This window comes from Rattus norvegicus, chromosome 18 (assembly GCF_036323735.1).
Source record: "Rattus norvegicus strain BN/NHsdMcwi chromosome 18, GRCr8, whole genome shotgun sequence".
NCBI lineage: Eukaryota > Metazoa > Chordata > Mammalia > Rodentia > Muridae > Rattus > Rattus norvegicus.
The window spans coordinates 49,087,216-49,231,394 of NC_086036.1; the positions used below are offsets into that span (position 1 = coordinate 49,087,216).

The 144,179-nt window shown below is 44.0% G+C and overlaps 1 protein-coding gene across 4 annotated transcripts; it reads left to right on the plus strand.

The window, feature by feature from the left end:
• The first annotated feature begins 15,074 nt into the window (after window positions 1-15,074).
• On the plus strand, window positions 15,075-119,548 carry Prdm6 (PR/SET domain 6). Of its 4 annotated transcripts, XM_008772189.3 has the most exons (9): window positions 15,131-15,721; window positions 16,194-16,806; window positions 25,033-25,340; window positions 86,145-86,272; window positions 89,689-89,813; window positions 101,534-101,879; window positions 111,560-111,736; window positions 115,651-115,826; window positions 118,623-119,548. In XM_008772189.3, the coding sequence occupies exons 2-8, from the start codon at window positions 16,209-16,211 to the stop codon at window positions 115,796-115,798; spliced, it is 1,830 nt and encodes a 609-aa protein (XP_008770411.1). In that variant the 5' UTR covers window positions 15,131-15,721; window positions 16,194-16,208; the 3' UTR covers window positions 115,799-115,826; window positions 118,623-119,548. The 4 variants fall into 4 exon arrangements, with proteins under 4 accessions (XP_038953167.1, XP_038953166.1, XP_008770413.1 ...); XM_008772191.3 differs by lacking the exon at window positions 115,651-115,826 and having other exon boundaries at window positions 15,130-15,721; XM_039097239.2 differs by lacking the exons at window positions 86,145-86,272; window positions 89,689-89,813; window positions 111,560-111,736; window positions 115,651-115,826; window positions 118,623-119,548 and having other exon boundaries at window positions 15,075-15,721; window positions 101,534-101,668.
• Window positions 119,549-144,179: the final 24,631 nt, after the last annotated feature.

Genomic DNA, 144,179 nt, shown 5'->3' on the forward strand with positions numbered 1-144,179 from the left:
CTATATGAATAAAAGAGGAAAGAGTTGAGCGTGGCTCACACCTTTAATCCCAGCACTGGAGAGACGGGGCAGGTGGATCCCTGTGTGTTCCAGGCCAGCTTGGTTTATAGAACAAGTTCCAGGACAGCCAAGACTACAGAGAGAGATTGTGTCTTGAAAAAACAAAAATGAACAAAAACAAAAAAAAAGGAGAGAGAGAGAGAGAGAGAGAGAGAGAGAGAGAGGGAGAAGGAGAAGGAGAAGGAGAAGGAAAAGAAGAAGAAGAAGAAGAAGAAGAAGAAGAAGAAAGAAGAAGAAGAAGAAGAAAGAAGAAGAAGAAGAAGAAGAAGAAGAAGAAGAAGAAGAAGAAGAAGAAGAAGAAGAAGAAGAAGAAGAAGAAGAAGAGATCTTGTCTGAGATTAAATCAGAACAAAAGAGGCAGACCAAGAGATGAGGAGAAAAATGGACGTGTGGTAACATACTAGATTAATTTAGTTTTTGTCACTTGCAGTTGAAAAGATTCCTCAGTAATGTAGGGAAACTAGGCCCTATATTATCCTATTATCCTATATAGGGAAATAATTCATTTATTTCATTCTACATGTGTGGAGGGGTGCACGTGTGCTATGGCGTGTGTGTGTGTGTGTGTGTGTGTGTGTGTGTGTGTGTGTGTGTGTGTGTGTAAGATGGTTAGAGGACAATATGGTTCTATCTCTCCTACCATGAGAGTTCTGGGGATTGAACTCAGGTCCTCAGGCTTGGCAGCAAGCACCTTTACCAAATGAACCACTCACTAGCCCTCCCCATTCAATCCTACTTCCCCCTCAAATCTTCCCAGGTCCTTTCCATCCAACTTCATGTTCTTCTCTTTCTTTCTTTTTCTCATTCTTACAAAATAAATTCCAAGAAAGCAACAAATAATAAAATATTAAAACAAACTAAAAAGTAATAAAAATCAGACCAAAAAGTACCTAAACAAAATAATACAAAACAAGAAGTGTATTCAAAAGCATGGAGTCCATTTGTATCAGCCAATTTCTCTTGGTCATGGGGCCCGCCCTAGAGTGTAGTTGATATACCCAGTGACACTCCAATGGAGAAAACGGATTTTTCCCTCTCCCAGGAGGTATCAATCCCAAATAACGTCTTGGTTAGGGTGGGGCTTTGTATCCATTCTCCTCGGTGCTGGGATTTTGTCTGATTAGAACCTATACAGGTCTTGTGCCTGCTGCCACAGTCTCCAAAGTTCATATGAGTATCAGTCCCGTTCTGTCTGGAAGATTGTTTCCTTGGACTCCTCCATAAGTCTTGACTCTTACAACCTTTCTGCCTCCTCTTCCACATAGAAGGCTGAAACCATTCTTCTTAACATCCTGTATGTGGAAACAAAAATAAATGAATACTGCAAATAATCGTATCACAAACACATGGCAGCTATACAGATAAAGTTCAATATAGTGTGCATTTTCTATTTATTCTTACCAAGAAAACACCCATTGAAAAATGCCTTCACTCGTCCTCCCCAGTGAGCAACCACAAAGGTTTGAAAGAGAACATGACCAATATAAAATGTTGCAGGGTACGTAACAGTAGTGGCTGTCATATGGATGAAGCTTGCTAGAATGCTTGGCTTTCTACGCTGGCTCCAAGACACACATTTGTTTTGAGGGAACAATTGTGGGAAATGCTTCTGTTTGAAAACATTTGCGTATGGAGCAAACATTTGATTTTGAAATCTATACTTAAACGATTAGGCTGCTGTCAAATAAAATACCCATCAACCCTAACATATGCTTCCATTGAAAATGCTTGCCAGGGCAGACAGACAAGAAGGAAAAGCTCAACGTGTGGTCATTCTGCACAATATTTTCAAAACCAAATTGTTAAACACTGCGTAGTCAAAATGTCAAAGTTCCGATCAATTTTAACTGTCACTTGTCAATCAGTGTCAAAAATGGATTCAGGATTATCTCCTATTCAGGATTAGGACCACATTTTATTTCCAGTTTTCCTTAAGAGTCAAACAATCCTGCCAGGCACAGTGAGCTCAGCCACTATCTCAGTCCTTGGGAAGCAGAGGCAGGGAATCACAAGTTTGAGTCAATCTGATCTATGTAGCAAGTTAAAGGCCAGCTCAAAACACATGGAGACCCTGCCTCAAGAATGCAAAAATAAGCAAAGAAAAAGGATCTAGCATTCTTGTTAAAGTAAAAATAAACTTATCTTGGTAGAGTGTTTGCCCTTTCTAGGTTTTGTCTTTTCCTTTTAAATGTATTTGTTTCACAGTTTCATAATGCATATGTGAAGTGGAAATTTCTGGCTTGTCTGGGAAGTCAATGATATCAAATGATGTTTTGCTGGAGCACACAAGTGAAAGGAAGTCTGGCTAAGGCAGATACATGAGAGGATGTTTTCTTGAAGCAGGCATAGGTGAAAGGATGTTTTTCTGTAGCAGTTACATAAAAGGACACATGCTGAAGGAATATAAATATGACGTCATAGACAGTCGGAGACGAGCATTAGTTTGTTTTGCTCTGCCTCTCTGTTCTTCACTAAAGACACACATGTCTTGGTTTGCCTTACATAGTGTTGTTGATTGCCACTAGGGTAATGCCACCATTGAGGGAAACTTGGGAAAAGAACTGCTTGTGAGGGTTCTGCAGCAGCTTGCTGCTTCATCAGCCTCACCTCAGGCTGGTTGGCGAGCCTTGTGGTTTCTTCAGGACTGGACTGTAGCTGCCACTTCCTGTGTGGTATCTGCTCGTCTAGAGGACTGGTCTGCAGCTGCCGAGCCATATTAAGAGACTTATCTGATGCCAAAGAAACTTGAACTTGCCCCCAAAGAACTAGTACTAAATAGTTCACTTCTCCTATATCCCACTTAGGGCAGAACATTCACAGTTACATGTACTGAGCACATCGGCCAGTTGTCAGTCTCTGCAATAATGAGTGCTCACTGAATCCAGAAGCTTCTCTGAGCAATGCAGAGAGCAGCACTGGTCTGTGAATACGAACATAAACCTAAGAGAGTGAAAACCATTCTCAACAATGAAAGAACTTCTGGGGGAATCGCAATCCCCAACTTTAAGCTATACTGTAAAGCCATAGTGATAAAAACAGCATGGTATTGGTACAGAGACAGGCAAGTAAATCAGTGGAATAGAATTGAAGATCCAGAAATGAACCCACACACATATGGTCACTTGATCTTTGACAAAGAAGCTAAAATCATCCATTGAGAAAAAGATAGCATTCTCAACAAATGGTGCATGTAGAAGAATGCAAATTGAACCTTTCTTATCTCCTTGTACAAAGCTCAAGTCCAAGTGGATCAAGGACCTCTACATAAAACCAGATACACTGAATCTAATAGAAGAGAAAGTGGGAAAGAGCCTTGAATACTTGATTGGGCACAGGGGAAAATTTCCTGAACAGAATACCAATGGCTTATGCCTTAAGATCAACAATCAACAAATGGGACCTCATAAAATTGCAAAGCTTCTGTAAAGCAAAGGACACTGTCAATAGGACAAAACAGCAACCAATAGGTGGGGTAAGATCTTTACTGACCCTACATCCAATAGAGGGCTAATACTCAAGATATATAAAGAACTCAGAAAGGTAGACTCCAGAGAACCAAATAACCCTATTAAAAAGTAGAGTACAGAGCTGGAGAGATGGCTCAGTGGTTAAGAGCACTGACTTCTCTTCCAGAGGTCCTGAGTTCAATTCCCAGCAACCACATGGTGGCTCACAACTATCTGTAATGAGATCTGATGCCCTCTTCTGGTGTGTCTGAAGACAGCTACGTGCACTTATATATAATAAATAAATATCCTCCTTTTTCTTTAAAGTGGAGTACAAAGCTAAATAGAGAATTCTTGAATGGCTGAGAAACACTTAAAGAAATGTTCAACATCCTTAGCCACCAGGGAAATGTAAATCAAAACATTTCCACCTCACACCAGTCAGAATGGCTAAGATCAAAAACTCAGGTGACAGCAGATGTTGGAGAGGATGTGGAGAAAGAAGAACACTCCTCTACTGCTGGTGGTATGCAAACTGGTAAAAACAATTTTGGAAATCAGTCTGGCCATTCTTGAGAAAATTGGAAATAGTTCTCCTGGAGGACGCAGCTATACCACTCCTGGGCACATACCCGAAAAATGCTCCAACATACAACAAAAACACATGCTCCACTATGTTCATAGCAGCCTTATTTATAATAGCCAGAAGCTGGAAAGAACCCAGATGCCCTTCAACAGAGGAATGGATACAGAACATAGTGTACACATACACAATGGAGTACTACACAGTGATTAAAAACAATGACTTCATGAAATTCGCAGGCAAATGAATGGAACTGGAAAATATCATCCTGAGTGAGGTAACCCAGACACAAAAGAACACACATGGTGTGTACTCACTGATAAGTGGATATTAGCCCAGAACCCACAATGCCCATCATACAACCCACAGAGCCCAGAGCATAAAGGAAGGAGCACCAGGATGTGGGTGCTTCAGTCCTGCATTGAGGGGGGCACAGATTGTGGGAAGTAGGGGAAAGGGGGACCAGGAGGGAGAAAAGAGGGGGAGGGAATAAGAGTGGCAGCATCAGGATCTGGAGGAGATGTGAGAGAGGTACAGAGGGTCAGGAAATTGAACAAATATATGTAGGAGGGAGGATGAGGACCACTGCAGGGTCCCAGACACCAGGGAAATGTGAGGCTCCCAGGACCCAACGGGGATGACTTTAGCCGAAATGCACAGAGAAAGGGGAGATAGATCCTGTAGAGACCCCCTCCAGCAGACAGGCATGGTCCCTGGTTGAGGTATGGGGATACACACCCTTCTCAAAGTTTTTAACCCAGAAATGTTCCTGTCCAAAGGAAAAACAGGGACAAAAAATGGAACAGAGACTGAAGGAAGGGCCAATCATGGACTGCCCGACCTGGGGATGCATCCTGTCTGCAGACACCAAACCCAACACTGTTGCTGTGATCAATAGGTGCTTGCTGACAGGAATCTAGGGTGGCGGGTCCTGAGGAAGTCCGGTCAGCAACTGACCAATGCAGATGTAGATGCTTGGAGCCAACCATCAGATGGGGCTCAGGGAACCTTGTGGGAGAGTTGGCAGAAGGACTGGAGAAGTGGAGGGGAATTATAACCCCACTGGAAGAAGAACATAGTCTGGCCTGACCACCCAGTTCTCCCAAAGTCTAGTCCACTAACCAAGGAGTGTACCTGGAGGGATCCATGGCTCAAGATACAGATGTAGCAGAGAACAGCCTTACCTGATAGCAGTAGGAAGGGAGGCCCTCGGTCCTGGGAAGACTTGATGCCCCAGCATAAGGAGATGCTGGAGTGGTGGGGCAGGAGAAGTTGGGCAGGTGGGGGAGCACTTTCATACAGGCAATGGGGAGGAGGGAGAGCAGATGTGGGGATGGGGGGCTGGTGGAGAGGTAACCAGGAAATGGGATATCATTTGATATGTAGATGAATGGAATGATCAATTAACACACACACACACACACACACACACACACACACAAGTGTTTATAACGCGGTTTGATACCATGTCCAGTTAGGAAAACAACAGTAGTAGTTATTTTGTAGAGCCTATAGTTTTCTTAGCCATGAGCTTTGCCAAGGTTTGCAGTAATAGGTGTAAGTTTCCTTAGGCCTATGAAGTACTAATTACTAATTACAGTTAATTACTCCCTGAACAGCCATGCTACAATTGTACCAATGGACACCTTGTGCATGGCATCTTGGTATTGATGTTCTCAGGGCTCGCAGCTAGATAAGGCTGTTTCTCACCTAGGAAGCTGGTTAGTACTTTCTGGAGGGAGGTGTACCAATTTACAGGAGGAGCAATCAATAGTCAGGAGTCAAGAAGCATCTACCTCAATTTCAGCTTGATTTATATATTGTATATGTATATGTGTGTATACATGTGTATGTATCCATATATATGTGTATATATATCCGTGTGTGTGTGTGTGTGTGTGTGTGTGTGTGTGTGTGTGTGTGTGTAGATTATTGTCTTTATGTAGGTGAAGACAGTCAAGATAAGGCAAGGCCTGTGGTTGGGCAGTGAAAAAGTAAGGCAGGGACAGAGTTTTTTTAAGGCATGAGAGAGGGGAGAAAGAAGAGAAGAACCAAGATGGAGGCAGAGAAGGGTGACCCAGACCTGTGTGTCCTTAAATGGCCACAGTTAGCTATGAATATGTCTTAAGGGATGGATTTTTATAGGACAATTTATCTTATCTAGGTGGGCAGTTTATATCATTATCAAGTGGTTGTGAGTTTATTGTGTGGACATTTTGTGGGTTGAGAATTTAAGATTTTAAAATATTTAAGATCTGATTGCTAAATTACAAACTTACTGAGTTTTGACTTTAATGGGTAACTGGGAGTTGTGACTAACCACAGGGGGCCGATGCAGGGGATGTGAGCAGAGTCCACAGCAAGAGGGCGGCTGCTGCCAGACTCAGACAGTAGCATGGGATGGAGATTGGAAACTCAGAGGGTTTGCTGACTGAGACGAAAATACCTGCAGATGCCAGGTAATCCACCTGGCTAGAGTGGTTATCTAAAATTCAAGACCAAGGTTGGAGACCATGGTTCAGCAGTTAAGAGCACTGACTGCTCTTCCAGAAGTCCTCAGTTCAAGTCCCAGCAACCAGCTGGTGGCTCACAATCATCTGTAATGGGATCTGATGTCCTCTTCTCGTGTCCCTGAAGACAGCAACGGTGAACTCACATACATAAAATAAATAAATCATTAAAAAATTTCAAGACCGAAAGGGCATGCAAGGATGTGGGGAAGGAGGGGCCCTTATTCACTGTTGGTGATATTATAAAGTAATGCAGCCATAGTGGAAGACTCTCCAATAGCTAGAAATAGAACTGTCTACCATGTGACCCAGCGCACCATCATGGGCACATACCTAAAGGACCCTGTATTCCTAGTGTAGACACACTTACACATCCATGTTTGTAGCTGCTCTGTTCACGATGGTTAGGAAATAGAAACAACCTGTATGCTGAAAAATGGATAATGAAGACGTGGCACGCTTACACAATGGAATTTTGTTCAGCTGCAAAGACAATGAGATTATGAAATTTGCAGGAAAATGGTTGGAACTGAAAAATATTATTATTACCGAGTGAGGTAACCCAGACCCACAAAGACAAACACCACATGTTCTTTCCTGTTCATGGATCCCAGCTTCAATTTTTTAGATTTGTATATTTGACTTGGCATCTCAAGAATCCTGAGTGAGTTTTCTGTAATTTCTCCTTTTTTTTTTTATTCTTTTAAAAGGAAAAGAATCATGGCTAGTTGGATCTCTGGGATATGCTTTTGCTTGTTCTGAAACATTTCCTTACATGCTGTTTTTTTTCTTCCAAAGGTTCTAGATCACTAGTCTTTTGAACTTCTCAGCTTGCTTGCTTACTTATTTGTTTGTTTGTTTGTTTGTTTGTTTATTACTTCACAAAGGGTGAGTAAGAGAATGGTAGCTTGGGTCATTCAGAGCCAGTCAGAAGCATTGCCAAGCACACAAACCCATATTCCAGCCCAGCTCCTGCTGTGTTGGCGTCTCTTATCTTTCACCTCTCAACTCCTTAACAGCCTCAGTTGCATGTTGGTTCTCAAACTCACACCTAAATATGTTAGATCAGAATGCTGTCATAAAGGCATCTTTCCAAATATATGGAAGGTAACTCAAGGTTCACCAAGAGGACATAGTCGTGGCTCTTCGAGTAAATAGCCAGCCAGCCGATCATTCTCATGAATAGAGAAAGGATTTCTCTGCCTTGCCGCTTCTTGGTGTAGGTCCTTCCTCGGTTCCTTGCTCAGGTCCTCTCTTAGAATGTCCTTGGGATTCTCACCCTACCCACTTGCAAGAAGAAGAGTCCTTGAGACCCATGTTGTACGGTCATTTCTGAAGCTTTGTTGGTCATCCTAGACCAGAGGGATGCTTTCTCTACTCAACTCTTACGTTATTTGCTAAGAGCTTGGTTCTAGGTAATTTGCTGTCTCTAGAGCCTGGTTCTGGGTCATTTGCTGTCTCTAGAGCTTGGTTCTAGAAGGAAAGCTCTTGAAAACTCTTGAAACACTTCCACAGCTTGGAATCCTGGGTAGCAGAGACACCAGAGCTTTACTCTTGACTTCTTCAACAACCTGCACCACTTCTTTACTAAGGCTTTAAAACAAGCTTTCCATCACCACAGAAAAAGAGAGCTTCTTTCTCCTTTTCTTCACTACACTTTGCTTTCTGTTGCTGCGATAAACACCATGACTGGCAGCAAGTTGGAGAGGAAGGGTTCGTTTCATCGTATAGCTTTATAGCACATATTGGAGGAAGTCGGGCAGAGACCTGGAGGCACAAAGGGAAGCAGATTCTTCTGAGGGGTGCTGCTCACTGGCTGGTCCCACAGCTGCTCCAGTGTACTTGCTTACCCACTTCAGCACCGCCTGCCAGGCGTGGCCCCACCCACAGTACACTAAGCCCTCCCACACCAATCATGCTCCACCAACATGTCCACAGGCTAATCCTGTGGGAGCGATTTCTCACTTGAGGTTCCCTCTTCCCACAGGACTCTAGTTTATGTCAGGTTGACAAAAAACTAACCAGTACTAGGCTTAGACATAGAGTAGGGACTCACTGGAAATGTTTCTTTAATACATGCTTAGTGTCACCCCAGCTCAGAGGGGAGTGGGAATCTGAGTCTAAGGAGGAGAGCATGTGATGAGGGGCAGAAAGACTTCTCAGAGCACCTGCAAGTAGGTGCAAGATCTAGGAGAACAGGGAGAGAGCCTCAGGATCTGCTCACTTGTGGAACTAACTAGAAGCTATCCTGACCCCTTAAGGCTGTGGTCAGACATGCAGAGGAGCTCATCATGCACCAGGAATTGGCAGTCCTCAGGATGCAAGTCTACACGGCATCTGTTCCTAATTTCTAACAGATGCCCTGTTACATGCTGGCCTCATCCTGATTAGAACTTAAAGTATACAAGTTCCAACTGATTTAGGCTACAACCTGATTACCCATGGAAGGCTCTCTTAAAGCTAGGCAACATTTACTAGAACTTCAAAAATGCTCGTCCCACAGGTGTCTAGCGGTCATCTTTCCCACGCCACAGGTGGTCACGAGATAGCATCTGTTGCCTTTGTCCATTACTTGATTGGGTTTGTGTATTTCTATGGGCTCTTGGAAAAACTGAAGAGTTAATTCCCAGAGAAGGAGAAAGGATGATGGATTAAAGAGAGTGCAAAGAATACACGACTATCTGAAGGCGCAGATTATCTTGTCTAATTATTTACATTTTCCTTGTCATCTCAAAATTGAAAGAAAGAAAGAAGAGCTGCTGTTTTGCTTTGACCCAATGGTAGCTCATTAAGTCTTTACAGGACTCAACTGTCACAGATATGTTTTTAATTCGGGAGCACAGATCAAATTATAACACCTGATTTTTATGTGACTGGAAAGGACATATGTAGAGGCTTCACTATGAGAATGGACAGCCCCTGGGCAATTGTAATACACTGTGCAGCCTTTCACCTCAAGGTCTGCTGCAGTATAAGTAAAAAAAAAAAGTTTCTTTTATCCCGCACTAGTGCTGGTGCAGTAGGACCACATGGCATCTGCAGGGTATTTTCTCTCAGTCAACAAAGCGTCTCACCCACTAAGCTACATCCCATATCACACTGCTGATGGCCTCTCTCTGAGCCCTGCAGCAATTTCTCTACCCATCTAGTTCCCAGGCAAGTTGCCACCATGCCAGGCATATACATCCCAGTTCCATGACGGGCCTGGCGCATCTGGCCACCATACACTCTCTTGAACTCAATTAAGTCACCACATGAAAGAACACACCACACAATAACCTCTGATCCAATTGATAAGATATAATTGTCCATCTAACCAGCACAAAATCCTGTGCCATCCATGCCTTAAAGATAGTCATAACAACCTGTAAACAAGCAGAGAGAAATCTTAACATCTGCCTCCATGTTCTCTTGACTGCTCTCCCCTCTTCTCGCCAAAAGATTTCTCCCACCCATCCCTCCTTCTCGTCCAATGACAGGAGTCATTCTATCTTGTACCTGCCTTCACCTGCATAATGACATCAACCTACAAAGGTCAACGAGTCAAATGCAAATCAGGACAAGGGTAGCTAAGAAGCATTGTGTGATGGACAGACAGACGTTGGATGACCAAGGTGAAAGCAGCTAGAGGGCCCCGCTGCACTTCCTGCGAAGTGAACAGGTACGGTCTGCCAGCGGGGAGGATAAAAGACAGTGCTCAGGAAGAGGCTGTCTTGACCTCCTGGCTCCAGAGGAGCCATCTTGGATTTGGTAAGATAAAAAGCTTGCCTTAAACACAGACTGTGGTAGGAACAAATCTGAAAGAACCTTTAAGCTGCTTGTATCTCTGAAGAGGATGGTGTGTCTTCAGAATACCAAGGCTCCTGCTTCATCATGGGGGGGTGGGAGAATCTGAGGAGCTGAAGGATGCTTCCCACCTCACCCAAGCCACCCCCTCTTACTTCCCACGATGGCTGTCACTCTTCTTCACTGAGTAAGCACAGAGAAGTGGGAAGAAATAAACTTCCCTGATGCGGTGTATTCCACACACCAGGCTCCGGAGCTCTAGGGAGTGAGGACAGAGGTCAGGGAGGTTACAAGGCAGTGTCCGATTCACACCAAGCTTAGGATGGAAACCCACATTGGTTTCATCTTTTCGCTTCATCTTTGAAGAGAGTTAGAGCCAGACAACTGGTGGTAGATCGCTGTGTCAGTTTAAGCCACCAGACGCAGAGGAAACTGTGAATGGGCATTCTGGAAGGATATCCAGTAGCTCATGGTGTCTTGAGGGACACAGCGAGGCCAGTAGGTCAGAGGTAGAATTCTTACCCCCAAAGGCCCCTTTTACTGTTTTAGCACCTGGGCTGCAGAGTGCCCTAGCCAGAGGGCAACACTGGTGTCTCTTGCTTTAACCTCACCAACACCTTCTAGGAGAGGTCTAGCACCAATGCCTGTGTGTCTCAACCCCTGCCTGGGTTTGCTCTTTCCTCCTAGCCACCCATATGCTTTCCACAGCACTTCTTTTCTCAGGCATCCTTCCCTCCCAGCCTCTATCCCCTTAGGGTGTAAACCCCAGGACCTGGGCTCTAAGCAGTCCCATTTCTGAAAGACAAAGTAGCTACCTGAAATTTTCTGTGCTCCCAGAAAGTTAACCCCTAAGTTCCAGGTCTGGGGAAGTTTGAAAATTCCTGGGGAAATGTGTAGGGAGCTTTGGAAAGTGTTTCCTTTGCTCTAACACCAGGGTCCTCTCTGAGGTTGTTGTGTTTTATAAAAAGAAAGGAAGCCAGGGATATGTTTGGTAGACGGGTAGTATGGTGTGGGGTAAGGGGGTGCCTCTGAGGGCCCATGCTGAGACATCCCTTCCCCCTGAGTTACCAGCCACAGAATGGTATAGTATAGAATAGAGTTTATGGGGAGGGGAGTTGAGGGGTAGTAGAGACAGAAAGGCAGGGGGTAGGGGGAGGAGTAGAGCACATGGAGAGAGAGAGGGGGAGGGGGAGGGGGAGGGGGAGGGGGGGAAGAGGGTAGGGATCAAGAGCAAGAAAAGAAGAGGAGAGAAGAGAGGGTGAGGAAGGGGCAAGCAGCCCCTTTTATAGTGAGTCAGGCACACCTGCCTGTTGCCAGGCAACTGTGGGGTGGAGCCTAGGTGAGATGCCAACAGAGACTGTCTCAGACTCCTTAGCACCGGGAGCTTTTGGGACATCTATAAAGGAAGGAGAAAGGGCCACTAGGGTCAGAATCCTTGTCCAAGGGATGACACATTGTCAACCAGAGTTTTGATCAGAGATTTGGTGGCAAGCTGAAGGAACCTGTCCACTAACACAGCTAGTGGAGGTCCCCCTTCTTTTCTCCTACCCCCTTTCACTAGCAGCCCCCCTCATCCACTTCTCAGGAAAATAAATCTCCAGGAGGAGGCAGGGAGAGAAGAACTCAGAAAAACCTTCTGAATAAATGTCTATATTAATGAATTATTAACTCAGCCACCCGTGACCTTAAATCTAGAAACAGGAACACCCTAGGCAGAATGGAGAGCTGTTGAATCTCTTATTGGAGTCCTGTCAAAGGTGACGGCCATTTGTTTCCCTCCCCCACCAAGGAAAAAAACTAATTAATACAGAAGGCAAACTTTTTAATTGTATGTCAAATGCAGTGGGACAGAGCAGAGCGCCTCCTGTACTGACCACCTTCTTGCTCTTCTGTCCTCCACACCATTGTCTTCCTGCTCAGCTCCACTCTTTCCTGCTCAGCTAAGGACATGGATGGGCTTCCTAGGGAGAATTTTCAGGGGGAAAATCCTGGAGAAATGATAAATTGGGGTAGTTAATTTATCGATCCCGACTCCTCTTCCCACTTGTTTTATTTTAGAGGTCATTAATCAATGAAGAAAAACACTACTGTGTCCCCCTTTTGCATCTAATACACTCTGACTCCTTATTCATTCCTCTGGAACAAATTCCCAGCAAATATGCACCCATCGATTCCCGGAGCGATGGATTTTTATGCAGGTTTGATCGTTTCCTAAGTGGTCTGAGTGATCTGTTTGCCCATCTTCTAAATATAAAGAAAAGGAAACGGTTCTGAGGGACACACACCTCTGTGGCCAGTGGGCCCACTTTCTAAAATTCCCAAGATGTTCATCGCTGACTAGACCAAGCCAGCGATGATCAGCCCCGGTAGAAAAAAGGGTTTTGCTAGTGTTGCCTCTGAAGATAGCTGGCCTGCCTAGGCTCACTGTGCTCCTCCCAGAGTACAAGGACCCGTGCTGACCTCAGCCCTAGTCGGGCCCTGGATTCTGCTCCGGGGAAGCTTGGTCTGTAGACACTCTGACTTCCTCATTCAAGGAAATTCCCTAAGTCCATCCAGGGTCCTCTCTCCTCACTGTCCATGTGTGCCCAGTACCTCTGCAATGTCTGACAGCAGTGAGCGTGAGGATGTAGAAGTGTGGGGATATTCTATAGCAGGCATAATGAAAGCGAGGGCCTTTACTTCCTCATTGGCCTAATTCCTTACCCACCGAAGCACGTTATGCACGTTAAGCATCTTCTGTGATATCCCACCACATCCCAACCCAGGATCAATGCGATAAGTAGAGATTTGACTAAACTAAAGTAGTTAGAAAAATATACTTGGCAGCCCATTGAATGGGCCTCAATCATTCATTAATAGTCCGAACTTAGGCAACCTAACTAACCTCCCAGAACCTTCTGATGCAATAAGGGGGTTGATAATATGTTGCTGGCATGGTTGCTAGATGCACTAAGTGTATGCGCTCCCCACATCCTAAAGAATCATTAACTGCAGGGTATTTTGCTGGGATGAACGTGAGCGCCCCGCCCACCCTCTCTAGCCACGGTGAGCAATTGCTGCTAAGAGCACCTCAGAGTCCGCTTGGGGAAGTAAGAGGATTGTTGATTCTTTAGCACTTCCTTTTCTGGAGGACTAAACTCTGGAGAATAGCTGACTTTAGTTAGAAATGAGTAGGTGGGCAGTGTCCGGACTTCCATCCCTAAGGTCTCCCATTGAGACCTTGGAAAGGTCCTGGTCTCACCGCAGTGAACTAGGGGACCGTGAGAGAGAGTTTGCTCTGCCTCCCGGGGTCCCATCAGCCACATCAATTCTGGACACAGATTAATTGAAAGAGGCTTGGAACTTCATCCTCCCCTCCAGAGAGTTGTCTGAAGTCTTCGAAGACTGCCTGGTTAGCCTCGGGGACTACAACGCGGTGGGTTTTCCCTCGTAGTGCTTGACTCGGACTTGGGTGCTATCAATCTATCCAGAAATGACGGATGACCTTGTCATAACGACGCCAGTCAAAACATTTTCGGTCCAAGCAGGCTCCAATCGGGAGGGAGGCGTTCTGCCCAAGACCCGGACAAAGTCTAAACAGCGCGTTTCCCAGGCTTGGACAAAATGAGTGGTGGGAAGAGAAAACGAAACGAGAAGAAATTAGGAAAGAATGGAGATTGCTTGTTCGGAATGGTGACTGTTAAATAAATTGGGTTGTTTGCGGAAAGATAAATGCCACTTTTCCTCCTCTTTAAGGTGTGGACAGAACCCTGGCTGGGAGAAAGCCCCGGAGTTGGCCAGTTTCACGGAGTTTGTCACTGCCCTCTGCCACCGAGTACTGGCAAATGCCAGAAAGCTAAGAGTTTGGGGCGAGTGCCTAGAGGGTGAATGCTAGATCTTGGTGGTGAAGCTGCTGCTGCTCAAAGCACTGGAAGACCGCATGGTAGGGCGGGGCTGCGCTTGCCTCCTGAATCGGCGACGCTAGAGTTGAATTGGACCTCCCAGGGCAGGCCTCGGCTTTCAGGAGAGGTTAAGGCACAAACGTAAGGCTCCAGGTACATCTAGGAGAGGCGGAGAATCCTGGAAGGCAACCCTAGAATAAGGGTGCTTGAGTCTTAGATGTACGCTCGGGTGCAGCTGCCTCTCGACCTGGGCCAGGCCGGATCGTTCTTTAGAGACCCTGGCTCCCAAGCTCCTCCAGCTTCGTTCAGGCTGCGGGCTGAGGGTTTCACGTCAGCGCACAGCGTGCCCCACCTCGCTCCCAACTTTTCTCTCCGGAGGATTTATGTTAGCGATTGCTTGGCGGGCGAGTCAACTCTGGCACCCAACAGCATTCCAGGAAAATCTGAACCCGGCTGAAAAGCAAACTCGCTGTGAGGACTGGGTCGATGCGCCTCCCGCGGTGTGCGCTGCTTCCACCACAGACCCCAGCTGACCCGGAGATGTTTGCTTGGTTTGTGTTTCCACAGCTTTTGAGATTAGGACACTGAGCCCCACACCTAGAAAAAAATACATTGCGGACAGAAAAAGTACAACAAGCAAGCCGGAGTCGTCACGCCAAAAAAATAAAAATTTAAAAAAGTGTGTGTGTGTGTGTGTGTGTGTGTGTGTGTGTGTGTGTGTGTGTGTACACAAAGGAGGTGGCTGTGCGGGAGAGGCGGAGACGCACGGAGTGTCTGCGGTTCCAGCCTAGTTTGAACTTCCTTCTTCCCTCTCCCCTCCCCTATGTTCTCAGCTCCCGCCTACTCCTCCCTCTCTCTTCTCTCTCTCTCTCTCTCTCTCTCTCTCTCTCTCTCTCTCTCTCTCTCTCTCTCTCTCTCTCTCTCTCCTTCCTTCTTTTCTCCCTCCCTCTCCTTCCTCCCTCTCTCCTTCCTCTCTCCTCTCTCTTCTTCCCTCCTAACCTTTCCCGTCCCTCCCCCTCCCTCTCTCTTCTCCCTCCTCTCCACTCCATCCACACGCTCGCGCTTACACACGCTTACATACACACACACGCACACGCACACACACGCACACACATGTATTTGGTGCTGTCGTAAAACCCACGTGTCCAGCAGAGAGGCTGCCAGAGCAGAGCCCAAGCTCCCGAGCGGTCGAGAGCAGCAGCCAGAGACAGCTCCGTCCCGCGTCCTCCCGCGCTCCGGCGCTCTCTGCGGAGCTGCTCTTGCGCCCTCCGCGGGCCTCCGTGTCCGTTGCCAGCATTCCGGGGAGGGCTCCAGGCTGCGGGGTCTCTAAGGCTCTCGGTGTCCTCCGGCCTGGGGTCATGTAGCTCTCCCCGGGCTCCCACCCACCGTTCGTGCACTGAAAGGGCCTCCCGCACCCAGGAACGCTAGCCCCCGCCGGCTGCTCTCGGTCCCCAGGTACGGTGGGCCCCTTGCACCGGGATCTTGGAGGTCTGGGGCAAGGGGCGGGGGGCGAGACTGTCCCGCCTCCCGGCGCCTGAGGCCAGCGCGGCTCCGGCGCTGCGCCACTTCGCCTCGGGTTGGCTCCGGGGCGCTTGCTGGGGGCGGGGGAGACGTCCTGCCTGGAGTTGTGCCGGAAAGCGCCGGCTCTTGGGGTCCCAGCTTAGCGGGGTTGGGAGCTGGGTTCACCGGTTGCGAAGCGGCACCGTGTGCTCGCAGCCACCTCCACGCTGCGCGCCTAGGCTTCGGAGTAAACTTTGCGCCCGGGAGGAGTAGGAAGCGTGGACTGCAGCCGCGGGCCGTGTTGCCGGAGCCGAGAAGGGGGCTCGGTGCTCCACCCAACTCCCTGCGATCCTCCCGCACGCCCCGTCTGGTCCAGACCCCGATCCGGCTCACCCTGCGCTCTTCCTCCTCCTCCTCTGCCCCCCAGCTCGAGGCGTCGGACATGCTGAAGCCGGGGGACCCCGGCGGCTCGGCCTTCCTCAAAGTGGACCCAGCTTACCTGCAGCACTGGCAGCAACTCTTCCCGCATGGAGGAGGCGGCGGCCCGCTCAAAGGCAGCGGCGCCGCGCTCGCCCTGGGCGCGCCCCAGTCCCTGCAGCCGCCGCTACCGCCGCCGCCTCCTGAGCGCGCCGAGCCTCCACCGGACAGCCTGCGGCCGCGGCCTGCCTCGCTCTCGTCAGTCTCATCCACCCCGGCTCCTTCCTCCACCTCTGCCTCTTCTGCCTCCTCCTGCGCTGCTGCCGCCGCCGCGGCCGCCGCCGCGCTGGCGGGTCTCTCGGCCCTGCCCGTGTCGCAGATGCCGGTGTTCGCGCCTCTAGCTGCTGCTGCGGTGGCCGCGGAGCCGCTGCCCCCAAAGGACCTGTGCCTCGGCGCCTCCTCGGGCCCCGGGCCGGCTAAGTGCGGCGGCGGCGGCAGCGTGGGTGACGGCCGTGGCGTCCCACGTTTCCGCTGCAGCGCCGAGGAGCTGGACTATTACCTGTATGGGCAGCAGCGCATGGAAATCATCCCGCTCAACCAGCACACCAGCGACCCCAACAATCGTACGTAGCCCTAGCCCTAGCCCGCCCGCTCTATCCCAGGTGCTGGCGACAGCAGGCAGTGGTGGAGAAGGCGGGTAGGGTCTCAGGAAGGTGACACGGGTATAGGGTGGGAGATCTTGGTCCAAGCCGCTGTCCCGCGCCACCCGGATCACTGTGGCAAAACTTTTCTGGCGTCTGAGAAGAGACAGGTTGATCGGGTGTCGTTATGGGCTTCTGTTTCTCCACTCTTATCAGACCCCGCTTTATAGCCACAAGACTTTGCCACTCCAGCGGCCCTGCACCCTCCTGCCGCCCAGTGTTCCGGGCCAGGCGGGTACTGGCAGCTGTCGGCCGGCGTTGCCCCTGTGGACCCAGCATGGCCTGATCCGAACTGGGGAGCCTGGAGACCAGGGTTTGCTTCTCAGTCTATATTCCACGGAATTAACGGTGGCAGCTCATTTTCCGGTCCCTTGATTATCCAGGGTTTCCAAGCGGGGTCTTGCAGCAGTAGGGCATTTTGTTTTTAGTATTTTATTTTTATTTTTTGTGACAATGAGTCAGTTTCTTCCCTTAGGTAGTTATTATTAGTAGGGCCACTGTTTATTTAGAAGCTAAGGAAAGTGGAGGAACTCACTGAATAAGAAGAAACATTTTAACCTCAGGACGGTGTCGATCTTTGCGGATCCTGCATCCTTCAGCAACCCTTGATCCTGCAAATGTTTGCAACCGTGTTGCTTTATTCGTTTAAACATTTTGTTTTACTTTACAATGATGATAATTTAGTGAAAGAAACCTATGTCTTCCTCAAGTAAACCGTGGACGACTAGCTACATAATAGAACTTCCCAAGCTTTTTGTCTTCACAATGCCAAATCCCTGTCCGAAGCACCGTTATATTCTGATATTTTGAAACACGATCCTCAATGAAGGATTAAGAATATGAGTTGGCATGCATACCATGTTACTTCTTGGTAATTTCAAGAATTAGAATACGTTAGCACCTAAAGCTTTGACAAGCATGTTAACCTTTCTTTCCGCAACCTTCGAAGAGAACCTTAAAGCAACTGAGAAAGAAGTCACATTGGAGTAGCACGCATCCATTGATTTTCTTCAATTCATTCTTCAGTTGGCTTCTGTATAAGAAAGTAGACCGTAAATATTTACTTTTATTCTAGTTTAATAAGTTGCTGCTCCCTGGAGAATGCCTACCACCATAGACTTCTTGATTTCTCATCAAAACGAAATAATATAATTAGAAAAGTAATTTAAACTTTCCTAGATGGTCAATTTAATTTTTAAAAAATAGGCTTTAGTCACACGATTGAGGCTCATCACTGCTTTAGAAAGACTTCTTGTGACAGAGGTAGTAAGAAGTAACCAAGGCAGCTGTTGTGTTTACCTTTTCCATTTCTAGCATCTGAGGGTAAAATATTGGTTTAAGGTAAGAGCTGTGGTTCTAGGTTTTGTTGTTGTTGTTGTTTTGTGTTTTTTTTTTTGCATTTAAGAAGACTCACATATTTTGGGGTTTCAGACATTTTATAAAATTGCATTGTCTTAATCGAGTTCAAAGATGTGCGTTTCCTTGTGAATCTCTTCCAGATGTTGTCTTACAACCAGTTCTTTTAAAAGTGTGAAATAGAAAACTTGGCAGTAATTCTTACTACTCAGTGAAACATAATCATTGTCGATTGGGAGCACCTTAGCCAAGCTCGCAGTTATTTCTCTGTATTAAATCTGGGTTGGAAAAGATACCAACCCTGGCTGCGTATTGTGGTATGTGTGTTTATCACAACGTAGCAGTGAAACTTAACATATTTTCACTAGAGAAAACATCCACCAATCAGAGAAAGAATTAGGACTGATTACTAATTGACATATGGCTAGGAACCAGTTTGGTACCTTGATAGCTCCCCACAGGTTGGGGAGAATGGTTTGCGGATTTTATGTATTCGTAGTTTGTTAATGGTCTGGTATCCTCTTTTGAATCAAATGGACTGATTGAGGGTTTCAAAGTGCAAAGGAGAAAAGTCAGGAAGTTAGATTGTTACACCTATCTTTGGTTGTTCATTAAAGGGACAGTTGGAAGGAAAAGAGAAAGGAACTGCCAGCTCTGGGTAGTGGGAAAACAACCTCTGGTCCTGGGCAAGTAAGCTTGGCACTCTCTTAAAGCTACACAGAGTATGTTGTGTTTTAAAGATGAGCAGTGGCTGGGTTTAATCTAACTAGGCGGTTCAAACAAGTCGGAAAAATACAAAGACTTTAAACTTTCCCAGGGGCTTTGCGTGTTGGTATTTTGGTTCCTTGAAAGACTGAAAACACAAGTTTCCTCTCATTTTTGTACTGTATTGGGTGGGTGGAGGCGATAAGGAGAGGGAGGCAGGAGAGAGGCTGAAGTGTACACTCACACAAGCATGGAGTGTAGCTTTCCCTCCTCCTCCTCCTCCTCCTCCTCCTCCTCCTCCTCCTCCTCCTCCTCCTCCTCCTCCTCCTCCTCCTCCTCCCCTTCTCTTTCTCTTTTGCCATTTCTCTTTAAAACTTTTTTTTTTGTAAAGTTAGAGCAATCATTCAGCGCAGCATCCCGGTGTGACTTTGGATTTAAAAGTGTCCAGTCTCTTGCCTCTTTTCTGAGTAGGTAAAAAAAAAGAGCCTCCTCATTTCTCCCCTTCCTTTTGCCCATGATTAGTAAGTAACACGCACCAGAACCGATGAGCAGGCCAGCCACACCTTAAGATTCCGTTGGCACACATGGCAGATGCCATGGTGAATGAGCTTGTAGCTCTTTCCCATCAGATTTTCAATCACACCAAAACCACGTTAGCCCAAGTGAGTTCCTTCTAGGTTCCGTGCCTGCGTGTGACTGAGGTGCACCAACTCTCTCAGCTCTCTCCGGGGCTTTGCTGCTGCCCTCTCCCACAGTCCTTCTTTGCTGCTGGGTTGCCTGAACCATGGATCTGCGTCCCAGTGGTCTCTTCTCAAGTTCTGGGCAGCTGAAGTGTTTCCTGAGATCTTGTTAGTTCTCCTGGAGGATACTGAGAGGTAGTCACTGCGCATGCGTGGAGTATGAGTAGAGGCTTCCTGATCCTCTCAGCAGAGTTAGCATTTTTTTTTTTTTTTTTTGTGAAGACAGGCTAACTTCATACTGAGAAGGAGGCTGGAAACGAACCTGCTCTGGTGTCAAGGCATAGAGTTGAGTCAAGCTGTACTTTCTCAGTGCTGGGGTGTTTTGGGACCTTTCTGATTTCGGAAAGTACTCCCGTGCAGGGAACAGTTTTGGGAACCAGGACTGTGGAAGCAGGATTGCAGGTTTCATTGTTGGCAGCCTCGTGTTCGCCAAAGATTTGGGGAAGAAACTGAGGGTAGTTAGTGTAGGATTGGTGTGTGTGTGTGGGGGGGTGTTGCAGGGTACTGTACTGGGAGGATGTGGGAAACTGTCGTGTTCTAACTTAATCCCAATCTCTCCCCCACTTCATTGTTGGAGCGATTCTTAAGAACCTGCTTAGTTCTTAGTGCCAAGAAGACACACCCTGTTTCACTTCCATCTAGCGTAATGACCAGCAAGGGTTTCAGACCTGGTCCTCTGGGGGTTAGTGTGCAGGCTTTTTATAGTGTTCTATTTTTCTTTTTCTCACATTTTGTGTGCAGGCTCGACCCCACCTCATAACACACATGATTTAGCTATTTTACATCATTCTTTATCCAGGGCCCTGAAACTGAACATAAAGCCATATATTAGATTGAGGTTAGAAGAGGTGGTGACTGTTTATTTAAGGTGATAAAATGGTCCATCAGCAGTAATCTCCATCGATATGTGCCACCAGGAGATGAAGGATGAGGGGACAAGCCACAATTAATTGCCCTATAGTTTTGTAGGAGAGAGTGGAGCCAGCCCAGACCCGCTTCGATCTCCTCTCTCTGTTCCTATTCATCATCTGTGCCTTGTATGTGGCGGCCTCGCAGGGGTAGAGGGCGGCCAGGTTTATCTCCGCGCAATATTCTCTCACCCTCACACCCTGGCGCTCTCATTTAATTTATTAATACAGTCACCAGGAGACAAATAAAATCCACATTTTCTCCCCCTCCCTCCTTTTTTCCTCCCCCTTTGTCTCTTTCATTGGTTCCTGGGCCAAGCCAGCAGGCTAGGGTCAGAAAGCCCAGGGTTTTTGCTTGTTGCCGGCAGTCAGAATCCTTAGAGCATTCACATGAGCTAGGCCACTACCATGGGCTCTTCTTCCTGGTGGCTACCCCTGGGAGCCCTTCGAGGCTAGAAGCTGGGTGAGGACTTAAACGGAATCCTTCGGAGGGGAAGGCATCCAGTCAGCTGCGCATCCGTCTTTGTCCACAACCTGCATACGGATAGGCAGGGCGTGATGGAGCCCTCGAGAGTAATTCAGAGTGAGGCTCCTGGCAGCCCAGCTGCCCTAGTACCCCCAGGCCACCATGCCCCCTCCCCCAGGGGCTTTGGACTCTGAGTTGCCAGCAGGCGGCACTCCGGGGACCGATCAATGTCTCTTGGCCCCTCAGGGCTTGGCCTGCTGGACTAAGGGCTGCGACCCCGTCTGCTGCTCAGAAGGATTTACAGTCTGAGCGCTCAGCAGGCTTCTAAGTTACTCTTCGGTTTCCGTAACCGAGGGCTGTAAGAACAGGAGAGGCTTCTGCACAGTAAGCCTTGTGTGGAGACCCTCCGGAACAAAGCTTTGTGGAGAGAGACTTGCCGGTGCTGACACTCACCTCTCAGGTCTTCAGCAGACTGCAAACCCCCTGAAGTGTTTTGTACTTCACCTTCCTTTAATATGGGAAAATAGACTTCCTGTTCTGCTTTGTACAGGGTTCATTTGAAGTATGTGTGTTTTTTTAATAATAGTACATGTAGTTGAAAACAACAACAAAAACCTCTGAAAGCATTCACACAGTAAGAAGGCTGTGAAACGAAGTGGAAGGCTTGCTTTGGCCTTCTGAGGTCAGTAGGTGGGCAAGCTGGCAACCCACCTTCACACCCTTTCCTTACTCACGCCCCCTAGGCAGATGTGCTCCGAAAGAGATCTGGATGGCTCTAATTCCATACCATACGGTGACATTTGAAAGCATCTTGTGTCTAGCTGTAAACTTGTACACAAATCCCTGGTTCTTAAGGCCTGGACTGCTATGTGGGGAGAGGTTGGAGGACCAAGGTGGCTTCTCTTTCAAACCTTTCTATGTGGGTGTCTGTGGCTCGCAGGCTAGAAAACACTATGTTTGCCAACTGTTGACTAGGCGTCAATCTCAAGAAAAAAGTCACTTGTTTAAAACTTCCCCAGGCTCCTCTAGGACCTCAAGACAGGTTAGAAAGAAATATTTTCAATCCGAGAGATTTTGTATGTGGTTAAAATGTTGGAGACTATACATAACTATTTTGATGGCAACTGGTCAACTTTTCTGGCAGAGATATTTTTACTTTTTTTTTTATTAAGACACATATTAAATGAACTCATCAGCCTGGACGAGGCTTGCTCACCGTCCATTTGTGAACTTAGGATATAGTCTTCTAGATTTGGGAGGAGCCTCGGGTTTTTTAATACTCTACAAACTGCTACTTTTAAAGTATGCTGTAGAGAACAATGAAACCTAACAGGTGGAAGAGGGCTTCAGGAACGAGTTAGCCATCATCTATTCACGTATTATTGAAGTGTGCTGCTTGTCTTCTGTGGGGGCAGTGGCTGGAGTTAATTGCTTCTAATCTGTTTATCCACACACATGATGTAGAGATGAGGGAGTTTTGGCACAGAGTATTAGGTTGTGAGCTCTCTCTCTCTCTCTCTCTCTCTCTCTCTGTCTCTCTCTCTCTCTCTTTCATTCTTTACTTAATTGAATGAACCAGAAAAGAAAAATCAGTTAAGCCCTCCCTGGGTGATTTATATTTATTTTCATGGGCACGTTGCCTTTTCTTATTGTCGTTTTTTAAAGCCTTTTTTGCTCAGGTGCTGAAAGGTCATTTTAACGTGTCTGTGAAAGCAGACGCACTGACATTATGGATGCTGGCTATTTATTTTCCTATTCTTATACTTTAGCTCCCTCAAGCCCATGAGTGTGGAAGAGAGAACTCTCTCTGTAACTATGACTCAATCATGCCTGGAGTTCTTTTCCTGGCCCCCAAATGGTTACATCAGTAAACTCTTTCAATTCTATTGATCGAGTCATGAGTTGGTGTATAAAATTCTCCTAGCCCCCATTAGTCTTCCTAAATCTCTGCCTTTGAAGGCTTTGGAGTCGGGCAGAGTGAATCTTTCTGCTGTGTCTTTCTAGTTTCTTGGCCCTTGGTCCAATATCAGTACTCCTAAAATGTCTTCTGCTTCATTGGCAAAAATGGGAATTGCGGTACTTAGATACCAGAGTGACAGTTTTGGTGCAAGATGGGTGCATAGCACATAGAAGGCACTCAGGGTTAATATTGTGTGTCACTTTGTTTCTGTGGTGTCTTCTTCTTGTTGTCCACAAGTAAGGAACGACATGACATGGCTGAGTGAAATACATGTGTTTCTGAAGAGTTGACGGAAGTGGCAGCATACTCCAATCTAGGCCCTGGGGTCAAAAGTAGAGTCTTGAAGAGTCTTCACATTAGCCTGTGATGCTGGAGGAGGATAGGTATCTTTGTGTTAAGGGAGGCACAGAGTGGTACCTGCAGAAACAGGATGTTGGTTCTCAAAGAAGTCTTGTGGGCAGCCACTAAGAAGTTGTAGCCAGCAGGTCTCCTCACTTCTTGGGTAATCATAGTTGGAACAGAGTGGCTGCCCATTGAGGGCAACACACAACGGACAGGAAGCACCTCTGGGCAGATACGATGCTCAACCGTTGACATTGCAATTGTCATGGCAAAGGTTCTCCCTCCATTCTGGGAAGTGATGGCATGTTCCTTGTGGAAAATTCTTCACTGATTTGTCTTGTAACAAGTTTCTTGGGTGGTTGACAGTTTCAGCACAGACGTGGCATATTTGGAGTGATCTACAAGGGGTAATTGCCATGGAGACAAGGGGGAAGGTGCAGAGTAGCTCGGAGTGCAACTCAGGTACCCTGCTACCTGGTCTTACCATCTCCACCAGTACAGGAGCACCAAGTGCCAGGGTCAGTGCCACAGGACTCGGCTGCAGCAGAACCCTAGGCGTCCCTAGGGAGGCTGGACTCTGAAGGTTGAGTCGCATAGGCAGGAGTCCGCTGCGGAGGCCGGCCGCACCAGGGAGCAGACACAGCGGCTCCGCCAGGCCCATTAATAACCCTTAGACTCTGCCATTCCGACAGCCTGGTCGCTGAAAGCTTAGCTTCTAGTGGCTGCCTGGCCTTTTCCTCCTAGACCGAGTCAAAGGACACTGGGTGCCCTGGAGCAGCCCGCCTGGAGTGTAGGAAAATCCCAGTGTGATGTCTGCCCTGGGGGCAAGTCGGGAGCAGTTTCAGCAACAGCTTCACCGAATGAGATAATCTCATTTAACTCGTGCTCGGCCTTCCATCCTGCTCAATTGAATCATTACCCCGATCATTAAAGACCCTGTACCCTGATCCTTAAACGTCCTATTTCATTTGGTCTCTGGGAAGAACTTGCACACACAATCACAACTGACAACCCTCCCCCCCCTCGCACCCCTTCCCTCTCCGTTCCCGCTCAACTTTGATGGGCGAACTCGCTGGAGTGGGCTCTGGACAGAGGCCGGGGTCCTACCTCCTAAAGGACCGGGATTGGAGCTTGCACTCCCTCCCGAGTTAGCATAAGAAGCTTCGGAGTCCAATGTTTGTACCTGTCACTCCCGCTTTGATAGCCCAAGAGCAGAACCAAGTACTATCTGAGACATCGTGTACTATCTGAGACTATTGGAGATAAATGGTCGGATGAGAGACAGACTTCTTGAGGGAGAAAAGATAAGCACACTCCGGGACACTGGCTAGAGTGCAGGCACAAGAACGCGTGCAGGGTAGTGAGAGAAGCTGAGACCAGGCAAACTGGATAGGAAGCAAAAGTCATGGGCGTTAGGCGCTGGAAAGCACATCTGACTATCCAAACCTAGCATCAAAGCCTTGAGCGGATCCCAGCGCGCATATTTGAGTGCTGCAAGTCCCCGGGGTGTGGTACAAGTTCCTTTCCGACTCCTTGTGCTCCCTGTGGCGCCCAACAGGTGGTTTACCTGCTGCAGTTTAGGGAGTTTACCCAAGGATCCCCCACATCTACCCCACCCACCGGACAAAAGAATGGGTTAACTCTTCCCTCCTTCTCTGGTGTCACCCACAGGTTGCGACATGTGCGCGGACAACCGCAACGGGGAGTGCCCCATGCACGGGCCGCTGCACTCGCTGCGCCGGCTTGTGGGCACCAGCAGCGCGGCGGCCGCTGCACCCCCGCCGGAGCTGCCCGAGTGGCTACGGGACCTGCCGCGGGAGGTATGCCTGTGCACCAGCACCGTGCCAGGCCTGGCGTACGGCATCTGTGCCGCACAGAGGATCCAGCAGGGCACCTGGATTGGGCCCTTCCAGGGCGTGCTCCTGCCCCCGGAGAAAGTGCAGACCGGCGCAGTGAGGAACACGCAGCACCTCTGGGAGGTAAGAGGCCGGAGTTTATTCCCCAGTTTGGGCCGGGTCTCAGAAGCTGCCTCTGGCCCCGGAAACCCATCCTACCTCGACCCTCAGCCCCACTGGTGTAGCAGTGGAGAAAACGTTCTCCTGCCCAGCGGAGGGCTGACCTCTGAAGTTCCTACAGGAGAGATGATGGCAGAGTGGCTTGCAGAGGGACCGGTTGGCTCTAGAAGTCAACCACCTTACCTGCCTCTGCTGTGAAGGATTAGCCCCCGGGGTTTCTCAATCTTCAGAACGAGAAGAAACAGCCGAATACTCACAGAGGTTGAGCCAGGCAGCGGTAGAGTAGAGCCAGGTGACTTTAATGCCAGCTTCCCAGCTCTTTCCAGAGGTCTCTGTGCCTGAAGCAAGAGAAGCAGAGAAAAGGCAGAGTCAGGGTAATTTTTCTCAGTTGAAAACCAATCTGTGGAGACAAGGTGGAGTGCTTCCGTGCCAAGTAAGAAGGAACCCGTGAATTTGGTCCTCAGCAGCACTTAAACTAGGAGGATGTGATTCTATAGCACTAGGGAGGTGGAGACAAGAGGGTCAGACGTTAAAAGTCAACCGGGGTGGGGTGGGGGGGTGGGGCTCATATAGCAATTTTAGGGCCAGTTTTGGGTCACCTAAAACTTTTTTTTTTTGTAAATGTTGAATGTGAGAGACCAACATGTTCTAGAACTTTGAAAGTACCCAACCTTCTTTGTGAATTGTACTGTAAATCAAACCTTAAAATTTTTGGTTTCTCTTCTGACAAAGTGGAATTATACAACTTTCAAAAAAATAGATAATCAAAACACGAGAGATAATGTCATTCTGGTGTAAATTAATCCCCACTATTATTTAAAGTAGTGTCTGAAAAAGCCCTAATCAGCGCTACTCGATTTTATAACTAGATAATCCTTCAACGATCTTTGCTCCTGAACTCACAGAGAACTAGTTAGGAAATATTAGATACTAGAGGACACAAGCTGAAGTGATGGGAATCTTTGGCCAGGTGAACTAATGAAGGAGGAGTCATCAGAAAAGTCAAACCCTTGATTGCTGGGGACCAGGTTGGAGTGTGCGTTAGTAGAGTGGCTGTCCAAACACTGTGCTTTCTGGTTACATGTGGCTCAACGGCTTGGGCTTGTCAATGGGACCGTTCTTGTGGCGAGCTTTCCCACTACACCCTACAATATAATCATCCACTTACACATCTGTTGGGTTCCCTCTGGCCAACTTTGTACTAGGCCCAGGAGAGAATGCTGTGGAAAACAGAGCCATTGTCCAGAACCCTCATGTGACTACTGGGGTCAGGGGGCTGAGGCCTTTGTCTGTAAAGTCTCCCTTGATGGACTAGAATGGCAGCATTCCTCCAAGTGATCTTGCAGCCCAGCAACCCAAGGTGGGGCTAGGGCAGCCCAGGAGCCTCCTGCCCTGTAGTTATCCACTGAGCCCTGGATCCAGACTTCTGGTCAGTCCCCCATCACTTCTAAACAGTTGTGGGAAAGCAGTTCGACATTTTTGTCTTTTGGAATGGATCTGTGAGTGAGGTTGGAGAAGGGGTGAGCATATTTATGTCATGAAATGAGGCTTTTCTTAAAAACAAACACTGAAAACAAAACCAACAGAAAGATTCAGAAAAGTAATGTGTAAAACAGGGCAGGAGGAAGTGGCTTGCCACGAAACTACTTGGAGGTAAAAGTTAGAGCTAATGCACAGCAAAACTGACAAGTGGTTTTCGAGTCTCACTAATTCACTTGTAACCTCCTGTGTGCTTTAAAGTTTATGAAGTCCACCCATGCACCCTGCAGGCCCCAGCCCTGTTATTAAGGACTCCACTCTCACATTGTTAAAGGTCTGCCGAGGCTTCCCTGGGGAACCACGGAGCAGTCGTGGTACAGATATGTTCTATCTGAAAATGTGAAAGTGAATCCCGTGTTCCTGCCCTCTGATACTCGTCTATTTTTAGACTTTGGAGGACAAAGCTATAAATGTGGGGAAAAAAAACATAGTTCTTTTTTTTTTTTCCTAGAAGGCTTTGAGTGATTGGGATGTTGGCAAGAGGCCACTACACATACAGGCTTCAACAACACATATTAACATTGAAAACTATGGGACTTTTCTGTTACACTTCTGATTAATACATGATGGAGGAAGAATTTTGTTATAGTATTAAGATTGGGTTTTTTCCCCCTCTTGATATCTCCATGGATTTAAAGTGAGTTTCACCTGTTGTTTGGGTTATATAAGTCGAATGTGTTAGGAAGATATATAAAGTCAGTTCTTTGTGTCAAAAAAAAAAAAAAGGCCTTCTAGGCTTGTGCTTGAATGATCTATAGGCGCCGACTCCTGCTTCGAAACACAACTATTTTTTATAAGCCCTCTGTAATAATAATTAGGATGACATACATTTGGCGGACTGAAAGGATATTAAAATTTCAGCCATGTAAAATGTCTCCTGACAGATGGTAAAAAATGTGACTGACTGGAGTTATTTAGTGGCAGTAAGTATTTGTAGTGACAGAACACTTTTTAAAATAGGGCATAGGCTTTTATTAGTATAACTACTTTTAAGATACGAAGTATGAATGTCCGGGCAGGTAGCTCAGTAGTTAGACTGCTTGTCCACAACGTGTGACAGCCTGAGTTTGATCTCTAGCACTGCTTAAAACTAGGCATTTTGTGAGAGGTGGAGAAGAATCAGCCATTAAGGCCAGTCTCAGCTACAAAGGAAGTTTGAGGACAGCCTAGGCTATGTGAGACCCTGTCTTAACAAAACATTAAAAAAAACGAACAAACCATGACTTAAAATTTTAAGCATCATGTTTTATGAGACATAATTATTTAAATCAAATCACCTTTAATGACAGGAAAGTATAAATATAAGTTGCCCTTTAAATTTTAGACTTTAAATCTGCATTCTATTTATTCTGAAAAAGTTTAAACATTGTTTATATCAGATAGAATCTATGATTGGAGTCCACTATAGATCTCCACAGGAAAGGCTTCACAATAATTTTTTTTAGTGACTCACAAAGCAGTCATTCACTTAAATATTATTTTAGACACCTGGAATATCAGGGTGACCCGAAGCAGGTTTTTCAAGACAGTTAAAAGCTATCGAATGATGGCTCCTTCATTTTAAAAGTCAACTGTACTCATTCCTCTTCTTAGAGTTCTTGCCAGCCACGTGCTGAAGGAACGTCTTCCTATTTAGAGTTCGAAACTCAGGTCCTGGTAGGTCTTTGCGGGGCTGCTTTCTTTATTTCAGTACAGTAAATGGACGGCTCATTTCCTCCTGCTACCATTTCTGAGCTCTTGTTTCGGTTTGCAGCCCATTGTATGATGGGCCTCTGTACGTCATGCTGCACGTGAAGGATGATGACAGAAGCAAACTGACACTAGTTACTCCTTGATTATTCGCTAAAAGCTTCACTTCGTTCATAGAAGAGTTGTTAAACATTGGGTGTGCGTGACCACGGAGAATGTGATGGGAAACAGGCTGCCATTAACCATTTTTTAGGTTCATATTTTCCTGGTGTATAATCCAACAGTTCAAAATGTAGCAACACAGAGTTGAGCGTCTTCATTCTTAAAAGCGTTTTGACTCTTTAGGTTTTCATGAGGAGTGGTCTTGCCTCCCCCCATAATTATGTAAGATTATTAATTTTCCAATTTAAAGAGATTAGCAAGCTAAAACCAAATTTAAAAAAAAACTAAATTAGTCTTTTTTAAAAATTTTGCATGTTTCTTTTGGAATTAGAATTTTAGTATGTTTTGAAAAGTAATATGTTTAGATACTTTAAATAAAAAAGATGACAGAAAGCATTAAGCAGCCCTTCACTTGCACACATTAATTCTAACAAGACCTGGACTCAGGCTATAACTCTATTTAGATGTACAGGGGTGGGGGTAGGGTGGAGTGGGGCGTCTTTCTGACCATTCCAAGGAAACAGACTCTCAGCAGTTATGCCTCATAGATGAGAACGAGATAACTTTATCCTAATGTGTTTTCTAATGAAGAAGTGAAAAGGCACAGTTGATTCCAACATTTGTGAAAACATTATCTTGGTTATTAATGCATTCTTTTCCCTTGAGATAAATTAATCTAGTTGTATATGGTTTCCTCTTTCTGCTTAACGTCAGAATTTAATATGACTAGACTTGAGGAATGCACACAGTGTATACGTTAGCGTTCTGCTGGAGTAAAATACAAAAGTTTGAAATAAAGTTATAATTCAGGTAAGCGACTGTTACACCTTTCAACTCAAGGTCCGATTTGACAAAGTTTAGCAATAATGACAAAATAAATTGTACCCATGTCAACCTAATTTTTTCCCCCTTGCTAATTGAAATAACATAGTGGCTTATTAGAATTACAGTCAAGGTATTAGACAGGAATTTAACTTTATACAGCCTGTCGTCCCTTTTGCTTGGGCAAGTCTATATATGTTGTTTTCAACTGTCCTCTGCTAAAAGATTAACTATTTTTTCTTCAGAAAATCGAGGAAGATAGCATGATATGGGCTTTTTTGTGTGGTTTGATTTTGTGCCATAATATTTTTGACACTTCTGCTTAAAGTGAATGCTCTATTTTTCATCATTACCATTTAGTTTAAGTCAAAGATATTAGTGAAAACCAATATTAAATACATATTTTGTGCTGCTAAATGTTTGCATTTCAAAACCATCATAGGTAATTGGTACCAGAAGGAAATTAATTGATTCTATTTTTTGAATGTGCTGGGAGTGCTTTTTTATAAATGACTCAATCATACACACACACACACACACACACACACACACACACACACACACGGGCACACACACACACACAATTTAGGTGTTGAAAAATCATTTTGAGTCAATACTCTTTTATTAACTTAAAATCACTTAAAATTGTTTCAGTGATAACACTGTAACTATAGATACCGCACTTTTGTTTTATGTATTTCAGCTCATTTTGGGCAAGTCACAAGATGCCAGGGGAAGACAGCTTCTGTAAATCTAGTTACATTGAACTAAAAATAATATTTTTTCAGTAGTTTATCATTTAATATACCACTCTGTCAATTTAGTTGTAAATAAGTCTGTTTCACAGAACTTAAGTCATTTCTTCCTTAAAAATAAACCATTGTGGCATCCTGTTATGCTTTCAGTTGTGTATCCTCACGGCTGGCCCACTTCCCTGGTGCTGCCTCCTTGGATTTGAAGATGTCTGTATAGTGGTGCCCATTTGACAGAGTGAGGGAGTTTTATAGTTTTACATAAACTGTAAAACCATCTGCAAAATCAAAGATGTAATACTTCATGGTGGTTCTGTCAGGGTCTCTTTCTAGTCCCTTTGGTTTAGGTCTTATAACATCGCACTCTCCTTGGTTTTCCAAATCCCTAAATGACTTACCTAAAAGCAACAACAACAGCAATAAAAACAACAACAATAAAAACATAACAAGACAAGACAAAAACAAAAAAAATTGGAAATTGGTGAGGTTTCATGTAAATTTGTTATGGTGTATATGTTAGGATCAAAAGCCTTATAAGGTTGATGAATTCTATGCAGGCAGGACTCTTTTTCTCGTTTTATTCAGAAATTGACTTTTTTTTTTTATTGAGAGGATTTGTCTGTGTGAAGAAAATGATTCACAAGTATTTCTCACTTCAAAATGGCATTATCTTCCTCTGCCATGGATTGTCTTTTATTCCTCTGCCCTAAAAGCAGGACATAGAAAGCAAAATCGAAATCTTAGGGGTTACTGGGAAGACAAAACCTGCCGTTCCCATCACAGCAGGCCAGCGAGTTGGGTGATGGAAATATTATTCTCAGAAACAGACAGAGGTGCTGGCTCGTTCCCCTGTGCAAATTATAGCAATTTTAATTGTTTGTGGAAAAGCTATGTGTGGTCTTAGGACCACAAATGGTTGTAGTGTAATTTTATGGGTTAAACACTTTTGATCGAGTGGGAAAACCTGCACCCTATGCAGATGGGGACTCCCTCCCAAAGAAGGGGTGGCTGTGAGACATTGGTGGTGTGCAGATGTTCTAAGACAGCTGTGTACAAAATTGGAGGCTGCCTCTCTCTCGATTCCTTTCTGTTTTAGAGCCATATATGTTCCAAGATTTCATGAGTTCAGACATTCCTTGTGTATTTACACAAGAAACACAGACTCTGGTGTAAGTACTTAGCATAAGAGCCCAGGAAGCCAGAGACGGTGAGTGTTTACCACCGTCCTCCGTTAAGTTACAGAATTCCATTATGCAAATCGTTACATAGTGTGTGACAGAGGCTGACCTTTTGTCATGTCAGTCCTCTCTGTGTAGGCCCCAGGCTCCAGCCTAATGGCTCAAACCCTGATTTACTCACTGTAATAAGGGCAGAAGGTCGAGCTTGTTGGCTGCCTGTTCGTACTCTTCTTGGAGCCTGGTTGAAGGCTGTTAACACAAAGCTTTTCAAAGTGAATTTACAAGCAGCACCACTGACAGAGGCCAATCAGTGCACCATAAACGTCAGGGTGGTGAGGCTGGGCAGCAGGGAAAGCTCTGACAGTACACCATTGGCCAGAATCAACTGGCCAAGGATAGCCAAGATGAGCAACCTTATGAGGAGGGCTTAGGGGAGAAGCGAAGTGTGCAGTCTGAGTTTCCGGGTGGACCCCGGGGGTCCACCTGTTAGTGGACAAGTAAAGACAAGAACAGCACACATACGATGTAGCGTGACCAGCATCATCCGCACTGGTGGGATTGACAGTTTGGGAGGTTAGCATGGCGGAGCCTGCTGACTCGGAGACTTGGTTAAAATCAACCAACCCACCGCCACCGCCACCGCCACCACCACCACCACAATAACAATCCAAAAAATAAAACTGGCCTAGGGTTAGGCAAAAAAAGAGAGAGAAGCCGTTATAGCAAGGGTCCTCAGGGCTGGAGGATTTGTATACTATGGTACAATTTGTTGCAACGTCATTTATTCAGATTCTAAAACTCTAGTGGTTTTCATCAACGCACAGACGACACAGACACAGACACGTGTGTTCGTTTGTTCCTCATGAAGCTCCAGCGTATGGAACTTTTGTGGAAGTCACTAATGAATGATCGCAGGTTGAGGGTCTGAATATCCATGAGATGTGGTTTCCCTATGAGACGGCATGTTTTTATCATTTTGCGTAAAGACAGCCGGGACAACAATTCATTGGGCTTTGAAGGCGTCAGCATTAAAACTGAGGGATCCATTAAAATGCCCTATGCAAGGATTTATAAATTAGGCAATTTCCTTGATTATTGCAATCATTTACAAAATTGATTGTTCCAGTGTGGTATAGACAGATTTTAGCAATGATCTTCGACAGGGAGCGCATTTTCTGATCTCTATAGCTACCGATCACTGAAGTAGGTCACTGCGTCCCCCTCCCTGCGGTTCCTGCTCTCAAGGTCAGGCAGATTTCCTAAGAAGCTTACCTTTCCAGAAGAGCCCCACCTAGGCTCCTGAGAGGATTGGTTGGAGAGGTCCTGGGTTGTCTTCAAGGTTTACAGGGTCTGTTTGTTTATTATTTTCATGACATCATCATACTAGGCGCGTTAGCCTAGCCTGACGTCCACTCCTCCTACCTTGGCCTCCTGACTTCATAACGTTATTTTTAGATTTTTTAATCTGTTTTGGAGAGGACCTTGAAATCTGGTGGTATGAATCATCCCAGCAGCACGTCTTTGATATGATGCCCATTTCAAAGGAAATAAGTTTTTGCAAGTTGGGGCTCTAAAGTATTTGTTTGACTGAAGATCTGCACATCAATAATGGGTTTTATTTGTTGGTCCTCAGACTTCTAATTATCCAATAGATATATCGTGGAGTCACTGGGTTTTAGGTCAATTAATTCTGAAAGGCATAGTAAAGATGTTGTTACAAAGTGTGAAGTGCTCAAAACGCGGCAGATTTTTCTATACGAGAGCACACAAGTTCACTGGTGCTTAATCACTAACCACAAACCACAAGTTGCTTTTATTCCTGAAGTATCAGTGATGGGCAAGCCAAATGTGTCTGCAGGGCTTCATCCAGTGAAAGCTAGCTGTGTGGTTTATGCTTAGTACGAAATAACTGACTTTCGGACATTTGCTTTTAATCATTTTTCTTTTCTGAAACATTAAACACAAACCAAGGCTTGTAAAAATAATAACTTTTGGGAAGAAAACACACCCGGACACTGTTGTATATTCAAAGGGAGGGGGCGGCTTTTGCTCTGATTGTGTGTAAAAATTTGATGTCAAGGCAGTTCTTTATTTTAAAAGGAGCAATGTTTCATTTCAAAAAGCTAAGGAAATCAGTGGCACTTTCCGTTTATTTGGCTATCGCGGCTCTCTAAGTCAGAAGTTCCTTCCATTTCAGTCAGCTGGGAAACTCACTGCTTACAACTCTGGTGAGAAGGCAGAATTTGCACTCCAGGGCTTCAGCCTTATCTCTTTATTTTCATTTAAAGACCTCCCCCCCCCATAGCATTTCTGGTTTCTGTTAAGTATTAAAAAAGCCATGTGACCAGCCCTGTCTCGGTCGGGTGAACTGTGAATGGAGCACCTGGAACTTCAAATGATTCTCGCAGGGGCCCCCATACTATTATTTAATAAGCCATAACCCACAGTATGCAACTGTGGGATAATGTCATGGGATTAAGCCCATTTTATTAAAATGAACAGTGTTTTCCCCTCTGTGATCATTTTAAATTAAAGCTGCCTCTAATAATAAAGTGTCCTCTTTAGAGCGCTCAGTGTAATCTAATTCGGTAGAAACTTCTTAAGTGCCTCTTAATTGGAATCAAATGATATGCAATCAAGGCATGTTTTCAGCAGCTCGTAAAGCCTCAAAAGCTTGCTAGCCCACTTGGGAGCAGCCATGTTTATCACAGAGGGACGGTGAGTCCTCTGTCCAGGAAGACAGCAGAACGGTAGGCAGCTCTCTAAACTCTGCAAGTTTGATGTTAGAATGCAGCTTCTGGAACTGGGGGTGTGAAAAGTATGTAAACAGAGAGACCTGAAAACCAATCACACCCCTAAGGGAAGCTTTGAACCGGCTCATCGTGGAGGGATGGTTCACTCTGTGAAATGGAAATTTAAGATAATATAAATGATTTTTACATAAAAAGTAATTCATGTACATCATGAGAATTCAAATCCTGTAAGACTACAAACAACGCGGAGGGCTTTCATAATGGCCTCTGAAGGAGGACTCAGTACTGGAATACACGTTTATTTCATGTGGAATCACCGTTGTGGAGAGAGATGTTTGCACTCTGTCCTTGATGCTGCAAGCAACCTTTGCATAGCAGCACACAGTGGGACCATTCTCATGGGCTCTTTCTCCCACAGATGCTTAGGTTTGCTTCACAGTGAGAAGATTTTAATTTTAAGTCTAGTCTCAGGCACCCATCATTCTACCTCCCTTGGTGAGAAATTTAGTTCAAAGTCTACAGACCCTTTGATATCACAGAAACACTTCTGGTGCTTAAATATGTTTTATGGTATGCATCTTTACTAAAACTAGGGGCCTTTTCAGGACAGTAAGGAAACTGTAACAGTCTTTCAAGAAGGAGAGCAATCTCTTTGCTGTGCACGAAGGGATTAACAGCAACAACAACAACAACAACAAAAACAACAACATCCAAAAAAGTAAAAAAAAAGACATGAAGATGTTTTGAAATGCTTCTTTAAAATATGAAGAGTTGAATTCATGTAGTTATGTGGTAAGAAACTCCTTAATCTCTCTCTGTATTAATCAGTGTAATAACTTAGTGTGCTGTACAGATCAAAGGGGAAATATGTTGCACTTTTGTGCAACAATTGGGGAATTTTCTTCCACTTTCAGTTGTGTTTTAGCAATAAATTTTGCCTCTAGTGTATGCTACATAGATATAAAACAGTCTGGGCCTGGGCAGGGAGAACGGTCATCGTATTTATTGTACATTTGAACAAAAAAGTCTTCATGAAGCCAGCACTTTATACGGTAACCATGCACCAATAATAGTTTCTAAACAATTTTATTATATATCTGTGAAAAAAAATCATATACACTAGACCTTAATGTGCATCTTGGATTTAATTACTTACAATGAAATCAGGTTTAAATAAGTGCTCACAAGTAAAGTATTAAATATATACACCACACATGGCAGATGCATTTTAAATTACTACATGGCTTTTGCTCTTTTTTAAAAATTTTTTTATTTTTTGGCTTTTGCTCTTTTTATCTTATATTTTTATGTTTAAATAAATACACATTAAACATATTTTTGGTGTATCACATAATGTTAGATACATTGTATAATGTTCAAATCAGGGTATAGCTATGGCTTCAAACATTTGTAGCTTAGTTCTAGTGAAATTGATTAATATGTTTCTAGTTGTTTTGGAGCATACCGTTCAGTATAAACATCTAAGCCAGTGGTTCTCAACCGGTGGGCTGTGACCCCTTTGGAGGTTCCATATTAGATATCCAGCACATGAGATAACCAGCACATTACAATAACAAAATTACAGTTCTGAAGGAGCAATAAAATAATTTTATGGCTGGGGTCACCACACCACAAGGGGCTGTATTAAAAGAGTCATAGCCTCAGGACAGTGGAGAGCCACTGCTCCAGGCTTTCTGTTATGCAACAGACCACTAGAACGTACTTCTCCTATCTCACTATAAGTTAGTCCACCATGGACAACAACTTCCTATCCCTCTAACCAAAAGAAAATGAGCTCATGTTTACAATTATATTTCTAATGGAGGGTTAAGCAGGATACAGATAATGGCAACCTATAGAACATTTGTCCTAGACGTAACATCGTTTCAGTAACTCGATGTCCTCCCATCAACGATCCTGCTTGAATATGAAATGCAGTGGGAATGGCTTTCTGACATCTGGAAGAATCACAAAGAAACCCCAAGATGCAAAGGCCACTTGACCAAGGACCTCAGATCAGGGGCAATTCATTAGAACGGCTTGACACTGGTATTGAGCTCTGAATACATCTCAATACCCAGCACACTGTTCCTTGTCCATAAATATTACATAGCAGCAGATCATCCCACAGACACACTTGCCGCTGGCTGTAAAAACATGTGTGCTACTTTGTGTTATAAGAAGCCATTAGCACATTGTACTGATTCAAGCAGGGTTGACCCTAGGACAAACATGAGCTCTGGGTTGATAATCTGCAGCTAGAAACTTTGAAAAAGAAAATGTAAGTGCCAACACACACAACAGAGAGCAATACATTAGACCGAAAATCAACATTTTTCTAAAATATATGTATCTCATATCAGTAATTTCTAGTATAGTACAGGGAGTCCTTACTTTGATGACAATCCCACCAGACAATCAAAATAGGGCTCAGCTGGGCCAGCAAGATGGCTTAGCAGGTCATAGTCCTAGTTGTCAACCCTGGCCATCTTGAATTCTACTTCTGTGACTTTCATGGAAAGAACCAACTCCTAGAAGCTTTACTCTGACCTCCACATATGTGTCATGTATATCTAGCATATACTTGATATCATACACACTTTGGAAGGCAGAGACAGGATGAGTGTCACAAATTCAATGCCAGCCTGGTTGGCATAGGGATTCTAGGACAGGCAGAGCAACAAAATAAGATGCTGTCTCACAAACACTCAGGTAGTGGCTGGAGAGAAATCCAGTCCATAGAGTACTTGTCACATAAGCTTGGGGAGACCTGAGTTTGATCCTCCAGCACCCATGTAAAAGGCAGGATGTGGTAGTGCACACCTCTAATTCCAGTAAAGGGGAGGTGGATGGGAGGATTTTGGTGGAGTCCTCACAGGGTGGCTAGCCCTAAGTAAGTCTAGAAAAACCAAGGAGACACCAAGCTCCTGAGGAATGACATCGGAGTTTGATCTCTGACCTTGACATGCATACACACACACACACACACACACACACACACACACACACACACACCAAGAACATCCATATAATAATAATAATAATAATAATAATAATAATAATAATAATAATAATAATAATAATAATAAAAGATATGGAGTTGTGTGGTGACATACCTGGAATTCTACCACTTCCCAAGGCAGGAAGATTTTTGAGTTCAAGACAAACCTGGACTAGACAGAAAGACCCAGCCTTTAAGACAATAAACAATAAAAGAAACAATGTATATAATATGTATAGATTACTAACCATACTTTTGACAAGGTAGTTACATAGTAACAAGGTACGCTTCCAGTGATTTTTATCTTATCTAAGAAGTTCTCAGTCTGGTTACTAGAGCAGTGAGTCTCCACCTTCCTAGTGCTGTGACCCTTTAAATAGGATTCCTCATTCTGTGGCGACCCCCAACCATAAAGTTACTTTTGTTGCTACTTCATAACTGTAATGTTGCTAGTGTTATGAGTTGTAGTGTAAATATCTGATATGCAGGATATCTGATATATTGCTCCTGTTAAAGGGTTGTTTGACCCCCAAAGGGGTCTCGACCCACAGGCTGAGAACCCCGGCCCTAGAGTCTTAGTGGATATAAGAATCCCCAGGAGTGGGGAGCCCAGCACCATTCACTCTGGGGAACCCAATGCTTCTGACTCAGTAGCTCTGGGTTAGGGACCAGGAATTTGTGTTTTCAAACAGGTGTTCTAGAACTATGATTAAAAATCAAAGTGCCAGACTTGACCTTTCCGTGCCCCGAGATTGTCACTTTTCCCTGTTTGCCTCTTGACTTCGGTACCCTCATTCTCTCTTGCTGTGTTTCTTCTGCTTTAGTTCCACATCCTGTCTAGTCCTGGCTACATTCCAGCCCCTCCCTTCTCCTACGCTGTGGCTACTCTGCTTTGGGCAGTCTCAATCTCCTTCACCCCCTTCTCCCACCCCAAGATGCAGTAGGTACATAGAGAGGTGGAAAATGGCAGGCATAAAGATTACAGGACACTAGTGAAAGCCAAATTAACCCCCATGACTTGCATCTCTTCTGTATTTCCGATCTCTACAGGGCCAGTCATAAGGAAGCAGCTGGAATGACCGGCATAGTTAGGCTGTTTCAACTGCAGCGTGTAATTAGCTCCTAAGTAATTGAGGTGTGCTGTGGGAAGGCTTTCAGTGTGTCCAGCTCTCTCTGGATCTGATCTGTTTAACATGTGCAGGATGCCTTACACCCCTCAGCTCTCAGCAGTGGCACATCCAGTTACACTGTCCTTTCTACCTCCCCTGCCAGCCCGTTCTGCGCAGTCCTGAATCCTAAAGAGAGGCCATCTGCTCCTTGAGACTGGCAGTTTGTAAATTTTCTATATGCCAACTTTATCTACTAGTTGACTCTCCCCCCCCCCCCCCGCGACCCCCGTCTTCCTCCTTGGCTTCCTTTTGCTACCCCTGCCCAGACCCCTGCCTAGAGGTGGTCTGAGTGCATGGCCTGTTCGAACTTTACGTTCTCACTCAGAGAACTCTCTAGTCCTTATTAGTTTTTCTTTCATTATCTGATTCTACCCCACCTATGCCTTTCTTCTTCTCCCCTCCTCCCTTTCTTGAAGCAGGGTTTCTCTATGTAGTCCTGGCTGGCTGGGAACATACTAAGTAGACCAGGTGACCTCAAACTCAGAGATCCCTGTGCCTGGACCTCCCAGGGGTGCTATTAAAGGCCTGTTCCATCCCACACCCAGCCACAGTCCACTTAAATCCTCTAGTCTCAAAAGCTTATGGGGGCATCACCACTTGTCCTGATGGCGTTTCAGATTGAGTTTACAAACTGCCCCTGCCTTAAAGATTCTAAAACGGGCATCTATTTTTTTCCTCTTTATTTATAGTCCTTTCAGCCTATGAGTCCAAAAATTTGAAGTTAATGTAATTACTTCTTTAGATACTTGTAACAGCAACAGCTAAGTATACTTAGCACAGAGCTCTGTGTGTGTGTGTGTGTGTGTGTGTGTGTGTGTGTGTGTGTGTGTGTGTGTGTTTTGAGACAGTGTTTCTCTGTGTAGCCATGGCTGTCCTCTGTAGACTCACTCTGTAGACTAGGAATTCAGAAATCCACCTGCCTCTGCCTCCCAAGGGCAGGGACCAAAAGCATGTGCCACTACTGTCAGGATGTAAACAACTTACTCGATATATACTTTTGTTCTGAAAGCAGCACTGAAGGCTAACATATTTATTCTAAAGCCGGGTGCTCTGCTAAGACCCTTATAGATATTTACTTGTCAAGCCAGGGGTCAAACCCAAAGGCTTATACATCTTTATCAACTTGTCTACCACAATATTACATCTCCAGATCTTCCAGGCTTACCTTAAACAATCCATAGGCTTCACCACCATTGCACTAATCTCTGGGTCTCAATATGAGCTCTCCCTTCGTGGTGGACAATGGCATTGGTTTCTCAGGCCCCCATTCATTCCGAATTGATAGAGAGCCCTCCACCCCCACAAGGCCCTTGGCATAGTTAGTCCACTTTGTGCTCCTGAACAATAGGCTGCAAATTACACTCTCTGAAATCTTATGAAGCGATGGGACCAGGAGCAACCTCAGTAGGTGATATATGGGGAAGAACTTTATGGGGCTCACCCAGGAAGACAAACCAGCTTTCTGCAGCAACCATTTGAGAAGGAGGGGAAATAAGACCTAGAAGTCACAGGAAATCCAGGGAGAATGGAGACTAGGAGGAAGGGGTCAGGGACCGCTGGCTTCCTTGTCTTTGCAAGACTTACTCTGCTCCCTCCCTTAGCTTTCTCAGTTGAACTATTTCAGCAGCTCTGCTCTTTCCCGGGATCTTGCTGATTTCTGCAGTGATCGTACCCAGGGGTTTCTTCATTAAGAATGCTCTTCCTCGCTGTTCTGGTTGCTTCAGTTCACGTCGTATGCTTTTCACGAGTCTCCCTGCTCAGAGTCACAGCCACTCTGCATGGTTTTCTCCTCATCTATGACCTTGACAATGTTAAGGTTCTGTTTTACCGCTTGCTGCTGCTCGTAGCCTCGGGTCCTTTGGTAAGCCCACATTTGGTACATCCTTTCACTTTCTAATTTATACTTAAAAGGGATGTAACAAGGGGAGGGCTGATATAAGAAGGAACAGATTGTGTCTAACTATCCGGGCGATTTTGGAGGAGCATGCTGGGAGACGAGGTGGAAGAAGCATGGCTCTGATGAATTAGATGGCAAAGACTTCGCATTTCATTTGGAGTGAAGTAGATTTTAAGTGGGGTGCTAGCATGCTTTCATGGATGTGGTCTGTAGAATGCCTTGTGTTAGGACAAGGATAGACGCTGGTGGGAGACCTGAGCATAGGACGTGGCTGGAGAAATAAATTAGGAGGTGTAAGTGCGTATAGCTGTTGTTTACATCCGTAGGGCTCTGTAGAAGAGAGAGTCGGGCAGGACTTTTATGGGGTGCAGGGGTCTCTCTAATCCTGAAAACCTTTGTGTGCGGGAGTTGCATGTACTCCAGTGACTGTGTAGTTAGCTGGGATGGCTCCTCTGACAGTCATGGGAGTGGCCACTGCTTTCACTTCTGGCAGACCATGTAGTTAGGCACATGAAGTCATTGTGTGCTCTCGGTGAGACCTGGAGGGAGGCTTAGTCTCTAACCTAAGTTACCTGACCAGCTCCTAGGGAGCCAGGCTGGCCACACATGTGTGTTCCAGGAGCCATGGACGCCCCTGATATGCTGTTCTCGGTTCTCGCAGTCTTTCTTTGATTTATTTTTAATATTTACGTTATTTTTATGATAATACAGGCAAACCACTTATTAAGAGGAATTTGGAACATGTAAAAATGTACTTTAATAAAAAAATGAAACAAGCCACTATTAATTTATTATAATTCTTTCTTATTGAAGTTAGTATTCCCTATAGATATGGATGAAAACATGGTGTTTGTGTACTGAAAGCATGAAGATATTTCCTCATATTGAAAATTCTCTGTGAACATAATTTTATTCTGTATACCCTAAACAGTTCTTACTTAATTACTTAACAAAAGCTTAGACATTTACATCTCTCTTTCCTTCCCTCCTTCCCTCCCTCCCTCTTTTCTCCCCCTTTCTTCTTCCTTCTTTTATTAAAGAAGAAAGTACTAATCACCTGACATCATGAGTGGGCTGATGACTCAGGCTTGCCAAAATATCTGCAGGAGAAAACACGGATAAACGCCCTTTACCCTAATGGTCTTAGGAACAACAGCGAACATTTTACCCGCCACCTTTCAGCTTACAAGACATTTCACAACCAGCTCTGTGGGCTGGCCTTGTTTCTGTGTTCTCTGGATCAGGGAGTGCTCTGTCCTGCTGGTGGGATTGAGAGGAGGAAGCTGTGGTCTAGAGAGGCTGTCTGCTCAGCTCTTCCACCCAGGGCAGCATAAAGCTGCTGACTCTTTTGACATACATGCTTGGGGCGGGTGGGGGTGGGAGGGTCCTCCATCTGTCCAAATGCTAGCCTGGACCTAAACGCCTCCACGGTGCTGAAATCCCTAACAAATGCTGTGACAACACCGAACATAAGGCCTTAATTTTTTTTTCAAATTGCTTGCATTTACAGTTAATTCAATTTGAATTGTAAGTCACCTCCATGTGAATGACTCATGCCCTTGTCATTATGCTGTGTTTTCCAAAATGTTCAAAACAGAAAGACATCGCTGTGCACAGTCAAAGTAATACTGTGCTGGTTGCAAGGCAAGAGGGTCGTCCACATCACATCTGGTGCTCTGGGTCTGGAGTTATCAAAGAAAACAGAAATGTCTTTACGAAACACACATTTGGATCGCTGTCCACAGTGGTTATTGGATGGGATAACTATACAAGTTGAATTTAATTATGTACCACAAGTTAAAAAAATATTTTTTTTCCCTTGTAATAAGACATGCACTTTAGGTCAACTGAAAAATCTTGTCCAAGTTCAGACCTTTCGAGACTGGCAAGGACAGATAGGCTAGGCTTTGCTGGTTGTGGTGGAACTTTGGACATGGTTTCACCAGCAAATACTTGTCACACTGTAAGAAAGACAGGAGAGGAATTGTGAGGAAGTGTCCGGACAACAACCGTATAAACAGATAATTGTTGAAATGTTTGGATACTTTTGAGAATAAATGCAGGCTAAATTTTTGGACAGTGACATCAGCTTTCCGTAATAACTCTGTCTCCTAGCCAGTAATTTCCTTGTTCCTCCTAATTTACTTCATTTCTTTGTAGCTGGCAAATCCCTGGGTTCCGTACCTCGGATCAATCAGCTCTCTCCAGCTACCAGGTTCTGCGGCAAGTCCCTTGTCTTGCCTCCTGCCAGGCAACTGCCTACAACCAGAACTCGCCACCCTGCCAGGGAGCTCTGGAGCCTGGCAGAGCTTGGGCTGTGATGCCCTCCCAGAGGGTCTCCATGGCTACCCAGCAACCTAACAGTTCATTTAAATTTGGATCCAAGTCCAGAGTAACTCTGGAGTTGTGCAATGGTAATTCTTAGAGTTCTAGGAAGGGGCCTGAAGCTGGGGAGAAGGCAAGCACACCCGGACCCCAGCTATCTCTGCTAGGGAACTCAGGGCTAAGCCAAGGCTGGCCTGCCCGAGAAAGGCAGTGGGTCATTTGAGGTACCTTTGGTATTTGGCCTTTCCTCCCCCCTCCCAGCAAAAGTGGGACAACAGCGGCTTCTGCATCTGAGAACCCTGTTTAGTGGCCTGGCCCGATGGAAAATTTCATGTTTTTAACTTTGGAGTGTGGCAAGTTGGTGTCTGGAAAGTTTAAAGTGGATGCTTTAAAGATACTTTAGAAGCAGTAGATAATGACCAGGAAGTAAGATGGGCTTCATTTTCATGCCCCTCATTCCTTTCCTATTTAGTCAGAGTCACTGATGGGGTTTTCTGGCATTTGTAGTTCTCTAGTGATGAGCGGTCTACTTAATCTTGCTGAGGCTGAAGAGTAAGGGGCTTCGTTTGAGACAACTGTGGACGGTGTCACACAGGGAGAAAATGCTATCCCAGGCATGTGTGGTAACATTGGAGCAAGGGGTAGGTCGGTTGGAGGTGTGCGAAGTGTTGACCAAGACAGTTCCAGCTTGGGAGATGCTCATGGTCTGCTTAGATGGGCCATGAATTTAGTTATTTAGCCTCTGTTTGGCATGTTTCTCTATCTGCCAAATCTGTGTGGGATGAAGGAAGGCTGTCTCCTTAGGAAGATGCAGTCCATGCCCAGGAAGTGCTTATAATTTATTAGGAAATTGTCAAATGCTTAAAAGAGAGATTTACTCTCTTAAATAAGTTAACCCTCTTTCATGAACACGGTAGAAGAGCTGAGTGTGTGTGTGTAGAGGCATAGGTGAGGAGATGAGCAAAGAGCCAGTTGGAGAAAGGAGTCATTTCAAACCTTTGAAAGTTAGTAGTAGTGATGTTTCCAGGTTAGAAAACACTGCAGAGAAACTAGCCGGAGAGATGGGATTCAAAGATGGCAATAGATGACACAGAAGCCAGAAAGGTCACTAGTAAGATTGTCCTTAGGAGTTGACCTGGGCCACAGAGACAGCTCAGCAGGCAGAGGCTCTTGCCTTGCAAACCTGGTGACTTGCGTTCAATCCCTGGAGCCCATGGAAAGATGGGAAGAGAGAAGCAACTCCACAAATCTGTCCTCCGGTCCCTACGGATGCTAATCGTGTACAGACTGCTTGCCAGAGTTCGTAGGACTTTCAGAGCATTTGACTCTTGGGATGCCTCGGGTGTGAGATATAAACATCTCGTTGGATGGTCCAGGAGTTGCCAGGCAATGAGTCTGGGTGGACCAATGTGAAGCAGGCATTGCTGTATGACAGCATCTGTGCTGTAAGTTATTCGGTAGGTGTTACTGACACCTTCTTTCTCTTCCCCTGTCTTTCCTTCCTTTCCTCTTTGCTTTGCTTTTCTCTTTTATTTCCAATGGTGGGGCCGTGCAGCTAGTTGTAAAGTCTTCAGCTTGCACAGAGAGGAACGTTTCACAACACTGCATGCCTCTTGGTAGATTCAAGATCCAACTGTCTCTCCCTTTATCTAGTCCAGTGGTTTTCAACCTGTGGGTTGTGACCCTCAAAAACCCTTAAAACTCAGATGTTTCCAATTCTTAATAGTAGCAAAAATTATAGTTATGGAATACAGCAAAAATAATTGGGTGGTTGGGGGTCACCACTATATGAGGAGCTGTATTAAAGGGTCCCAGCATTAGGGAGGTTGAGAACAGTGATCAAGTCCTTCAGCAAATGACACAGAGCTGTGTGAAAAGATGGAGAAACAAACACACGGAAACTCAGGGTTCCACCTGTGTAGGAGGAGCTCAGGGTTGGATGATGGATATTCATACTTCATTTCCAGAACGAAGATCTGGGCTGAGGATTGGCAATTTCTGAAAGGGTGAAGAAGGAACTCACGGGAGAGGTGAAGTCTCTGAGCACTGGATCTCAGGTGCCATCGAGGCAAAGTTCCGCCTTTTTCCAAGGACTGCCGTGGGCTTCAGCAACACCGCACACTACTATCCAATAGTGACCAGAAGCTTCTGTGGCGATGCCTGGCCCTGCCCCCTCTTGGAATTAGTGGAATGCATCTGCCTGTGGGCTGGAGATTAGAGCCCCTGGCTGGGGCTACCAGGAAAGCTTTTTGGGTGGCCTCAGGAGGCAAGCTTCAGACTCCAAGCTGATACTTCTAAACTTCCTTCTCTGATAATCTATAATTTTCTGTTTTTAGAACTACAATGTCAGCAGTGTCAGAGAGGCCCATCTCAGAAGATTCATCCCTTTAAAACCAGCAATGATAGCTCTTGTTTGCAAGTTAAGCAACAGAAAGGAATCCGGGCAGGCAAGCTAAAGAGGAGACAGTGTGAAGTCAAATGCATTCATGGTTCAAATACATCCACGGTTATACCTCGAAGCCAAGCCAAGTCGGTTTTAAACGAGGTTAAAAAGATTGTATTTTAATTTATATCTCAGCTTATTCCCATTTAAAAGATTTGAGTTTTAAAATGTGGCTCTGCTCTCCTCCCTGTATCTTTCAATGCTCTGGTATCCCACAGACATTTGTAGGGCTGTTGGTCCACTTTTTCATTTTCTGGTGAGGGTATATTTATTTATCCTCAATTGTCTTTGTCCCCAGAAGATCTTGAGTATCTCTTACAAAGTTGAAGTTTGGCAGTGGGTAAAGATTTTGAGGAGTTGTAAATGGAGAAAAACTTTAAAGAAAAACAAATGTGCATAATTTAAAAATATTCTGCGTGGGAGCGTGTTACATCTGAGGTGTGCTGTTTTGACGTGGTTACCTATCGTGGTCCTCTTCGGGGTGTCTACTGTCTGTTTGTATGAAGGAGCAGGAGTGACATAATGGGAGGTTTTGCCCCAACTTGTGGACCTCAGTCGTCTCCAGTCTCCGCCCTTGGGACAGAACCGACAATGCTTAGTTTCTTTACTAAATTATTATTTATTTTTTCTTCCCTAAGCAGGTGGCTAATGATCACTGCCCATAGTTGAGAAAATATATAAAAGAAATTTAAATTCTCACAGTTTACCACCTGGAGAAAAACTCTGAAAGTTTTCATATTTTTTTCCTAAAAATTTTAGGTATGAATTTCTATTATGTTAAAAAATAGTTTTTCCTTAAAATGACTATCTGTACTTATCCTGGTATAATTAATCATTTTTTGCAATATTTATATTTATTTTATTATCCACTGGATAGATAAGTCAGAATTTGCTTAACTATTTCCTTATTACTAGACATTTAACAGCTAGGCTAGTGATTAATATTTTTATGGCTAGTGAGAGACTTTGTACATGTTTAGCCTTTTGGAACTGCGACTCAGACTTTTCTCTGTTATGGTTCATCTCTCTTACAGGGTTATTCAAAGTAATTAGTATATAGTAATTAGTATATACAGATAGGCGTTTATTAGATATGGGTCACACTTTTCTTATAAAACTGTGACATTCTTTAATTTCTTCAGGACTAGGTTTTCAAAAGCTGCCTTAGGACCCTTCTATTTTTCATGCTAAGAACGGACTGTTTTGGCGGTGGGACTCCAAGTCAAGCCTAGGGTCTCATACAGACAAAGTATGCATTCCATGGCTGAGCTACCTTCTAGCCCTGAAAACTGAGATCATTGGATTTGCTGGACATCAGTTTTCAAGTGTTTGAACACCTAGCCCCTTTCTCTTGCATTTTTAAGAAATTTCAAACAGACCCCAAAGGATGTGACCACGGCCAGAGCGTGCATATGGAGGTCAGAGGACATCTTTTGGGAACTGGTTCTTTTATTCCACCATAGGTTCCAGGGACTGAACTCAGATCATTAGGCTTTCCAGCCTCAACCCACTAAGCCACCTCACTGCGCACTAACACTGGTACATCAGCCCACATGCTGGGATTGCCCATATCTTAATGTGAATCATGGTCGCCATAAGGAGTCACCTGCAGGCATTCCAGTGCTTGCCTCTGTAAGATACAGAATCAAAAAGTACAAATAAACTCTCCCACATAATCATCTGAAAATATTAATGCCCGATTTCAATGTGTCCTCAACTGTCCTCACATGCTTTTTATGGCTGCTTTGTTTATCTTTTGCATCTCTGTTAATGCCCACTGGGAGAACTGTCGTCTTCTTTTTTAATAAGTACCCTTGCTTCTCACCTCTAATCTACTGAACCTGAGTCACCAGGGGCGTGGTTGGATGATCTATGGTTTCGAAAGCTCTGCAGGGCATTCTGATGAACAAAAGAAGATGGGACTTTCTATATAGAGGAACAGAGCTTGTGTTGTCTTGTGTATCTGCAATTCTAGGACTCAAGAGATGGCAGCAATGAGAATTCTGAGATTCAGGCCAGCCTGTGCTACGTAGAAAGTTTCAGGCTAGCCTGAGCTACAGTGTGAGACTCAGTCACAAAAAAAAAAAAACCAAACCAAAACAAAACAAAACCCAACAACAAAAAACAAAAAACAAACAAAACAAAAAAAACCAAAGAGGCAAATTTAAATTTTTTAAAGACTTATTTATTTAATTTATGTATGTGAGTACACTGTGACTGCCCTCAGACATACCAGAAGAGGGCATCGGATCCCATTACAGATGGCTGTGAGCCACCATGTGGTTGCTGGGAATTGAACTCAGGACCTCTGAAAGAGCTCTTAACCACTGAGCCATCTCTCCAGCCCAAGAGGCAAATTTAAAACAACTTTGGGATGATTTTTTTTTTAATTTTTAGACAACAAATAAACTTTTCTAACTATAATTATCTCTAGTTGCCTACTTACCCATTTCACAGGTGTGAACTGTTTATACACTAGGTTTTAGCAGTGTGGGTCTCCCCTCTTCTCGGCTGACAACTGAGATGAGAAACCCAGCTTCTCTGTGGCTTCCCTTCCTTATCTTTGTCTGTGGGTGGTTTTTACTGCTCTCTGGTGTGCGTTGTCTGTTTAATCCCTCAATCTGTTGTGTCATATCTGTGGTCGGATGACTCTTATCTGGGTATTTTTTTTCTTGGTTTCTGAAGGTAATTGTTAGAGAAAACTAAAAATATATGGAGAAAAATTAAAACAAACCTGTAATATCTTGTTTTCCCATATTTCATTTTTGCCCTATGGCAATATACTTTCTTAAAAACAATTTTAAAATCTGATGAGTTTTGTGACTACAACATGCTGTAATTGAAAAATAAAACTTTAATAGCTGTCTGGTTTCAAGTATATATATATATACATATATATTATATATATGTATATATATATATATATATAACAGTCTCATTTTGGGTATTTGATACATTTAAGATTTTTCTATGCTATGAAAATCTTACAGATTTTTTATTGTATACCCATAACTATTTTCTTGCTATAATTTTTATGACCCTGAGTTAAAGTACGTTACATTTTAAAAGCTTTTAATTCAGCCTCCTTACCTTCAGAATTGTATCAGCCTCGTTCCTGATTGTGTGAGAGAGGGTTTGCTTCTGAATCCCCTGTCTGCACTGTGGTCTCTTTCTGTGGTAAGCTGCGTTCGTGCTCCGTCCTCTGGTGTAGTGGTTGTTTTCAGCCGAGTACCTTACATATGCTTTTGAGGGCTATCATAACTGGCGGTTTCCTGCTTGTCCTTTTTGCCTTTCGTTAGGGAAATACTTTTGGAGGTCTTCAAACCTGTAGTCCACTCAGAACCCTGGGCTCTTGTTAGAGGGATTAAAGTGCTCAGAACCATGTGGCTGCCTGTTGAGCTATATATCCATATCTGTCTGTCTGTCTGTCTATCTATCTATCTATCTATCTATCTATCTATCTATCTATCATCTACCTATCTATCTATCTATCTATCTATCTATCTATCTATCTATCTATCTCTACACAATCACTTTTAGATCATGTACTGTGGCATTGGTAGTAAAATACCCAGACCCCAGAAGTGGCTGCATTTCATGGGAAGGTTTTACAATAAATTCTGAGCACCTTTGTCAGTTATCTTTAGGATCTGTGGGGTCTGAGTTTGCAGAAATGGAAGTTTTAGATCGGTTGCTCATTCTCGTTTGTGTTGTTTCTCATCTCTGTCTGCGTGTGTACTGGTACCGAGAGCAGAGATCCGGGATTCCTGGCTTCTCCCAAGCAGGCTCTGCAACTACCCTGGGAATGTTTGAAATGCAAGTCGCCCTTGATCGGGAACTAGCTCTGCCTCCAGCTTCTTCCTTGACTGTTCTAGCTGCACTGGTGCAGTTTCAACTATCAGATAGGAGTTGTGTAGGCTCTCACTACAGGGAGACTAAACAAGGAATAATGGGGAGAAGCAAGGGAGAGAGCTGAGATTCGGACAGGGGAAAGGAGTGCTTGGGTATCTGAATAGTTTTAAAAATATGAGAAATGTGTAGTGAGGAGCAGATTGCTGCTTTTAAACAAAGCTCAGAGCAACAGGATGGAGGCCAGAGAGTCTCACATCACTGCTTAATTTCCACAAGGCTCAGGGCAGGCTAGACCTCAGACACTGCCTGCTGGGCTGGCTGTCCCATCTTCTATGGAAGGAGAGCTGCGCTCGCATTCCTGTTGTGCACCGACTGCCCTGCCATGGGACAACCAAGCCAGAAGTCGCCGTTTATGTAGCCCGACAGGAAAAGCCAATCCGGTGATTTTCTAAATAATTATTTCAGTGTAGATGGCTCGCAGGATAACTCGGACTCCAAAGGAAAGGAATTTATCTTAAGTTGTTCTCTTTAGCCACTCACACTGGCAGAATGGATGTAGCCCAACTTCAGTTTACTCTTGTGCTGTTTAGACACATTTCATATGGTGCTTTGTTTTAAAAGACCTCCAAGTATTTTTATTGAACAGACACAGGAAGTTTGGTTCTCAAGGCTACAGCAAAAATCTCACTGCTCCGCGGATTGTGGTACGGATCCAAGTTTGCTCTTGAAAACAACAGGCCAGCCTGGAGCTGGCATTTGGAGGAGGGATTCTGGTCTTTCAGAGCTGCAGTATAACTCTGCCCTCATTTAGGAGGAACAGGGTTAGGAATTACCGTGGTTCTTCCTGGGAGCAAAGTAGACACGCAGGATAGCAGCAGAAACCAAACATTTCTACATCCAGAAATTTATGGTTAAGACCAGAAATATCTGGAAAGTTGACTAATTCTGTCACTTGTTAATTTATTGGCTGGTGTAAGGTGTTTAACTTTAGAAGACGGAGCCACACCCTTTGGAAGGAACCATCTTCGAACTCAACATTTTCCCTCCATATAAAATAAAGATACACTATGGAGTTTTCTAAAAGTAAGAAAGTAGAATGAATGAAAATAGGTTCATGGTGGTTCAACTAAGTTTGGGGAAATGTCATAGTTATGTTTCATTTACATTTTGTATACCCTAGAGGTTTACCTAAAGAGTGAGTGTGGGGGACTCATAAAACTTAAAACAAAATCACAATACATCTTGTTCAAAACTCCCCAGTACCCTTCGGAAGCTATATAAGCACACGCACACACACACACACACACAGACACGCGCGCGCGCGCGCACGCACTATATAAAGTAGGGTCCAGGGACTCTTCAGCCATGGGTGCCTTTTCCACAGTGAATTCAGTTGGGCTCCAAGTACATCTTAAGTCTTGGTGGCTCAGAGTCTATTTGTTTTGTTGCCTCATTTAAATCGCAGTGTCATAAATCACTCCATTTTTTAATCATTTGAGTGGCAAACACCCCAAAGCATAGAAGTTAAACAATGTTAATGGGGATTTACTTTGGGTGCCCCATTGTTTTAATTTGACAAATGGCCATGCCTCAAGCTGCGTAGCACAGTTTATTTATGCAGACGTAATTAGGCCTTTGAAATGAAATATACACTGGACCACTTGCCAGAAATGCAAAGTTGGCTTGACAGGGCCCCTCCTCCCTCCATCTTCCTCACGAGGGTTGGATCAGTCTAAGGCAGATTGCAAGCTAGGAATCTTGGTTCGGGAATACTTCCAATCCTTGGAAGAGGCCTCCCCCCATCCCCTGTGGATTTCTGCAGGATAGATTTGAAAGGTGGGAAAACAAGAATCTCTGGTGTCAGACATGTGGAGAAGGGGCACTTTCCCAAAGCAGCCTCATTGAAGATAAAGACTTTCACGATCTGAAAGATGCTGAGTCCAGAATGTGGGCTCCAGATAGGAGATGAACAATGTTCTGTCTCGAAGATCTTGGGAACGACTTACAAATGGATTCCGTCTAGACTGAACTTAGCTCTGTATGTGTTTACTCTGTTGGGCTCATGTGTACTAAGGAACTATTAGTGATCATTCATTTATGATTGGAGAGATATTACTTTAGGGTCATAATGACATCATAATACCAAGGATGTAGAGGGACTAAGTTTGAGTACCAAACAATTTCTTAGGATGAGAAGCACCCTGAATAAAATTCCTATAAATTTATTTTGTCTCTGAGTCATTTATGCCCAACTAGGCTCAGAGGTCCTCATTCATCTGAGTGGTGTTGGGTAGTGACTTAGTTAGGATTTCTATTGCTACAATAAAACACCATGACCAAAAAGAAAGCTGGGGAGGAAAGGATTTGTTTGGCTTACACTTCCATATTGCTGTTTCTCATGGAAGGAAGTCAGGATAGAAACTCAAACAGGGCAGGAACCTGGAGGTAGGAGCTGATATAGAGGCCATGGAGGGTGCTGCTTACTGGCTTGCTTGCTTCCCATGATTTGCTCAGCCTGTTTTCTTATAGAATTCAGGACTACCAGCCTAGGGAAGGAACCGCCCACGGTGGACTGAGTCCTCCACTATCAATTCCTAATTAAGAAAACACCTTACAGTTAGATCTGATGGAGGCATTTTCTCAACTGAGGTTTCCTTCTTTCAGATGACACTAGCTTGTGTCAAGTTGACATAAGAGTAGCCAACATAGGAAGCATTCATGAAGACAGGCAGAGAGACTTGGGGCTGCCACCAGAATACCATGAGTTATGCTACATGTTAGGTAATCACTACACTTTGCTTGGGACACAATGTCAATGCAGGTGAGCAAATGTTTCAAAGTCTGAAAGTAAGACCTTAAGTTGGTCAAGTGTATCATCCCCCACTCTGACCCCGGGTGAACTCTGACCCCGGGTGGAATTAGTGTAGTAACTTGTAGCAGCAGAGGAGCCAGGACCCCTGGCAAAAGCCAAGACTATTTGAGTGTTTTCTCTGGGTTCAGCTAGTCATGAAAATGATCTATTAGCTCAGTGGTTCTCAACCTTCCTAATGCTGTGACTCTTCAATATAGCTTCTCATGTTGGGGTGACCCCCGACCATAAAATTATTTTCATTGTTTCTTCATAACTGTCATTTTGCTACTATTTTTGAATCCTAATGTAAATGTCTGTGTTTCCCAATGGTCTGAGGTGACCCCTGTGAAAGGGTCTTTTGACCCCCAAAGGGGTTGTGACTCACAGATTGAGAACCATGGTTTTTTGTTTGGTTGGTTTGGTTTTCAAGACAGGGTTTCTTTGCGTAGCCCTGGCTGTCCCAGAACTCACTCTGTAGACCAGGTTGGCCTCAAACTCACAGAAACCCACCTACCTCTGCCTCTTGAGTGCTGGGACTAAAGGCACCACTGCCCAAAGAGTACACATGGACAGTATGGCTCCAGCTGCATGTGTAGCAGAGGATGGCCTTGTTGGGCATCAATGTGAGGAGAAGCCCTTGGTCCTGCCAAGGCTCGATGTCCCAGTGTAGGGGAATGTCAGGGTGGGGAGGAGGGAAGGGGTGGGTGGATGAGTTGGGGAATACCCTTATAGAAGCAGGGGGAAGGGATATGGAGTAAGGGGTTTATGGATAGGAAACTGGGAAAGGGAATAATATTTGAAATGTAAATAAAAAAATCCAATAAAAAAAGAGACCCATGGTGGTAGTTACTGCCACCTTATACCTACACTCAGGTGCACTGTAACACTCCTCTACTTGTGTGCATGCATGTACATGGGCCCGAGGATAACTCAGTGTCACTTCTCAGGTGCTATCCCCCATTGTTTCCTTTTATTGAACGTATTTTTTCTCACACAATACATTTCCCATATAGTTTTCCTCTACACCTCTCAGCTGCTCACCACCTCCCCTCTGACTACCTAGTTAGTTAGTTACAGACAGGCTCTGAAGTAGTCAGAAAGGCCTGGAACTCGCTATGCAGCTCAGACTGACTTGGAACTCATGGTGACCTTCCTGCCTCAGCCTCTCTCATGTAGGGATTACATATCGATACTGGTATGACTCACCATGCTTCTGTAGGGTAAAGGTTTCTTGTTGTCGATGCTTTGGGGGCAAATGGGTTAGCAGTAAATCCAATGGGAAACCATGGCTTCAAAGTTAAGACAGAGATATCCCACCCGGCTCCCAATACTTCTTGCTCATTGGAAATACTAGGGGAAGTGCTAAAGTCATCAGTCGAGAATAAGACTACTACCACAGTTTTTGAGCCAAATTGGAAGCAAGCTTTCATTAAATACTGGCCAGGATGATGGACTTTCACCAGGTCCATTCCAGGGTTTCCAGAAAATGGCATGCTTTGCAGAGGCTTATCAAGCCAAGCCTGCAAGGCTATGTATGCACTTCCCACCAGGTTCAATCAAGGGCAAGTATGTGTCTGGAAGTGCTTCCTGCCTGTGTACCTCCCACCTACATGTGATCAAGCGCATCTGCTGCAGTTGGGTCAAAAAAATACTTGTTTATTGGACTGAGAACATGCGTTACCTTGCGTAAGCAGTAGCTTCCAGTGTAACTTTGGCTCTTACAGAAGCTAACAGATAAGAAGGAAAAGGAAGGAAAGCCACAGACTGAGAGTAAATTCTCATTTCTCCCTAGAGCTGCTCTTTGGGGGGGGGTGGGTAAGGGACTACTCTTCAAATGCTGGAGTAGCATGTACAGGCAATGTCAATGTGGATGTGCTCTGTGAAGCCATGTGGATTTGTATGAATTCAGAGCTTGCTACCTAGATGGTCATTAGCAAATTCATACCTGAAGTCCAGAGTTGGTAATAATGTCCAGGAGTGTGTGCCCATCCTCAACCCAGTGAATTACAGGGTATGTGTGACACCTTGCACAACAAACAAGCAGGATTTGGGGACATCAGATAAAGGTTACTATGTAGTTTTGCCAAGTATCCAGCTTCCTGTCAGTTCTAGACACAAAGAGAACCTTCGTTGGGGAAAGAGCTGCGTGATGATGTAATGAGAAGATCTCTCTCAGCTACACAGGCTGGGTCACAGCTGCACCACTTCATATGACCTGGGGCAAGTCACTTGGAAATTTCCTTAGCTTCCTCCTCCCATTCCAAAATGGGAGGCACTACATCACCTCACTTTATAAAAATTAAATAAAACAAGATGTTATAAATTCAATAGCACATTGCCTATATATATATATGTGTGTGTGTGTGTGTGTGTGTGTGTGTGTGTGTGTGTGTGTGTATTATATATAATAGGATCTCTGTAAGTGACCCAAGAACATGAAATTCTATTCCACTTAGCAGTAAATAAGGGGAAATCAGAAAATCCAGTCCTTAATCCCCTAATTCATTTTCCTCTCTGTCCCTTTTCCCACAGCAGTTATCTCTAATACATTAAAATTTTAATGAATGAATGAATCTATTTATTTGTTCTCTCTGTGTGTGGATGCATGCATACCAAGGCACATGTGTAGAGGTCAGAGGACAACTTCCATCAACGTGGAATCTAGGAAAATCAAACTCAGTGTCTCATGTCTTTAGCCACTGGCTCATCTTGCTTGCCCCAGTCTAGACACATCTTGATGAATCAAGAAATCCTCAAGCATTTTCCCTCCTCCCCTCCTTTCTCTTCCTCCCTTTCCTCCTCTTTCTCCTCTACCTCTTCCTCCTCCTCTTCTTTTCTTCTTCAGGGAGCTCTAGCTGACCCCGAACTTGCTGCGTAGACCAGGTGGTCACAAATGCACAGAGATCCACCTGCCTCTGCCTCCCAAGAGCTGCAAAAAAAGGCGTGAGCCACTATTCCTGGCCAAATGTTTATACGTGCAGAAGAGCTCATGTATTACTTTGACTAAAACCAGGCAGACAGGGATCTATTTTCCAATAACTTTATTTAAAATTTGGCATTTACTTAGAGATTTCTAAACAAAACAAATAAAACAACAAAAGAAAACAAAGCGAAACCCTAAATCCATCTATCCCATCAAAGTTTTTATGCCACTAAGGGATTTAAAACTTACATTTGAGCCAAAAAATATCCAATTGGACATTTTCACTCTGCAGAGTTTATCTGAGAATTTGGCCCAAATGCAGCTGTGTATTTACTCCCAATCACACAAGGCGTTTCCTGCTGCTGCGGTATTTTCACTATTGTTATTCGTTAGCATTAGCAACATTCACCACGGGTCAGACGAGCTCTACACAATTTGCATAATTACTCCCCTTAGTCTAGAACCACCCTTTTGAGGGCAATTTAATTATTCCTACTAAATATATTATAAAAGCTGAGGCCCCAAGTGGATTTTTAATATGCATAATGATATTCTACATGTATAAACTTGAGTATCTGTTTGAGTAGATTGAATAGACTCAACTTGAGGCGGAAGATTGTGTCTAATTCAAATGTACATTTCCGCACTTGCCCAGAGTTTACTGAGTGTACAGTGATGATAACAGTTAATCAGAACCGAGTGCCTCGTAGTAGAATAGATATTTTATAGCTTGGATGACTGAGAGTTGCAATTTCAACAACCCTTGGCTTAGGTATTTGGATTCCTGTGCCTCAAAGACAGAGGAGGGGCTCATAGAATAATTTCTATAACATATGGTATGGAGTGTGTGTGGGGTTGAGTTAACATATAACACACTCAGGGCAGTAAGTCCTGCGTGTAACACCAAATGAGTGACTTACTGACTTCTATCATTGTTCCCAACCTGGGTGTGTATCTTCTTCTCATATGTTCCCTTTTGATAGCATTTCTCTTCTTAATGATACATTTTAAATGTTCCTAGAGAGACACCCCAATTCTCTTTGTTTGCTTCTGGAGATGAATTTGTGCAGTGGTCTTTTCAGAGTTAGTGCACCATTGTTGCACAGAATGCTCAGTTATGAGGAAACATTCTGAAACTTCCAAAGCTAGATATTTTTCTGGTTCAAATTTCACATGAAAAGGATAAACAAATTCTTCTGTTTAGATAACAAAAGGTCCTGTGAGTTGTTTCTCTGTATTTATTTCCTGTTCCTAAGTCGTTGAAAAGTTTCTATATCTTGGGTTTTTTAAAGCACCTTTCAATGCTTTTCACAAGGGCAAGTGTACAGCCCTACCTCTGGAAGGACTCTTAGAGCCTGTTGACAATTCAGGACCTTTGTATGCTTCTAAATAAAACCATTCGTTTTCTGCTTAGTGGCTCATCTATTTTGCCAAGCAATGGGAGAGTAGGAGGAGTAACCTATAGATCTTTCCTTTCTTCCTGACTGCCTTCCCTCCCTATTCTTCCTCTTAATATTGTTGTTATTGTTATCATCATCATCATCATCATCATCATCATCATCATCATCATCATTATCATGTGTTGGGAAATAAGGTTTCTCTGTGTAGCCCTCGTTATTCTGATATTCTGAAACTCACTCTTTAGAGCAGGCTAGTTTTTTTTTTTTTGGTTCTGTTTTTCGGAGCTGGGGACCGAACCCAGGGCCTTGTGCTTCCTAGGTAAGCGCTCTACCACTGAGCTAAATCCCCAGCCCCTGCAGGCTAGTTTTGAACCACAGATCTGCCTTCCTGAACTAGGATGAAAGGTGTGCTCCACTATCACCCCCAGCCTATACATTTTTCTTGTGGCGGCGGTGGTGCAATTTATCAGGGCAGAATGAATCCTTTCCTGGCATGTGTGAAGCCCCAAGCACGATGATTGATTTCAGCATGTCAGAAAAAGAAACAAAAGATGGACAGAAGAGAGGGAGAGAGGGAGAGAGAGAGAGGGAGAGAAGGAGAGAAGGAGAGAATAGGAGAAGGAAAGGGGCATGGGAGAGAAAAAATAAAGTCCTATGTGTTTGTCCTCTAGCTGGGCACAGTTACTACTGTGATAACTCTAGCATTCTTACTTTGAAACAGAACCACAGTGAAAGCTTCTGCCATATGGAGAAAAATACAGTTCTGGTAGCTTCCTATGCTTTCCTGAAAAAAAAACAAAAACAAAAACAATAACAAAAGAAACCTCCCCCCCCCAAAAAAAAACAAAAGAAAAGAAAAACAAACAAACCAGAGACAGAACACACAACTCAAATATCCTTTTCAAATTAAAAGTCAGAATTAGCATCGCAAATGCAAGGCAGAAATTCAGAGCTGTCACTCAGGGTGAGCCTTTTGATAAATTGGATCTTGATATTTACAGAATCTATTAAAATACAACCAATCGTGTGTTTGTTTATATGTTGACAAGATGATATACACCCTGAAGGTCAAGGGTGATGTGAATTGTTATGGTGTTCTTGTCAAAGAGGCTAAGAAAGGGGGGCCAGCCACAGAGCATTGGCGAAATAATGACTGGACCACAATGTCATGACAAATGCAGGAATCACCTGCAGAAAGTTCAATTGATTCAGAACAAAACTCTCTGATATTTGTCAATCACAGTGGGGAGGGGAGGGGAGGGAGAGGAGAGGAGAGGAGAGAGAGAAGAAAAAGAGAAGACAGAGGGGGAGATAGATAGAGAGACAGAGAGAGCAAGAGAGAGACAGAGAGACAGAGAGAGCAAGAGAAGTAGAGAGAGACAGAGAGAAAGAGAGAGAGAAAAAAGAGAGAGAAAGAGAGAGAGAGAGCACGCATTTCCTTCTGCAACTTGTTAGAAAATTGGCAGCTCAAATGGAAAAACAAATAGTGAAATTAAACAGAAAGGCATTGATTTAACTTCTTGGGTGGTTTATCACATGGCACAATGAACTTCTCATTCTGTCTTGCCATTTATTAATTGCCCTCTTTTAATCAAACCAGTTAAGAATCAGTTTACAAACCTTTGGGTTACTTCTTTGTAAATAGTTCCAACTCCAAATCACTTTGTCCCTTTCCGAAACATCTTTCTCTAATTGTTAGCCAAGTTGTACTTTTTCCCCCTTGTAAAAACTCAAAATGCATTTGAAAGAAGTGTGGGATTTACATGGCATTCTCCCTGGCGTGGTTTTTACCGCTCCATTTGGGCTCTTGCTTTCTCTCTTTTTAAAATTGGTATCATTTTGATGTGTTAGTCTTTTCAAGTTGCATTTTACTCTGTGTTTGTGGTGCTGGGGATTGAACTCAGAGCCTTGTGCCTGCCACCCTGGAGTTCAGATACGGCCATGGGTCTCTTTTCCTTATTGAAGGCTTTAAATCAGTGACCTGTGGGCCACGACCCCTTTGGAGGTCAGAGGACCCTTTCACAGGGGTCATCTAAGGCAATTGGGAAAACACAGATATTTACATTACAATTCATAATAGTGAAAAATTACAGTAACGAAGTGGCAATGAAAATAATTTTATGGTTGGGGTCACCACAGCATGAGAAGCTGATTAAAGGGTCTCAGCCTTAGGAAGGTTGGGAATGGCTGCTTTAAGCTTTAACTGTCACACTAAGAAGACGGTAGGCCCCATCCCGGCTGAGAGCTTTATGTTAGTGCTAGAAGTGGTAGAGGGGTGGCTGTCAACCTCCTTAATGCTGAGACCCTTTAATACAGCTCCTCATATTGTGGTGACCCCTGACCCTAAAGTTATTTTTGTTGCTACCTTATTTACTGTAATTTTGTTACCGTTATGAACCATAATGTAAATATCTCTGCTTTCTGATGGATGAAATATTCAAATGTGTTTTTTCATATGTCTGTCACATAGTGGATTAATTGAATGAAATTAAAGAAGAATAACTGTAAACAGAGAAAAGAATTCCCTTCACTCAGCCACCCACGATTTTCCGGTAGGATTCCTGCTAAGCTGTTTGTGGTCTAGTCCGAGAAATTAACGCTCATTTCAATCGATGGATCATCTCAAGTTACTATTCCACATGTGCGATGCCTGTCATGTTAGACATCATGGTTTAAGCAGCCAATTACATCACAGTACAATGATACTTACCCTCCGCAGGCTTTAAGGACAGTCGGATCTTACCAAAATAATGCAGGAAGCGAAGAAACAGATTCTTAAAGAAAACTTACTGATCCCTGTTTTCCCTAACTAGTTCGAATCTTTGTCTGAAACCAAATTATCTCTTTGTTTTTCCCTTATTTTAAGCCACAGCTATCTCAGAACTAGTTTTCTTAGGTGGCTGGCATGTACTAGAAAGCGTAGTATTTTGAAAACAACAAAGTCTTATCTTCTGAACTGGAACAGAGATGCTTTCGCTTATGTGCTTTGAGAACACTTTAGTGTCCTCTCAGATGAAGGCTAAGAATCACTGACTGGGACCAGAGGAAGTGAAAAGCATTTAAGGCGTCAAGCAGCTCACAAAATCAGGGCTGTTCCCACGAACACAAAAAAATGCAGAAAATCACTGTAGGCTGCAAGAGTACATTGAGGATCCCCCGCCCCAGGATGACTCCACTCTGAGAAGGGCTGATGCGTCTCAGCCAAAGACCCACAAGTCAAATGAAACATTAGGACATAGCCCTCGGAAATCTCTAGAAATCTCTAGCTGGTAACGAAATACACTCTCCCGAACCCCACCCACCAGCTCCCTGGCCCAGAGCTTCAAGAACTGTATCCAAACCCCTCCACTATTACTAAAGCTGATTAATCAACCCTGACTGCTTTGAAATAAAACAAATGATTTAAGAATTAAAGTTTCTGTATCCCATTATCAAACTCATTAAGTCATCTAAAACCGCTGAATTTTGGATGAATTTCTGAATTCCTAAGAATCTATTCATAGACACCCCTCACACACATATTTATCTACGATACACAAATATTAAAATAACCAGACCAAGCCACTTGGGCAGCAGAGATCAGCATAACTGTTCTAGCATTTCATTAGTTTACTTAATTAACTGTCACATCGCCTTGGGCCATTTTTAAAAAAAATTATTAGTTTTTCACTCTTACTAAAGGAAAGGAAATTAAAGTATTAAAGTTATGTTTGCAGATGGTCTCAGACCCTAAGATCTCACCATTAAAAACAAAACTTTCTTGTTAGGCCAGCTCTCAGTGCTGGGCTGGGCTGTGCACACACAGCTTCTCAGGCATGAGGGGGACTGTATGAGCATGAGGGTTTGGAAGGAAAATTTCAATTACAAGATTATCGTTCATCCCCCTCACACGCCGGAGTCGGACTCCTATCTGCATTTGGAAATCATTCTATTTGTGAGTTCTAAGACAATGATCTGAAGGCCACAGCGTGGGCTGTGTTCTTTGGCATGGTCCGTGATGACCCATACCGCTATTGTTTTATTTCTGCCCTGGCCATTTAATGTGTTTATAGAGTTCGTATTGACTTAGACCCCCGGGGAGATATACAGTATTATTCACCCAGTAGACTCTTTCACAAAGTAGGAATCCAAGAGGCCAGGAAAAGTGGTCCTCATTATTATTTTCTTTTCTTTTGTAGAAAGAATGAAAACAGCCAGTCCATCTAAGATCACTTTTGTTCTCTCTCTCTCTCTCTCTCTCTCTCTCTCTCTCTCTCTCTCTCTCTCTCTCTCTCTCTCTCTCTCCCCTTTGGCATGTTTGACTTTATTTTGAAGTCTTTTGGCCATGGTTTCTCTTGTTAATGGTAACTGCCACCACCCCCTGACACACACACACACACTTTTGAAGCCAGAATCTGCAAAAATTATTTGGGTTGTATATTTTTCATACCTGCCCTTAGTGTGAAGAGAGGATTTAATGCCAATTTCATTCATGCAGAACACCCTAAGTACCTTCTGCTTCAGTTTCCTTAATTGCTTTCTAACTAGCGTCCTCTCTCCCCATTACTATTTTCTGTGGTCTTTTGTTTGGGTGTTGGTTTTCAGTTCCCTTTCCTTTTCACTCATTCCCATTGCTCCCTCCTGGTAGTTTCAGGTACACATGCCAAAGCGAGAAGCCCCTCAAATCTGCAGTGCGTTTTGGTGGCAGAAGAGCTCACCCTCTGTTGGCAAATACCCCAGAAGGTTAATTTCCAGACATATCATTTCCTGATCCCATAATATTTTACAAGATAGGTCTTCTCAGCATACCACCCGTGAAGGTCGATAGACGGTTGCAAGGAAGCAAGATGACAGTGCGTCCTCCTGGTAAGAGGCTAGGAATTAGTAGACAGGGGCTTGCTGTCATTTCTGCTGTATGTCCATTGCCAAACCTGGGAACATAGTAGACTATTTCTACTGCGGTAGGAGAGTAGGCTATGGGATACCAAGTACCATACTGGGAGTTCAGACATCCAGGCTTGTGTCTGAGTCTGCTTTGAGTTACTGGGTGACGATTCAGTTCTCAGAGTTCTGGGATCTTTTTTGTTGTTATGTTTTGTTTTTAGAGTTTAGAGACATCTGGGTTTATCCAAACATTTTGTTGTCGTTGTTTAGGAACCAACAAAGGAAGAGATCCCTAGAACTTAAAATGGTTCACCCAGGGTACAGTTGGCTCAGGAAGCAACATGGTCCTCTTGGATCCTAGACCAGCATTTCCCAAAGTGTGGCAACCTGTCCTAGCCTAATCGCTCTGCAGTGGCATGAGGAAGAATGTTTCCTAAGCGTATCTGGTATCACACACTGATCTTTTTACAAATACCGTTGACTTTGTTGGGTCTGGGTAGCATGGGCAGATGAGTTTAAAACCATGAAAAGAATCCTGTTAAACATGCGATGGTCTGGGTATTACATAGCCCCATCTCATGCTGAGATGTGGGACAGCTGTGTACTGTGACTTCACCCTCTCCCTTTCAGAGACCGGCAGAGGCCAGGGTTATATAACAGTCCACTCGATTTCTCTCTCTCTTTTTTTTTTTTCTTTTCACTCGATTTCTGTGATGTAAGATATTTTTCATTCATGGCTTTGTGACATAAAATTGAAAAAGGACTTAGGCCTGAGGGCGTTTCCTACCCCACCCCACCCCCACCTCACCTCTGCTTGCTGGAGTGCTGGAGTGAGTATTGGGTGACCCTGTGACATACTGTGTTGGAATCCTAAGTGCAAAGGGAAGCAGTGGTTGCTGGCGACTGTGCTGAGGGAAGTGTGAAGGGTACTTTGGAAGAAAAAGGAGATATGAGAACCAAAATGTCAGGAGGAGCTCTGATAGCCGGCTATCTTATCACACGCGTGCGAGCAGTTAGCCATTTGCTTTCAGCTGAGATTAAGCGCCTATCACTTCTCCTTCTTATCTGGGTGAGCACACAGGTAAACCCGCTTTCACACAGTAGCAGTATTTTTTTTTAAATTGTAATTTAGGTTTCTTTTCTTTGAGCCCTCCATTAGAGAAGGGTGTGTGTGTGTGTGTGTGTGTGTGTGTGTGTGTGTGTATGTGCACAAGCAAGCGCATGTTTTCCTTAAAGGAAAACCAGTGAAGCCTGCTGTCAAGCGAAAACTATTTTATTTCATAAAGTTAGATGTTTACGTGTCATCTCAGCACATCACGTCATCAGTGCCACACACACACACTCACACGCACACACACACGCACACACGCACACACACGCACACACGCACACACACGCACACACACGCGCACACACACGCGCACACACACGCGCACACACACGCACACACACAGCACACACACACGCGCACACACACGCGCACACACACAGCACACACACGCGCACACACACGCGCACACACACACGCACACACACACAGCACACACACACGCACACATGCACACACACACGCACACACACACATGCACGCACACACACGCGCACACACATGCACACACACGCACACACACACGCACACACACGCACACACATGCACACACACACGCACACACATGCACACACACGCACACGCACGCACACACACGCACACACACACGCACACACACACAGCACACACACACGCACACATGCACACACACGCACACACACGCACACACATGCACACACACACGCACACACATGCACACACACGCACACGCACGCACACACACGCACACACACACGCATGCACACACACGCACTCACACACACACACGCACACACACACCACACATGCACGTACACACACATACACACTTGCACACACACACACACCACACACACACATGCACACACGCCATGCTTGCTTCAGAAAGCATGGAAGGAAGCCGCTGCAGATATCAGCTGGTCTGGAGGACGGAAGTAACACGGCTCCTCCCGGCCCTTGCTAGTAGCCTTGTTCTCCATCTTCCCTATAAAATACACTAGGTCATTATTTTAAATAAATGAAAAACCCTATGTTAAATTTTTTAAGATTTTTTTAAATATAAAATAAGTAAGAGTAGAAGGGTCTCAGACTTCAGAACAGATCTAAGGTAGCTGAAGCAAGGTTTGAATTAAAGCCTAATGTAGAATTTCTTGATAGGTTCTGATTGGGAACATGATCCCCTGCCGCCCCCTACACCTCACTATGTAGTCCTGACTATCCTGGGGTTCACTATGCGGACCAGGCTGACCTCAAATTCGTCTTCCTCCACCTCTAAAGTGCTGGCATTAAAGGCAATACACCACCATGCCTGGCCATTTTACTTATTTTATTATTTAATTTAATTCATTTTATTTTACGTAGTCTGTGATTTGATAACATGAGTATATTCAGAAGGACACAGCTCGTGATTTATGTGTGTGAAGGCTGAATTCAGTTTTCCTGGTCTGTGGATGGGCATTTGCTTATAGTCAGGAATGCAGTTCCTGAAAGGGACTTTGGAGAATCTTGGGGATGCAGGCTTCACTCACTGTGTGCAGGTTGCTCCATCTGGTCACTGTTTCTGTAGGATAGCTGTGCCTGCTGGTTCGATATCAGGGACTCTTCTAATCATTGCCAGAAGCTAAAGAGATGGCTCAGTGGTTAAGAGGACCTGGGTTCAAGTCCCAGCACCCGTGTGGCAGCTCACAACTGTCTGTAACTCCAGCTCCAGGAGATCTGACTCCTTCCCACAGACATGAGGATACCAATGCGTATAAAATAAAAATAAACAAAACATTAAAAAAGAAAAGAAAAAGGAAGAGGGACGTTCAGGATGGGCTGTGGTATTTGTAGAACAGTGGTAGAAGGGCTGCATGAGTGACTTCCATTTGATATGCATTAGACTACATGATCCACACGAGAGACAGAGAGAGACAGAGAGAAAGAGAGAGAGAGAGAAAGAGAGAGACAGGGAGACAGAGAGACAGACAGTCAGGGAGACAGAGAGACACAGAGACACAGAGAAAGACAGAGAGGACTATGGTTGTAATTCCTCTACTTTTATTATCTACCTCTTTCTCGTTTATCCTTTCCTGTGATTAGTTTATAGACTTTATTATAGGTGTGTACATATAGAAAAAACATGGTGTACTTAGGGGTTAGAACTATGTGTGGTTTGTGGTGTCCACTCGAGGTCTTGGGGCATGGGTCAAGGGTAGAGTCCTGTAAACATTCTTTTAACAGTTTGTTTGTGAAGTGACGCTAACCCAGTTGTGTCCCTTATTCCAAGTTGTAGTCAATCCTGAATTTGGTTAAAAAAAAGTTGCCAACCAACCAGAGCTTCCAGGAACTAAACTACTACCTAAAGACTATACATGGACTGACCCAGGGCTCCAACTGCATAGGTAGCAGAGAATAGCCTTGCTGGGCACCAGTGGAAGGAGAAATCCTTGTCCTGCCAAGGTTGGACCCCCAGTGCAGGAGAATGTCCGGGGGGTGGTTAGGGGAGGTGGTTGGGGGGACATCCTTATTGGGGAGGGGGAGGAGGAGGTGATAGGGGGCTTATGGACAGGAGACTGGGAAAGGGAATAACATTTGAAGTGTAAATAAAGAAGTATATCCAATAAAAGAAGGAGAAGAAGAAGAAGAAGAAGAAGAAGAAGAAGAAGAAGAAGAAGAAGAAGAAGAAGAAGAAGAAGAAGAAGAAGACAGACAGACAGACAGACAGAAAGAAACTGTAGCTGGCAGCCATAGTTTATACTTGAGAAACATCCTGAGCGCTCTTGCAAGCCTGTAGACTTCTTAGTAATATCTCAGTTACTGTGGCTCATGAAAAATGTGCTAAGTTTTACGTTATAATAACACTTTTAATCTGAGAGTGTCTGTATTTAGCCAAATCAGACTGCCTATATTTTCTTTCATAAAACATTTGGTCTCAATTGTAGTTTTCTTTCTTCAAAAAAAAGGGGGGGGTCAGAGAAAGTTCAAAATGACATGATGGAATATATATTTGTTTGGGAAAATGATCAGGTTATTGCCATAAAAGTATATTAAATTTTTAGGGTTATATGATATACTTTTTATATTAATACCATCTTTGAAATTTATTTACATGATGTAACAGCTCTGATGGTTGCATTACATCCTTGAAAGCAAAGACATCCAAACTGGCCAAGTTTTATGCAGTGTCTCAGCAGGATAAAATTATTCAGTTTTAAAGGGGAAAATGTTGTTTGTTGAGTTTTAATTATGTCATCCATATTTTGATGTGCATTTAATTTACTGCAAAAGAAATTCAGAAATCAGTCATAGGAATTAAAAAAAAAAACTAAGGGCCCTTGTCTTATTGGGGCTAGGATTCTTTGCTTTCTGGTGAAAACTTCACAAAGTTATGATTAAAAATAAAATCTTCGCCCTCAGTGACTTAGCTCTGCCAAGCAGGCTCAAGTCAGGAGAAGGCAAGCGCGAGTTCTTGAATAAGTTTTCATCCTAGGCACTGTCATCGCCCACTGTGTGTGGGCTTACTTTTCATCGGACCGTCCACACTCAAACTGAAACTGAGACTTTTAAGTAAAAGTTTTTTTAAATGAAGTCAGGTACTACTTTGCAGTGGTTTGTTAAGTGTTGCAATAGTGGTTATAAACATAGACTGAGAAATATGAGTTCTGTGAAGTTCCTCTTGACTCTGTTTCGGTAGATACACTTTGAGGAGTTATATCCCGACCTTAGAATTTTTCTTTCAGATGAGTATGTCAGATTCTGGCTGTTATGACAGAGTAGCAGTAATAGGATCCCTCCTTTGAAACATTATTTTAACCTAAAAGGAAGTCAGTGAGATACATGTTTTCAAGTGTGAATTTTTTTAATTTTAAAAATTATTTAATAATTGAGTATGTTTATGGTAATTTCATAAATGCATTTAGTACATTTTTAACACATTCGTTGCCTTCTCCTGTCTCCCTCTCCCTCCCAGTGGGCCCACTCCTACTTTGATGTCTTCTCGAGTGAGACACACTGAACTGAGTGAGAGCCCCCTGCATAAGCATAGGTGGAGAATTATTTATGGCGCGGGTGCAGCTTGCCAGAGGCTGCACCACTGCAAAAAATGTCTCCTAGGAATCTGTAGTCTAATTCCTTATGCAATGAAACAATTATACCGAGGCTTTCAGAGGTGGCTGTGATTCCGGAAGAGCACTTGTAGTATTTATAGCAACAGGGTCGCCGTGCTACAGAAAAGATAGTTGTTAGGAATTGCTTTTGGTAGCCGAATGCCGGACACTGTCCTTAGGCTCCTGTAGGCCGTGCTTCTCTCCCTTCTGTGCACATCGTGGACCGTGACTGTTCTCTTTTTGGAGAAATCAAATCACCTGACTCCGTCCTGCTCAATTCTTCTTCCCACGAAAGACTTGAGGAGCCAAGCTTCCGTGCCGCAGTGTTCTGCACGTAGTTTTAGCTTTCTTTTTTCCCCCAGAAATATTGAAGTAGAAGGAAAATAGAGAAAGGGAAAAAATCCCAATCCTCCAAACGTAAAAAATGGCAGCATGCTGTTTACTGAATGTTCTGCATCAGGATACATGACGAGGTCATTTTACCCTCACAGAAGCCTTTGAAGGTGACATAAGAGCAACCTCATCTGACAAGTAAGTTTAGTGTTAGGCTGAGAATAATACTGAGAGTATTTGTTCATAATAAATAAATTGAATTTACTTTCAATTATATGAAATTTTTTCAAAAAAAATAACAACTTTTTAAAGAGTTTCTTCTTGAGCTGCCTGTACCCTACACATCGGAAGGCCTAACTTTTAACTACATTTGCATAGATCTAATAAATGACTGCTTTGCTTTGGTTCTGCCCTGTTACCTCTCCCTTTGTGGGCACTGGAATCTTTTTATGTACTTGAGGTGTTTGCATTATGATCTTTACCCTTCTGGGTTCAGCAGTTAAATACTTCTATTTCATACCCATTTACACAGTCAGCCAGTCACAGGGTCATGGGGTCAAGCCTACAGGACAATGCAAATCACTGTAGGACACAGAGACTCAGGCAAAGCAAGTTCATAAAACCCCGTGTTGCCAGAGTCAGATTCGTGCCCCAAACTTTTTGTTTGGTGGTGAAGTAGGGATGGGGGGTGGGAGTAAGGTCTCATTTTAGCCCAGGGTTAAATCTGGCTTCAATCTTATAAATGCAAGGGTTACCCAGCTTCAAGATTCTTTTGTCTTTTCCTTTTAGGCTCAGAGTTTAATGTTTTTGGGTTTTCCCCCCTCCTTTTTGTTATTTCTTTGAGAATTTCACAAAATATATTCTGGTCATATTCAACCCTCCTCCATCCTCCCTAGATGCATCCCCTTTCCCTACCCACCCAATTTTATGTCTTTTTTTCTCCTATTGCTACTAAGTACAGTTTGTACAGTTGATCTACTCTTGGATGTCTGAGGGTCTTCACTGGAGGGCAGGCAGCCCATCAGGACTGCATCCTTAAAACACAAATAAAACTCACTCCCCCTTTCCCAGCAGCTGTCTATCACCAGTAGCCCCTTAACTCAGTGTGGAACTCCATCCCCACTTCCTCTCTTCGTGTGGTGATTTGGTCCTGAGCCTGTGCACATCTTACGAAATGCTGTCTCGACTTCAGGGAAGGCATAAATGTGCAACTGTCCAGCTACGTTCAGAAAATACTGCTTCATTATAGCATCTACGTCCTGTAGGTCTGATACTTTTTCTCCTTCCTTCTCTTCAGTGATCTCTGAGCCTTGGAGGGAAGAGGGAGGATATAAGTGTCCTGCTTAGGGATGAACATTCTGTAGTCTCTCATTGTCTGTACCTTGATGAATTCTATGTATCTGTGTTAGTTGTTATCTGCTACAAAAAAAAGAAGCTTCTTTGATGAGGGTTGAGATAAGCATTAATCTATGGATATAACACCAAGTCATTAGAAGTAAGTTTAATAGTAGTATGTTTTCCTCTAGGGCCTAGGACCCTCGAGCTATGTGTCCTTGGTCCTGGTACTACTGCTAGGTATGAAGTAGGCCTTAAGTCCTAGCACAAAGTGGTTGGTTGCTTTTATGATTTTCATGCTACTGTAGCACCAGTGAGTGTGTCTTGCTGCTAGATAGCCATTGTAGCTGTCAGGGCTCACAGCTGGGTAAGGTTGTTGATAATTTTTCTTCTCCAGGACTGTCCATAGCAAATTCCAGCACTATCAAAACTAGCCAATAGAGATGAAGCCTCCACCGGAGTAACTACTTGATCTCTCCTTGTTCTGTGACGTAGACATACGATGTCTTTACAGTAGATTCTTACTGGGAAGTTCCCGAGGTTAACCAAGAGCATTGGCAATAGCTTATAATGTTTGGGGGTCTGTGGGACATCACTTGCCAGCATTGGGCTTTTTATTTGTTATACTATGGTGTCTAGTAGGGGCCTTGTTGCCTCATTATAGGCTAACCACATTTAAACTCTTTATTTACTCACACACACAATATAATTATTAATATGTAAGCCATCTAACTAATTTATTATGAAATATAAGGGTATAAGGCAGAGATGATAACAAATCTCAATTTATAAATAACAGATTATTTTATTTTAAAATATTTATTTGTGTGTGTGTGTGTGTGTGTGTGTGTGTGTGTGTGCCTGAGTGTGTATACATGCACCATGTGCATGAAAGATCCCAAGAAGAGGGCACAAGATCCCCCTGGAACTGGAGTTACAGGCAGTTGTGAGGGGCCATGTGGATGCTGGAAACTGAGCCCAGATCTTCTACCAGAACGGCTAGTGCTCTCAACTGTTGAGTCACCTCTTCAGTCTCCAATAACATGGAGATTTTAAAGATTACTAAAAGCAATTCTAGTGCTCTGACTACTCGTTTAAATTTATATGTTTCCACTTCAGTTGGAAAAATGGTGGCTCCGGGGCTTTGCTCAAAGCTGAAACGGACGGCTGGGTATGTTAAAGACCGCCTACTCACTAAGTCCAGCAATAGTGCTAAGTCAAGAAGAACACATCAAAACACAACTGCAATCAAAGAGGAAATCAAAGTACAGGGGAGAAAACCCACTAGAAGCTCGGGATCTCTAGATCTGAGTGAGAGACAGCGGGGTGGGGGTGGGGGCGGGGGCATGGGCATGCATCGGCCTTTGAAAAGAATGTTTGCAGTAATCCCTAAAATTCTAGCTCATCCTTAGATGCTCCCTCTTATTCTCCACTCGCTGCCCTCAGTCTCTCTGGCAGTGTGGGGGTTTGGCAGTCCTTTTTAACTCCTGTGTGTGTAATATGCACACACCCCCTTTGAGCATCTAATAAAAACTGTGAGCCTTCTTCCCAGATTACTCATGAACATTCATCATTTTCTTAAGAGTTCAAGGTGTTTGTAGCAGCCTTGCCCAGAGCCTCTCCGTGGACCCAGTGTAAGACATTCCATTCCATTCTTTCCTTTCTGCCCACAGATGTTTCCTGTGGAAAGGAGTCCTAAGTCAGGCCTAACGATTAGGAAGCTGATTTTATAGACACATGCTAATGAGGTGGTCACTCTTCTTTGGGGTTGACATTAGTCATAACCTCTGCTAACCAAATGACTGGCAAACCTTGAGTCTTAGGTCCTGAGATTGCCAGGATCTCCTGGTTCAGTTTCCAGGGACTCACACCAAGCGGACTCAAACGCCCGTCCAGAAACAGAGTGGACTCTCTGTCGAGAGCACAGTGCCTCAGCGCTGGCAGTGCACGCCAGCCCTGCAGCCTGACTCTGTGAAAGGAGCTTTATTAACAAGCCCAAACCAGGGCGGCTTAGAGGCCTGGGCCACTTCCATTTCTCAAGGTTCTTGATATATTGAAAGATGAAAAGATGCCAAAACAGGGTTACAAAAACAGTGGTATACTTTAAATGTTTACCTTTAACAACTTAATGCCTTTAATACTAGAAATGGATAATTGTGCCATTCATAAGTTAATTACAGGATTTATAAAAATGTTAATTTATGGTTCACTTCAGGCAGTGTGGTCCAGGCATAGAACCAACCGAGTTCAGAGGCCTGCAGAGTGAGCCTCCTTTGAATCCTGTCTTCTGTGATTGTATGTGTAACCTCATTTGGAAATAGCTTCAAAGCTCTCGATTTAAGACTCTTTATGAAAGTGGGGCTAAAATGGCCCCACTGCCTTCCACGGGAGTGGCTGTAGACAGCTTGTTGGAGGAAGAGTGGAATTGCCCCTTCTTCAGAAACCCCTTTGCTTCTTTCTTGTGAGGGAGGCTATACTCCTCTGGGGGCTTCAGCAACATAGCTCTCGTGGCTGTTGGCTGGAAGGCCACAAAGATCTAATCAGCACTGCCTAACAGGGTACCAACAACGGCCATTGTCTCCTCTTAGTGATGGGTAGTAGCAGGGCTTTGGAGTCTTTTAAAAAATTCACTGCTTCCTCTCCAGTTCCACTTAAAGTTCCAAACGTGGGTTTTTGTTTCAGGATTAGAATCCGTCAATGTAAACTCACTGTTAGGGTACATCCATGGTCCTCCTAATGAGTGGGATAACGGGGTGCAAAAGCGAAACAGGATTTTTAAAAAAGCTACTAAAAAGGAAGACTAGGGATGGTAACAGCAATCCTTGGCAACAGTCAGTTTGAGACCCGGAGGGGAAGGAAGGACAGTTGTTGGGAGAGGGGCAGGTGTCCATTTTACTCTGGACTCTGAAGTCAACATCCAAATGCTTTGCCTAGTGCAACTTTCCAAAACCTCCTGGAGGCTTTTGAAGGACTTGTTCATTTTAGCCAGTGAGGCCTGGCATGTTCTAAAGAGCAATCATTATATCCTTTGACATTTTTCTTATTGGATATCCATCTTAAATAGACAGAAAGAACTGATTTAGTGTTTAGCCCTTGAGTCATAGCAGGTCATCCTACCCTCTCCTTTGAACCCAGAAAAATATCCACCCACCTATCCATCCACCCACCCACCTACCCATCCACCCTTCCATACACTGAGTCAAACAAACATCAATCAACCAACCAGTGTTTTCTGAACACCAGGCAGCATCCCATTGTGCTAAACACCATAGTTTACGAGCGGATTGTATTTTTGTCCTCATTGATGTGAAATTCTGGCAGATTTGATCAAATGGTTGTTCAATGCTACCTTCATGGTTTAGATGGGTTCAAATGACTAGCATTCTCTCTTTCTGATGTCCCTTTTGCAAAATTACCTGTGAACCCATTCTGAAGAGGATGGAAAGAAAGATTAGATGGGAAGGTTTAGAAACTTGGGTACCAGAAAAAAAAAAGTCTTGATTTGTTTCACACACACCTCTCTCCTATTGTACCGTAGGCTACTTGAGGGCAGACATTGAACCTATACTTTTAAAGGTTTTACCTCAAACATAGCATCTGGCGCGTGGTGACTGCTTACCAAACATCTGTTCAAAGAATTCAAGTCAGGAGGTAAAAGGTCTAGAGTTGAGGCCCACCAATTGTACCATCGCCTCCCATCCTTGGTACCTGGTCTCCTGGATCCTAAAACAAAATGAATGGTATTCAGCCTTTACTATAGCATTGATCTCCTAAATCAGGGGCTGATTGCTTAGATCTTCTGGGCTGCTTTACAACTTCTTCAAGGACAAGGGCTCAAACACACTGACGCCACCCCTGCTACTCACAAGCCACTTCCTTCCTTCTCTGTGACTAACTTGGAATTCCGTTAAGTTTTACCTCAAATCTCTATCTTAGCAACTGTAAGGGACACTCTGTGGGGGCCATGGCTGAATCAGAGCAGCCCAGGGCTCTCAGCTTTCTTGAGTGCCCTGATTCCAAGAGCCAGCTTAATGTCTGCCATTGTCCTACGGTCCAGAGCAGGATGGTGTCCAGTGGGAACTGAGGGCATATTTGGCACTGGGTCAGCTTGATGTAAGGAATTTCTCTTCCATTACTTAAGGTCTGGAAATGTGTTTTTTGTCCTCCACAGTCACCGTCCCCTCAATAAAGTGTGTCTGACAATTACATTTTATTGGTGTGGTTATGAAAAGAATGTTGTAGACTTAGAAAAACATAATAATTTAAAGAATGACACATTTCAGCAAAGAAATAAAGCAGCAGGCTGCTTTGAAAAGAAGTAAAACCATGGGACACTGCTATTTCACTGGGACAAACACTTGGAGCCTTCGCAGAAATTTCAGGAAAGAGAAGAGGACTGAGTTCTAAGGCACTGTGTGTGTGTGTGTGTGTGTGTGTGTGTGTGTACAGATAGAAAGGTTCTCTTGACTTCTTTATCTTTCTGGTGTGATTTGTTTTGTTTTAGACAAGGTCTCTCTTTATACAGTCCTGGAACTTTCTATGTAGACCAAGCTGACCTTGAACTCACAGATTGGCTGCCTCTCCCAGTCAGAGCTGGGATTCTTCAATGCACCGCCATGCCTGGCCTTCCTCTGACTTTTGAAACCCCTCTCCAAACCTCCCTATTTGGTGCTTTGTACGCACTCGATGATTCTAATCAGATGCAGCCGTTTGCACTATACTCTGGCCCAAGATACTTCATGGAAATCTTACTCCGTAGTAGGCATGGTGCTAAGGTGTGAAGTCAGCAGCAGTTTTCACCAAGCTTTATTTGGTTGCTACTAGAACATTTAAGTCATAAGTGTAGCCTCTGCTACAGTGCAGCCTTAAGTAGCACTCTCTAAAACACACTGCATGAGCCGCGTAGGGATTTCTGCGGGGCTGTGCAGTCACTGTATTAACTCCAGTGACTTAGCTTAGGTCTTAAGGACAGAGCTGTTTGATACCTTGTCAGGGGCACTGTGAAAATCCCATCAGTTCACACTGGCATCCGCTGTGGGATTACTTTACCAAAGTCATAATCCCCTTTCCGGTTCAGTGAAGACCCAGGCTTGGCTTTTCTGTCAAGTGCCAGGAGGATGTGGAATCAAATTCCCTCCATGGTTTACTTTCTAAAAACCATACTCTCTCACATACAACATGTTTCTGTTAGTATGTATGTATGTATGTATGTATGTATGTATGTATGTATGGTTTCAAAATCTGCCACCCCCCAACACACACACATGCACGCACACACATTGCCTGCCATTCGTAGTCTGAGACCAGCTGCAAGATGGGATTCCCTGGCACCAATTGTAAAAATGTTTACAGATCCTTTCCATCTCAGCCAGAGTGAAAAGGAGTGACAGGAGACAACCAGACTGGATGAGGCAAGGAGGTGGAAACTGGTGTGTCTTACTCTGCTCTCTGAACAAGAGAAAACCGGGATGAGGAGAACTGCTCTTCCCTCACAGTGAACACCGCCCACAGTGGATGCCACTGTCCACGGGCGAGCTCCTGGATGCTACTCGGTGGACTGAAGATGAAGATCTCCTTGGTGGCTTACAGCTAAATGTTTGCTCCAACTTTTGTGAGACTTTTCGTCCACACAGAACTCTCACTGCTAAATGCCATTTAAAATCATGGACTCAATCTATGGATCCAGTTCTTATAGGATCCAAATTAACTTCATTTGTAAATATATTTAGGGGGGCGGGGACTGGGTGGTTGTTTTGATTAAAACTGAGTTTAAAATAACCACTGTATTTAAGCAAGTTTTTGATGGGTGCATCATTGCAAAGAATTTCACATGTGATTTTTATGTTTAAGAGAGAGGAGAAGGAAAAGAAGGGAGGAGAGAGCAAAGGGAGGGGAAGTTGCTGCATGTAAATATTTTCAAGGTGGTTCTTAGCAGAGCACAATTACCAGTATTTTCCTTTCTGGTGCCGGTGCTGTGTGGACACTGAAGACAGTTGTGCGCCGTGGACATTACTGCTTCACTGCTGTGACAAGGGGTTACAGGAAAGATCGGTTTGCAGTAGAGTCTGAGGGTGGCACCAAGCCAGTGCCCTGAAAAATGGCAAATATGTCACAGCTAACAGCTGGATGCAGAAATATTTCTCTTTAATTTGGATGGATAAAAAAATTTTTCACAGCGGGGGCACTCTCCAAAGAGTGTAACATCAAAGAAGGTGGGTCTTTCCAGTCAGACATCAGCTGGCTCCAGGATGGGGCAAAATGAATGAACTGTCAGGACTTTTCCAGCATGCTTCTGCCAAGTGAGAAGTTAAAGGTTCAGAAGTCCGTTCACATCACAGAGTCCGGATAATGGAAGCCCGGTTCCCCAAAGTCCCACCCTGATTGGCGGTCAGGGGATGTCTGAGGAAGACTGTAGGTTGATGGGTGGCAGGCTACCCACTGTCCTCAGAGATAAATGGGAGTCACCAGATGTTGCAGGTTCTCAGGAGATTCCTGGTCTCGCATCCTAATCTTCAGAGGCACCACCTCTTCTGCTAAGGGACACTTACCAGCAGCTGACCCATACCGTGACCAGAATACCCACTTTTATCTCCACCTACTGCCTGGTCTCTGAGGAAGGCTTTGCCGCTGTCGCCACTGCCAGTGTTTTACAGTTCATCGACACTTTTCAACTGTTTTTCTGATTACCATATTTCAGTCTTGACTTATATGTTAGTATTATCTGCAAGCTCAACATAAAGCTGTAATGATTTTCTAATATTTCTGGGACGTGATGAATGTGGATTGACAAAGTACAGTATATAGCTTTCTCCCTGCATTACTGAAAATACAGCCGCCGCGTGTATAATCATTACTCACTTACTTTATGGGGGCATTTATTACTTGACCTTTGAAGTCTTGTCTCAAAATCTTGGCATTCCAGACATTCCAGAACACTCTAAAACAAAGTGTGTGTGTGTGTGTGTGTGTGTGTGTGTGGTGGGGATTGCCCGTTAGAAACAACAATGATAAAAGTTAATTGTAATGGAAGACACGGGGAGAAATGATCATAATAAAACCACTTACAGAATTACAGACTTGAGAATAAATAAAACCGAGCACACACAACGTGGGCGCAGTGGCTGGTATTTAAGGTAGACGCGTGGGAGGTGGAATAGTCAATTCTGATTCCTCTGCTCGTTTTCTCCCCGAATGTCGCTGGCCATTCTGGCACACTGCCAATGGGAGGAGAGTGGTTTTACACAGGACTGGGGATTTATTCCTTCATCTATTGCGTGGTTTCTGGCTGTGTAAATTTTACTAACAGATTAAGTAATTTTCACTAAATTGACATTTGCCCTGAAAATAGGGATTTATTTGATAAATGGCATTGTTAATCATTGTGAACATAGTTTTATGACCCTCATTTGGAAAACCTTAGATGCTTTTAAAGAAAAAGCCCCACTGTTTTCCCCTGATAGGACAGGTGGAATATGACTTAAAAATAATAATAACACAGAGGCCTACTATGAACCGCAAGGCTTGTGGGTGAGTTATGTATCTTTCTTAGTGCAAGATGATTTTTTAACCAAAAAAACCTGTATTAGTTGTTTGTGAATGTTTGTGTGCATGTGTGCACTTGCACGTGCGGACACTCATAATGTGTGTGTCCACGGGTGCATATATCACAGGTGAAGGCCACAGGACCATTTCCAAGATTTATTATTTGTAGAGCGGAGTAATATCTTTAATCCACCTCACGAGTGAGGTGTGAGGCTCTCAGACTGGCCTGGCAGAGTGTTTAGAGATCAATGCTGTAAGATGTTTGACTTGGTGACTGCCTGTACCCCTCTTCCTCCGTGGGTGTGGGAGGTCTTTACTCATTTCAGAGGGGTGGGCTGACTTCCGGTCTCCGAATTGTGTGGAACCAGAGGTTTTTGTATTTGTTTACATAGGTTTCCTAGCGGTGCCTCCTGAATCCAATATCCAAAATCTAAAGTGCTCTGAAATCTGGAATACTTGGAAGTGTTAACGCAATGCCAAAACGTTTCGATTTCGGAACGGTTTTAGACTGGGAATTTCAGGTTACGGGTTCTCAATCGGATGACTCTTTTCTTCTGCTTTGATCTGGCTCAGTTGGGGAGTTTGAAACCAGGACGTGGAGAGAGAGCTCTGAAGTTACGGCTGCTTGGTGCACAAACACGGGGACCAGAGTTTGAGTCCCAGCATCCATGTTTCAAGACAAACACGGGGGCAGAGACAAGGTCCACTGCGACTTTCTGATTTTTCTGTCTTGCCTAAAACATTATAAGTTGCAGTACAGGGAGAGAGTCCTTCTCAAAGCAACAAAGGGGACAGTGGTGGCAGAGAGATTGCCAACAACTTCCTTTGGCCCCTAGTGCACACACTCTCACACTTGTGTGCATAACATACACACACACACACACACACACACACACACACACACACACACACACAAGAGGGGTTAGAAAGGCAAAGTGCATGAATGAACACATAGGAGATTAGGAGCCACACTTGTGAGGGTCTTGTAGAGAGCTATGCCAATCCCTGTGCCTTTGACGGTCTGGGATGAAGCTTACACACAGCCCTGCCCCTGGTTACACTTGATTGCACAGATCACTGCTTTCCTCGAGCAGTGTGAGTTCATACAGCTCCGGTCTTCCCGTGATCAACACATCCATGATCAGTTATCCTGTCTTGTAGCTGATGTACAGGGTGGGAGATATTGGACTCCCAAAGCCACTACTAATTAAAGCATTTGTGATCAATACCTTTAGTTTCAACTATGTTCCAAGACCGTTCTTAAAGATGTGGGTGTCTGTGTGAATACAGAGGGATACTGTCAAGCTTACAATAATTAGATTTAGGAATACAAAGTACAGGCCTAAAAACAAATTTGTGTACTGTTTTCTAGATAGTAGCTACGTCAGTGTAGCATTTTTCCTTTTTTGTATGTACTTTTATTTTTTTAACATTAAAAATTGTGTGTGTGGGTGTTTTGTCTACAAGTATATCTGTGCGCCATGTGCATGCAGTGCCCTCTGAGGCCAGAAGAGGGCGTCAGATTCCCTAGTCCTAGAGTTAAAGTCTGTGTTCTCACCAAGGACAGTCAATGCTCGTAAAGGCTGAAGCTCTCTCTATTGCCTACACTTTTATCTCTAAATATTCTGGCCTGAAAGATACAACACAGACAAGCATTTAACTTTTTTACCCTTTTGGCCTCCTAAATCATTTTCTTATTCTTTTTGCTGCATGAAAAACGTGTACGGTTAAATTTTAAAAACGATGAAATACACTTCTGCCTTCAATGAGTGTTTGGTCTTGTCACCTTAGGAGACTGCATTGACAGATGTCAATATCGATACCGTGTTAATTTTTTTTAAACCCAAGTCCTCAGACATGCAAGGTGAACACTGAACCATTGAGCGAGACACCAGCATGCTACACGTTTATTATGACAGCTGCTCACTAGTGGTTACTGAATGCTGCCTAGGTAGGCCCTTCCAATCCAGTTAGTGTTGCCCTAAGATAACTGATGTTCTTGGAGCGGTCCCTGGGTGCTGAGTCTTTACACACACTGGCTCATTTGATTGTCACCTTGATCCTTGCAGTAGAGAGCTTCATTAAGGCTAAACAAGTGCCCAGTGTCACTACTTAGGATGGAGCCATGGCTACAGCTCATATGTATCGGGACTGACACCCCTAGGCACATCCGTGTAATCACCTCTAACTACACTGGTTCCCGTTAGTTACTTTAATCTGTAATACATAAGAGCTCCTCTATCACATGTATTGAGAGGAAAATCTGCTTCCATGAAGAGTAGCTTCCTTACGATTAGCTTCCTGGTCAAAATAATTAAGTCTGTTGTTCTTTTGAAACACAGAGCACATTTTCATCCGCCTTGGCAAATCATAGGGTTTTCACCTGAGTTTCTCAAGTTACCGGGAAGTGTGACTTTTAAAACCCTAATTTTAGGTTGAGTCAGTTGAGGTGGACCAGCAGTGAAGAGCATTGGTGGTTCTTCCAGAGGACCGGAGTTCAATTCCCAGCACCCACATGGACGCTTACAACTGGTGATGCCAGTTCCAGGGGACCTGACATCCTCCATACAGACATGTAAATCACACACAAACAGACAAAACACCAATGCACATAAAGTAAAAATAAAGTCTAGTTTTTGAATTTTACAGAAAGATGGAGAAGTGTAAAAGGACAGTATGAGAATTGACCGATGAAGTCTCAGGACCCCTCCACCCCCACCCCATCCTCTCTCAGGTGTGAAGAGATTAAAAACAACAAAAGCAGTTTGGGGCTCACAGGTACCCCTGGGAACCTCCCACTGACTTCTCCCTGCTGACTATTTAATCACCATAGGAAACTCACCTTCCTTGGTCAGAGAATCAAAAGATTTACTATCCTCAAGGAGAGTGCCATTTGTTTCTTGACCTGAGTCCTTAGTGCTTTTCCCTCAGTTTCTTGGCACTTAGGAATGATTCCTTCTGAGCCGTTAAGTACCCTCCAAGGTTTTACGAAGCTGCACTTCTTGTGTGCACGGAGGTCCTCCAAGCAGGGACAGTGTTGGGTGCTTGAGTACAAACCGTTTTCTCATCTCAGCTGCTTGGTGAAAGCTGTCTCCAACTGAACAAATAACCAAATGCCAGGGCCCAAGGCATCTTCGAGGGAGACAGGACAAGACTGAGGACAAGGAGATAGAATCTACGACAATGTTTCTCAGCTTGTGGGATCCCTTTGGTGGCTGAATGGTCCTTTCACAGTGGTCGCCTAAGATATCGAAAACACAGATATTTACATTATTATTACAATGCATAACAGTAGCAAAATTACAGTTGTGAAGTAGCCATGAAAATAACTTTGGGGTTGGGGTCACCACAGCATGAGGCACTCATTAAGGGTCTCAGCATTAAGAAGGTCGAGAACCGCAGCCCCAGCATGTCTTCCGGTGAAACCTGGTTACTCCTTATGAGAACAGAACACCGGTCCTGAGGTACGGAGAGGAACAAATTCGTGTCTAAGTTGTAATTCAGGTGTCTTTTGTTCAAAGCTTTTGGGCCTCTTCAGGGCACTCAGAATTAAAAAGAGGAGGCGGCCTCAGCAGTCCCTGGGACAGGTGGGGAGGTGGAGACTGTCCACTGGTCTGTTGCTGACCAGTCCTCTCACAGGTCTAAGTCACTAGCTTTCAGAGACCTTGGTTCTCTGAGTCTAAGCTGAATCTCCTGTGCTCTAGCGTTAGCCACAGTGCCCAGCATCCTAGCAGAATTGCCTTATCTTTCCCCTCCCCCTAGTCAACTCGGGACTCCTGCAGAAGCCCCAGGAGCGGTGTCAGGATCTATGCAGCTATTGCGATGCTCTCACTAAGTCCTCCTTCTTCAACCCTGGGAGATGCTACTGCTTTTCCAGCAAAGTTACCTTTAATACCTCTCTAAACTAACTCTTCTTCCTTCCTTCTTTTCTTCCGTCCCTCCTTCCTTCCTCCCCACCCCCCCTCCTTCTCTTTCTCCCTTCCTTCCCTTTTTAAGCCAGGGTCTCACTGTGTACCTCAGGCTGATCTTGCAATGCTCCTGACTCAGTCTCCCGAGTGCTGTGATTGTAGGCACACACCACTGTGCTCTGCTCAAGACTTTATTGAATTGATTACGAGTCACTTTTTTTTTTTTACTTAAAACCTGTGCTGATAGAACTAGAACGTGAGTGTGCGTGTACGTGTACGTGCACGTGTTGGGAGGTGTGTTCTGCCTTACTCTGGAAAGACAAAGGCTTCAGAGCAGTACAGAAGGGATTGATGTTTGCAGTGTTTTAAGGCAGTTACTTCAGGATTCTATCAAAGTGCTTCTGGCTACAGCAGTTTTCACAGATAGTACTGACTCCCCAGTAGCTGTGGTTGTCAGTAAGTGCTAGACAGGTAAATTACCGGAGGCTTCTTGTGAAGTAAATGTCCCTTGAGCCAGGAAGTGGTGTTAGGAATTCAGAAGATTGGAAGGGCCACTTTTCCTCAGCACGATTGGAGGCTTGCTCTTGAGTTTTCAAGAGAAGATGAAAATCAAGTTAGGTCACATTTGAAGTTTTTGTTAACACAAACGAAAGTGTCAGTGGCTCATTTGCAAATCCTGCCTGACCCTGTTCATTCAGGTTCCTACCCTTCAGGAGGTGGTACCGTTCCAGTAGTGATAAAATGGGTCAGCTGCTGGCTTGGCTGCCCTGTGCTCTTCACTGCAGTTAATACAAGCTGGTAGCCTTCCCAAGTGGCTAAGCTGGAGTCAAGTTACCTTCCAGGTGTCCTTAACGTCCGTCCATCTGTCCTACTCCTTCTCCTCGGGAGTTTTGGTCCAGGAAAATGTAAGCATGGGAGAGAAGGAGGCTCAATGCCTGCCTCATGGAGGTTTTCAGTCAATGAGGAACATGGTCAGAAGTGAGAGAATTTGTGTGATCTTTAGCCACACGTATGGTGTAACAGCTGATATTGTGGAAACAAAAACTTAGACCCTTTTAAAAGTAAGAATTACCTCTACCTACTACTTATCTTGCTACTTGATTCAAGATAGAAGAGACTCACCGCCCAGAAGCAACAGATTTAAAATAGCAGCAGTGATCACTAAGGAAATTAGAGCCTGATAGGGGATGCTCAGATGAGCTCCTGACCTCTCCTAACAGGCAGGCTCTTATCTTAACAACACACACACACACACACACACACACACACACACACACACACACACACACACACACACACACACACAGAGAGAGAGACCAGAAATGAAGGCACAGGTTCCTAGGTTCAATTTATATGTTTCTTTCTTTGATCAGAAAGCAGAGCAGAATTTAGGGTTGGAGCCTTGAGTCAGGGCTTAGCTGGTGGGAGTCCTGGGGCCTAATCTCCAGAGTAAACACAGAAAGGAAAAAGAAGGAAGGAAAGGGGTCACTGCAGATATTCACCTACAGACCAAAACCACTGGCCAAGTAACAACGCTTTGCTACATTTGTGTCAGATTTTTTTTTTCAAAGAAATGAAGCCTTTAAGGCAAAGGGCAATCCCGCCTTGCCCCCCACCCCGTGTTCGCTTCCGAAGGCCTCTTCTTGGTGGAAGTTGTGAGGAGTCCTGCTGCAGCTTCAGTTTTGCTGCTGTGTGTTTATGTATACTTACTGTGCACTACACAAACATGCACTGTTCACGGCACTGTCGGTAATTCCAACAAATGGTAGCGTAATAGCTTTGCTTTCCCCCCAATCAACATTATGTTTTTAATATTTGCCTCCTAATACAAACAGGTCTAACTCATTAAAGTTAAACGTATTAAACAAAAGGTTTAGCGTGGATAAGACAACTTACTCTTCCGGTGGAAGATATTTCCAGTATTTCTAGTTCTTTGCTATTCCAAGCAGTTCCTCAGGAAGTCCTTTGAACCCATCTCTCAGATTCCACAGAACTTCACTGGGGTATTTCCCTAGACTGTTGATAAACCGTAGAATATAATCATCCTCAAATTTATAGATATAGTGTCAAAGTGTCCTCCAGTGGGGCAGTGTCAAGGAGCCCTCCACATTGGCTATAGAGGAACTGGCTTTTCCACAGCAAATACTAATCAATCCATTCTACAGCTTAGAGCTACAAGATCTGTCCCCACCCATCCTTGGCCTGGTGTCCTATATGGCTCTTCTCATGAAGTTCTCCCACCTTAAAAGTTAATTGCTTCGCTTTGGAAAAGAATGGAGAAAATATTAGAACACTCTTCATTTTTGCATAGTTCTGGCAATGTTGTGCTGTTAGGTGTTTTTTGCAGAATGACTCTTTTCCTTAATCTAAAGTCAACACCCCTGACCATATGCTCACAACTTGAATGAACAAACAACCTCTGACCTTTCCAACATTTCCCACAGGTCCTGAAGACGGTGTCTAAACCCTCTGAGTGATTTTTTAAAAAAATACTTTCTTGCTTATTTAAAATCCTTTGAAAGACATTTAAAACAAAAAGCAGTAACTCTAGGTCTTGGCATAGTTCATCTCTTAAATTCCTTGAGTTTTTTTTGGGGGGGGCGGGGGGCGGCTATCAGGTATCTCACTTAAAATTTCATGTCAGTGTCCCACAAATATGGGTGTCAGTTCAGCCTCCAAGAACAACTTCCTGTACTTGTAACTGTAGCTGCCACTCTGGGCCGACGCTGTGGGCCGGGCTCATTTGGAGTTCCTTCTCCCTAGAAGAGGCCGTCTGCTGTCCGGGAGATGAGCTACACACAGCTTGTTTCCTCACCAGGCTCTTTTTTTTTTTTTTTTTTTAATCTTTGACCCAATTGGTAAGATATAATTGCCCACCTAAACATACAAAGCCCAGTACCATCCATCCCTCAGGAACATTGATAACAACCTGTAAATACACAGAACAGAATCTTTACGTCAGCCTCCATTGTCCTGCCACTGCTTCTCTCTCTCTGCCTCTCCTCTCCTCCTTTCCGTTCCAGTCTCCTCCTCTTCCTTCAAACTTCTCTCCCGCCCATCCTTCCTTCTCCTCCAATGACAGGCCTCCTTCTATCCTGTACCTGCCCCTCACCTGTACTTTACAAATTCCCAAAGGGGAGAAGGTTCTGGTGAAGTCACCTGATTCCTGAGGACAGTGACTAGGCAGCTGTCTTTGGGGCAGTGGAATTAGCATCAAAATACAGATAACTCCAAGTCAAACCACAACATTTCCCCCTTTTTGTCCAGTTAAAAAGCCTTTTCACTTATATATAAATTGAGTACAATTATTACCTTTCTACAATGCATAAAGCATATGATATACTCAACACCCAGTGCATCACTATATCAGTTAAACAGAACATTTAGTTATCCATTCCAGCTTAAGAAAGGCTTAAAATCTATATTATATCTTGGCTAGCTTGTATACTGTCTGATAACTATCAAATAAAACATGCATATTCAGAGTTAAACAGCCTGCTAGGCTATGAGAGTATAATCAGTCTTCAACCCCATCAGAAATCTTTGAATGACCAAATATCTATACACTTACGACGCCTAACATGGCTTCTAGAACTGAGAGATTGTAGAGACAAATCTCCACTCGGCACAGTCTCCTCTTAAGCGTTAACAAAGCTAACAGACCTTAACGACTAACAAGGTGCACATTGTCAGCTCCGGCCTGGGGAGACGCCTTTAGTTTTTGCTTAGCACTCCATATGAGCACGCCCTCTTTGTGTGTGCGCTTTGTACTGAAGAAAAAGCAAAGGCGTCAACTTTTTTTTTTAAGTTCTTTTTGGATCATGCCAAGAATGGCTGCATCTAAATGTTCACTCTTGACAGAGCAGACCAGAAGGGCTCAGAGCAGTCTTGAGGAAAGTGCAAAACCCTGAGGTCTCTCAACCACAGCAGGGGATGCTGGCCGTACCAGTGTAGTAAGCCCCCTGAGGAAATCCCATAGGTGTTGTAAGGCCTGGAATGCATACCTTTGTGACAGTTCCCCCCACACCCCTCTCACTCCTCCCCCCAAATCAGGTGTTGTGCTCCCAGGTGTGGTTGGATCTGTGCTTGAAGGATCACGCTGTCAGCTACAGTTTAGATAATACCTTAGAGATCCTGTAAGGAAGGTAGGTCAAGGGACTGTTGCCCTAGTTCTGGTGAGAAGGGGCCTTTCATCTGAGCTACAGTGTTAACAGTGGAGAGGAGGAGGTGAGTGTCCCCAAAAACCATTAGGAAAAAAATTTGCATGGATCTGGTGGTGGCCACGCCTCAAAGACTGAGAGCAGAGTCAAGGCCAGATGAGTGTCTTTACCCCTAGGCACTCAGCCAGGAGACTGGAGAAGGTGTGAGGGATCATCCTGGTTTTCTGTGAAACTACAATCAGTGCCAGCCAGAGCCTGGAAGGCCTGGCCTCATGCCACGTGTTGTTTTAGAATATACTTCCTGATACACAACGATCTATTTTTTTCTTTAGGGCAAGTAGGAGACCAAAATGGTGGGTTTCTATGTGGACATATTTCTTTAGGGAGAGTGATGCTGAAACACGTTTAACAGGAAATCTGTTTAAAGCTCAGTCAGGATAGGCTTGCGAGTGGATGGTGTTCAGCTGAGCTCACACTCAGCTAGGCCTTTCTACCTAGCGAATGTCACTTGCCACTGAGGATCCTGGCTGGGAGCACCCAGCAGGAGTGTTGCACTCGCTTCTTATGGTGTTTTGTAGTAACTGTTACCAGCAGCTTTTATGCCAGGCATCTTTGTAGGGAAAGGGTAGAACAATTCCATCAAAACTTTTTATTCCATTAATGATCAATAGTGCTGCTGAGGGGCCAGGATAGTTCTGTTCAATCTCTGTTGATAGCAGTCTCGGGGGTGAGAGTTTTGAATGCGGCTGGACTGACTGTCTTTAGGAAAGAAAAAATCCAGCAAATTAACAATAAAAGAATATGAGACATCGACAAAGACAATTAGTTCAATCTAATCTAAATGGGACACCTGTCTTTGGCTTGCTGTGCAGCAGCGGACAGATTAGCCATTTAACGTGTTTCCATTTGCTGCTCCAAAGCAGGAGCTGGAAGACTTATTTGCTGAATCACAATCCAGGGACCTTTTCCCTCCTTTCAGGCTGAGCTGATTATCAGCTGTGATTGTCTTGGTATTGGTATGGGGCCTAAATTTGCAGACGATTGTTTTTACTAGCTTAACCTTTGTCTTTTATCGGTGGGGGTAGTTTGGGGAGCAGACAGAGCATCAAGAAGAGCAGGGTGTGCATTCTGATGCTTCACAGTGACTGCAAAAGGAAACCCTCATCAAAGCCCGGGGCCCCCAGAACGGAAACACTGACCTGAATGAATATGAATGATCAAGCAGTGAGCTTTTCTCTGGAAGACTTATTCTGCTTGTTTGTTTGGGAGAGGAAAAGTGGGAGGGCTCAGAAAAGGAGGTGTGGTTTCCCAGGATGCTTTGGGAAACCCCTCTTCAGTTCCCAGGAGGCTGTACTAACTCTAGTCAAAATATACTTAGTCCTGCCATTGTCCTTCTAAAGTCCACACTCCTAAGAAAGGATGTGTGTGTGTGTGTGTGTGTGTGTGTGTGTGTGTTCATGTGTTGTGAATACATGTGAGTGTGGAAGCCAGAGGTTAACCTCAGGTGTTGGTCCTCAGGAGCTGTTGGCCTTGTTTGGTAATACAGGGTCTTTTATTGGAACCTGGACCTTGTCATTGTGGTGGGCTGATAGGTCATCAGTCCCCAGGGACACCCTCACCTGTCTCTGCCTTCCCAGTGGCAGGATTACAGTATGTGCCATCTGGCCTAGCTTTTTATGTGTGTGCTGGGGACTGAACTTGGGTCCTCAGGTTTTTGCGGGAAATATATTACCAACTCAACTATCTTCCCAGACTCCCAAGAAACTATTGAACTGCCTTGTGCATCCTGACTACCTCAACATCTGGGGAAATCTTAGAGAACTACTGCTGGATATGAAACTGCTTCTTCTCCTACTCTGGGACACCATGTCATTTCTGGAGGGGCACAAGTGTGTCCACCTTTAGCATTACTGAGGAAGTTACTTGCACGAATATTTTTTTTTCTGTCCTGTGCTTCCTGCCTGATTCGAAGCAGACTTTCTTTTCTTTTTCCTATCCTGAGGAATCTGCTGGGGTTTACCAAAGGCGATAATGGTGACAGTGAGCTTGATTGAGAAATATAATCTCCATACAAGACAGCAGTTTCCCTCTTTCTCTTTCTGGGGATGCTTTGGGATGACTCCTCCCTTAAGGACTTCAGAGACTGCCATCTCCTGTGAGGGGACTGTCCCTTTATTTCATCCCAGAATCTCTCTTTTACCAGTCCTCGATGGTTCTACAACTTCCTGGCTGCCTTCTGCTGGGGGTCGCCCAGCGCGGTGGATGGACAGTGACTGCCTTCTTCGGGTGCTTTTGAACAGTTGCATGCTGGAGACCGAGGCCCTTTTATGTGCTTGTTCTAATCATGTCAGTGCGCCTCTCCTCTCAGCTTGCTTTGTTTATCCGGCAGCTCATTATTTAAGACTAGCCTGTCAAAATAGGTTAAATATTCTTTGGGAAATATGGTCACATCCTTGAGATAGCGCAACTATGTTTAATCCAGGGAAGATTGGCTTGATAAGGAAAATGTGATCGACTTGCCTTACCAAAAAATATTTTCCCCGCTACCCTGACTGCGTTTCCATGACCATCGATAGGCACTAGCAAACCCAAGGACCGTAAATCTCTGCAGCTGACATGGAAAGACACAGAGGGAAACAGGGGAGTGATTGCTGATGATTCGTTCTAACCACTTGACCTTCTGACCTCTTCTCTAGATCTATGATCAAGATGGGACACTTCAGCACTTTATTGATGGTGGGGAGCCTAGTAAGTCGAGCTGGATGAGGTATATCCGATGTGCAAGGCACTGTGGAGAACAGAATCTAACAGTAGTTCAGTACAGGTAAAGTATGTCTTGATTTACCACCGGAGCCCTTCCGGCTTGCACATGCAAACGCAGGCTGGCTGCGAGAGGTTGAGAACACCCTGCAGTGTGCTATATGTAGACCGGTTGTTCTTTGCTGGGTTTCTGAAACTGCCTTGGTCCTGGTGGTAGTGTTTCATGGTCATTCAGAAAGAAAGGTACTAGCACATGCCCTCTTTGAGTGTGTGCACAGGACACAGCTATTCTGAAAGTCCATACTGACCTGAATGAGGTCAGCCCCAGCAGATGTGAACACACACACACACACACACACACACACACACACACACACACACACACATGGGAGCTTGGAGACTCAGTTCCACATCTGTTCCTTCTGGTCTCCATCAGTCTCTCTCTCGGAGAGAATAAGTTTCATTTTCACAAGAGTCTGGAAAACCCAAGAACCCAGTTTTTCCCAAACTGGCCATGCTCAGCAGTAGGACTGAGCCACTATGACCTTTCCTGCTCTCTAAAGGTTCCAGAGCATCTGGGGCTGACCCTTTGATGAGTTCAACTGAGTTCCAGGTGATGCTGTTGTTTCAAATTAGAGAAAAGAGCCTCCCCCTAACCCCGTTCCCCCACTACTGTCTCCTAAGAGGAGTGGGCAGAGACCAGGACAGACCGACCCAGGCAGAGGCATCCACACAGGCATGGAGGCTTGGAGCACTGTCTCCACTTCCCAATGCACCTGCTATCCCACCCCCCAGCCCACCCGTTCCTCAGGAAGGCTGGAATCAAGATGAGAAGGCAGAAACAAATCAAACAGAAAAAAAAAATCCCCAGCCCTAAGCCGCCTTCTTTCAGAATCCCTCGAAAACATGTGCCTTATAAATATATGAGCTCAGTTATAAACAGCCGTGTTCCCTTCAGAGTCAGAAGCAACCGTTTAGCTTTATTGGGTACCACAGACACATCAAAGCCGAGAGCCTTGTGCTCCGCAACTTGGAGTTCTGCCTGGAGCTATTTATTTTCCTTTTTAAAATAATTTTTTTTTCTAAATTTCTTTTCTTTATAGCTTAAAGGGTGCACAGATCTGGCTTGGTCTCCGAAGGTCTCCAGTTCTAAAACGAACATACTTGGATAGTGTCTGACTCATTGTCTGGGTTTCCCATGCAGTTTCATTAAGTAATGGCTCACATGAAATGGTACAGAGGCTGTGGGGTGACACGGGGGTGGGGGGGCATGGCAACACACCTCTGCCATCAGGGAGTTTCTAGGCAACCCTGAGCTACAAAATTAGCAAATATTATGTTTATCCACTCAGCGAGAGATAGTTTGGCCACTAATGTAATAAATGCCAAGGGAACTCTTGAGGCAAATTCTAAATTTGGGACAAGAAACCCCTCCGGGAAAGGGGCATGAGTAAGTCATTACCTATCTGTCAATATTAAGTGGATTTTACAACTCTCCTTTCATGAGGGCGCTTAAGCTATGAGCTCTCTCGGCCTATCTGTTTCGGATTACTGCAGATCTTTATACAACGAGCTACAAAAACACAATTTAAAAAAAAAAAAAAACTGGCATCCAGAACGAGTGACCACGTCCAAAAGTAAGAAAATAGAAAAGTTGGACCCTGAAGAGCCGGCCTAATTTTTTATTGTACATGAATGTCCTCTTCACAAAAAGTCAGCTGGTTTAAATTCATTCTGTTATGATTTGTAATATCTAAATGGAATTTTCTTCAAAGCGCCCTTGATTGATTGACCCTTAGCTGAACGTTTTGTTTTTATTTTGAGGCTGACAATAATGTTTGTTGGCATGTGTTCTGCTTCAACTGCGTTGGGACGCCATGAAGCTATCTTTATGAGTCATCCAACCACAATACTAAGTACATGTCAGCAAAGGAAATATTATCTGAAAAGGGAAAAATCCCTTTGATGTGCTTCAGCATGCCGGGATTTCTGCAAGCTTTGGAAGCTCTGGGTGCTTGTAAGGAACGGTGTACGCTTACACGCTCCCCCCCACCCCCGCCTTGGCCTACACTGTGCCTCAGAAGACCACCCATCGCTCCAAAACAGTTCTGGTCTTTCAGCGGCAAAGTGGTCATTTAGTTTAACACATTCATTTGCTGGGCGCTGTGTTTATATTCAGGGAAGGCAAACCCAGAGATGAAATGTTACAAGGAGGAAGGACAAAGCAGACTCGATTTTTCTCAACTTATGAGATGTCAGTGATCTATAATTCGGTTCCAATTTTGATTTTTTTCTCTTTTTTTATGCAGCAGTGGAAAGGATTAATAAATCTCGAGGCTTTGAGAGATGCCGTTAGCAGGAAGGGCAGTGAGGGCTGGACAAGTGGCTGGAGTTTTTGTCAGATATTCATAGAATGTTGGGGGGAAAACGTTCTGCTTAGCTAGCAGTGCCCTCGTGAGACGGAATGGCAGTAAGTAAGGAAAATAACAAGATAAATGAAATTTTCGCAGCTGCAAGTAAAATATCGGGAATCTGCACTTTTTTTTTATTGATCTGTATGATCCTATTGCCAAGAGCCACTTTGTGGTGACAAAATATGTTGACAAGTGCGTATCTCACTGCCATGAAAAATGTGGGGAAGGATTCTCCTTATGTCTGCAGTGTTCTACAAGGAACAAATTACGCCGTTGCAGCCAATTCCTTACAGAGAGGCAAAATTTAAGGCCCACCAACCCTAAACACTGTTATCTGGAACTTGAGGCTAATATTTGTAACAATCCTTCATTGAGGAAACCAGTCTTGGCCCCTCATTCTTTTAAAAATCTGTAGATTTTTCTTAACGGCGCCAAAGCTGCTGTCGTAAAAGATGTTTATTTCGTGGCACCCTCTCTCCATCATCCAGGGTATAATCTTTCAACCCCGAGTAGAGCGCTCCTCTTGTATTTATTGAATTTCCATCCATTTCATACAAGAGGGCTTTTCTCTTCTCCTGTATCACACTTTGGGCTGGGGTTGGGGGAAGGAGCAAACGGGAGAGATGTTTGCTCCCTTAGCCCTTCTAACACCAAAACTGCTCCATTTTATTATAAATTTGGGAACTCCCGGTGTCAAGGAGCCAGAGTACACTTGGTGCTATTTCTTCAGAGAAGAAGTCAACAGTATTCATTGACATTTGAGGTTGGGGCAGCACTCACTGGTTCTACAATTTGAGAGGGAGTTTGCCACCAGGAAGAATTTTCTCATTGGTGTGAGATAGAATCTCCTTGAGACCCTGTATGGAGGGCACTGTGGAAATAACGTGCACATTGTTTATCATGGCGAGTTACAGCCTTCCCCCAATGCTCGCATACCGAGATGGGCGGAGATTCATTATAAACGGTTTAGGTGGAGCTGGGCAGGATGTTTGGGGGGCAATAAAAATGTGTTGGGATATATGAGCATTTCGCCTTACTAAGTTGGGTTTTCTTTTGTTTTAAATAGGTCGAATATATTCTACCGAGCCTGTGTAGATATTCCCAGGGGCACCGAGCTTCTGGTGTGGTACAATGACAGCTATACGTCTTTCTTTGGGATTCCTTTACAATGCATTGCCCAGGATGAAAACTGTAAGAATCTACTTTAGTTCTGAATCCACACGCGCTCACACCAGATACCTTTTAAAGAATGCCTTTCGAAACTTCTGAAATACGGTTTGCTGTGATACATAATGCAAACACACATGGGCCACTCTACCACGGTCTCCTTTCCTGGCCAATTCTTTGCCTGGTCACAGTTTCAAAGCCCTTGCCAAAGTTTTAAAGGATTGTTGAGGAAAAAAGAGAAGCAAAGTCAGCTGGTCTCCACTGAGCACCCACTATGTGGCTGCCTCCCTGCCTGCCACTTTAAGAGAGAAAATGGCGGAGTTTCTGCTCTGAAGGGAGGCAGTCCTGTTGGAGCCATACTGTAAACAAAAATATCAAAGAGACAGCATTGTGCAATCAACCCGATCACTTCTGCAGTAGTGCAGTATGCGTTAGAATAATCATTAGAATAATGAGCCTAAAAACTATAGATTTTTATGTGACTGTGGACTTTGTGTGAAATTTCTAAATTTTCTTATTTGAAATTATGTCTAGAACCATAAAGTTTTCTTCTATCATCGATCTCCTGCCAACCACTACCTTTAAAACAATAATAGAATATTCAGGCTGATGTAAACTTGCAGAAACTTCTAGCTGAACTTATTTCGAGTTGGTACTGATGCTTGGGAAATGGTTAAGGTGAAAGACATATTTGGGATAGGTTTAGACAATCCCGGGGGGGGGGGAAGGGAGAACACTTGCTTCAGTGATGCTGTATTTTCCTGTCACCAAACTCATTCATCTGTGAAATGATAATTTGATATGCCACAAGAAAGAAACAGATAAAAGACAGACAGAAGATGGGTTTGTCAATGGGTGAAGAGCTTTGTCTTGGAAGAAGTTGGCTTTTCCTCTCTCTCTCTCTCTCTCTCTCTCTCTCTCTCACCCACCCCATAAATGCCCTCAATACTGCTCACCACAATGCTGATGTGTTCCTTGTTGCCTTTAATTTCCTTGTAAAAAAGAAAATCCTTAAAGAACACACCACTATCGACATTTCTATTTTACCCTAATTCAAACCATGCTCAAAAGAAGACACAGATCTGGGCTTCCTCCTTGCTTGCTGTTTCTCCTGGAAAGTGTCCTTTATGCTCTTGACACCCTTGTTAGGGGGAGATCTGTTTTCAGTGAGGGCAATGCCTGTGCTGGAGATGAAAGTGCAGTTGGCATTACAGCAACACAAACGTGGAGGCCACTATGTTCTCTCTTCCCCAGAATGGAACCATGCCCACCTCCCTCACAACTCGGACTAGACAAACATCTTGCTACTGGCATGAGCTTTCTGTGTCCCAGAACCCTGATCCAAACTCAGCTCCTAATGTGTGGAGTTTGTGCCAAAAGGATTTTGGAAATCCTGTGAGCTTCCTTATTTCCCTCTTGAATACAACCTGCTCCAAACTCCGTAGAGGCTATGCTGTATGTTACAGAAAGTGTAGGTGTAAGCACACGAAGGCATAGAGTTCTGAATTATAGCTCATAGTTCAAATAGACATTTAATTCTTATTTATTGATCACCTACTCTGGGCCAGTACCATACTTCTACTCTTTGCTAGGTACCATAAACACAGAAGGAAGGAAATAGTCAAGAGAGCCTACACTCAATGGAGCTTATGTCTAGGGACAGGGTACTGTAAATATATAATTAAAGGTTGGTCAAGCAGTAATACATTATGGAACTACTAAAGCAGGAAAAGGACAGGTGTTCTTGGAGCTTAGGACTACAGATTCAGCAAATGACTTAAAGTAGTCCTCACTGGCAAGCTGGCCTTTGACCAAAGATTTAAGGAGGTGAGGGAAAGGGATGCATGCTACTCTAGACAAGAGCGTTGCTGGCAGTTGAACTAAACCCCTAACGCCTCATGGTGGAAATGCCCCTCGCATCTGGAAGAGCATCCCAGAAGTTGGCCTGGTTATGGCAGAGTGAGTGACAGAGCAGAATATGAGCCAGATATGGGTGAATAGGGGACATATATCTGGCCCCTGTGAGGACCCTGGCTTTTACTCTGTGAGCTTGGTGGTGGGGCTGGCATGAAGTCTGGAACAGCAGTGAGATGCTCTGACTAAAGTTGTAGTGGGGTTGCTCTGTCTTTTGAGTGTGGATTATAACACTAACAGTGTGGGAGAGCTTGGGGGTTCTTAGAGAACCCAGGAGAGCAATAATGGTAGCTTGGACCATGTGGAAGTGGTGGAGGTGGTGAGAAATAATTGAACACAAGGCATATTTTGAAAGTAAGACCAACAGCATCTTCTGACACTCTAGGAACCAAGTAAAACATGTCAAGGATGACGTTGAGTCGTCTAGACTAAGGCATGACTATTTCTTGAGTTTAGAAGTAGAAAAAGACAGTGCGGGTTGGCACGCAGGAGCTGCCACACCTGTGTGGACCTCTTGAGTAGAAGGCATTTGTTCATGCATTGTTTTCACCTCACAAGGCTGTTAACATGCGTGGGCGTGAGTGGGGCTGGAGGCAGGGCATTTTGCTGTCCTCTTGCCATTCACAGTCAGCTGGCATGGGTTCAGGCCACACCAAGTGGTGTTCAGATTCAGGGACACAGTGCCCTTAGAATATGCTTGCTGGAAGAGCATGCTGTCTTTCAGCCCTCTCTCCTGCAGTTCCATCGGTACGAAGCATTCTAGAGGACGATGACTAGAGGGTTAAATGAATTCTGCTAGGACTCATCACACCCCTGTACCCCGAAATCCACAGTGGTGTTCGGTCTGTGGCTTCAGTAAGAAAACTAAGTTACCCCTTTCAGGTTTAGTTTGGAGTTCTCAGTAAGGATTGAGGGAAATTCAAAGGGATTTAAGCCATCATCTGAAAGTCTTACTGGTGACAATGCCTCTTTCCACTGAGGGTGTTACGGGAATTTTATTTTACTTCCTGTCTCAATGTCATACATCTGTCATGCAACTGGCCACCCAAGAAACTAGCACAAGTCTTCATCAGAGAGTGAGGGGAGAATTAGGATTGCAACTGTAATTCTGAGACAGAGCCTCATGATCCCCTTTGATCCCAGAGTGGCCTGAGAACGCTTTGCGATGGATATTGCTTGTTCTGTGCTAAGAAAATATTCACGTGACTCAGGCATGCAGATGTGCGGAGGGGCATTGCAGGGAACTTAGCAGATAGCCTTCCTCACCTGGAGTCATTTAAATCATCTCCACAGGTCAGCAATGCTAAGAGGAACGTCTTTTTAACCCCACCTTGCTAGTCACAAAATAAATTAGGTTTCTAAGAGAAGCTTCTTGACATCAAAGACTCAGTAATCAAATGTATTTCCGTATACTGCTGTGCATGAAGCACACGGATACATGGTTGAGCCATGGAGGTACTTCAAGAGGTAAAGATACGGACCAAGCCTGATAAATCTCTACATTCTATCCCAAGATGTACATGGTGTGAGGAGAGAAGCCGAATCCCGGAAGTTGTCCTCTGCTATCTCTGATATACACGCATGCTCTTGAACACACGCACAACGCACACGAGTGCGCACGCGCACACACACACACACAAACACACACTTCCATGTGTACACATCGATACATGGATTAAAAGTAAGACCTTCCATCACATTGATGAGAAAAGATCAGATAGCATTTCAGACAGATTTTCCTTTGTTAATGAAATTGATACTGGACCAAGATATTCAAGGAAAATGTGATTTTAGTTAGTGAATAGTACTTGTTAAGCACTTCCAGTTTTAAAAGTATCATTTTCTTTCCTTGGTTCTTTCAACGTGCAGCGTACATACTTCCCCATTGATCGTGTGAGGTGGGACCTGGGGCTTAGTAAGTTCCCTCCTCTGTCAGCAGCATATAGCAGTGGCTACACACGCTGGCCGGACATGCCAGCAAAAGCCGCCTGGCCTCAAAGAGAAGACAGTCCTCCGCACAGGCATCTAGGTTCTGGAAGCAATTCCTACATTGTTTTCTTTTTTAAAACTATAGTTAAAAATGTAATAGTGCTCCGAGAGAGAGAGAGAGAGAGAGAGAAAGAGGGAGCCCTTCCATGCACTGCGGGCCTTTCAAAGACCCTGAAGGAACACTTGTGTCGACAGATCACATCCGCAAGAAGGAGTGAGGTCGCCCCAAGCTTCCAGTGGGGGATTAGCTCCTGCAGAGTGTAAAGACCGGAGTGTGTTCATATTCTTTTCAGAGGAAATTAAAAAAAAAAGCGCCTAGGAATAAATGTTGAACAAGTCTTCCCACTGCTTGCTGTGTCTCAGAATATGAAGCTGAGGTGCAGAATGTGAGACTTGAGGGCCTTGCGGGAGCTGCTCTGGATTAGACCCTGCCTCAGGGAGGCCGGCTCCTTTGGATTTTCAAAGAACAGCAAACAAAAAGGGCCGCCTCTGTACAGTGCCTCTCCTCCCCGCCATTCTACTGAGAGGAAACTGGATTCAGCCTAAGGAGCACCCTGCTCAGTCCTTTATATATGTGGCCTTTGGGATACAAGGATAGCATTTAATCCAGCAGGAATATCCCGTGTGGGCAAGTCCTCAAAGGAAGTGTGCTGATCGTATGCAAAACCTCAGGCCCCAACTTGAGCTTCAGAGGACAGGAATTCATTAGTACACAGCTCAAGCATAAACCTTAACGAAGGCACCCCTTGGGGTAACTACAGCAGAGACCCTGAGCTGAGGGGGGTTAGGTCAAATATGGTCGAGAGCAGGCAGAGTTCCTCCCTCTATGCCGAGAGAGACACTGGGATTGGGCACCTTCCACAAGTCTGAGTACAGGAAGAAACTATTGTGTCTCTGAGTGTCAACTAGAAGATCATTGACTCCAAGCCAAGGGTCAAGGAACTGTCTATCTTCAGACACTGTGAGAACAGTATGCGCCTTGCTACAGCCACAGAATGTTTATCCTACCTGCCAGACAGACATAAAGATGCTGAGTCAAGAACCTGATATAAAAATTGGCCTAGGGCTAGGGAGATGGCTCAGTGCCTTGCAAACATGAGGACCTGAGCTGGACCCCAAGTAAAAGGCTGGGCATGGTAGTACACATTTATCAACAAATCAGAGGTGGAGAAGGTGGCCCATGGGATCTGCTGAATCGGCAAGCTCCAAGGCAATGACCCTATCTGTGGAAAAACAAAAACAGACAAACTAAAAAAACATGGCTAGTACCTGAGGAATGATATTCAAGATGTCCTCTAGCTTCAACCCGCATGTACATGCATGTATTCTCTGTCTCTCTGTCTCTGTCTGTCTGTCTGCCTGTCTGTTTCCCCCTCTGTCTGTCTGTCTGTCTGTCTGTCTGTCTGTCTGTCTGTCTGTCTGTCTCTCTCTCTCTCTCTGTCTCTCTCTCTCATAGAATTCTAGAGTAAGCAGAGAAGAAATGTCCACAGAGATAAAGGTAGCAACCCACTGGAAGTGTATTCTCTGAGAAGATTGACAAAGGAGGAAGGAGACTGGAGGCTGTTTTATTGGCTCTTGGGAGTATTATGTGCCACTCTAGCACATCTTGTGTTCATCCAGGACATATAAATTCTTCACTCACTATCCTAATTTTCGAACCTGTGGGAGGTGGACATCTTGCAGATGGGTTTTTCTTTTCACTGCAGGAGAACCACTGCACCCTTGGCTGTAGCCTGCTTGAACTGGACTTTAGTCCACATGCAGTTAGCAGTCAGTGTGGAGGCATACAGGCCCGACTGCTTCCTCCCAGCACGACTACTCAGAAGACATTCCATCCCCAGAGCTAACAGTCTTCAGTTTCCCCTGTCCTGCTTGACTCTCTAACACTGGTGATCTTCAGAAGACGCCTTAGTAAACCTCTCCCCCACAGAGCTCCACATTTCACCTTAGCCTAAAGGCTGTAAGAAGGGGTCTCCAAATCTCCCGCGCAGAGTCCTTTTTCCAGGTACTCTCGGGTCTCTATTTTCAATCCAGACTTCTGTGACTCACAGCCTCAACTATCCAATCCTCTCCTCAGCATCTCCACTTCAATCCCTCAGAGGAATCTCACCCCAGCATACTGTGACTAAAGCCATTGTGTTCACTCCCACAAGCTGGCCCCATCCCCTAGTTTAAGTGTGCTTACTTCCAGCCAGCCACCCGTGCTTTGTAGAAACCTTGACCGTCACCCAGGCCCTGATGTATATATTCCTCATGTGTTCTCATCCCTCCTGCCATCATCCTGATCAGGGTTACAGAGCACACTCAGGACTGCACCACAGGGCAGCCTTTTTGGTGTCATCACAGCCTGAATGAAGTCTTACATGTTTGCTTATTTTACTGTTTCAGTTGATCCACTTGTTTTATCAACAGTAACTTGGGCTCCTACATCAAAGTCCAGCAAGTGCTATGGGCATGCAAGTCTCCAGCCAAGAGATAATGAGGGATGTTGACAAATTCTTAGCTATTCTTCCAGAAACATATTTTTGTCTCTTCTGACATCTAAATACATTCTCCCTTTCTTTCTTTGGTTTTTAGATGTTCTCCACTCAACCTTCTCCCATCTGTTCCCCCCAACCCCTGTTCAAGAAAGCCTTTGGTGGCCTTAAAATTCTAATCTTCTTGCCTCAGCTTTCCCAGTGACTAGGGTTATAAGTAATCACCACCATGTCTGGCTCCCTTTCTGCTTTTTTGCATGGTACCAACAGCATATGGCATACACTGGTCAGCATGGATTGGTGATACACTGAAAGCAAACATCTAGTCTCCTTGAGCTCTGGGTCAAACTCTTTTTGTCTTACAGGGAGCCATTTGTTAAATAACCAGCTCTTTGGACTGGAGAGATGGCTCAGCGGTTATGAACACTTGGCTGTTCTTCCAGAGGTCCTGAGTTCAATTCCCAGGGGGTGGCTCACAAACACGTGATGGGATCTGGTGCCCTCTTCTGGTGTGTCTGAAGAGAGCAACAGTGTACTCATACATACACAAAACAAATAAATCTCTTTAAAAAAAACCCCAGCTCTTTGATATGGAATGTTACAACTAGGAGCCGTATATAGTCTCCAGCTCACATACTGATTAATTTGTTTTCAGATAGGGTCTCATGTAGCCCCTGCTGTCCAAACTTGCTATGCAGCTGAGGATGACCTTAAGCTTATCCTTTTGCATTCACCTGCCAGCACTGGGATTATAGACATGAGCCACCACACATAGTCTTATGGGATGTTGGGGGATTGAACATAGGGATTTATTTATGCTAGGAAAGCACGCTATTCCCTGAGCTACATTCCCAGACCTTGTGTTTTAATTAGAACCCAAGTGGGTGTGGATTCTGTGTCTGTAAAATATTATATGTAGCATATTATATAACATCTATTGTATGTCTGTAATTCTAGCACTCAGGGGGCAGAGGCAAGATGATTACAAGTTCCAGGCCAGCCAGGGCTGTCTAATGAGACCCAACCTTAAGTTCAAACCTAAACAAAGGAATAAGACTCCCCAGACTCAAGGATCTTTAGCCTTGCTAAGCTGTACTTAGTGGACTCTAGACCCCTGGCCTTGGATGTGTTCGCAGGCCTGCCAGTATGCACACTTCCAGTCCCTCCCTGTATGGCTCCCACAGGTGCATGGCTGCCTTTCTCTCCGGCCTCAGCTGAAGCCTGGCATCTGTCCCCTACTGCATATTGGCCCATTTTCAGTTCCTTTATTGCTCAGTTCTTTCTCTGTCACAGAACAAGGGCTTGTGCTTGTTCCCTTTGGCTGCCTCTTCCTTTCCTCTGCACTTGCTCACGTGTCCTTTCGGGGCTTAGACGCCAACTTCCCAGCATCCGTTCTTTCTTGCAGCCCTGCACTCTGTTGCATCTAAAACGAACATATGTTAATGTTTGAACTCTCTGAAATTGGCAGAAATCTTGACAATGGACGGCAACGCCTTACAATTATAATGATTCAATTAATAGAAGTTGAGAATCGAAGCTAAGCCAATGCCTTAAAAAAAAATACTAGCTTCATATCTGTCAAAATGTCACAGTGGGAGGGACAGTGAGATTTCCTGTCCTCCTGTATGCCCACCAGTCAGTACATAACAGATGCTCAGTAAATATTTTGCAGGAGGGGTAAAGTAAGACTTGATTTTGTGGATCCTGAGTCCCTGCCCCCCAATGTTTAACTATCCAGATGTGATGAACTAATGGTTTTCCTTGACTCCATTCTTCCAAGCTTTAGACTTCACCCCTTATCTCCTAAGCTTTGTCTTCATACACTGAGGAGATCATCTAACTCAGTGTCCCCAAATGCAGAAGCCACCTGTGTTTCTGGTTATGTTATTTAGCTGTCCTCAGGCCTCCTCCGAATTGCCTCTTGGGTTTCCAGTGTTTCTGATATATCCTCTGTTTTCTGGCTGATAAGTTGTCCTGTTTAGTTAGTGGTTTTCATTGGTATAGCCAGTGAGGTAGGCATTTGGAAGCATGTTTTCTTTCAAGACAAACATCTTTATATTGAGGATTCTGTGAGAGTGTGTGGGATGCCACAGAACAGCTAGACTTCAAATATGATTGCTTTTTGAAGTTTTCCCTCCTACTCTCTCTGTGTAAATCACTTGCTCAGTTTCGTTTAATAAGACTGAATTATTTTATATACACAATGGAGGACCATACTTAGGACAGAATGGAGAGTGTGTTGTTACCTACAACTGGGAAGCTGTTTATAGTTGCTTCACAGTGTCCAAAGAAGGAAAGTAATATGTGGAGAATAGTCTTATTTCAATCTTCATTTGCACTACTTAAATGCTGCTTTTTTTACTCTATAGCCACACAGACCCATATAGCTCTGATTATTATACATACTTTCAGATATATAAATTTGATTTTTTGTTTTTACTTAGCATTGATAACTAAAATTACAAAAAGTCATTGGCTCATGAATCTGTCTTCTTTTTTCTTTATGTGGCCTTAAAGATTTAAAACATTAAAAAGCTTAGCCAGGTTTGCTGCTCTCCTACATGCTGACAACCTTCTACATTTCCTACTCTGTGTTCCTTTTGACTGGCAAATGCTCACGGTTGCCTGCAGACTTGGGGTATGCTTTGCAGTTCCTGGATTAGGGCTGAAAATGCCAAACATTTAGGCTCCACCCAAACCTCTGATAATGCTCCTGTTTTCACTTTTAATTATGAATGAAAAGCCTTTCACCGTTATCTTTTAGAATCTGTGTGAGAAGTAACACAAAGAAAGATTTTTTAAGTCTAAAAAAAGTCTAAAACTTCATATTGATTACACAACTTTTACCCCCGAAGGCCAAATGATACACAGCTTTTATGTATGAAATCTAGACCATAATTTGAACACAGGCACACACGTATATAACATGTATAGTTTGATGTACATGCCATACTCGCAAAGCTCTGGACTATCCGTAAAAGTGGCCTTTCTCTGTTTGAAACACAGCTAGTGAGCAGGGAGGTATAATAGGAACTAAAGATGAAAATTTGCTGGATCTCAGAAAGCTAGGGCTTGCAGCCCAGGTCTGTCCTTACCTAACAATGAGCAAGTTGTTGGCTCTTTCTGGGCTGCTGCTTTGCCACTGGACAGGAAGTTTGGCTTAGGTCAGCGATTCTTATCCTTGACTTCACTTCAGAAGCAGTTGGGGGACTTTAAACAATATAGTCAGGCCCTTCTGAGAGACTCGTTTGATTTTTAAAAATTCTCCTCTGTAAAGCTACTGCCAGCGGATCACACTCCAGGGTCTTTGCTCCCTGGGATGAGATGAGCTGTGCTTCAGTTACTGTAGACAGGTCTGTCTCCTAGGTTAGATATGCTAATCATGTGACTCTTCAGAAGAACCCCAGGTAACATACCAGCACCCCTGTACCCATATGTGTGATCCCTCTGTCTCCTTATAGAGCTTCCTAGTTCCCACACCACGACTGCTGTCTGTTAGAGTTGAGGATGCTCATGTTGTGAATGGAGCTTAGCCATGGCTGTGATGAGGCACAAGAGAGCTCCAAGTTTGCTCCCTACCATAGCTCTGAGCTATCGCCCAATAGCCACATAAGTAGCTATAGCATGCATGACTTTGTTTCTTGCCATAACCAATCTTTTGTGAATCACTGTCTTCAAAATTCTGCATATTTTTCAATAAGATCTTTCACCACATTTCTCTGGCTGGTCTAGAATTTTCTGTGTAGATCAGACTGGAGTAGAATTCACAGAGATCTATTGTCTCTACTTTTTCTGCTGCCCCCAAAGTGCTAGGATCATAAGTGTGAACCACTACTCAGTTTAATCTCCTTGACTCTGAAATGACCAATACACACACACACACACACACACACACAAACACACGACAAAATACTTATTTGTAAAAGCTTTAAGCCTTTTGCATATGTTCTAATCACTTTTAGACCCATAGAATAGCCAGTTAATACTTGATAAATATTGTTATCAGCAGTAAGATATTTTAAAATGAAGCCAAGAGCAGTGGCTCATACTGGAAATCCTAGTACGCAAGAGGCCAAGGCAGAGTTGAGGCCAGCCTAGGCTACTGGGTACTGTCAAAACTAAGGTAAAATAAAAATTAAAGGTAACAATAAACTAAAAGTATTCACATTCTCCCGTAAGAAAACCTTATCAGTTTGGTCTTTCTTCTCTTCCACTTATCACCCAGCAGGACCATCTGCCTCATTCCAGTCTTGTCTCTTCTACAACAAAAAGAATAGAGCCATGATGAACAATTTGATATCAAACCTTAGCTTCCTACCAGGAGGAAGATGAGGCCCCTACAACTCCACTGATATTGGGCGCTCACCTCTTTCCTAAAAGCCATTGATGCATTACGTCACTCCATTTAAGTCACTCTGTCCTTGGAGTGACCGTTTCATGGTTTTCCAAGGAGTACATCATGGGTTGGCTGTTACAGCCATTCCTACAGGCACAATGCTAGGAAACAGCGGAGTTAGAACCCAGGCCACCCCCATCACACTGCCAGGTACCTAATACTTTTAGAAGCATTGCTACCACTGTCCATATTTTTCCCTAGGAGAAACAGGGCACAAAGTTTGCCTACGATCACCATCATTAATGAAAACCAGAGTCAAGATGGGAGCCTAGGCCTTCCTAATTTCAAAGCCTCCGGCTCAAGCACCATAGCTATTACCGCCCCCTTCCTCTACCCATCTGTCAGTCAAGCCTCTCTCAAGCCTCCTCCCCACCAAAATCTGAGTAGTTTTATCCCCCTCTACTCAACACCAGCCTGTGCCTATTCCCTGGGCCTTAAATAACGCTAAACGCATGGCCAGCATCCCACACCTGCCATGGCAACCTAGCTCTCTTGATCTTCACTAACCTGCCAGGCTTCTCCTGTCTTCAGGTGTCTATACTCTTCTTAGCTCTTCAGTCAGATCTATAGTGAATACCTGTCCTTCTGGGAAGCCTTGGTGTTCCCTACCTAATGCAGTAGCATTCATCCCCAACACCACTCCCCTATCTCTCTCACATCTGCAGGTCTCTAAGCATCATGCAGTGAGGACTACCATATGTCTTGGGCCATAATTGTATGCATGTTGAAGGCAAAGACCATTCAGCAACAGCCCTGAGTGTATACTAGTCGCTTAGTAAACTGCCATTAGATGAGTTATTAATTTGTGATAAGCCTGATTTCCCCTCAAATGATCTTATTATGCTAATTTGGGGGCCATCAAAACACAATTTTACATTTGTTTATTTATAGAGATGTCTTGAAGTGTGTGTTGTTGCGTTTATTTAAGTGCTAGTGAAGCTGACCTTCTTAAACTCTGACTATTCTAGTGAATGTCCCTTCCACGGTAATGGAAGCCATGTGCCGACAAGATTCCCTGCAGCAGCCCTTCAACAAGAGCAGCAAGCTTTCTCCCTCGGGCCAGCAGCGCTCCGTGGTTTTCCCACAGACTCCCTGCAGCAGGAATTTCTCTCTGTTGGATAAATCTGGGCCCATCGAGGCAGGATTTAACCAAATCAACGTGAAGAATCAGAGGGTCCTGGCGAGCCCAACCTCTACCAGCCAGCTGCACTCGGAGTTCAGCGACTGGCACCTCTGGAAGTGCGGCCAGTGCTTTAAGACTTTCACGCAGCGCATTCTCCTGCAGATGCACGTGTGTACGCAGAACCCTGACAGGTGAGAACCAGGGCTTGCCTTCCCGGAGCGGCTTGGGGGAAAGCAGAAGCTGAGGTGCTTGCCCGCGGGGTGGAAGGTGCCAGAGTTCTATTAGGCATCAGCTGTACCTCCATTGTTTGTGAAGGCTGCACAGACAGCTTGGTGGCTGCCCAGAGGCATCTGCACGCGCTATCCAAACTTTAAAAGGGAGCGAAAGAGAAGGAACATTTATGAATATCAGGGGTGGAAAATGAGGTCAGGATAATCAGAATCCCCTCTGTCTTCCAAAGATAATATAGCTGGCTGCCGGGCGGCTGTCACAGCTGTTTCAGAGTTCACCTCCAGTGTGCTGTGAGTATGAACTTAATTAAGTACTAAGAGGTAATGAATTGGAATTTTTTGCTTAGTACTATTTTTCTTTGGAGCATGCAAACCCATAAATCCTGCAAACCTGTCAAAAGGAAATACCCACTCGGCTAGTGATGTGGAGGAAAACAGATGCCACTTATTCAATAAACTAATATCCACACAGAAGAAAAATGTTGACTAGATACCTCAGAGTCAAAGTTGGTTTGAGAGTTTGTCAATATGGAATTTTATGGCCATGAACTGAGGATGAAATTTAGCTGAACAAGTGAATTAAAATTTCAGGTACTCTGACGAGTGGCCCAGTAGATATAATGGAACTATTATTTATGAATCAAAACTGGTTTATTTGACAGTCTTGAGAGCTGGGAGCGCAAAAGACAAAGATCAAATTAATTCAGTAGGAAGGCTCCTTGTGTTTTATCTCTCCTTCATGTCCTGTGAGAACTTGATTAAAACCAAAATATCCAAGAAAAGCCTAGGGAAAAAAATCACTTTGAATATAAAAGTCAAAACCAATTTTTTTGGAGCTAGGATTAGATATCTGGAAGTAAGATTCCTGAAGTGTTTTCTTTTTTTTTTTTTTTTTTTTTTTTGTTCTTTTTTTCGGAGCTGGGGACCGAACCCAGGGCCTTGCGCCTCCTAGGCAAGCGCTCTACCACTGAGCTAAATCCCCAACCCCCTGAAGTGTTTTCTTAATCGTGCCACTGATGAACCATAATGTAGTAAGACTCTGTCTCCTAAGACAGACACTGAGCTCTCCCCTCTCGGCTCCGTACCACACAGCAGCATGCTTACCACACAAAGGATAAGGGAAAGAGATGTAGGAGGGATGGGGACACTCTAATGTCACTCTCAGGGTATGTATACACATCTGCATCTGCACACATTTTATTTGTGTCATTCTAGAAACTGCTTGCTTAGCCTCAAGCATTACCGTAACTAATCAATATGGGCTCTAGGTGTGCACCCACAGACTGTGCTATGGAGGTGAAACATAAAAGCCAATACATGATTTTTATTTTCCCTGCAGAAAGGCTTTTCTTAAAAGTTTGCAGGCATGTATGTATAGCCCCATGATGCTGTCTTTCTTAGCTTTCCCTTCATTTTAAGACATGTTTAAAACCCTCTTGTAAAAACTGAGTTCACATGTATGGGTGTGTTATTTGCAAATTGTAGTCATAGTAACCAATCATGCACAGGAAAATTAAAAATAGGTCACAGTTTCTGGATTTTTGAGTGTCATATGATTTCATGTTCAATAGCACAAAGGAAATGAAGATATTTTATGGTAAGTAAACACTAAAACGGCCTGTTCTGTCTGACCCAAGTTTTGCCCAGAAAATTGCATGTCATGGATTAAGTCTCTTGAAAGTTTGTCCTGTAAAATACATTCAGCACCACGATTTAAGACATCTAGATAATTAGCTTACATGAACAAAATACCTCCAAGGGAGATTGTTAAGGTTAATGATGATTGTAGGCAAATTTAGTGTGATTGGTAAATCCCTTCGTGGTTTGAGCCCCTTCTGTACTAAATTCTGATAGGTTCATGAGCTGAAGTAATAGGTGTTTATGATGAAGGATACTGATCAGGGTGAGGTCATATTACTTAGGGAGCGGGTTTCGGATTCTTCCCTAAGCTTTGTTGGTGAAGACAGGAGAGGTAGTTGACATCACTCATTAATAAACTAAAGAGTCAGGACTTGAAGAAAGCCAGACTCCTTAAAGGGATGTAATACAATACAATGTTTCTTAGTAACAATGACGAGACAGTTGAATTACATCATCAATTTCAGATTTTTGAAGAGGAAATAGAGATGCCTAGTCACTTTGATCTATTAATTTTATTCTAGATGAATGATTTCTTTTTACCCTATATGAACTTAACTCTTTTCTGTCTGAGAACATGAGATGGGCTCTTTATAGCAGAAAGTGTGGAGATAGGGAGATGCTCTCCATATCCAAACCACACAAGGGAAAGCTAGCTAGGAGAACTCCACACATGGCATGATCCAAACGTGACAGTCGTTCGTGATGGTTGCTAAACTTGGAAACTCATCCATTCTATCCGTGGAAGCGCACCTCTGCTAAATAGGACATGATCTTTGGTGACTAGCTTCATAGTTGGATATTTGTGTTTCAGAGTTTGTGTCCATTCATCCATCGCCAGGTGTCCCTCATACCTGTGTAGCACCCCTAAAAAATATAAAAATCTACACTCAAATTCCTTACAGAAAATGGTGTGGACTTTGCATTCTCTTGTATGCTTTAAATTATCTTTAAATCACTTATAAAATACCCTAGAGAGTTGTAAATACCATGTGAATAACTTTTATTCTGTATTGTTTAGAACCACTGACAAGAAAGATCTGCACATTCTGTGTAGGCACACTTTCTTTCTTCCTTTCTTTCTTTCTTTCTTTCTTTCTTTCTTTCTTTCTTTCTTTCTTTCTTTCTTTTTTTCCCCCCCGGAGCTGGGGACTGAACCCAGGGCCTTGCGCTTCCTAGGCAAGCGCTCTACCACTGAGCTAAATCCCCAACCCCCCCTTTTTTTTAGTAGTTTTCTTCCTCTAATTGGTTGAATCTGTTAATTAGAGATCTACATCTAAGGGGTTGGGGGAACAACTGAACAGTAGAACAGTTTAACAGAAGCTATTTCTCCGTTCATGGAAAACTCGTAGGAAACTCTCACCAGAGAGACCAGAGGACAAAGTCAGAAGGTAAACGAATTTGGAACAGACCCCTAAATCAAAAGTCTAAAAGGTTTTGTAGTCTACAGAGGATCTGCCTACATTTGAATTTTCATCAAGGAGAAAGTATGTTTGATATCTGTGATCCTCTTCGTGTGAGGTGCGATTCAGAAGTATAAAGGAGAGATCCACAGATGCCCTGTGTGTGGCAGCATCATCACCTCTGACTTACACACCATGAATGCAGGAGGAAAATGAGTTTGATCTGGCCAAAGAAGAATCAAAACAAAAGATAGATTCATGAAGGTCCACTCTTTGTTGCTGTCTCTGTCTCTGTTTCTGTCTCTCTATTTCTCTCTGTTTCTCTCTGTCTGTCTCTGTCTCTGTCTCTCTCTGTCTCTCTCTGTCTCTCTCTGTCTCTCTCTGTCTCTCTCTCTCTCTCTCTCTCTCTCTCTCTCTCTCTCTCTCTCTCTCTCTCTCTCTCTCAGTTTTGTTCTGTTGCTAACAAGCCAACAAATCCTCAGCTCCTCCTTTTCTCAGGCTACCAACTCTTCTCTGGGTGACCCAAAAGAAGTTGTTGGAATGTTGACCAATCGAGGTTCTGTTTACAGAGATGATAAGCATTTGCATTTCTATATAAACTGAATGTCTGAGCCATGGCAACTTGACTTTGGCTGGGACCAGGAGGTAGATAATCTCTTCTCTCTTCTGGGATTTTGCTGCAGAAACATTCCATAGGGTCCAGAGAGAGAGGGACTCCAAGAATTGGTGAGCAAAGCTTTTGATCACAGTTGATTATTTTCTGAATGATTTTGTCTTCATAAAACATGTATATATAATATTTATCTCTATTTTATACCACTTTTCTCCCCCTCCTCCCGTTCTTGGATTGTTTGTGCCACTGGGAGAAAGTTCGCCTTTAGCGCCCAGGCACACCATCAGCTGTTTACTATTGCATTTAAGTGTCACTGATTATAATTGGATAGAACAGTGCTAATTGGAAAATGGGTTTCAAAGGCTCCGTCTGGTGGGAGGAGGCTAGAGGTCACTGTCGGGGTGTCTTAAAAGGTGTCTTGTTGCATTCTCTGCCTCTTGCCATGAAAGTGCAAAGGTTATCTTCATTCTCCTTTACAGTGTTCTGTGGACTCTTGGGTTGAACACTAATAATACTTTCGAGACTCTTCTTACATTGAGGTAACCTCTTCCTCCACATAGCGAGCAGTGACTTAAGTAGGGCCCCTCGGAAGTCTCGCATGACTTGGGCTTCCTGTCATGGAGCAAGGAGAGGGTGTAGCCCCAAGTGAACGACTTTCATCCTGGAGGTATTCATGCTATAAAAGGAAAAACCAAAGGACGATTAATAATTTTAAACCAAGCTACACTTAATTTCATTAAACGTTTTGGCCTTTCCCTATGTATACCAAACCGATTACAGACTCAGAGCAAATGAATCGCACATTTCAATGGTGTAATCTTTGGCAGAGGAGTTACTAGCGACAGAGAATGTCAGGGGACTGAACGGAAAGGTCTCATTGCTTTCGTTCTGCTTAAAAGAATCTACCAGCAATGATTTGCGCTAAGTCCGTCTGCCCACACTCTGTCTGCTTCGTGGTTATTTTGTAAATGTGCATGTAGCACTCTATAGTTTTTCATGGAGCTTGGGTTTTCCTGGGTTGGAACTAGCCACATGAAGCTATTTCAGTGTTGATTACTGTAAATCAAGCAAAGGAACACTTCAGTTTCTCGGTTACACCGATCCATTCTCAGATGCTCAGATGCTCTTTGTAGCCCCATATCAGACTGTGCAGCTCTTAACAGTCTCCACTTTCCTGCTTTAGATCCCAAGCAGCCAACCAGCTGTGCACTGTGAGATGCTATTTCTTTACATTCGCCTTGAAAATGGTGGGAGTCTATATGCGCAGGATGCGATAAGAGAACCCAGTGCTTTTGAAATGCTTCCCAATTACAGTGAAGTAAGATCCTGGCCCAGTGGAGCTCAACACTTGCCGATGTCTGTATATGCTTTTCTGGTGTGACACATCAAACAGAGATGCAATTTTAGAGTTCAGATAGATTCCTTTCAAAAGTTTGATCACTTTCACCTTATCTTCTTGCCAGACTTTGGAAAATTAAAGGGGGTGTTGGGGTGTGTGTAGTAAAATTCTCGGCGTACTAATGTAAGGACCTGAGTGCTAATGTAAGGACCTGAGTCCCGTCGTGAGCGTCCATCTGAAAAGCCAGGCATGGTGGTACACACTAATTTCTTAGTGCTGGGGAGGCAAAGACCAAAGGATCCTGGGAACCCACAGACCAGCCAGCCACATCTAGTCAGTGAGTCTTGGGAACAGGCTGTCTCAAAAGAGATGGATGGTTCCTGAAGAACGACACCACATATACACACACATACACAGAACTCCCCACCCAGGTGTAAGCGAAATGTTGGCCACATGTACACACATACACACATATACACTCCCCACCCCACCCCACCCCAAGTGTAATTGAAATGTTGGTAATGGCAGCTCACTCTGTGTTCTGAAATTCCTGTAGTTATTTGAGAGATAGGATGTGCTGTAGAAATATGTACCCATATTCTAAATTCCTGTGACCGGCTGTCGAAAAAGAAATTGTAATTTCCCAAGATACTTTCTAGGCATCCTTTGTACTCATTTCTGCTCTTACTGTATTCCTAAGTCTGCCCTCGAATCCTTAACTACAGCCAAGTCATTCGCTCTCATGCTGAAGTCGTACCCTGCTGCTGACTGATCTTCTCAGCCATGGTGGCTGGGGAAATGGCTCAGTGAATGAGAATACTTGTTCTTCCAGAGGACTCCAAATCCCATATTGGATAGTTCACAACTGACTGTAACTCCAGTTACAGTTAAACAGCAAGCAAACCTGGGACCGTTTGTTTTTGTTGTTGTTTGTTTAGTTTTTTAAAAGACAGTGTCTCACTAAGTTGACCAGGCTGGTCAACTTGCAGATCTTGAATTTAAAACCTATATCAGTCTACCAAAAGTTGTCAGCCTGGAATGCCGGTTGTGGCTTCTTTTGCTCATGTGAAAAAAAAGAAACTCTGAGAGTAGAAGAACATAAAGTTTCAAAGCACACCATCTACTAACTCTCTCTGCACCTTTGTAGATCCTTCCCCTACACACACACACACACACACACACACACACACACACACTTTGGATATCCTAGAACTCACCATATAGGACAGGTAGGCTCAGAATTCACAGAGCTGTGCCTGCCTCTGTCTCTCACTGAAGGTGCAGGCCACCACTCCCAGCGTCTTTGGTATTGTCTGTCTTTATTTGAAACAAAATCTTGCTGTGTAGCCCAAGCATGGTATTTTCACTTACGATGTCTACATTTTCCATATATTTCTACACGGAAAGAGACTGTTATAGTAACAAGGACTCACTTAAGTGATTTCTCCAGATCCTCAAAAGAACCAAGCTGGGCCAAGATGAGTGTCAGCAGACTCAGAAATGACTGCACGGTACCTAAAAATGAAAGGCTATAACTGCTTTGTGAAATTCAATAAAGCAAGGTTTGTACCTATATTCTGATATAGGATTTTCTTGTTATTCAGCATTCTCCAGTTTTGACCGAAGCACTAAGATTGTCTGTCTTTAAGAGTATATGGGGGTCAGAGAACAGGGACAGGGAGAGAGAGAAGGTGCATGATGGGCAGGGAGCTAGCTGTGACCATCATGCAAGGTGGCATCATACTGGAAATGCTATGATTGGCAAGCCTCTTTGGGGAACATTGGATGTTTTCCCCAAAGCAGGAGAAAGATATGATATGTGAAAACAGAGTCCAGGGAAGCTGAATGACCATCCCATAGCTGAGTAGAACCTGAGGCTAGGCAGACATTCCTCTCTATTCCAGGCACTTCTCTTTCACCAAGCTGTGTTCCACATAGTCTTAAAAACTGTCCCATAGTAGCTGGTGAAATGGCTCAGCGGTTGAGAGTCCTTGCTCATTGACAGATCCCCAAATTTGGTTCCCAGCACCCATGTTGGACAGTTCACAACTGACTGTAACCCCAACTCCAAGGTATTTGATGGCAGCCACAGGTACTCGTGTATACACGCATACATGCACAAATGTATGCACATACATGCGCACATGCACACACACACACTTACACAAACACCTCTTTTTTTTTCTTTTTTCTTTTCTTTTCTTTTTTTTTTTTTTTTGGAGCTGGGGACCGAACCCAGGGCCTTGCACTTGCTAGGCAAGCGCTCTACCACTGAGCTAAATCCCCAACCCCACACAAACACCTCTTAAGTGATAACTTTTAAAGCCTTTTCCACAGACTCCCTAGCAAGTGCTCTCTGGCTGGTCCTAGGCAGAAATGATGTTCTAAGGTTTTGCCCCCTTTCCCTTGATGACAGAATTCTACATCAGCCTTTCACATCTTCTCTGTGAATCTTGGCCACTGTCACTATTAGCATAAAAAGGATGGATTGACTTCTGACTGCAGGGAATAAATCACCCCAACTTTTGACAGAAGAGTTAGAAAAAAAAAAGGAAAAGATGAATTGGTTTTATTTAGTGGCTTATTGTTTATAGTGATAGCTATTAAAATAGATAACCAGAGGCTAATAAATGTTAATGGTCCCTTCACTATTAGAAAAATCAATTGTCAGTGAATATAGCATATATTAATACATTATTTTGTTTATGATCCTCAATAGCATGTAAAAAAATTTCATCCCCAGAGAACTATTTTCTGAGAACTCTTTTTAAGGTCAACATTTACTGCCAAGAATAGATTTGCCAGGAGGATATTTTTCTCGGCAGGCAATTTTAATGGCTTTCAAGACGTTATTTTATAATTATAATAAAATGCATGTGTAATTTGTCAAGATTGATAAACTTCTTCCCAAGGACTCTTATGTATTTCTTTGGAACCTGTTTGAGAGCATTAGATAGATTTCTAAATGTAAGTAATTAAAATTGTATAGTATTGAGTTATTGACCAAGGCTGGACTATTAATCAAGCTAAAAAATTCTACAATCAGTGCTCAGCGTGCTGAAGCCTGGTAAAATAATAGTATTTGTGTTCAGTGAGGCAAGTAGCCACAATTAAGCACTTCGGGTGACAAATGAGAGGGTACACTTTGTTTTGCACTTAATTGAATGGTTGTACAGGCTCGGTCACCATTGTCTCCCAGCCCTTCAGTTTGGTGTCTGGTCATTGGCGCTTCTGTATTTGTTAAAGGCAGAGCAATTAAGTCTGCTTCACCATTGGCTTTCCAAATGCAGCCAACGTCTGGGCTGCACACCAGGCTCAGTGAGTGCGGTGAAGATCCTTCAAGGCAGACTACTAATTTCCTGAACAAAAGAAAAATTTGATAAACAAATTAGAGAGGCCTATCAAGGGATGATTTGAAATAGCCTCAAATAGGGACAGGTCCTCGGGTTTCCTCTCACTCACTGGATTCTGCTTGAGTAAGCAGAATAACTTCTGGAGAGAAGACAGAATTTGAATCTATTTTATGAAAACTCGAAATTGAGCTGCGAAGACTGTGCTCTGATAATCCTGCTAATTATGAGGTATTCGTCACAACTTCCTCCCACTGGCATTTGCATCATGGTCGCCTCCCTGCAAGCACAGTGACATTTGTCACTTCTTGCTGCCATAAATCATTCCTTGCAACCAGATTCAGCAGGGGAGGTGAGATTCAAGAAAAAGACACAGGGAGCTGGAGGGGTGACTCAGTGGCTAAGGTCTGCTGCTTTTGCAGAGGACCCGGGTTTGGCTCTCAGAACCCACATGGCAGCTCACAGCCATCTGTAATTCCAGTGCCAGGAGATCTAACACCCTCTTCTGGCAGCAGGTGCACGTGTGCACATATGTACATGCAGACACTCAACACACACACACTAAAAAAGGAGAAGGAGAACAGGACTCAGTAGATAAATATTTAGGGTGGGTGAGAAGTCAGGATTTCTTTTTTAAAGAGAGACACACATCTGGTACAGGTCTGGGATCATCTTGGGCAGATCGGAAGGCAGTTTAATATTTATGGAAGCGTGCGTACAACTTGGACTCTTGCCCACTTATTTCCCTGACACTTGAAGTAAGGTTCAAACGCCCTCTGATGACCTCAGCATCAATGGCTTATATCCTTTGAGGACATTTTGTCCTCAGTTGTCTGTGCCAAAACTGTGACAATAGCAATTGCTTCCCCTGTCCCACTCAGAGGATTACTGTAAAGATTAAAGTAGGTAATTGGTTTTAAAGCACTTTGAAAAGTAAAGGATACCAGGGAACCATAAAAGACAATTATGTATTTTCTGTTGTACTTTTTGGCTTAATTACTCCCGTGCTTACATCTGTAAAGCTTACAGAAATATGCCGGGTTTTGCCAGTGGAGAGATCAAGACCATCAACTATCTGCTCTTGACATAGTATGATTAATACAGATAATGCTTATCTGTGAGTGGATGTGTCTCAGCAGCTCTGCGAATTTTGTTCCTGTGACAAGTAGCAGAGCTCAGCAGCCAGTGTTCTAAGCCTGTCTTTAAAGAGTATTGAATGTCACCAGCATCACGGCCTCTTTCCCCTCCGTGCTGCCTGACTTAGGAAGCCATGACCAGACACTCTCTATTTGTTTCAGACCCTACCAGTGTGGCCACTGCTCGCAGTCCTTTTCCCAGCCATCAGAACTGAGGAACCACGTAGTCACTCACTCCAGTGACCGGCCTTTCAAGTGTGGCTACTGTGGCCGTGCCTTTGCTGGGGCCACCACCCTCAACAACCACATCCGGACCCACACTGGAGAAAAGCCCTTCAAGTAAGTCATGGCTAGTTGTCCATCCTTTTTTTCTTACCTTTCTTGGAAGATGGCAGACACTTGCCCTGCTCAGCCTGGCTGTAAGGGGTTCTCCTGGGTTTCTCAGCTGACATTTGGAAGTGAAGTCAGGGAAGCTGCACTGGTCCTGTGTCAAGGTTTGCAGTTTCAGACATGAGATACCCTCTGGTGCCTCTTCTTTCAACAGTAAAGCAAGAAGGCCTGAGTGGCCAACTTCAGTAGTCTCTCTAAGTCTCTCTAATTCCCGTGGGTCTGTGCCTCTGACTTCCAGTCCATCAGCAGGCTCCCACAACCATGAGGAGAATGGTCACCGTTTAGGATGGTTGAATACTCCTCTTGTAGGATGTCAACCCCTCAGGAAACTAATGACTGTTTCTTGTCATTTAGTAGAGTGTGAACCTATCATAGCAGACAACTCATGGTGCTTTAGCCTAAACTTTGGAGCTTAATGTCATCGATTGGTGAAAATTATGACAAAAACAAAGCGCATATTGACGTTTTTATTATCCAGAGAATGTGGGTAAGGGCATTTGAGCAAGATTGTGTTTCAACATATAATCCTTTCATCAAAGCAGCCGGCATTTGAACTACACAAAATGGCCCATCCATCTATCCATCCATCCATCCATCCATCCATTTATACAATCAAAATAAATTCTGAGTTTTCCATTGGTCATCCTACTAGGCACAAGAGATATGAAGGTGAATGAGACTCCGCCCCTTTCCATCTTTACTTTGAAGACCTCACATTCTAAAGGGAAGCCCAATCAATCAATCAATCAATTAATCAATGTCATACCATAGGATGAAAAGTATGACAAGATGTGTATATACAATGTTGAGGAGTATCAGGGAAATGGAATCATCAGCTCTGTGTGGGATACAGTGCTTAACATGTGTACTAAAGGATCATCAGGAGTTTGCCAGTTATTTCCTGGAGTTCAAGCCACACATTAGGCTAGTGGTCTCAGGATAGTTGGACCAATGAACTCTTTTCTCTTAGCGCTTTTACATTTCTATTCATTTTCTGTACTTGCTTTCCTTACTTGTGAAAGAAAATTTAAAAACGCAGATGGCCAGCCATATTTACCTTCTGTAGGACATGCTCAAGCAGGACAGGAAGTGATTCTGGCAGTAAGAGGCCAAGAAGTTTCTCATTCTGTGCTCATCCCGAGGCCAGGTACAGCTCATGGTAACAGTGTATTGTTGGTCCTGTCACAAGGATCTGCCTGCCTCACTGCTCTGTCAACCGAGGGAGGGGTTCATAAAAGCCTGTTGACTTTTACCTCTGTCATCCTTTTTAAAAAGTATTAATTAATTGATTAATTATTTTTGTATGCATCTGCCTATATGTGGGCATATCCATGTCATGGTGTATGTGCAGAAAACCAACTTGTAGGAGTTGGCTCACTCCTTCCTTCTGCCATGTGGGTCCTGAGGATCAAACTCAAGCTGTCAAGCTTGGTGGCAAGTGCCTTTACCTGCTGAGCCATCTTTCCAGTCACTCACTCCATCATTGTCACCTGTGTTCCTGAATGGTTTGATTTGCTATCCTAATAGTAAAAAAACAGTGATGAGTTTTTTGTCTGTGTACTTGCTTACTGTATAAAGTCTTCTGGCTAAGTGGTACAGGACGGTGCCTAAAATAATCAAGCATATCAACCAAGCTCTGTCCCTGGAGGAGGATGCAATAGTCCAAAGAGGCCATGTTTCTCTAGTCCAGAGAGGGGCTAGTTGGCTTGTCCCCATCTTAAAAATTCCCTGCCTTGGGTGTTTGTGGCCTGCCTGATGGATGTTGTCATCAGGCCCAATTCTCAAGGGCTCACAGGTAACCAGATAGGAGATAAGAGATAACTGTGCCACTTTGAGAGAATTTGGGAGGACTGAGGACCGACCCCATTGGTCTCTTATATTAGAGAAGGTAGCCGAATGGATTCAGTGCCAGGAATCAGATTGATTTTTATCTTGTTGCAGTGTAAATAGATTTTGGTAATTAATTGAAGCAGTTTGAGGGTCAAGATGGGAAATAGATTTCTATTAATGTTAAGGTGTTACTTATGTGTAACCTCGTTGACTCCACTCAATTTTTTTCCTTTAACATCCTGTTTTTGTCATGTTTCCAATAGAGTTGCCATCTTAATTTTAATTCATCAGAGTAATATTTGAAGTGCTTTAGTAATTGTCTTTCCCCTCCTTTCCAACACTATCGTCCTTTTGTTCATGCCTGCTCTCAATCTGGGAATAACAACTGAACAAAGGTCTCAAAGCGGACGGGTTGTTGATAACATTCTATCTGGCTGTTATAGTCTGGTTTCTTCTTGCTTTTGGCAAAATAGCCATGTGTTATTTCAGGCATTTAAAATGACCAAATATATGTGCCCAGAGGAGAGCTGAGTGCACGCTTTGCTCTGAAAGTGCAAGGTTTAAACATCTCCTGGGAACTGGAAAGCCATACCCTTTAGTGTATACATGATCGTTCAGGGTTGCAGTGCTGCAAAGGAGTTTGAGAATCTTCTAACCCAGCCCCTGGATATCCAACCCCTGGACCTCTGTAAATATTATGAAGATATCCTTTTACAAGCTTATAAAACAAACATTTAAAAAAACTTCTTCTGTTGCAGATTAGTCAATAAAAATGGTTTCACCACCACAGTTAATTTTACTGCTCCAACTAATGGGCATTGGCTTAAACAATGTTGCAGAGGCCGAAAAGAATCTTGTAAAGGGGCACAGCCTAAACTGTAAGCCCAAGACAGCGTCCACATAGATGACCCAGTGGCTTCATCCCCAACTCGTCCCCTTAATCTGAGAGGTCATCTCCAGGATAAACAGAGACCAAGTCTGCTGGTCAAGAAAAGTCATTTCATTGTACTTAGTTAGCTCTGCTGCTCAAGACTTAGCTAGAGGGACAGGGAAACCATTGGCCTCCCAAGGGGGCCAGACAAGTGATAGCACAGAGCTAGGATTCCTGCAGGTTTTGCCTCACATCTGATTACCTGGACTCTCCCCGGAAGAACCTATGTCCTAAATTCTAGGTAGACCCTGAGCCTATTAAGAGCTAACCTAGGGGGTTGGGCATTTAGCTCAGTGGTAGAGCGCTTGCCTAGCAAGCGCAAGGCCCTGGGTTCGGTCCCCAGCTCCGAAAAAAAGAAAAAAAGAAAAAAAAAAAGAGCTAACCTAGGCTGAAGACTTGACATTTCTAAGTTAAAGCTTCCCCATAAGAAAACAAACAAGCAAAGGACTGGATCGAAGGCTTTAGCGTTTAGTTTGCTATGTGAAACTGAAGCCTCGGGACACAAGGAACAAAAGCTCATTTCAGGAACCGGCAATGGTTAGGCGCTGTACTGCAGTGCAGGTAGTTGGTAGAGGGGTTAGAGGGCTCTCAGTGAGGACTCCTTTCTCCTGCTCTTGTGCTAAATGAGCTCTCCCAAGATTTCGGGTAGAGGATGTATTTGACCTGGGAAGCTCCACAAGTAGGCCAGGACTTGCTCTAGGAGACTCCAGTGTTTTTAAGAAGCAAGGGAAAAATAGTCACCATGATGTTTTAGCCTCCAGTAAAAAGGAGTATTTCTCAGAGGGGAAAAAGCAAAGAAACAAAAGAGAATTCTAAAGTACACTCACTCTTTAAGCAAGACATAGACAAAAATCAAAGCAACTCTGGAAATACACATTAAACGTTTACCAAGTACAAAGTCCTGGGCAGTTTGATCCAGTTCAAGTATTTTTATGGCACGCAGCAGATGTGCAGAAAGATTCTTGCAGGTTTTCTGTGTAGTGAGACTTTACATCATTGTGGTGTTTCAATTCAGACGGTCCAGTCAACCGCCACGGTTACAAAAGAAGGATATCAAACTGCCAAGGGAAATCAAGGCTAATTCAGACTCTCATACCTGTAGGAAGTTGGGGACTTTCTGTTTGCTGAAGCGTTTGGAAGACTTTCCACATGTATGTGTCCGTGATGTTCCCTTCAAGGCTGTGACATCAGTGCCCGTGCCAAGGGAAGGCACAAGATTGCAATTCAGGGTTAAATGGCAGCTCAGCTGAAGCCCTCCTCTGACCTCCCAGAACCAAGGTACTTGACGGAGTAGGTCTTTCTATTGAATTCCATGAAGCTGTGAAAATAATTTACAGAGATTTCTCATCTAGAGTTTAGGACAATGGATATAAAACTCGAACCCCAGTCTTATTTTTTAAAAAGATATTCTTACAGTTATATGTCTTTAATTCCCTCACTATATAAATCCACATTCCCAAACCACATAGATATTATGTCTAATAATCCATATTTCCCAAGGAGATGGAGTTCCCCAGGGTAGGATCTAAATTTAAATAATTTCTCCACATCCGCATGTTATTTTCTTCTGTTTGGTGACTAGACATGATCTTTGCCTGCAAAGGAGTGGTCTTCTTTTGAACCCCATAGCTTGGGGGAATTTGTTGATGTTTATAACAGATTGCTCTATGCACAGAAATCTCACTAGCCGTTTAAGCAAACCCCTCTTGCTGTCTTCATCCTGCATGGACATTTGAGAACCACGTAGAGATCTAGACTTCAGCCTTTTGGAAAGCACCAGGCTTCTAGTGCATGAATTCTTCACATTTTAATATACAGGATGAGAAGGGCGAAGGCACAGCCAGGCAAATTATCGTTCTTCACAATTGTTCAAACCATTTTTGCTCTCCTTGAAATTGATCCTACAGCTTCAAAATTAAAAAAAAAAGAAATATAATAATTTGAAAGTTTGTCAAGCAGTGAAAGGTAGTATATTTTAACACACTAATCCAGTAACTAATCAGTTTTCTAATAAACAATCAGCAGTTCGCTAGTGTGTCATCTGCACTCCAGGACCTCTGGAGAGAGGATGAGCTGCCCGCAGACGTTAATGAATACACCGAAAATCACTAGGTGATCAATACTTCTGAGTTATTTTCATTGAGCTGATAGGTCTGATACATTAAAGCTGACATTATACATTTGTCAAGATCACCGTGCAGTTTTTTAACAGTGGAGCAGGCTGCTAAAAATATTCCCTGAAAGACAATCAAAGAAACACAACTTCTTCATCCTGACACACTCGGCTGGCACAGGAGCCTGGGAACTTGAAAGCGGAGGCCCTCAACCTATGGGTTGCATGCGACCCTTTGGCAAACCTCTGTCTCCGAAAAACATTTACATCACGATTCTTATCAGAAGCAGAATTGTAGATAGGAAAACAGAATTATACTATATTATAGGTATAGTAGCAAGGAAAATAATTTTATGGTTGGGGTCACCATGGCATGAGAAACTGTATTAAAGAGTCATAGCATTAGGAAGGTTGAGAACTATTGCTTTAAATCACGTAGCCAAACTCCGGCCTCCTGGCAGTTTCAGGCACTTGAGAATCTCTAAACTGGATGGATGTGTTCTATTTCTCTAGCTAATTCTGTACACGATCTACTAAAGAGGAGAGAAACAGGAGTGCTCCCCAGAAAACAGGCTGCGTGGCTTCCTCCTCTGTGGCAGGACAGTAGGCTTTCTGCAGGTTGCTTGTGCCCATGCTCCAATAGTGCAGGGTCCTGAGAGCCGTCGAGGTTTAGACAAAGGTTGTTTGGGCTCCTCTTCAGTGCTCTTCCCTTCAGAGGTTGGAGGAAGTAATAGAAAAAGGATCGCCAGGGCGACTGTCCAGTCTGATCTTGCTTGAGGTAGCCCCGACAAGTAAGATGGTGATGGGGGAGTCACTGTATAATCTAGGTTGCTGCCATGGTGTGTGTGTGTGTGTGTGTGTGTGTGTGTGTGTGTCTGTATGTCTGTGTGTCTGTGTGTGTGTGTGTGTGTGTGTGTGTGTCTGTATGTCTGTGTGTCTGTGTGTCTGTGTGTCCGTGAGTGTGCTTGTGCACATATTAGGTATGGCAACCACAGAAACATTGGAGCCTCCACAAGATTGTGTGTGCATGTTATATTTTTAGTAGATTAAGTAACTAGGATGCTAGAGTGTGGGCTTTGTGGAAGACAGGAATTGACCCAGGTTCTCTGGATCACAGTCCTTTTAGCACAGGAGAGACACTTGAAGCGAAATGTCTGATTTCTCCTTTCAGATACGTGGGCCCACGTGTATATTGTATACTGTACTTCCTATAGGGTTGAGCCCCTTCAACCACCCCAGTTCCCTGATTCCCAGATTTTTCTGAGTCATCCCATTTTCACCAAAGCAAACTCTAGTCTTAGAAATTATTTTAACCCTGACTTTGCTTGGGCTGTGACATTGTAATTAGTGTTAGCAAAAAAACAAAAACAAAAACAAAAAAAAAACAGTCGCCTATACCTAATTCTCCCACCCCGCCCCCCCACTTCTACCCCCACCTTCGTCTTCTACCCCTAACCCCCATAGCCCTTGAAAACGAAGGCATTGCTTCCACGAGTTTCCAAATTTTGCAATGATTAGCTTTCTGGCTGTTGTGGCTGAGGGGAGCAGAATTCTGGGTTTTAAATTAGCGGCAGGTGAAATTCTATTTGTCATCCATTTTACTGCGGGGTTACGGAGCAGAAAACTGCAGACAAGCTGGCTGCTTTGATGGCTCCCTCCTAAAAATCTCTTTTTGTTCTTTATCTATCTGAACTGACAGTGATCAGAGCTGCAGCAGGACAGGGCTCTCTGGAGAAATCACCTTCCCCCGGCCTATTGACAGGTCCCTCTGTTCCACATCAGACAGGCTTTGTCCTATCCCAGGAATCCAGGCCTTGGAAGGAGCCACCAATTAAACCTCTTGAGCCAGTAAAATCTGAAGCCGCTTTGGAGTGTCTGCTCTGATTAGTCAGGATGAGAGGAAGCCTATCACCCAGAAGGCCCCGCACCCTGGTCTCAATTTTCTCTCTTGCCTCCACCAGGTGCGAGAGGTGCGAGCGGAGCTTCACCCAGGCCACGCAGCTGAGTCGGCACCAGCGCATGCCCAATGAGTGTAAGCCGATAACCGAGAGCCCGGAATCAATCGAAGTGGATTAACTGATTGACTGGCTGGAATTAAACAGCAAGGAAAGTCATGATTAAATGTCACGGACACTTAAGCAAAACCAAAGATTTCCTCTGAACAACTTTCAATCAGTCCCAGAAAACCAAAAGCAGTAATAAAATAAGTAAGATGTTAAGAGATATTGATCCTGGCGTGGAAGTCAGACCAGGCAAGAGATTATTTATTTATGACTAGGGATGAGACAGATTTCCGTGGACAGCTCACCTGGGATGGCTAGTGTTTCCAGTCCCAACCGTGTGTTCGCTTTGTTTCTAAGAAACTTTTTAAAAAATAACTGTTATTTAATACCAAAGGGAGGATTCCTCTGCCCACAGTTGTGAGTAAGAACGCACAGGGACTTGGGACTTGGTTCTCGTCGCACCTTTTTTTCTAGTAGCATGTTTCAAGGGGACCCGTTCTATGGCCTTCCTCCTGTCTAGGCCTGGCTTGCCCGGTGTTGGTTACCCCAGCAAGGAAGGCTGAGACCCAAGCAAGAACCTGCAGCCTCAGAGGCAGCCCAGTTCCATAGTTTCCTTCCTGATGCACTTTCACATGACTCCTCCCACCCCACAGCCTGGAACTGATGCTGGAAAAGGAAGAAAATGGTTTCGGATGCAAAACTCAAAGGATGAACGTGGAGGACTTGCTTTGTCCTGTCTGGATTTCAAACACATTTAAAGTGTACCGAGCTTCATAATCCAATATACTGTTCCGAAGCAGCTAGCTGAGAAAACGTTGGTTTCAATAACATTTTAGCTTAAGAAAAATGAAAACAGAAATAAAGTTCTTTGGTCTGAGGCTGAATCTAAGGTGTTAGACCTCGAGTGATTCCATTGTCTGCGTTTCTGGGCAAGGGTGGGATGTGTGTGTAATCAAGTCTCCGCCCGCTGGCAGATTCATTGCGGGCAACGGCCTCTTCCTCACACAGGGAAGCCCTGGATGCTCCTTCACTCCCCACTAAGTGTGGCAGAATTGTTGCCAAAGAAATGAGGAGGAGAATCAGCCAGACAGGAAAACATTGTGAGAAGGTAGCCTAGAAAAGGGAGGGTTGACCCAGACTGCCAGGAGTAACTTCTGTTATCAATAGGGATCACCTTTTCCTCTCTTGAGATTGATTAACCAAAAGCAAAGGGATCCTGTATACACTTGGGGTGTTCTTTGAGTACTTGGCATAGAGCTTAACTTTCATTGGCCTTGTTGTAGCTCAGTGTAGTTGGATGGAGGTCTAGGAACTGACCTGGCATTGGGAAACTGTGAGGGTGAATATGGATTTTGGTCTATTAGCTCCCAGGAGAAACTCGGAGCCTGAGTCTATCTCCACACCCAGTTTTCATAAACAGCCCATAATAGCAACTCTGTGACATTTCTCGCCAGCTGGCGGCTAAGCACAGCCTTTGAAGTGGTGCTTTGTTTTTGAGCTTGCTCATTGTCTTCCTGAACACACACACATACACACACACACACACACACACACACACACACACACACACACACACACAGAGAGAGAGAGAGAGAGAGAGAGAGAGAGAGAGAGAGAGAACTAATTTCATTTGGTCCTCCCGAAAGTTCTCTTTTCTCGCCTTCTAAGAACTTGTCTTGATTTTATTTTATGTGTATTTTCTGCGTGTGTGCGTGTGCACCATGTGTGTGCGGTGCCTACAGAAGGCAGGAGAGGGCGTCGGATTCTCTGGACTAGAGTTACAGGTTGTGAGCCACCACGTGGGAGTTGGGAACGGAGCCTGGGTCCTCTACAAGTACAGCAAGTGCTGTTAGCTTCTGAGCCATCTATTTTAACCTCTTCAATTTCACCTCTTCTCTATGCCTTAGCATGCAATTGCTTCGTTTAGAATAGTGTAAAACAGAGTCTCATTTACTGGTATGTAGCTGTAACAATGGCAAGGATTGTGGTCACAAAGATAAACTTGGTTAATTTTGGCCTCCTTTTCCCACCTCACTTCATTCACTGGGAATCTTCTCCCAGTTTTTGTCGCCTCTCTGTCATGGCAGTCCTCTGGTGTGTGGGCGTGCCTTTCGTGTTCACAGTTCCCTCCTGTAAGGGAGAGAGGCCAGTGTGTGTTACTAGGAAAGGTAAAATGACCGTGCAGGATACAGGCCCAACTCACCGTTGAGAAAGTGGTAGATCCGCTCCAAAAGGAGCAAGTCTCACCTGTATCCAAGGTTAGATATCTGGCTGAGCTTTCTAAATATGAGGAAGTTCATCTGTGTTCTTCTCAGTTTTTTTTTTTCCAGTGAGGAAAATCAGCTTAGGCACTTGCCTCATTTCCCCATTCCACATCAGGCAATACACCAGGTTTTGATGGGAGCTCCTCCCTGGAGGTCTGGCATTGGGGAACCTTCCAGAACAATGCTCTCTACTGCTCTGATGGCTTTGCCAGCTGGTCCCCAGCTCCCACTGAGTGTGGCAGTGAACTGGACCTAAACAACCCTCTAGGATTCCCCACTGAGCTCGTTATCACTTTTGTTATTAGGGATTTTCTTTTCATGCATCTTCGATTGAATTTGGTCAGAAAGTATCTTCTGCTTAGAAAAATAGAAAATTGAATACTCTAAATTTCCAGGCGTTTTGGCACTTACAAATTCCACATTGGGAAGCCAGCTTCTCCCTGGGCAGCCTGGGTTACTGGTGTGTGGACAGGCCTGCTCCTGAAGATCGACTTGGCACCCAGAGCAAGTACAGTAGCCATGAGGGTCTCAGAGCTTCTAGTCAATATACATGTAGAGTAGGGGCTTCTTGTTACCTCTCAACTGAAAGGCTTTGGGGATTTCTAAGATTTCAAGTGTGCACGTAACCCTTTGAGACTCAGTAAATGGTTGGTGGAAACTATAACCCTAACTAATTCGTGGCAATATGAGGAAAGATGCTATCTAAGATGAAAAGGTGGGTGGTCAGAACGGAATCAGGTCTTCAGTGTTCTCTGTTAAGAGAGACAGAGGCCACTTTTCACCACAGGGCCCTCTGGGCAAGCATGAAGGCACCGTGGGTACAGGCGCTTACTGAACCTGTGTGGTGGAAGGAGAAATGGCTCCAAGTCGTCCTTTGACCTCCACACGTACACCGTGGGGCAGGCTTCTGCACTCAAATTAATAACAAATTCATGCCTTTTAAAAAGGACTTACCATCCTGCGGGTTGCTCATTCATTTACCTAATTGAGCCAAAGGGCAAAGCCTAGGAAGGTCATCAAGCAGAGAGCTGGAAATACCGACTGTCACATTTCTGCAAGAAAATCTCAGTTATCTGAAGGAAGGCTAAGAAATTTCCTCAGGAAATTTGTATTAGCCTTTTTTTCCCCCTGACTTCAGTTCCTTTTGCCCATATCTTTAAAAAGTATTAGCTTTTTCCAGGAGAGTTACGTTTTGCAATATGATTGTATAGGTGGTTAGAGTTGTAAAGCTTAACCGTGCATCATGTATATACCTTAGTTCATTAGTAACCTTCTGTTAAATATCCATGAATATATTCCTGTTGGAAAACTTTATAGAACAGAAAAAGATTATGATTCCTCCCAACACCTCCCATGTGCACAGGGGTCACAACCTGTTAGCCTGGACCTCAGAAGCCATAATTCACTGACCAGTCCATTGGCTTTTTCATGGGTTGACTGGTTCATCGCTTCATTCATTCAGAAAATGCTGAACCCCATGTCAAAACGTCATTACTGGTACTCACTATAAGCCAAGGTATTTAACTATTGGAGAGGAAATGCTATTTTCCTTCTAGGTGGCTGCTTAGAGCAGATGCTCGTCCACGGTTTAAAAATAGCAGCAGTTCCAGTATCTTAATCTTTCTGTCAAGCTTCTTCTGCATTAAAATTGGAAGATGTTCTTCTGTGATTCCATACTTTGACCCCCAACTCTCTGGTGAAATGAACTACTAATGATTGGCTCATGCAAGAAGCCAATATTCAGTTGTTTCTTATAAAGTACCTGTATTGCTTAGTTTAAATTACCCCTCAAATGTAAAGTTAACAAGCATAAGTAGCTGTCGATTGCATAATTGGGAACATGGCACATCTCAGTACAAGGCAGTTCCATAGCCCTGTGGGTCCAGGGGTCACTCTGCCCATTCAACACCCTTCTGTCTAATAATAGATTCTTTGCTGTCCCATTACACCTATAGAAACCAGACCACAAATAACAAACTCTTTGATATCAATTTAATTTGATTTCCCAGTCCTCTCTAATCCCTGATATCCAATCCTGAATGATTCTAAGAGATCTGAATCTTTAAAGGATAACAGTTGATTCTAGAAACATCACTGCTTTGTTGGTCTCCTTCCATTTGTTTGTGTAGGTGAAGGGCGATAGCAGGGCTTGAACTCAGGGCCTCGCACAGGCTAGGCAGGTGCTTTTCCACTGAGCCATAGCCCTGGCCCACGAAAGACTTTCTTCTTTTAAGTAATGAGTCAGATGTTTCATCAGATTAATTTACAAAATGGCAAAGCCCCCAGATAGGTTCGAAAAAGAGCACAGAGGTAAAACTATTGCACGATTTTCCCCAAGTGCTGGAGCTGCTCCCACTGTTCTTAGGAAAGAGTCTCTTGAGTGTAGGCTAATGGTAAAATACAGCAGTTCTGAGGAGCTTCCCTCAGACTGGGAGGCGGGTGATCCGGATGACATAGCTCACGCTACATAACCGCTGCCAGGCACTGTTCTGAGGGCTTAGCCGGCATTGTACAACCTAACCCTCGATACTCTATGGCAGAAATGTTCATCTTCCTTTCCTCGTATACAATGGCAGTATTAGCTCAGCAGCTTTAAAATCCCCCACTCCAAAACCATATGGTTTTAAAAGGGGGAGCATGCATCCCAGAGGCTAAGCTTGTGTAGAGAAGAACTGTTTTAAATGAACGAATACAGTGTCTGTTGAGAAAACATTTTTTTTAAAACAATGGTAAAATAGTCTTATAATATGAATCTATGCCGTGGGTGATATGCAATCTCCACACACCTCATGGCTGGCCAACACCAATTTGTCTAAACATACAACTGAAATTCCACAATAAAAGAAAAAAGAAGGGTTCAGCCCTTTTAGGGCCTTGGGTCCTAACACTTGGGAAGCAGAGGCAGGCAGATCTCTGTGAGTTCTAAGGCTAGCCTGGTTTACATAGGGAGTGCAGGTCCAACCAAGGCTATCTAGTGAGTCTCTGCCTCACAAAAAAAACAATAACAAAATTAGGGGGGAAAATCCTCTCCAGTGTGTGGAGCGCATAAGACAAACGGTAGAGGTGTAGCTTGTTGGAGAGCACCCAAAAGACGACAAGTATTGACAAGCGAGAGACTTCCTCAATTAAGGGAGAAGCAGGACTTGCTGTGTGCTGTCTGGATGCTAACAAAATTACTTTTCGAGCATCAATGGAACAATTATGTAGTTGTGTCCATGAAGAATATAGACTTCTCTGGTTAACTGGCTGGCTTAAAGCAACGAATCATTACAGGTTAGGTTTGTCAAAAGTACAAATACTGTAGTTACTTGCACAAGGTACTCCAGGGCCCACTTCAGAGTCTTGGTTATAATCTAGATGAAACTGTTTGTGTTGTTTGTTCCAAAAGCAAGTTTCCAAGGTTCTTCATGAGCTGGCTTTATTACCAGGCATTTCTTCCCTGAAAGCAGTGTGTGCTGTGTTATCCAACGTTCTGCTCCTAACAGGGACGTCTGTTAAAAAGCAACGGACGTGTCTCAAAGCCAGTTGAACATGGCAGACTCCCTTGTTGGTATTTCCTGTTTCCTGCCTTGCAAAACATCTCCGTTACTGCCTTCCATTCCCGAAGCTTGGCACGTCACTCCCAACCAAAAACAATCTTGGTATAAACTTAACAAACTGGAGATACATTTCCACGGCAGAGCTCTTTGCTTAAGAAGGAAAGAAATCCCACCACAGCAGGTGATTGCTACATGTTGGCGAGAGCAGCCATTCCACACCAAATGTCCAAATCAAAGTCCCGGCTGGTCCACATGTGAGCGCAATCAAATACTAGCAAAATCCATACCTGCAACCTGACTCTCCCCTTACCAATGTGGTACACGTTCTCTGATTCAACTCAGAGAGATGGAACAGGTAAAGCCCGAGGCAAATCCTCCTTGGATGGTTCAGTTGGGGCATGAGGGGAGAATTCCCTGGTTCAAGTGTGTGGGTGTGAAGAACTGACTCGGATCAGCAGGAAAATCCTGGGAGCCTAAGGTCCTCTAGTCCATTAAGTCTGTCACATCAAGGAGAGACACTCACTTTTGCAGTGTGCTGGTACCAAGTGGTTGTTGAGATCCTGTCGGGACACTGCGCTGTTTTAAACTTACTGTTGGGGTTTAGAATAAAAGTATGACTGTCTTCCACTTCCCACCAAATACAACGGCTTGGGCAAGGCCATCGAGAGGATGAGACTGGCCATGATGGGTATGTGACAAGTAGCAGCAGCAGCCCATGGTAAGAGGGAGTGTCTGCCCTGAAGGTAGGGCCGTAGACAAACTGCTTACCTTAAAAGCCCACAAAACTCTATTACGCTCAAATTACGAAGTCAGACAGAAAATTGCAAAAGACCAATGAGTTCGTGCCTATTGCTATACTCCTGTGGTAGAGTCTGCCCTTGATTGGGTTGTACTTAAATGAAAAATGGGCACAAATTTTGTGATCACTAAGCAAGAGGTGTAAGTATATTTGATTAATAAAACATAATAAATTGATTGCCCTTGGAGTCTTTCCCGACCTATGGTGATCTCTCTCTCTCTCTCTCTCTCTCTCTCTCTTTCTCTCTCTCTCCCTCTCTCTCTGCGTGCGTGCGTGCGTGCGTGTGTGTGTGTGTGTGTGTGTGTGTGTGTGTGTGTGTCCTGTGTTAGGGAATGAACCCGTGGCTCCCCCACAAGCTGGCTGAGTGCTTTATGGCTGAGCTATCCCTATCCCGAGTTGGTCATATTCCAGAGTAAACTGATTCTAGTGAGGATGGTAGGCAGTCAAAAGATACTGGAGGAGTTTTAGCAGAAAATAGGACTAACTTGCAGGAATGTTCAAAGCTAGTCCCATGGCTTCTTCAGAAATATTTGAGATGTTTTTGGCTTAATCCTCAGGTGGTATCATCTTGTTTGCTTGACCAAGTCAAGTCTACCCCCTGAAAATTCAGGCACAAAGGACCAACCAGCCATTAGCTCTGACCCTGATAACCCTTGGAATAAAGCAGAATCTTTTGCTCTGAAGTGGGACAGGGTCTATGATCCTTCTCAGTGTGTAAGGATTGGGGCTTCCAGTCAGAAAGGGCTGAGTCAGTTATTTGACTTACATCTCACTGCTTTGGAGAGTAAAGTTCTCCTTGACCAAGAAGTATGTGAGCTTCTGAGAGGAGCCAGTAGGACCCTGAGCATGGAGTAGATTGTAGGCAGTACCACAAGGTGGTCATGGATAGCCTTTGAAAGGCATTGTGGGAACATGGTGTTTCCTCTGAGCAAGGTGGGAAAGGCTGGTTTTGAGCAGAGCAGGGGTTGTTCTCATGGAAAGCAACCGTCTGGTTGTTTTGCCAAAAACATACATATAAGCAACAGCATATGAATTCAATGGGTTATCTTTAGGAATGTATATGTATATACAAATATATGTAATACATGCAATAACAACTCATGGAAAAGGGGTCTGAATTTGAAGGAAGGCGGGAAGGGGTATATGGGAAGGTTTGGATGAAGGAAAGGGAAGGGAAAATGTAGTAATTAAATTAGGATCTCAGAAATAAACAACAAAGGAGGGAGGGATGGAGAGAGAGAGAGAGAGAGAGAGAGAGAGAGAGAGAGAGAGAGAGAGAGATAGGATTGTAGAAGCACAGGTGCTGGCAACAGGAGATGACTGGGGGAGATCTCTGAGCAGGCAAGAGATGATGGTCCCATCTGTAAGACGATAGTGGCAAAGGTAGAAAGGTAGCAGGAAGCAGGTAGATTCTGTCTGGATTTTGATAGGCAGTAGGTAAGTGGCTGGTGGACTGTATGTTAGATGTTAGATTAAGAGAGGATCGGCTAATAGTTCTTGGGTTTTTCAGTGTAATCAATGGGAAGAAGTGTTGTCATTGGTTTTTCATGCTTACATTTCATTTTGAGATCATTTATCCATAGTCCCAGGACGATCTCAGTGTCACGAACATGTAACTGATCACACAGCTGCAGCTCCTGTCAAGCCTGCTGCTCCTCACAGAGTGATGAAGCTCAGGGACTGGGTCACTTCCCCTCGGCTTGCCTGGTAGCCTGCTTCTTCTGGGACAGTGTGTAGACAGGCCATTGCCAAGGAACAACATACATAGGTTTCTTGAGAAAAAGATTACATTGGAAATTACTATTCATATTTGAATATTCTCTGAAGCAGTGGGGTACCTGAGTCTCATTCTGGATATCCTTTAAGAAAAGGAGACTCTTGGGGACTCGTAGTCTCCTTGTGTGGCTTGATTCTTGGTCAGGCTGTAGATTCAATCAGTGCCTTCTGAAATGGCCGAGGCAGGAGGCAGCAGGTAGGAGGCAGTCGGTGGTTTTCAATCTTCTGTCAGGGATAGTTCTGAGGATTTCCGATGGCCTTAAGTCCACAGGTCAGCAGTGTTTGTACTTCACCTGTTTACTCACAAATGCTTATAAAGAAACGAGTGGAACACGGCAGGAATAAGAAATGGAAAGGAATGAACAACATGTATTCAACTAAAATATAGAAGGCATAGAAACCCACATGGACCATCCTTAGTCTGTCACTGGGAGAAGCCCAGGTGGGTCAAGGAGATGCATTCTGAGCTGTGACTTAAAGGACAGATACATGTTTGGATGCCATGCTAACCCAGGAGTCACCAACTGCGATTCCCTCAGACATTGGCCCCTGACTGGTGACACCCAGAGAGCCCTACCCTGGGACATTTGTCTTATATTTGAATTCACGTTTTCCTGTTATTAATTTTTTATCACTGTTATCTCCTGTGTCGTTAGCAGTATTACACATAAAAGTTAGAGTTCCTCAAAGGAAAAATGTTGCTTTGGGGTACTGTGCTAGAAAAAAAAAAGCAGGCTGTTCTATAGAAAAATTCTCACACACAGCAAAATTCACATTGAATTTTAGTAAAAGGGGACCTGGACTCCACATTAAGGTATCCGACTCAGATCTTTTGATTGGAAAACCACCATTCAATACCCGTTATATCTTCAGGATATTGAGTGAAGATGCAAATAACCGAGCCCCAGCGGATGATAAAGTCAGATATTTACATTAGCCACCTTAGAAGAAGGTTCTCGGTAATGAGGAAAACTGAAAAGGGTTAATGGGCCCACAGTAATATAACAAGAGGGGCAGGGGGCAGGGGGACCAGGAGCTTCATTTCCCTTCATGACTTTAGGAACCCTATAGAGACCCAGAAAGAAAACCAGGCCAGGTCATTCCATTAGAACATTTTGTCATTGCTTACATGGGCGTCTTGCAGCCAAGCAATTATGCATGCCTCTACCCAACTAATACTCATTAGTTGGGATCCTAGGTACAACCAAAGTAGACTATTTGGTTTCTACCAGATAGAATAGCTCTTACCATGTAACAAACTATAAAGAGATCTTTGGGGCCCTTCTGTCAGTTTTCCCTGCTGTCAGGAAGCCAGTTCATGTAAACACAGAGACAGACATACTCATACATGATTGCACACGTGTGTATACTGCAGAAAAGGTAGTGATGTCTTTTACATTTCACATCCTTAACACGAAGATTTAGCACTTCTGTTATTTATGTTCTCTTCCGAGTTCTTACCTTTTTGTTTGTTTGTTTTTCTGTTTCGGTGGGTTGAACGGTTCTTGTCCCATCAAAAATACAAACGATGTTCACTCCAAATCTGTAAATATAACTGTTTTAGAAGGGGCTCTTTACAGATGTAAGTGACATTGAAAGCTTTCTGGATTATACAGGAGAGTCTTAAATCCAGTTCACAGGGTCCTCAGAGGAGACAGGAGAAAAGGCATAGGAGGGTGTGGGAGTGAGGGATGGGAGTCCATGTGGCAACAGAGGCTGGAGTTATACATTGCTATGCCATGGGGTAGTCTGGACCTACCAGAGACAAGCCAGCAATGTAGCATGCTCCCATAGAGCCTTTGGGGAAACATGGCTTGCTGACACTTAGATTTCAGACCCACAGAGCCTCCACAAATGTGAGAATAATTTCTGTTGTAAAACCAATCCCTCATCATTGGTTCCAGCAGTCCTAGAAAACCAACGCATCATTGTACTTCATAATTCAACAACTTGCAGTTATCAGGAGGGCAGTCGTTCACTGAAACAACCTCCCCTTTAGGAGAGTCCTCCTCATCAAGGTAATTTCACCTCTGCTTACTCTCATTAATCAGTAAGAGTGGCCACGCTGCTTTCCAATACAGAACAACAGCGTTCCCTAGTGAGAAGTCTGGTCTTAAATGTGACCATGCAAGGGTCTCCATGAGATGAACTTGTCCCTCTGACGCTCGGGACAAAGCTGTTTGCACGGGTTTGCTTGTTGGTTTGTTTCTTTTCATACACTTGAGACTCCTTCTGTTTTCTCAAGCTGTCCTAACAAAGTGTCAGCCTTCTGGGATAAACGTGTGCCTTGGTTTCTCATAGTTCTGAAGCCAGCAAGTCCAAGATCAAGGCAATCACAGAAGTAACTCCAACTTCATGGTCTTATCTAAACCTGATCACTTCCGAATGCCCCTGCTCCAACACTGAAGATTAAGACGGCAACATATGACTTTGGAGATAGCATACCATCCAGTTGAAAATGCTGACCTCTATGTGTTCTGAAAATTGTCATTGTCTATAGAATGTATGACAGCAAAGAGTACACATGGAGCCTGCTGGTTGTAGGTATGGAAGAGTCATCTTAAGTTTATAAATAAGAAGTGGTATGCTTTAACCCTAGTGATATTTTTCGTATGAACTGGTGTCTCTGGACTCTTTTGAGATGTCTTCCTGACGACTCATCTGACAGCTTGGGCTGTGAATCTGTTTTTTCCTCTCCTCAAGTTCCTTCTGCTTCCCTTATTTCTTTTCAAACATCATTTCTAATTTTAAAAAAGATTTATTTACCATTTTAAGTGTATGAATGCTTTGTCTGAGTCTACGTATGTGTACCGTATGCACGTCTGGTGCCTCAAAGGTCACCAAAGGCTCTGAGTCTCCTGGGAGTGGAGTTACAGACAGTTGTGAGCCACTATGTGGGTGCTGGGAATGGAACCACGCCCCTCCACAAGAGCAGCAGGAACTCTTAACCACTGAGCCATGGCTCTAGCCTTCCGTTCCTCATTCTAAGTTTTTGTTAATGGGTGTTGGTATTTAATGGTTCTGGACGAGTCACCAAGGTTCGGATTAGATATAAAGCCGGAAGTTACAGGGGATACGTTTAACATTCTGTCAGATGCTAGCCCAAAGACCATGCAGCATTTATTTCCAAGGCAGGAAGTTGCCCTTTCATCCTGGAAGTTAAGAGCACAGGATTTCCTAATCTGTTTTGGTTTTATAAACAAAGCTATTGTTTTATGGGCCAGTGAGATGGCACTTACCCGATGACCTGAGTTCATTCTGTCCCTGGATCCCATGGAAAGGTGGAAGGAGAGAACTAACTCCACAAAGTTGTTCTTTGACCTCCGTCCATGAGCCAGAGCACGTGTGTGCCCCACCCCAATAACAGCAATAATAGTAAATTTAAAAATACTGCTTTATTTAAAAAAAATGTTCTCCTTAGTGCTGATTATGGACTTAGCTTTCCCTAGTGTTTAAGCAAGCACAGAGCCCATTTATAAATGATTCATATAGATGCAAGTTGCCCATTTTAGGTGTTTGATTTATTTACTTATTTTAAAAGATTCCTATTTGTGTGTGTGTGTGTGTGTGTGTGTGTGTGTGTGTGTGTGTGTGTGTGTGTGTGTGTGTGTTTCCATGCCTTTGGAAGCTAGAAAAGGGCATTAGAACTCCTGAAACTGTAGCCACCAGATATAGGTTCTGAAAACTTAGTTGGGCCCTCTGGAAGAGCAGCAAGAACTCCATCTCTCGAGCCCCTTGGATGAATTTTTTAAATGCTTATCTATAAAAACAAATCTTGACCAAGTGTTTTGGATGATTAGCATGGTGTTTGATTTCGCCTCTCTGAAGTCTTTCCCTTTGCCATGTGGCTTGAAGGTATGGGTCACTAGACTAGGAGAATCCATTTCTCCTCTTCTTAAATACCAGCTGGGTTTTGACTTGTTTGGTTAATTGTGCTGGAAGCGACAATATAATATTTCTTAGCCTTATCCACGAGAAGTCCTGTGCACCTCCGCCTTCTTCTTGCCACTTTCTCAGAACCTTGAGAAGTCCCCTAACCCTGCAGCGATTCCTGTCGCATGAGCCACACATGCATTGAGGCATGACGCAAGAGTTTCTGACTCTTTGTTACAAGGTGTAACGATGACTATAGGTAATCAATACCATAACCAACAGAGCTCAGAAAGCCATGTATACAGAAATATTAACTCTTAAGAACAATTATTTTACTTTTATTCCTTTTTTAAAAAATATTTATTTATTTATTATGAGTACACTGTATCTGTCTCCAGACACACAAGAAGAGGGCATCGGATCTCATTACAGATGGTTGTGAGCCACCGTGTGGTTGCTGAGATTTGAACTCAGGACCTCTGGAAGAGCAGTCAGAGCTCTTAACCGCTGAGCCATCTCTCCAGCCCTTATTCTTCTACTCTTGCTGCACATAGCTAGCTTTACCGCCTGCCCCTTAAGCTCTAGTTAGCTGACTTTCCAGTCATATCATTGCTCTCAAAATAACCTAAAAAGACCTCACCTGTAGTGTTAGCTCTGAACACCAGCACGAAAATCCTTCCATGTTTTCCCCTCGCGTTCACATTACTCACACTCTACATTTGTGGACAATACATCAGCGGTTGTGTCTGGATACAGGATGAAGTATCTGTTGGCAACATATTTCATTTATTTATTTGACAAACATTTATGCAGCAGGTGCCCTGTGCCAGGCTCTGCCCTAAGTGCTTTGTTGCACTGATTTACCGAGTTCGTCTCGCAGCTCCATGGTGAATTCTGTTAGCACCCTGACTTTACCCACGACTATATATCTACTCGCTCACTTTACTCACCGAGGCCTAGAAAGGCTGAGTACTTTGCTGAATATCACCTTGCTCGCAAGTGGCAGAGTAGCAGAACTGGGATGTGGATGTTGGCATTCTGGCTCTAGGGTCCATGCTCTTAATCATGATACAGGGTAGTAATTAGTCATCGACACTTCGTGTCATTGTTGTTAGGTGACACCCACAGGGCCATTTGGAAAAGGAGATTCTCAAATGGCTTCAAGGGCTTTCTTGCCAATAAGCAAACATATAACTGACTCCAAAAGCCAACTGGCAGTGGTGTGGCTGGTTTGTGGTCGAGAGCCATGCTGTTAACTCACATCTCTCTTCTCTTGGTTTTACCTATGCCTTAGCCGTACGACTTGTGAATGCTTGTATTGGAAACTACTATTTTGTATTTGGTCTAGAGAAAGCTGTTGATTTATTAAGAGGGTGGTTATGCTGTTTAAAAATAAGGGGAAGACTCAAGTTGCACTATGAAAGTTTTATAACACAATATCTAAGAGATGGGGTGACAGAAAAATCTTATCGCAACTAATTGTCAGACATTATATACTGAGTCACTTATTCTGAGCCCATACAGACACATGTTTTATATTTATATGTGATTTCTGGTGAGTACTTGTAACATTATATTATAATAATTATTATAATAATAAACATAAATTTAATATCTATATGTAATAATTTTATATTTTATGAATTTATAAATTTTTATATAAATAAAAATCATATAAAATGTAATAAAAGTAAGCATTATTATTATTATTATTATTACTACTACTACTAGTAGTTGCTTCTTTTATGCTGCAGTATACCATCTGTGTAAGTGAAAGAGAAAGGGAGAACAAGGGTAAAATGATGTGAAGCTGAAGGCAGCAGAGGTCAGAGGTCTGGATTCTCACCAGATTGTCTGTGGTCATTTCATAGTCATGGTGACCTGCGTACCATGTATGTGTTACATTCACTCATATAACACATGGTCATTGACATTTCAGTCTGCACTTAAATTTCTCACTCAGTCTTCTTACCTGTAAAATGGGATTATCAGCAATAATACCTACCCAGTATAATCAATGTGAAAATTAAATGTGTTTACTTAAAATAATAGCATATTATTATTTTAATAATTGTAGTAATTATTGTATCGGTGCTTAGTCGATATTTTCCACCTAAAATTGAAAAATGCATGTAGAAAAAGGAAATTTAGCTATTGTAAGTAATAACATTCAAGTACAACAAAGAATTGTTTATAAGGGTAAACCATGATCACTGACTACCTGGAATCCTAATGAGTCATGAGTAAGTTTTAAGAACACGATAGTAGGGCTGGAGAGATAGCAGTTAGGAGCACTGGCTGTTCTTTCCGAGGTTCTGGGTTCAAATCCTAGTACCCATGTGGTGGCTTACAACTATCTATTACTCAATTTCCTTGAGTTCTGAGACCACCCTCTCTGGCCCTCACAGGCATTTCATGTATAAGCATACATTAAAAAAATTTAAAGTGACTCTTTAAAAACCATTTTTAAAGAACATACTATCTATCAAGGACAGAATGAGAAGTTTGAAAAAAGCTAAAACCAACCCTGCCTTGCAAATTTGTATCGGCATAGAAAGTTCTCTCCTGACCTTTGAAACCACAGACTATAACAGACCACAAACAGGTTGCTACGCTGTATAACTCCCCAAATTAATGACTTAAAACAACCCTTGTGTTTTGTTCAAAATTTGAAGCTAAGAAATTTGGAAAGGGGCTCATTTGATGGTTGGAACTATGTAGAAGTGTAGAAGCAGTTAGCTGGGGCCAGACCATCTGAAAACCCAGCGGGGCTGGGTGTCCAAGGTTACTCCTTACCCTGTCTCAACCCTCCACAGGGACCTGTCCATTGTGATATTCCTGCAGAAGGGAAAACCAGCATAAAACATAAGGTGGTAGCCAGAGCTTAAGATCAACACTCTAGGAAGGGAAAATAGATTGGAGATTGTTCAACAGTTGCTGAAAGGCATAACTGGAAACAAATACTAAAACTTCAGTGTATATTATGCTCGCAGTGTAATGAAGATTCCCCCCTCCCCTGCCGCTTCCCCTCCCCTCTTCATTAACAACAGCAACTACAATAAATCGCCCTCTGTATGGCTGGCATTTGGTTTCCTTTCAGCTGAGAGCTATGCTGTTGACCAGAGTGCTTAGCCGTGGCTGCTCCGGCATGGTAGCTTGGGGGAATGTATCACACCACTTTCATTTTGTCTTCTTTGTTGAAGCCACAACAAACCTGTCCAGAGAAAAAAAATAGCAAAGAATTCTGGACTATATATCTACGTTACCGTAGATCACTCCATAGAATCCCAAGAACCACCAGAGATCTGCAAACACATCCTTCTACAATGTGTGTATTGAAATTATGCTTGCCGAGTTTCTTTAATGTTTTCTTAAAGATTTCCTACAGTGTCCTTTGAGCCGTTCATGAGGCTCATCTTAAGCTGTTTGTAAGAGAAACAGACGCAGCAGCGTCAGGTCAGAATGAGGAGAGCTTACAAACCAGCCTAAGGGAAGGGGAGAACTGGGTGATGTGTGCTGAAGGGAAAGGCGGTGGTACTGTTCTCTAAGACTCCTCTTCCTGCTCTGCAGTCACATAGCATCTGAATAGCTCTCCTCCACATGACTCCTCTCACCCATTCAGCCTCTCTTTAGCCTTAGAAAACTAATTGCTAGTTTTAACCATGAACATGAACCTGGGTGGGGGAGGGGCAACTTCCCACTTTACCTTTGTTCCAGTCCACCTTCACGTACCTCTCATATGAAGACTTGCCCTCGCCCTGCCCTGGAAGCTCCCTGTGCCTGTGCCTTCCTTTCTTATCAGCAGGGACCGAGCTGGTACAAGAAGTCCAATGTGAAGGCACCACCCACAGAAAACAGGCCATAAGCAACTAGTCTAAGAGAAATTGTTCTTAAATGAATCCATCTGGAAACGGGCCAGAATCCACAGCTGGCGGAGATCTGTTTGCAGGTTTGCAAACCATTTGCTTTCAAAACGTTGACACTGTCCATGAGGCAGGGACATTTGGTATCTCCCATTGCTACTGATCGGGGTCACCTTTGATGACTCTGCCTTGAGCCAAATAAAGAAAAGAAGGACAGTAAAGCCTTCCGAGGAGGCCAGGAGACTGAGGATGGGGTGGAAGAACTTGGAATATCTCAAAATAAGATTAGAAGGAGCAGGGACAGACTTGGCTCGGCTTCTGCTCGAACCCTGTTCCCCGTAGAAGAGAGCATCTTCTTACAGCCTGGTCTTCCTCCAACGTGTAGCTACTCTTCCCATCTGAGTCAGCTTTCCTGGAAGGCTTGTTCGCGCACCTGGGGGCCTGAGCCCGGTGAGTCACGTCACTCTTCTACAAGCTGTGTCCCTGTGAACATGAGCCACAGAGCCATAAGGCCTCAGCTAGACTCCAGCCCCGCTGCTTCCTCCTGCTTTTTCTGGAAGGATCCCTGGGGAGTCGGCGTTCAGCGGCACAGCTCACTTTGCTCACCTGCCGGTGTACAGAGAGTTCATTCCCAGACATTTTCCTACAGCCCCCTTTCTCCTGAGCTCTCCAGGCCAGAGCCTTAGGTAGGAAGGCTCTTCTCGATGGATGTGTGAACTTTTGGCCAGACTTGAAACCTTTTTGACTGAAGACAAAGGGATGGAGAATGGGTTCTCCAAAGCAACATCTTAAACATGCAAATGACCCAGTCCTGATGGAGGCCATTTCCTCGAAGAGACGGTGGCCAAAGAAGAGGAAGTCAAGTTCTGCTCGAAATGACCTTTGAGTTAAATACGTAATAAAGCAGACCAGAGTGGTTTCCTGAGCTCGAAACACTACCCAGCACCCTGTCTATGGCCTGCTCCCTCTACTGGTAATGCAACCTTGCTGAACCCCTGACTGATCTGGGAGAAAACAGCTCAGACTTCAGCCCTGCAGTAAGATACTTTGACGGTTCATCAGCAACTGCTTCCTGGGTAGAATGATTCTCTTCCTTTTGTGACTGTGTAAAACACAGGAAGAATGTAGCATTGCCACCTGTAACAGTACAGTTCAGTGGTACTAAGTCCATGGCTGTGCCGCCATCTGCCAGCCCATCCCCTAGAAGATCTTCTTTAATCTTCCCTACCTGGAACTTTGTGCAATAACCCCATTCCCACTTCTGTCAGTCCTGGAATATGCAATTCCTCTCTTTCTTCTTCCTTTCTTCCTTTCTTCCTTCCTTTCTTTCTTTCTTTCTTAAAGATTTATCCGTTTTATTTATATGAGTACCCTGCAGCTGTTTTCAGATACACCAGAAAAGGGCACCAGATCCCAGATGGTTGTGAGCCACCATGTGGGTGCTGGGATTTGAACTCAGGACCTCTGGAAGAACAGTCAGTGCTCTTAACCACTGAGCCATCTCTCCAGCCCCCTGAAGAATTATCTTACTGTGACTTTCCTTTTGGTTTATTTCCCTAACATTTTCGTGAATGCTTAGGCATCCATTAAGACTTCTGTGAAGAACCATCTCTCCGAGTTCTTGGCTAATTTTAAAATTGGATTCTATCAGTTTGGTTGTTGTTGTTGAATTGCACCTCTTTATGTTTTATGGGTACTAAGTTTATCTCAGTTATACGATTTTCAGGTCTTTTCCTATCCCATGCTTGCTTTTTCACTGGGCTAACAATGTTCTTTGATGCGCAAAAGTTTTTAATTTTGATGCCATTTGATTTATCTGTTTTCTTTTGTTGCCGTTGCCTTTGGTGTCTGATCCAAGAAATTATTGCCAAATCCAATATCACGAGGGTTTTCCCATATGTGTTGGTAAAAGTTTTATAGATTTGGTTCGTATGTGAGTCTTTGATCCATTTTGAGGTAATTTTTGTATATGATGTAAGGTCAAGTCCAATATCAGGCTTGTATATATGGTTTTCCAGATTTCCCTGCAACATTGGTTTTAATGACTATCTTTCCCCCACTTAAACAGGATTGTAATTCTTACTGAAATTATTGAACTATATATTCTTTCTCTCCCACCCCCCCCCCGTGTGTGTGTGTGTGTGTGTGTTTGGGGGATTGAACTCATGGCTTTGTGTATGTTAAGCATTTACTGTGTCATTTCATTTTACCGCCAGATGCATTTTCCAGCTCTGGGCTCTTTAACTCATTAAATTGTGTAATGACCATGTCTCCATCTTCTGCCAGCCACAGTTTAGACACAGAGATCCCCAGAGCATCCTACAACACTTAACCTACCTCTTGGAATTAGTTCATTAGTCTACAATAAGCTGTGGGGACACATCTGTTCTTCCTATGTTAAACATGTAAACTGCATATTCTGGGAGAATGAGGTCAGCAACTCGGAAAACACTAGTAGGCTGAGTTAGGAGGCAGTGTGTGTGTGTGTGTGTGTGTGTGTGTGTGTGTGGTGTGTGTGTGTGTGTGTGTGTGTGTGTGTGTGTGTGTGTGTGCGCACGCCACCCTGAGATTTGAAGACACCACCTTGGGAAGAATCTTCTGAAAGCTGAAGGGTGACTAGGACGGGATGCCATGAAGAGTTGTAGAAAGATGCATCAGGTTGTAGTGGGCGCCACACAGGAAGAAAATAAAGTATTTTCTGTGTCTCCTTCCCTAGACTCCTTGAGAGCAAGAGTCTATGAGTCTCCTTCTATAGTTTCAGGACCTAGGCCTGAGTAGTGAGAGCACAGCAAATGCTTTTGTTCTCAGCCCCTGTGAATGCTAAGCTAATGCCATGGCTTTCAGCCATCTTCTAACCTACACAGAGCTACCAAATGAGGCACGTTTCTATGCAAGTCTCTGATGTTGTCCTCACAGCTGCTGCGTGAGATAGGTCTCACCAGAGAGGAGAAAACAAAGGCCTAGGGACACTAGTTGCTGAAGTCACATAACCAGTGATAAGCAAGCATTCAAACCCAAATTTAGCTACATGAAAAGTCCCGTTCTTATGGGCATTTTGTTAGTGCTTCTTTGGGAACATGTTATCTAATTCACTACTGCAAATAGGGAAAGCAGCTTTCCTGGCGTGTCAAGATATGTGAGAGGTTGCCAATCATTACAACTTGAGCACATACAACATCGCATCCTCTTCTACAGGATTGCCATGAGTCTTTCATCATTAAATTCTCATAACAGCATTACGAAGTAGGCACTACCAGAGTTACTGACATTTTATAAACAAGAGAAATGGAGGCTGAAGGAGGTAGGCTCTCGCTAAAGCAGACCGAGTAGGGAGACAAGATATCCACTCTGCTGGGCCTGGTGCTCTGTCCCCTGGCCCCTTTCATATCTAGGAAATGGTTATCTCTACTGTAAGGGGGTGGGGGTGGGGGTGGGGGATGAGAGTCACTGTCTTTGATCTTGGTTTTAGATCAGTTGCGTTAATTGCAGTGATCTCTGTCGGCTCCTGTCAGTCTCTCACTTGCCTCCGAATAATTGGGAAAATCACTCACAGTGAGGCAGACTCTAAAAGACATTTCTGGTCCGCAGAAGTGGACTCATTTGTACTGTCCTCCTTTCTCCGGAGTCTTGGTCGTTTGATGTTCTTTCCACCTTGGGAGGGTTGATTGAGAGCCCTGCAAAGAGAGAAGCTTCGAGGCTTCTCAACACTGAAAGGGTTCCTTGACCCCAGCCACCCCAGCAGCTGGGTCAGACAAGGCCACTGTGATTTATAGATTAATAAACAGCCTTCCCAAGCCATGGCTTCTCTTATTCACAGGAGCAAATTATCAGCTCAGCTCTCTGGGTGTTAAACATACTTTTCATTAAATCTGTCTGCTTTACAAAAAAAAAAAAAAGCCTTAACATTAAGGGTCAAAGTGAGAGAAAGGAATGACCTGTAGAAATATGAGAGATGGAGGGAGGGAGGGAGGGAGGGAGGGAGGGAGGGAGGGAGGGAGGGAGGGAGGGAGAGTTGAGTAAAATCCTCATGGGATCAACGCTATACATCCTGGCTTAGGAGGTTGTCCCCAGTCAAGGGCTTTCTATTGGTGTCTGTTCCATTCTCCTATAAACCACATTGGCAGACAGTGCCTCTTGGCGCATGTGTTCCCTTAAGGAGAAAAATGACACATGTGGGAATAAAGTCCACTGCCCCCGCCCCACACACATTATCTCCCCCACAAACACCCCAGCTTTTTGGAGCTACAGGATGCAATGTGATTTTTTTTTCCTTCTGGACAGAGGAGGAGCGGTTGTTTCTTTCTTAACTAAGTTTTGTTCCAAGACCTCACAAGGCGTGAGGAGAATAACTTCCTGAGTAAAGAAAGCATTTGAGTGTCTGCATCGAAAGATACACAAATCCTAGCACTTAATGGGAGGAGGGTGGAACCTAGCAGGGATGAAAACAGTCTTTCCTGCTACAGGAAAAGAGGGAACCAGAGCCTTTCCTTTCCTTCCCTTTCCTCCCCCTCCCTCTCTCCCTCCTCTTTTCCCTCCCTTCCTCCTCTCTTCCCCTCCCTCTGTCCCTCCCTCTCTCTGTTCTCTTTTCCCTCCTCATTCCCAGTGTCTATAAAGAACCCTGTAGACTTTGAGTAAGTTTAACTGCTTCAGCTTGAGAACAATGGCAAGCATTGGTTCTATTAACTAGGTTACTCATTGTGAAAGTTAGGATACAGGAGCCTCTTAGGAGATGTTATCCCCCCAAAATTCCAATCTCACTTACTGGGTTGTGAAATTATAAATTGTATTAAGCCATGTTTCTCTCCAATTTCAACCCCAGACATATTGAAACTCAGATTACACGCACACACGCAAGTGCTAAAGTGGAAATGGTGGGAAGGGAGTAGGTAGGTAACCATAGGCATCACCTCTAGACAATTTCTACAGCCACACAAGCCATACGGGCAGTTTCCCAGCCTCCCAGAAGGTCATCCATCATGTCCAGGACTGCACATTAAAATGACTTTTTACTTGAGTCATCTGTTAGTCCATTACCAGAGCATGGATTAGGTTGCATTTCATCTTATATTAAATCAAAGTGATCTGGCAAGTAAAACTCGGCTCCCTCTTTCCCCTCAACACTCTCCTCGGGAGGGAAGAGTCCCATAGCGTTCTGTCTCCCACCCACCCACCCGTGCCCCATAACCTCCACAGAACCACAGTGCTTTGCAAGAATGTGGTGTCATCATTGATTAAATCCTACATTCTCCCACGGATATGTGATTTGGTAAATCTGGACACACACACACACACACACACACACACACACACACACACATGCCATGCTAAATGCTGATTTTTCTCTTCAGGATCCAACTCATTCTTCTGCAGCTATGGTCCCAAAAGGGCCAGAATTTCTATGACTCCTGCTGCAAACCCTGCGGTCCTTAGAGACAGAGAAAGCACAAGAGGGGAGCCAGAAATAATTGTGGAGGAGTAAAGAAAACCGGCCTGCAAAGTCCTCTGCTTGCTTGTATTTGGGAGCCAAGTGGATTGTCCTTGTGTGGTGACTCACTCCCTCAGAGCAGCGTGTGAGCTCCTTCGCTTGGGTTAATGATCACGGAAAACTGAACCTCCATATAACTCACTGTTTATTACACGAAGGCACCCTGAGGTTTTTGTGTCACTGGGGGCACAAATGACTACAACGCTGTAGTGAAATTTTGCCCTGCAAAGGCCAGGACCACATGCGACATATCAATTATGTCTTTAATGCTCTTCCCTGGTACCCCATGTTTCCAAACGCTTAATGCTCCTAGGAGTAAATGATTTCTTTCCACTCTTGCTTAAAGTGCCAGGAGGCAAGAGAAGTTTAAACAGACCTAAGATCAACATTGTGAGTTTACTTGGCCTCCCCCTCCAGCAACACTGCCATAAATTTCTTCAGCTTCTTAGTTGGGAATTTAAAAGGCCTATAGTCTTGGCAAGGTTTATATAACAACGTTCCTTCTACGTGGATTATAAACTTTCGAAAATCCCAGGCTCTGTGGGTATCGTATTTGGTCAGTGGATCAACATGGGAAGACAACAGGAAAACTCAACACCCTGGGCAGCCAAACTCTTTTTCTCAGTTTGGACTCCTGGGTAGAAAGAGCTTGGATGGCTACATCTCTGAAAAGGCCGGAATCCTGGGTCTTGGAGGAAGGATGTTGTGGGCCTGCCATTTCCCTATGTGTTTTGCCATATCTGAAGCTCATCTTCTGAAAACCTTACTGAGAGTCCAGCCCTACACAGTATGGCAACTGGCAGGGCACTGAGGACTATCTAGTGGGATGTGTTACCTCCTTGGCTTCATGGGGTCTCACCAAAGGGACCTTTTATGATAGGTTGCCCTCCTTGGATGCTCTACCACACATTTTGTTTCCAAATGACTCGCTGTGGATATTACATAGGTTTATCTTCCTAGGTGCAAGGTAGTTGGCACAAAACCTACTTGAATAGGACCAGGGTGTGGGTCTTCGGAGTGACTTAGTTCTAAGAGGAATGCAAATGCCCCTCACCAAAACTAGAAAGCATTTCCAGTATAAGACTTTGGCTCTTTGATCGATGTTCTACCCTCAGGGCAAGTTTTCTGCCTTCCTTTGGGTCACTCAACTGAAAAATGGGCGTCAACAATGAACCTGACTCATCACCGGCAAAGTGAGTGTGTTAGGGGATGAAGGTGAATAAAACTCAGCTCACAACTGAATGGCATCAATGCCAAGTACCAGAATGACACTGCACGAAGCCCCACATTTCTCTTCTTGCTCTACTCCATCCAAAATGGATAAAAAGCAGGATTGAGACAGCAAGGCCAACCAGCCAGAAGAGGAGAGACCTGTGAGAAGGAGTCTGCCTGCCTTTTCATTTTGTGAAGAGGGAAACTAAAAGGTATGTACATAAAAGGGACACAGAAGAGGGATGAGAGAACATTGGTGAATAGAATTTAACCAAATAAGACTTATCAGAGGAGTGACAGAAACTGAGAGGAACAGCCATACAGGCATTTCTGATCATTGAAATCAAAAGGCTTCCCCTGAACTTTGATTCACATCCGTTTCTATTCAAGAGTCTTTAACCTCATCTCCTGGAAATACTATTTAACTCCAAATGTAAAAGGAAACAATATTTGACTTTGACAATAGTTTTGTGTTTTTAATTAGTTAATTGAGTAAGATCTCAGGGTGTTGGCCAAGCTGGCCTGGAACTTGGCAGTGAGCCTCCTGCCTCGGCCTCCTAAGAACTGGGATTAAAAGTGTATGCCACCTCACCTAACTTGGACCGCAGTTTATTTAAATCAGAAAAAAAAAAACCTTCAAGCTTTCTTTTAATGGTGGAAATAAAAAGAAATACACTCACAACAAGACTCAAATAGACAAATCAGTTTGAGGTAGAAGTGTCTTAGCCACAAGGCTCTTCACTCCATTCACCCCACGAAGTAAGTTATCATGGCTATATAGAGGTCTAGGAAATTATGCTTAAAAGTAATCACAGTGGGAACACTGGAGCAGGCATCCTAGGCAAAGGTTGCCAAGAAGCTGATGGAGTTCCAAGCACTTCCAGAGATAAAGACTCGAGGCCTGGCTTTGCTGTGAACGTGATTATCGTGATTATCGACAGGAGTAACACCACAGATGCTATCACTTCCTACCAGCTTCCCTGTTAGTTTAGCGGTTACTTTAAGAACCACTGCTACAAGGGCCTGATAACAATGGGATACCCTCTCACCTAGGTCTCTCCTGGGTTGGAATACTTACCTCTCCAATTTCTGAATTTTTCTGATGTTTTGAAGCACCAGTCTGAAAGGAATAGGAAAAAGGAATTTGATCGAGATTTTCAGCATTGAAGATGTCAACCATAATTCTGATGACACTGCGTTCGTGGAATTATTCCGAACAAGAATTCGTCTGTGTCTCCAGGCACTGTCAACAAAAGCGGAGGAGAGCACACTGATAGATTATTCTCTCATTTCTTGCATGCCTGTTCCTGGGGATCCCACAGCGAGATTCATAATTTCGAGTGTGATTTAAATAGATTTGCTTTCAAATCAGATACCTCTGCCCCTTGTCAGGTATTGGTTAAACATGCAATGGATTAGTAACTTTACCTTCTGTTCTACACCGGAAGCCAGTACCTCCTAAAGCCAAGTTCCTATGGAATTTAGAAGTACCGTGGTAGTTACACTTGGAACTGATTAGCTGGGTTCAGATTGTATCTTAAGGTTTATAGATCTAGTGTATGTGTCTGCTTCTAAATCATGTTGGAATGAAGTTTATTTGTTGGTCTCCAAAGGTAGGTAACCACGGATGGGAAGACTTTGCCTTAGCACTGTGCATGACTCTTTCGTAGCAAAGAGTCTGTTCAAGGTATCAAGAAATTATTATTTAATATGTGTAATCAAGTTCCTTATATGTAGAGATCTGACTTTGGCATCTGCGTTCATGACAAATGAGTGCGTAACCTAGCCATTTTTCATAAGTCCTCATAGCACGCAGTACAGAAAATATGTATATATAAAATTCTCAATTATATAGAAAAGGTAATGCATGATCAATATTGCATATGCAAGGAGCCATTTATAGTAGTTCCAATTGCATGAAATGATGGGTAAGCCCCATGTGACTACGCATGGCCAAGCTGTTTAAGTTTATTCTTGTATGGTCTCCTCTCACGGTAGAGGGTCTGCAGGGCCACACAGGCACTGGGCCAGGGCTGAATAATTCCTTTGTACTCACCTATCTCCACCTCCACCTCCAGGGTTTGTTTATCCAACACCAAGGCCTGTTCTGAACGTTCCCATTGCTTTGCCATATCCTGTAGCTTCCTGGCCTCGGATTTACTTTCCCTGAGATGAAACCTAAGCAAACCGACAGTGTTGATTCAGAGTCGTGGTTGCCCTGTATCTAGTAGTAATTCTTCTGGAGTGAAGGATACGTATTATAGACTTGGAAACAAGTCTCGTAAAATCAAAGTGAACATAAAGTTTAGATCAAAAGCAAATAGGTTTGTATCAGTTTCCAGTTCTTTCTTTCCCCACCTGTTGGGTGAAGGTAGGATGAGAAGGTGTTGTATACGCAGCACTTCCTGGATTTGGACGTGGTTAAACTCCTCTTTTAAATGTGTCCAGAATACACACTTCCAACCATTCCCTGTTACTCTCAATTAAGAAGGACGATTTTCAGTTCTGGGTCTTGAGGGCAGTTAGCTGTTTGAGGGCTGGTAGTCATCCTTGTTGTTTCCTTAGAGCCGACCTCTCCGTTTCAGTCAAGATGCTTCACATACATGCAGTGCTTTGCCGTCTAAGACGCCATGTTCAATCCTTGCTTAACCTGACTTTTACATTGACCTTGTGTGAGTCTCAGTAGAGCAATGCTATTCCCACT

What these genes read in the sequence shown, in the direction of transcription:
- Prdm6 (XM_008772189.3), top strand. Translation starts at nt 16,209, where the DNA reads ATGCTGAAGCCGGGGGACCCCGGCGGCTCGGCCTTCCTCAAAGTGGAC. An exon ending in CATTGCCCAGGATGAAAACT is followed by an intron (nt 89,814 to 101,533) that starts GTAAGAATCTAC and finishes TGACTATTCTAG; the next exon opens with TGAATGTCCCTTCCACGGTA. An exon ending in ACTGGAGAAAAGCCCTTCAA is followed by an intron (nt 111,737 to 115,650) that starts GTAAGTCATGGC and finishes TCATACCTGTAG; the next exon opens with GAAGTTGGGGACTTTCTGTT.